General features: G+C 34.8%; 1 protein-coding gene and 1 pseudogene across 1 annotated transcript; both read right to left on the reverse strand.

Annotated features, from left to right (window-relative positions):
* Positions 1 to 40559: 40559 nt before the first annotated feature.
* On the reverse strand, positions 40560 to 94145 carry LOC149558317 (sesquiterpene synthase Cad-like; annotated as a pseudogene).
* A 14230-nt stretch (positions 94146 to 108375) lies between these two features.
* Positions 108376 to 111662, reverse strand: LOC149558318 (sesquiterpene synthase Cad-like). Its single transcript, XM_089786124.1, has 10 exons — positions 111537 to 111662; positions 111179 to 111381; positions 110838 to 110950; positions 110500 to 110724; positions 110289 to 110409; positions 109966 to 110064; positions 109634 to 109849; positions 109377 to 109515; positions 109010 to 109249; positions 108376 to 108898 (listed from the first exon to the last, which is right to left on the reverse strand). The coding sequence occupies exons 1-10, from the start codon at positions 111660 to 111662 to the stop codon at positions 108575 to 108577; spliced, it is 1806 nt and encodes a 601-aa protein (XP_089642250.1). The 3' UTR covers positions 108376 to 108574.
* Positions 111663 to 144179: the final 32517 nt, after the last annotated feature.

Raw genomic sequence — 144179 nt, forward strand, 5'->3', positions numbered from 1 at the left:
AGTACCCTCACCAAATTTAACCTTTAATTTCTTAACCAATTTGTACTTTTTCTTTAGTGTGGAAGCTATCTTCAACTCCATGTCCACCTTTGACCTAACCACATCATAGGTACCAAAATGTGGTGCACTCTTGTTCACTTCTTCTGCTAACAATGTTGTAATGGCTGTAGATGCCTCATCTATGTTTATCTCATATCCAAGAGGTCTTATCCATCTAACCCTTGGTATGGCTACTTGTATGTAAGTATAATCAATATCTAAAAGAAAACATACATCATTTACATGTTATTCTACCAATGAAACTAGTATCCTTAGCCTCTACTTCATGGTCTTCTTGAAATCTTCAAAATAACTTGTCATAAGAGTTTCAAAATTTGCTCCCATTTGTTCAATATATTCATTCACTTGAGCTACTATAGACCTATTGGTTTTCTATCTTACTTTTCCAAAGGATGGAAATTCATTTTCTACATAGAAAAATATGCAAATCAAAATTGCACCAAACTTTCACTGTGCTCCCTTTGTTCTCCTTATTGTTGCTAAGTTCTCATTGATTTGTTGCAATTGCAATTCTACAAGATCATAAGTATGATCCCTTTTCACTAGTTTGTAGCCAACATCCATTGCAATGCAGGGTAGATTGTTAAATCTACTGGATTGATAAAATTTGTGTGAAATAACCCTAACAACAAAGTCAACAAGAGGGTCTTGGATAGTATTTATAGTCATTCTTCTCTTGTTCTATTTGACACCTATGTTTTTCTCAATTACTTCCTTAGGGTCACTTCTAAGGGTCTTTGACTAATCTAGGGTTGGATACCCTATTACTCTGTGTAAAATCCTTTTTGTCATTTTCACTAGGCCATCTTCTAGCCACACACTTCCATCATGAATCCTGCTAAGCACAATTCTAATCCATTCCATTTTGAACATAGTGGGGAATTCTAGGTCACAAGTCAAACCCTTCTTCTCAAGAATTTAGTATTCTTCTTTCAAGACTCTATTTTCACACAACTTGTCATAGGATTCCCTCATCTCCATGTCTCCAATGGCTCCTATCTTATAGTTGTAACATCTCCTAACATCTTGGACCATAACTACCTTAGGAGGAATAACAAATAGGGCTTCAGTTGGGTCATTTTTGTATGCCACTTTAGGGATTGGCTAAAAATTAGGTTGTTTTACTTCATTTGACACAAGTTGGACCTCAAATGGCTCTTTCTCTTGTGGTTTCCTAGAACTAGAGGCCATTTGTGCGATCTAGGTTTTGAACATGAAGAAAATGTGAAACTACATAGCTTGACACTAGTATAAATAGCTTTGAATAGATAAAATTGTGTTGAATCACTATTGAAATCTACTCAAATGCTAGATTCTCTACTTTGAAGTCATTTTGCACTCTTCTTCATCTTTGCTTTATGTTCATGATGAAGAAAAATGGTTCAAAATGTGATCACATACCCTTATTTTGCAACATTTAATGCTTAGTGCATTTACAACTATCTACTCAACTTCTCAAGCTTTTTTGCATTGCTCGGCTTCCATTGATTTTAAAACACTTGAAATCCATTGAAGTATCCTTCACTCAGCTTCAACTAAAATTTCTCTTCAATCAACTTCTACTACCACTCAACTTCAACTAATCATTTAGTTTCTACTTATTTTAGCAATCAACTTGGAATGTACTAGGAATTCTACTCGACATTTGAGGGCAACTTGACAACACTTATGAAATCTTAAAATTTTAACTTTGCATCCTTATTCATGCTGATCTCTTATTTTCATTACTTACTTATCTAGGAACTAATGTATGATAAAGCTTTTCATATTAGTTCCACATGCCTTCTTGTGCTTAGTTGTATGAAGTGTGACCACTTGAAATTTTAGGTGAAGTGATCCCTTCATTTGATGTGTTGCTTCCATCTTTCTTTTTCCATGTCTTATTCATTTCTCCTTTGATCTGTTCAACATCTACCTTCTTTTTTCTTTTGTTGATCTCTGAGTTGGGTGCCTTTGACCTTGTTGGCAAATTCTTGTTGATATGACCAATCTTCAAACAACTAAAACATGTAGTTTGGCTGAGCCATCTATTGCAGTTTCCATTGAAATATGTTCTTATGCAATTTTAAGGGATGTGCCCATATTCCTAACATTAATGACAACTATACCTAGTGTTGTAGTCCCAATTGTAGTGATGTCCATGATTATTTCCCCTTGTTGGCTGATTAGGTGTCCACATAGGCTTTGATCTACACTCAAAAGCTCTATGTCCATACTTCTTGCAATTATAGCAGTGATCTTCAAATCTTGGTGTTCTGATAGTCCTAGTCCTATAGTCATGTGCTTGATGCCCTTACTTGTTGCAGTTGTGACAGTGACCCACATTCTTAGGTTTGTCATGCTGATGGGGATTCTTTCTCCTACACAAATTAGAGGTATGTCCCTTTTTACCAAAAAAATGACAAGTAGGTTTAATGTTCTTACCTTTGTCACTTCTTTCTTTTGCTATCTTGGATGACTCTCCTTGTTCAATGCTGGTGTATCCTATTCCTAAAGTACCATTGCTGGCTCTTGGTGATTTCAAAAATTGTTCAAAGTACTTGATGACCTCATTAGGTTTGTTGAAACTCTTTGCAATTTCTTTTTCCCTTTTAAGGTCATTTTGTAGTTGTTCATTTTGCATCTTCAGTGTGGAGATCTCAATGTCCTTGACATTTAGTTCATGATGTGCATTCATCATCTGACTTAGGGTGTTTAGTTACATGTTTGAAATTCTAGCAAGCTCAATTGATTTTTCCTCCAATCTACTAGCAAGGTTTCTCTTGTCTTCTTCTAGCATAGCCTTATCTTCAATGACTCTTTTCTTTTATTCAATCACTTCACAAAGCATCATGGCTTGTGATTCTTTTTAAAGCTTGAGTGTTCTAATTTCTTCTGCTTGGGCTCTATTCTTCTCCATTAGGTCTACTATTTCTACATCAAACTCTTTGGAATCTGCATTTGCAAACAATTTTGAGGTTCCAATCTCCTTGTATTGTGTATCTTTCTCAGCTATGGCAATCTCTCTTCTTCTCTTTAGAATTTTTCCCAATTCTTCCCTAGCTTCTTCCAAAGTGTGTAAAGAAAGTTGTATATCAATCACTTGGTTTTCTATGACCTTCCCAAGTTTGTAGACTTCCATTTCTAGACCTTTTCTCCAAGTTGTAAGGCTCTTCCTTGTGAGAACTTGGCTCCGATACCAATTGTTGGAATTTAAGAATGGGAAGGTTTACTTCTGGAGGGTGGGTGGGGGGGGGGGTGAATCAGAAGTAACTAAGTTTAACCTTTTGAAACATTTTAGCTGAGATCATTCACATGCATCTAACATATCTACTCATCATGAAAATAAAGACGTTAATGAAAATAGATAACACAATATTTTAGTCACCCAAAAACCCTCCAAAATGAGAAGGTAAAACTAGGGTGGGGATGACACCTACAAAGCATCACTGTAGCAATATCTAACTATTTCAGGTTAAAAAATTTGACCACTTCCAATGGTCTACCCTATGAAAGGCATGTTCTGTTAAAGATTTTACACTCTGTTAAAAGTGACTTGGTTAGAGGATTTACAAACACTCACTTGGAATGTTACCCTATTAAAGGATTTAACACCTTGTTGAAAGGCTTACAACATGGCTACTAGACCAACCTATCATTATAGGTTATTTATTCCTAATACAATGGCTAGAGAGTATTAGAAAGTCTTGACCTAATGACTTGCAATCTTCAATTGCTAATTCTAGATCCTCATTTTGCTCATCTATTATAATCCTTGTTTGATCTAATATGTCTCTTCTTGAAGTTCTAATGCTCTATTCTAATCAACTTAATTTTTCAATGATGTTCTTCCTTTTCTAAGTTGTTACACCCCTCTATTCTTTTCTAGCATTCTCCCATAAACTCTCTCTCTCTCTCTCTCTCTCTCTCTCTCTCTCTCTCTCTCTCTCTCACACACACACACACACATACACACATGCATAAGAGAGTTTCATCCTCCTTTTAAAGGTTTCAAAGACTTAGGGTTAGGTAAGAATCTATGATCAATATGAATTCTTCTTTTCTTGCTCAATTCTTTCACTTTTCTTATTGGTTTCATGCTGATTACATAGGGAATGCAAAAGATTTGATCTTATCTTCAAGATCCTTCGAGATTCATCCTGAGTCAGCTAAAAAATGGTTTACATCTAAGTTTGTTAAGGCACAAACTCATATGCTGATTCTATGTTACTCAACACTTACTAGTTGCTAATGCTCAACACATATAGCAATTCTATCTCACTCGGCATCTATAGTAATTTTGTTTCACTCGACATCTATATTCTACTAGACACCTATAGTGACTTGGCACCTATAGTGGCTCAACATTTGAATTTTGCTTGACACCTAAACTTTGCTCAACACATACTATAGCTTGGCATCTAAATTATACTTGGCATCATCTTAAAAATTGGTTTTGTGTGTTGACACTCAATTGTCAAAACCATTTTGAGACCAACATCCTTAAGGCCAATATGCTGATGATGTAACTTACCAACAACTTTCAATGCAAAACTCTAGCAATTCATATGGTGATAAGAAATAACCTTAACTTCTCCCTCAAAAATGCATATTAGAAGGTTATTTTGTTATAATACATATTAAAATAGAGCCATTCCATGAGAATAAAGTCTTCAGATCCATGGAATGCCCATTTCCATAAAACTTGTCAAAATTGCCTATTAAATTCAAACAAATTATGATAGTCAGCACTAAGGAATGAAAAAAATGCTACAAAACCTTCAACCAAAGGATAGAATGGTAGATTTAATCATACATAAATTTCCTTATTTCATCCAAGATCAATTTTTTTTTAGAGACACTCCCAATCAATGAATAAACTCATAAAAAACTTGCCAAAATAGAGGTTTTTCTCATTAAATATATGCACAATCCATACCATTCACTTCTTTGTCATATACTAGGATTCTATACCTTATATATAACTTCCCTAAAACCTTCCTAACCAACCTCGGTTGATAAAAGAGTCATTAAAAGGTTAAAACACAAATAAACTTCTTTTCCCTCCTAAAATCAACTAATTGTTGCAATTCAAAATTTGAATTTGCAAGTTTACAAATTTGACATTTTAAGGACATTTTGAACGTTCCAACCTTGCCAAATGGTTCAAATAGTCTTATTAATAATTCCTAAAGAAAAAACTAACTTAATTTAATCCATATTGCACCTATATGCTCAATTTTCCCTTTTTGGATTTCCAAGACCTAGGAATTAGATATTTTGCATATTTGATGCCATGAAAGGCTTTAAAACTTCCTAGTTGATTCCACCATGATATGAGTGATTTTTCTTCATGCTTGGAGTTCTCTAGTTGACCTTGTGTTCCTAGTAGGTGCCTCTACACCATACTCCCTACTATTAAAAATATTCTTGTCCCAAGAATGAGACTTACAAAAGTGGTGCTGCCTTCCATGGTACTATTGTTTTGATGGCTACATGAAATTTTCCAAAGTCATAGGCCTTTTTGTCCGACCTACATACAAATTATTAGGATAATAATCAATATAGCTATTTTTTATTCACCTCTGGACCAATGGAGTGTGTAACTACTGCAATTTCTATTTGTGTCCTTTCCTGATCTTTGTGCCATTTCTTCTGCCCTCCAAATATCTGTAACTTCTTCCCCTGACCAATATCTCTATGCCCAATGATTGGACAATAGATAGTACCTACTTTTATGTACTTCTAGCCTTCAAAGCTTGTCTTTAGCATTCCCAAGGTGTTCTTATTTCTAGGATAGTCTACCCCAAGATTTTTATTTCTTGTCACACCAATGTCCTTGTCTCTATGCTAACCTTGAAATGGTATCTTATCACAAAAACATATAATGATGGGTTCTTGGCTTTTGCAAGTGGATGGTTTTAATTTATACTTCTCTTTTCCTTTATGCACAATGTATGTGTTAGAATATCCATCATGTAAGGTTCTCTTGGAAATTTTCCAAGGCCTACCCAATATCATATGCCCACAATTCATTGACATGATATTACACCAAACCTGATCTTGATATGGACCAATTGAAAAATTGACAAGAGCCCTCTGACTAACCTTTACATTCAATTCTTGGTTTACCCAAGTGTCACTATAAGGATTAGGATGTTCTACTAATGCCAATGCCAACTTAGAAATGATATCAACTAAAACCAGATTACTATGAGCCCTTGAATCAATGATGAAAGTACATACTTTGCCTTTTACCAAGCATCTTGATCTGAACATATGTTATTATTCTGGTGGTAATGTTGATCCTTCATTCCTCATAAGAAGACATTCTCCTTCCTCAAGTAGTATCATGGTAGGTTCTCTTTCTTCTTCCTCCTCTATTAGGTTTACTCTCCTCTCTTTGCCCTTATCTAAATCAATCCATTTAGGACACCTAAATGATTGATGGCCCACTTCATTACAATGGAAACATCTCCTTGTGAAGCCTCCATTTCCTCTTCCACCTCCAAATCTTCCTCCTCTATAACCTCCTTTTGCCTCAAATGTAGATGCTTTGTCTTTATCTTGATTACTTGAATTATCAGCTCAATTTCTTCCACCCCTTCCTTGCATGGAAGATCCTCCTCTATTGTTTTGCCTCTCATTCTTTCTTTTCAACTTCTCCTCTACCCTAATGGCTAATATTCCCCAAGGGTCCTAGGAATGTTTAAACCAATCTCATCTTGAATGTTTAACTTTAGTCCACTCATATACTTTGAAACTTTTTCATCTTCTTTTTCAACTCCTCCCCTTATGCTTAGGGTATGAAACTTCTTAGTGTAGGACATGGCATCCATGTCTTTCTCCTTCAAATTATTCCTTCTCATCTTCATTTTTATAGCCAAATTTGATGGTAAAAACTGACTTCTTACCATTATCTTCATCCTATCCCCATTTGAAATCTTATTTAGGCCTCTAGCCACTCTCTCATTTTGTAAACTTGTCCACCAAGTGAGGGCTATTCCCCTTAACTTTTCCTTTGCCACTTTTACCTTCTTGTCCTCTTGTATGTCCTCTAGATCAAAATAGTTTTCAAGTGCCTCTATCCATCCAAGCACTTCTTCACTCTCCATATTTCCATGATAGATGGGTAAATCCACTCCTATCTTCAATCCAGTACCTTGTACTACCTTTATCAACTTCAAAAATCTTCTTTCATTAGGATCATCTACTAATTCATAATCCTCTTGCTCTTGTCTTGCATTATGGTTCTCTTCTTCATCATTGTTCTCTCCAAGTTCTTCTTCGTGGATTACTTCCCTTCTAGATTCATGTTGTTGGTGTAGATAAGTATTTACTTATTACGCTTACTTAAGTTTACTTAGGTTAATGCATTATTTAATTATTTTGCATTATTTTATTATTTGTTTAGGTGAGACACTTAGGAGCTTGTGCACTCTCATTGATTTTGCAACTCTAATTATGCACATGGTGTCTACAACACAGGAGTTTGCATCATTCACTGAGTTGTCATGTTGACAACATAGTTATCTGCACTCCTCATTTAGCACATGTTGTCTACACTATTGACTTGCGTGCTACACCATTGTAGGCTTATCTTCACATCATCACAATTAATTGTGTGCTTAATGGAGGACACCCACATTTGGTGGATATGTGCCTGGTTGCATGACTTATCATGTTGCTAACTTCTATGCATTCTAGAAGCTCTCTTGAGGCCTTTATATACAAGCACTCTTAGTGTACTCTCAAGCCAGTATATTGAATGAATATCATCATTCTAATCATACTCTATGTTATTGGTCTATTGTGTGCTTGTGTTGAGTTCTTTAATTCATGGGTTAATTCTAGCCTAAGCCAAATTCTTACATGGTATTAGAGTTGAGGAAGATTCTCTACACATAGCCGTTTGAGACCATTCATGCTTTAGCATCTTGACTTGAATTGAAAGGATCCACAAAAATTGGTAGCATCTAGAGCCAGATCTGACCTCACCATTGCATCTGGAATGTCAATTCAGTGAAGATCGATTATAAATTTTCCTATGTAGGTTGAAAGTTGATCGTGAGGCAAAAAAATTTTGCAAATCGAAACCTGGAAGCCCCAATTTGTAGTTTGGGTATGATCTAATTCAATCTGATTATTTACATTTTCAAATCTATTAATTCTCTATATTTTTTTAATTTGGTATTTTTGGATTTATTACACAAGCAGAGATTTTTTTTTTTGCCGAACTAGGCAATGACACCCCAGCTTGGCTCTGCATTTTTGGTAGAATATTTTTAATTCATTGTAGGGAATTATATTTGGTAGAATTTATCTAAACTTCATAGATACCTACTAAATCTTCTCACTTCTACTAAATCCAGCAATTTATCTAAATTTGGTGGAGCAACACCCTTCCATAAGGCAGTGGTCACATCTCCATGACCCATCGTTGTTTACTTTACATGCTGTGGTGTATTGGTTTTATACACCTCCGAGCCTCAACTCCCCACAAATGTGGGACAAATAATTGTGCAAAAAATAGTGTTCCAAAGTCTAAATACTGAGTAGCAATTATATCTCAGTGACAGAATAAACCCTCCCACCTGTAGTTCAAATTTGCAACAATAGGCACCCACTATTTTTGAGTTTCCAACTACCATATTTCTGAGCCATCGATCGCCAGTGGCATAGCAAGATTTTGATGAATATAACATAAATTTTTGGCAATAGAAAAATATCCTAGCATTGCAGGGACATGTGGACCACCCTTTGTCTACCATGTAGCACCCAAAAACCCTGCCATGGGGTGAATTTTTCTTCACTTGCCCTGAACAGTTACTGCCTATGTAGCAATCCAGTCAGATAATGACTCAGACCTATGTTAGTAGTACATTGCACATAGTCAACACCACATCAAATCCTAGTCGCCCTACCTCACTATCATTTTTTGTACAATTTTGTACATTTTGTATAGTATGATAAGACATGTCACTTGACATGTCAACCAACTGGCTCTTTTTTGCTGATGTCATCCAGTTCACAAGCCTAAATTTGATGGCTATTTGACCATTATTCTAGGCCAAATAATAACTACTGTGATGGCCATATGACCATCAAATTTAACCCTGTTATTCGCTGATGCAAACCCTCTTTAGATTGATTTTGGTTTTTGAAATCTGCATTCGAGAGGCCATAACTTGGACATCCGAATTCCAAATTAGGTACAATTTTTTTGAAATTTGGTAGAATTTTCTAATTTTTTTAGTGGTATAGTTATTTTTTGGTTTTGGTGCATGGATTGTTCAGAATTTGTATTTTTTGGTGACTATACTTGCATAATCCTGCATTTTACAACTTCAAACACTCTGTACAGGCACATCTAGAGTCGAAGACAAGTTCCAATTTTTTTGAAAGTGTGTTATATTTCATCTACTTTCTACATCCTTAGCTAGATTGTAGGGTTGTGTGGACAAAAGTGTCACTTTCAGCAATAGGTCCTTTCTTTTCTTTGTAATGCTTCAACATTGTAGCACATTGTAAAGTTCCAGATTTGTAATCATCTAAGAAGTTGTAACAAGAAAAATTAGAAGTCCAAAAAGGTCAAAATTGGCAAGTGGCCCATTGTAATTGCACTACTGATAAAGTACATAAAGCATCTATTTTTTGGGGGTTTCTTGATTTAGTGAAAAGGGGGGGTGTTCTTGGTGTTGTGTTCTCTCTTTTTTGCACTTTTCTTTCATTTTTTGCATAATGAGCAATTTTAAGTTTCCCTAAATCAACTCTTCATAACTATGCTTCATGGTCCATAAAAATGTGGTATCACTTAATGCATTATGGTGTTTCACAATATATAGATGAGACTCTTCCTAAACTAGCAGGTGATAAAGTTTCAACAAGTGATATTTCAGCTTGGGTAGCAATAGATAGGAAAACCCTAGGTGACATATATTTGGGGGTAGATGATAAGATCATGTATCAAATCAATAAGTGTTCCACATCAAAGGAAGCTTGGGATACCCTCGAAAACCTTTATGGGAAAGTGTCTGGACAGGATGTGTTCAAAATTGAAGATGAGCTTGTCTCCTTAGATCCTAAGTCATATGATTCAATACAGGATTTCATCATCAAGGTGAATGAACTAAGGACAAAGCTTATTGATTGTGGGAGTTCTATAAAAGATGACAGATTGATCTATCTCATACATAACAAGCTACCATTAGAGTGATGAATATGCTAAACTGTTGGATGATGAAGAAAAGAAGTTGAAATCAATGGGGATTTTCAAATCACCTTAGTCTAGAGCATTGGTGGCCAATAATGAGGGTTCTCAACATTCAGATGGACAATCTTCAAATAAAGGAAAGGGTAAGAAGAAGTAGAAGAACAAATCAGAGGATACAGGAAAGAAAACAACATCATTCAATCAACAAGGCAAGTCCTTGAATTCCAACAAGAAGGGAGACAATAATAAGGAGAAGAAGAAGTCCACTTATTGCAAGAAATTGGGTCATGAAGAGCATGAGTGTTATCTTAAGAAGATTAATGAATTGACCAACATCATGAGGAAACATAATGTTCCATTGCAGGATAAAGGGTCTTCTTTATATTCAAAGGGAAAAGGGAAAGCATTTATGGCAAATTCACCCTCTTCAAAGGAATGGATATTTTACTTAGGTGCCTCATATCACATGGGTCCTTCAAAGGAGGATTTTTCTTTAATGAAGCAATCAAAGGTACCACACATCCTCATGGGAGATGATAGAAAAATGAAAGTTGAAGGAAAAGTAAACATGGAGATGGAAAATGGAGAGTTTCAAGATGTTCTCTATGTTCCAAACCTAAGTTCAAATATCCTTTCAATCTACCAAATCACTCACATCAGAGATGGACATAGAGTTGAGTTCCTTCCAAAATTAGTAAAAGTGCATAGTCTTAAAGATGACTCCTTGGTTCTAGTGGGGAAAGTGAATCATAACAAAAGGTTGTACTCTCTCTCCCATTTTGTGCCCAAGTCTCCTCCAAAGGCCTTGTTATCTCAATGAAATTCAAACATGCAATTATGGCATGAGTGATATGGTCATCTTGACTTCCGCTACCTTTAGTAACTTTGCACAAATAGAATGGTCAAAGGTCTACCTCAAATCAACTTTTCTAAGGGTGAATGTTCAATAGAATTAGTGGATATGCATCTAGAGGGGAAGTTACAAAGAGGGAAGTCTTCTAGAGCACCAATTGTTCTATAGATGGTTCACATGGTATTAGCAGGTCCTTTTGCATTCAACTAGGGTCACTACATACTTACCTTCATTGATGACTTTTCAAGGTTCACTTGGGTCTATTTTCTTCATAAGAAGAATGAAGTGTTGGACAAGTTTCTAGCCTTCAAGAATCATGTAGAGAAAAAATCTAGAAAGGCCATCAAAGTACTCCAAATAGACAATGGAAGCATGTATGTGAACAAAAGACTTATGGACTTTTGCATACTTGAGGGAATTGATCTTTAGACTCCACTAGCATTCAGTCTACATAAGACAGATGTTGTAGCTTTGAGGATCCAAACTCTTAAGTCTATGGAAAGTTGCATGATACAAGCCAAGTCTCTCGATCCATCATTAGAAGTCAAAGAAGTCTCTAGTACCACTCACATTCTTAATCATTCTCCTCATCCAACCTTAGATGGCGAAACTCCTTTTGAGGCATGGTGCAGTAAAAATCCTATTGTGACACACTTTAGAGTCTTCGAGTGTCCTACATGGGCAAACACATCTTCTAAGGGATGCAAGGCACCGTCATCTTGGCCTTTTACCTTCATTGGTTATGAAGATAGTGCGAAGGCATACAGACTTCTAGATCCTGAGACACATCAAATTTTTGTGGAGAAGGATGTACACTTGGAGGAAAGTTCACCAAGCTTGTCCTCTACTCCTCTTCACACATCATATTGTTTGAAAATTGATAGTGACACAAGTGATAGTGCTTCAACTGATTTAGACATGTGGGGTTCTATTGAAAATAGCAGTGAGAGGTCACTACATTAGTTTAGTCCACATGCATACATTTCCATAGTGATAGGTCCAGAATAGCAAGGTACATCCAATCTACAAGGTCTAGGTTTAGTGATAGATTTGGGGGATTGTATTGATGATCTACCTCTTCTTCTTGATGTAGAATCACCTTCTTCATTTCTCACAAGGGTTCCATTTGAATCTCTTGTTCATTCTCTACATGATCAATCATTATAGGTTGAAGTGATTGTGGATACTTATGATCAACAGTTGCAATAGGGTTCTTCATCACTTGCAGAGACAAATAGTTCTTTGAGATAGGTTCTTCAGTCGGTTGAGTAGGTTTTAGAGACATCACTTATCCATGGGATTGTTTCCACACACAGTGGAAGCATCTCATTTGTACCTTTGGCATTATTTCTTCCTAAGGGGAGGAACACCATTCTGTAGTCTTGGATCAACTTCTTCATCGGAGTAGTCATTGTTCAACATTCTTCTTTGGGGGGGGGAGAGCCTATCCTGTCTCTCTTCCTCTTCTCATTATTCTCTTATGTATACACTAGATGTATGTCATAATGGTGGGGGGGGGGGGGGGTCTTGATTACTCCATCCATCCATGCATCCCTATTTATCTCTCTTTTTGGGGGAGGATTTTTTACACACAAGGTTTTCCCTCTTTCTCCACTTTGTAAGAGATTGCATATCATTATGTACATGGGTACCTGACATGGCCTAGTAGCCGGGACCCATTATGCATATCATCCTAGATTAAGGAGGGGTGTTGGTGTAGATAAGTATTTACTTATTACACTTACTTAAGTTTACTTAGGTTAATGCACTATTTAATTATTTTGCATTATTTTATTATTTGTTTAGGTGAGACACTTAGGAGTTTGTGTACTCTCATTGCTGTATGAAACTCTAATTATGCACATGGTGTCTACAACATAGGAGTTTGCATAATTCATTAAGTTTTCATGTTGAAAACACAGCTATCTGCACTCTTCATTTAGCACATGTTGTCTACACTACTAATTTGCATGCTACACCATTGTAGGCTTATCCTCACATCATTGCACTTAATTTTGTACTTAATGGAGGATAACCCATATCTGGTGGACATGTGCCTAGTTGTATGACTTATCGTGTTGTTGAATTCTATGCATTCTAGAAGCTCTCTTGAGGCCTTTATATACAGGCACTCCTAGTGTACTCTAAGGTTGACATATTGAATGAATATCGTCATTCTGATCATACTCTATCTTATTGGTCTACTATGTTCTTGTGTTGAGTGCTTTAGCTCTTGGGTGAATTTTGGCCTAAGCCAAATCCTTACACATGTCTATCCTTTTCCAAGGTTTCAATCCTTGCAATTAGTTGCAATCTTTCTCTTCTTAACTATCTCTCTTCCCTTTCCTTGGATGCTTCTAGTTCCCTCTTCTCTCTTCTTTCCCTTTCCAATTCTTGTCTCAACTCTTCCATCACCCTAGCCATTTCTTCCTTAGGAGGCATGTTTGCAAACTAGTTCTTCTACCTACTCAAGGACCTACCAATTGATGCTATGATACCACCTAATGCAATGGATGGTGGTGGGATGAAGATTCAAACAACAAGAGTAAGGAAAATGCAAAGTTTCACAAGTTTCAATGAAATGTAAAGACCCACAGTGCGTCAAAAACCTAAAAGATTAACCAAGACCTATACCCTATTCCAAGATGATTTGGATAGTCTTAAAATATCAAAAATAAGATGTTTCAAGAGGTTCTTTCCTTCCAAAAACACTCTATGGTCATAAACTAAAAAATCTACAAGTTAGGCCTAAAACCCCAACTAGGCTTCCACTGTTGTTATTACACATTTTTCTCACAACTTTCCCAAAACATCAAAGAAATAAATTACATATTTAGATACCAATTTTTCTTCTCTATAACATATTAAATTATTAGGTATGGTTGTTTTGGATAGACTCCTTGCTGTTACACTGTAGGCCCTATTTTAAGCCCCAAAACACCCACTTTTACAAAGGAAGTACTCATAATAGCTATCCCCAAACTCTAGAACTTTATAAAGTGTCATAAAATGTGTTTAATCAAAGGAATATTCAATCAATTTGAGTCTTTAGGTGCTGCAAGGGAAAAAGCCCCAAATTAAGCTTCAAAACCCTCAAAACCTAGGGCTTCTCCAATCTATGCTCTCCCAATGCTTTCTCTCACAAATAATGGATGGAAAAACTTTTCCTCAACATGTATAAGCATAATAAATCATAAAAGTTCCTTCTCCTTAAGGCCAATATGCTGCTGCTACAACTTATCATCAACTTTCAATGCAAAACTCCAGCAATTCGTATGGTGATCACCAATAACCTTAACTTCTCCCTCATAAATGCATATTAGAAGGTTAGTATGTTATAATAAATATTAAAATAGATAAATTCATTAAGAATAAAGTTTTCACATCCATGGAATGCCCATTTCCATAAAACATGTCAAAATTGCTTGTTAAATCTGGACAAATTATGATAGTCAACAATAAGAAATGAAAATAGTGCTGAAAACCTTCAAGGAAAGCATAGAATGGTAGATATAATCATACATCAGTGTCCTTATTTCATCCAATATCAATTTTATTTCAAAGACACTCCCAATCAATGAATAAACTCATAAAAAACTTATCAAACTAGAAGTTTTTCTCATTAAATCTGTGCACAATCCGTACCATTCACTTATCTATCTTACAATAGGATTCTATACCTTATATATAACTTTAGGTACAACCTTCCCAACCAAAATTGGTAGGTAAAAGAGACATTAAAAGGTTAAAACACAAATAAACTCCTTTTTTGTCCTAAAACCAACTAGCTATTGCAATTCAAAAATTGAATTTACAACTTTACAAATTTGACATTTTAAGGACATTTTGAATGTTCCAACCTTGTCAAATGGCTCAAATAGTCTTATTAATCATTCATAAAGACAAATATAACTTAATTTAATCCCTATTACATCTATATGCTCAATTTTCCCTTTTTGGACTTCCAGGACCTAAGAATTACATATTTTGCATATTTTGATGCCATTCTAGGCTTTAAAACTTCCCAGCTGATTCCACCATGATATGAGTGATTTGTCTTAATGCTTGGAGTCCTTTGGTTGACCTTGTGTTCCTGGAGTGGCTTAGGTTCCTCTACATAAATATGTCTTGTTCATAGTCTTCTACTAGTTGCTTAGGAATTTTGAATTTGCTTTGCATCCTTTCCTTGAAAGTTTCAAATTATGCATCCATGATGACTTCAAAGTTGTCTCCCATTTCAGTTATGTAATCATTAATTTGATACAAAATGGGTCTTTCCTTCTTCCATACTACATTACTCTTGGGAAATATTTTTGAACATAAAAGAATAAGCAAACTAAAAATGAACCAAACTTACATGGGTTTTTCTTTGATGCTTGAATGCTTTCCATTTTTTTCTCAACTAGTTTAGCTACAACTTAAAGAGGTAAAAAACAAGATTGTTCTTGACTACCTTGTAAGCCAAGTCCACAGCTTCACCCAAAACACTATTTAGTTAGTTGGAACTATATATCTTATGTGTAATCACATGAATACCAAACTTAATTTCAATGTTAGTGACACCATTTAGCTTCATTCTTGTGCCATCCCAATTAGAAAGAAAATTCTTTTCCAACTCAACCTGACCTAGGGTTTTTGTTTTCTTGGCTTTATCAAGCATGGGAAACTTGATAACCCTGTGAATCATTTTCTTCATGATCTTGATGGTTTGGTTAAGCCAACATTGCATATCATGAACACTACTAAAGATAAACCTAATCCATTTGATTTAAAAATTCTTTGGCATATGTAGAATATGAGTTAAGCCCTTCACTTCTAGGTGTCTATGCTCAAGTTTGAGGTTTCCATCCACACACAATGCCTCATAAGCTTGATTAAACTCTAGTGTTCCGAAGTCCTAAATTGAACAATGATAAAAAGATCCAATGTCATGAATTAAAAATACTTTCAATGGAATTTGTGAGTGTGCACCGACTGGTTCCAATTCTTCTAAAATTGTAGGACACAACTTGAACTTCGGGTCTTCACACATAGTGTCCCTTACTAACATCTTGAATCCCTTCTTAACCTTTTTTCTAGATGAGGATGCTATAATTATTGGTGATGTAAGGATAATGTTTGATAGATTCACTATGAATTGCTTAGGGGCTCAAGATTGCTCTATTATATTTTCTCTTTAATTCACGGCGAAGAATGAAAACATTTGATTCTTCCTTTTATTCAAATTTTTTCTTTAAGTTTCCATAAATGCATCATATGATAGATAGCTCAGTGACATCTTGTTTAACTCAATAGATATGAAATTCTTAGCTAATACTTTTGATCTTCAAGTTGGGTCTTCAACTCACATCTTCAACTTTATCTTTAGCTCAGGTCTTTAACTTGGTAACTACCATCTACATCCAAGCTCAGTTAGATCTCTGAACTTAGTAAAGCTTAGTAAGGTCTAAGATATTGATTTAGACTAACATTCAACTTGGTGATCCCAAAACATCTAAAATGCTACTTTGGATCTTCTTGCTTGCTGACTAGAACTAATATAAGATGTTTCTTTAAATTATAGTTTGAGTGATCTGCATGGATAATTAGCTTGAAATGGTTACATTACCCAATTGATTAACTTGGGTGTGAATAATTTCATGACTTTGACTTGCATTCTCTAGAGATTTCTTTACCCATTGATTCCTCATTTGATTTCTAACATTGTCAACCTTTTCTTTCTTTTTTCTCATTCAACTATAGCTCAGTTCATATAGCTCTTGGCTAGATGACCAAGTTCTTTGCACACAAAACATCTCTTTGGAGGCTTTCTCTTCCTCATGTGAGTTTGTATGCAATTTTCTCCAATGTGTCCATGCTCACCACACAAGTAATGCTTATAATATGTGTTATAATCCCAACCAAAGATAGCTTTCACAATTTTTTCTATTGGATTCCATTTCTTGGTTTTACATTATGAAGATTTGTGGCCTTGTTTGTTGCATTTGAAACATTTTCCTTCAAACTTGGCTTTCTTTGTGTATTCACTTTCTCTATGACCTTACTTGTTACAACTATAACATTTTCCACTAAATTTTGATTTACTATTTCTCCAACACTTATTTGATGTATGCCCAATCTTTCCACAATGATTACATGTAGGATTTTTGTTCTTCTGAGCTCCTTTCTGTGATTATTCACCTTTATTTGTATAGCCTAATCCAACTTTTCCTTTTTTTCTAAATTGAGTTTTCTTTTTCAATTGATTCATTCTTTCTTGAGATTTTCATTTCATCATCCTTTCATTGGTTTTCCTTTCTATCCTAAGATTAAATCTTACATTATTTGTCCTCAAGTTGATAAGCTCTTGATTTGCACAATTGAGTTGATTTATCAAATCTGCTTGCTGAAGAGATAGATGATGAATTTCATTGATACTTTTCTTCTATCTTTTCAATTAGAAATCTTTTCTCTTATTTTTCAATGTCCTTCTATTCTATGTTATCACACATTTTGGCTAACTAAATTTCTTGTTCTCTTTTCAATTTTCTAACTTCTTCATATAGAGTGAGATTATTTTCAAGTAGATCTTTAAAATTTGTATTAGCTTCATCTAAACTTCTATCTTGGAAAATGTATTCAATTATTTATTCAATGTAAATATTGTCTTTCATTTGTGCTACTAGTTCTTTCCTTCTTTGCACAGATTTAGAGATTTTCTCCTTCAATTTCTTGAATTGTTCCATGGCCATATGTAGATCCAATTTTTCATTTTGAATAGCTTTTTTTTAGTCTATACACTTCCATTGCCTGTGATATTTTCTTAAGAAACTAAAATTTTGATATGAGAACCCTTCTCTGATACAAATTTTTGGAAATGTAGAGTAGGCTAGGTGACTAAGAAGGGGGGGGAATCAAGAACCAACAGTTCTTTTACTTCAATTCACCATTTAATTCCTCATAAACCAATTTTATCTAATTGCATGCATGAAAGACTGAAAGCAATAAAACATTCATAATACTTGACACAATATTTGGTAACCTGGAAATCTTCCAAAAAAGGAAGTAAAACTAGAGTGGGGATGATACCCACAAGATTTAGTACTATATTATAAAGTTGGCCTATTAAGGATTACAATTGATCACTTCTAGTGATCTTCCCTATGAGGAGCAATAAGGACTATTAGGTAGACTTTGTAAAAGGATTTATACAATACAATGAAGTATGTACCCAGTTAGGAGATTCTGCATAAGACTGTTAAGTCCACCTTGTTAGAGGATTTGACTGATGCACCTATTGGGATGAACTAGTTGTTGATCTCTGCTATGCAACCTAGTTTTCTGAATGAGATTCCTTTAATATAGAATGATCACCTGAATGTGATAGATGAGACTCTACTTTTCTTCTTATACTACTTGTAGCCTTTAGTAAATCTTCATCTTCTAATTCACATTCATACTTGTGCTCTATACTCATTTGGATATGATGAGATATCTAACATTAACCTAATCCAAATAATTACCTTATGAAGTCAACTACAAAATAATCTTCACCTAGTCAGCTTAGTGTTGACACTTGAGTTCAGAAGACCACTTAGGTGATATACCAATACTCGACAAGCACAATGAACTCAAAAATATCTAGCACTTAGTTGGCATTGTTTCTTGGTCCAAATTAATCACTTTGGAGTAGGAATGAAATTGGTTAACACTGATAACTTAAAAACTATTGAAGAGCTCAGTTGACACTGCAACAATTTAGTTACTATTGCAACTTGGTCAACACTACTTTCTGCTTTGCTCAGATAACATTCCAAGACTAACCTATTTTACATTATCTGCAAGGTTTACTCTACAGTGCTCAGAAAAAATGTAACCAACCAAATGACTAAGTGTTTTGGAACTAATTGATAGCTAATATGGTCATAAGATCAACACTCTAACTAGGCCACTCCTAATAAGGTGATTAAATTCTTTAACAGGGTCACACCTAAAATAATGTTTTGTAACCTTTAACAGGGCTGGCTCTTAATCGCGCTCACTTCAGAAGAGTGAAAAGTGGTAGCATGTTACTTGGTGGTTTCCCCCAAATTGGTTTTCCATGTTAAATCCTAGTGTCAAACATGTGTGAATATTATATGTGTGATGCATGTGATTTGCTATTGTTTATTTACTTTTAGTTGACATATATTGAACAAAGAGATAAGTGATGAATGAGTATGTTAAGTTGTTGATGAGTTTCTATATGGACCGAGTGGTTCTATGAATTTTTTTAAGTAGTTGGAAGTTGGTGAAAGTTGAATTGGTACATCTAGGCTAGAGGATAACAGATTCACACCCTGCTCAATTATTCTAAATATTCTAACAACCTTAGCTTAGTAATTTTGACATTAATGACAAAACTTTGTCTAGCTCAAATAATCTCCAACAAAGTATGTCCCTCAACTTAAAAAAGTTTATTTTTTACGCTTTTTATTTTAATGATTTAAAGTTAGGTTGGAATCTAGTAAATGTAAAGTAGAAAAGGCTCATTAGTAATTACAAATGGTAACAAATCAAGTACTTTATATCTCATAGAGAGTCTCAATAATGTGGGAGCTATTTACACCCGTAGCCTAAAGCTTTTCCATACAATTCTAGAGCATCCACATTGATGCAGAGAATAGTGGAAATCTATCAAAGATCCCCAAATCAACCATAGAATACAATGATGAACACAATTTCTTCAACATGAGAGAGGCCTTAACACATGTGAAATAAACTCTATTCTAGTCATGGAAATAGAGTCATAAACAATCATTCATAACTCTTTAAATATTGATAATCATGATAATCACATCATTCATATTGTAGAATGAGTAATTTAAGACCATTTACCTAATTTATAGAAAGATCCAATGGTTGAACAAAACATTGTGATTATTTTCCCAAAAATGGTCACTGTGAATAAGAGCTTTGGATAGTTACAAACGATTTTCATCAAAACTTTGATAACTTCCTCAATACTACATTAAATCATCTCAAACCAAAAAAACTGGAAAGCATATTAAATTTAATAAAATAACATAATATAAATTCACTTGTTTCTAGGCTATACATGTCCATACAAGGCTTGAAAACAAGAGAAAAAACTTTCAAAACAACAAAACAATAGATTGAAACAATGAAAATATGATACCAAAATGCTTCCAATGCTTTCCAATCCTCCAACTTTACATCATGCCTATGAATGACCATTAAAAAGGTTTTTATAACCTTTACACCTTCATGTGGAAGTTACAACTATTCAACCTCCTCTTATGACCATACAACTTCCCATTTTGTCTTTTTACAACTTGTGGAAAGTTGTATTTTACAAGTTTTACAATGTTTGACTCAAATGACTTCACAACTTCACAAGAATATTCCAAACATATTAAAATGGAATGATAATTTATTTTATCATCATTATATCCTTTCATAGGTATTTTATACAAATTTCACCAAATAACTAATTCAAGACCATATTATGACAACTCATTATAATAGGCTCTTTTAGCCTTACATAGTGATTCATATTCACTCAAAATGACACAAAAAATGCAAATGAAATTATATTTACTTATGAATTGAGTTTTATTCAAATATAGAATCTTTTATGCCTTTTTTTAGGTGCTCCTACACCATACTCTCAACCTTAAAAAGTTTCTTAGTCCATTTGAAACATGGATGAAAATAATTTGCAAGAAAGTTTTTGAGTGGGATCTTTAGCTTTGTATTCATTCATTTTTGTCACTTCATGCCTCTTTTTTCTTCTTTCATTATCTATATTCTTCTAAAATATTACTTCAATTAATCTTCTTGTATCTCCAATCAGTGGAGTATATATGGATGCCATCCATGTTGCTTTATTAACCCCATGTCACCTCTTCATGCTTCATCAACTCACCAACAACCTCTTTGCCTCTCCTAGGAGTTCTCCTCTTTGTCTCTCTCCCTAGTATCTTGGTAAGTAATAGACCATATTCTATAGCCTTGGACCATATTTCTAGCCCTTGACATACCTTCCATGTATTCCTTGTTGTAGTTAGGTGGACAAGCACCTGCAACCATAATCATTAGCAAAAACCAAATAGCAAATCCTTCTTGGGCTAGGTCCTAGTATGAATTGCCTCCTTTGACACCCTACCCACACACTCAAGATATTCTAGATCTAATACTAATAATTATGTAGAGAATAGTATAAACCTATTAAAGAAACCCAAATAAACCACAGAGTTCAAAAATCAATACAATTTCTTCAACATGATAGAGGCATTAACACATGTGAAATAAACTCTATTTTGGTCATGAAAATATAGTCATAAACAATCATTGATAACTCTTTAAGTATTGATAATAACACCAATCCTACCATTCATATTGTAGAATTGGTAATTTCAAATCATTTCTCTAATTTATAGAAATATCCAATGGTGCAATAAAACAATATGATTATTTTCCCAAAACTGGTCATCGTGAATTAGAATTTTGGGTAGTTACAAATGATTTTCACCAAAACTTTGATAACTTGCTTAATACTATATGAAATCATCTCAAACTAAAAGTATTAGAAATATTGTTCAATGCAATAGAATAATATAATATAAATACACTTGTTTCCAGGCTGTAAATTTCCATAAAAGGCCTAAAAACAAGAGGAAAAACTTTCAAAACAACAAAACAATAGATTGAAACAATGGAAATATGATACCAAAATGCTTCCAATTCTTTCCAATCCTTCTCCACCTTTACATCATGCCTATGAATGACCATTACAAATGTTTTTATAGCCTTTACACCTTCATGCCGAAATTACAACTACTTAAATTCCTCTTATGATTATACAATTTCCCATTCTATCTTTTTACAACTTTTAAAAAAGTTGTATTTTACAACATTCAAAAATATTAGAATGGAATAATAATTTATTTTATCATTATTTTATCATTTCATAGGTATTTTATACAAATTTCTCGTGCACCACACATCACCAACAAGTTAAAAAGGAGCAACTAAAATGAAAGGTGAGTAATAAGAAAATAAACATTAGAAATGATTATTTTAATAAATTAGAGGAATTATTGTTTGATAAATAAGAGAGTTGTTTCCATAATGGAAATAAATGAAACTCTTTCAGAATATTTTGTCACTAAAAATGATAAAATGGAAATCGGTAAAACTAATTATTTAGATTGGGAAAATTTTATAGAGAGAAGTTTTAAAACTAATTCTAGAGACACTTGCTCTAATTCATTTTGAAAGGACCTCTATAATCATAGTGATGGATGAGACCTAAATTCTCTTGGGTCATTTGGTGCATATCCGAGTCTACATGCTATAGACACATATACAATAATTTTTTAGAAAATGCGAGGAGATAAACTAGATGGTTTAGATAAGGAAGAGTATAGAGAAACATCCACTAAAAGGATTTTAGAAATGTAAAGTGGTAAAACCGTCCAAGAAGGAGGAACATGTGTTAGCGTTGGTTAATTCTAATCACCATTTTTGACCATCAATTATAATGAGTGATTATTTGAATAAATTTTTACACCTTTAGTTCGAGTCCATGATTTACAATTTTTACCACTCACCACTAGAGAACAAATGTTGAATTTATGTTTATACGATGATTTTATATCATATAAAGATATATAGATTGTAAACATAATGATATATAAAACTTCATTTCCACTAGCTCTCTACTATTCTCTGTTTCTGATCTGCAATTTGTATTTTTATCTTTCAACAAGATTCTCCATTTATTTTCCATATTTAGTTGTAAAATTTGGCATGGTATCAAAGCCTACTATTTTTTATTTGCAATTTGTGTTTTTGTCTTTCAACATGATTCTCCATTTATTTTGTAGATTTAGTTATAAAATTCTACATGATTTTAGAGCCTAATAGAGCTGGAAGAAGAATGATTAATTTTATTTGGACATCTTGTAGACCAGAGCTATTTTAGAATAATTTATTTTCTTTAGAAAGATGATTGTTAAGGTGTTTCATTTTGTAATCACAATCTGAGATAAATTTTCATTTTTGGGGAGATTAATGATTTCTAGTATTTATTTTCATTTTTTTTTCATCAAACCAACCTCAAAATATTATTTCTCTTTGAAAAAAGGAATAGAGGATCAAGATCTATTACCCTATTTCCTTGGACACATTTTTGAGCCAAGTGATTATGAATAGAAAATTGCATGGTTGAATAGTAATGACATTATCTATGGATTAATATGCATTATTATTTTAGAGGATATTTTACATTTTATAGAGCACATAGAGTGCCCTCTCATTGCTTGGATCATCATCCGACAATTATATAGAGATATTGATTCTTTTTCTAAAAGTGATGACTCCTTGGATAAGCGGGCTTCTATGGGTGATACTAATATTTTTGTTGACTCGTCTTGTGTGGAAACATCCTTCTTAGATGATTAGTTTATTGATAATCCTAGTTCTCTTGTTGTTTCTTTAGAGATTAGAGTTGCTTCATTGAAATCTTCCAGCGATTCTTTGCAACATGATCATTTCTGTCTTCAAGATTTAGTTCATTGAGATCATTTTCTATTAGGAACATAAATTTCTATAATTTTTCCAGTGGGATGAAGAATCTAACCAAGAAAGAGCCTATTGGAGATTTATTAACATGAAGATTTTTGGCTATGTTTGTGAATTACAAGAGTAGAGAGATGTGAACCGTGTTGGACTCAACTTTGGTTTTGAAAGAGAATTATGATCACAATCATGGAAATGCTAGTTGAAAGTATCCTTTTGTTGATTTAGAAGAGAGGATGACCTAGTCTTTCATGTTGATGATGTCTTTGAACACTAGTACAAAAAAAATAATATATCACTAAATAAACCACTAAAAGCTCTAGATATATGACCAATTTTGATCATGTGACCATTGGTAGTTTATTGCCAATCATTAATATAACAACCAAATTTATGACTAAACTATTTTGATCATTAATTTGGTCATTTCTTTGATCATTTATTTGGTTGATTATTATTGTTTCTTGGTAGTTTATTTGGTATATTTAGTAGTTTATTCAGTAGTTTATTGGATAGTTTACTGGGTAGTATATTTGGTATTATATTTAGTAGTTTATTTGGTGGTTTATTTAATGATATATTTGGTGGTGTATTTGGTAGTGTATTTGGTACTTGATTTGGCATTTGATTTGGTAGTTATTTGGTAGTATATTGGGTAGTTTATTTGGTAGCATATTTGGTAGCTTATTTAATCACTAGTTTAATCATATTAGGACACGATGGAATCGAACCACCATCCTCCTACATGTAAAGTAGGTGCTCTTCCATTGAGCTAGTGTCCTTTAAATAATAAAGCAAAAGATTGTCAAAGTTGCAGTAACTATCCTTTTGCTAATAAATATTATACATGTATAAACAAGAGACATTCCTAGAACCAAAGTCTTGAATATGGTTCTTATAGGAAAACTCAACTAGCTCAAAATTCCAAATGCATTTGCCCAAAATTTTGTTGCTTATATATTAGTTCTAATGATAAGTTAAGCTTATTACTCAACTATTAACAAATATCATTTTTATGAGATCTAAACCTACAAGTCCACAACTTGAGAAATTGTTGCTATACTAAATGCTTTTACTTCCATAACCACATTTGGATTTTCATCCCATCTAAGGGTAGGTCCAATTATCAATTCATCCTCTTGAGTCTTAAATACTTTGATTCATTAGAGCGTAGCAATATCAAAATATGACTTATTATGGAAAATATCTCCTACTTATTGATTTGTAATCTAGTTTCTGGTTTCTTAAAATAGTTTATGCACCCTTAAGAAAATCATACTGATAATTCATACTTCTTTACATTCTCTATGGGATGAAATAAATACTTTGGTAAGTTATAATATTGAGCCATGGAGGTCCCATATGGAATATGGAGTTTTAGTCAGAATAAGATTATAAAATCCACACCAAGATATGACTTATGAAATAGTTTTAGAATAAGATAGTTAATCTTATTAGAATGCATCATCATTGACTGGTGAAAATTGAAGGGGTTTTTGAGGAAAGAATGAATTAGCTTTGTCTTCTTTTAGCTGAAGTGCTATTTTTGTTGTCTACATCTATTGATGAAACTATCTTAAACATACAACATACAATGCGAGTATTGACTTTTTATGTAGTTATAAAATATTTTTTAATAGATTGATACAACTACTTCACTGATGGGTTCTATCATTTTTTGCTACTGCTATTGCTCATTGATAAATTTCTTAGACTCTTAATAACTAAAGTTAATAACTAAAGTACAATTATAGGCTTGCAAATTGTATTTACTTTTGTTGGCTATGCATTTGGGTCAAGAATTGGAAGATGGTAGAATTTCTCATCCTCACAATCAAAAGTATTGTTTATAATTCTCAGGGAATGAAGATTAGAAGAACCAATAAGAAGAGAATTATCTAAAGCTTACATGAGATCATCATGAAGCTCATTGATGTGTTTTACAAGATCCTTCATATTTTCAATAAGATCTCCCAAAATTGATGTCTTGTTCATCTACAATATAAGTAAATAAGTTTTTTCCAATTAATTGAAAAACTCTCAAACATAAGATAAAACTATATATTCTTGTCCAAATTATCAAACTCAAATTATGTTGCACAATATCCATCAGCTAAACTGAATTTTTTTTTTCTGATACCTTGATTATTGATGAACTAAAACCATACTATACTTATTATCCAAAAGAGTATAGAATCCTAATATACCAAAAAATTTAAAATACTCATCTAATTATTAGACCATAAATTCATAAGAAAAAAATTAGCCATCACCGTTTTGATTTTTGAAAACCCAAACCCAAACTGTATTACCTATAGAAATATGAAAGTTTGTTGTTTTCCTCAGTATGAATTCACAACAACTAAATTTATCTAAAATTTTATCTCTATAGTTTTACATATTAAAGATCATTTAACATATCTATAAAAAAATTCCTAAAAAGGACATTTGGCTACATATGCTGAATTTAGTATGAATTCAATGTAAAAATTACCTAAAAGAGAATCTACATAGACTTAAATCTTGGAGAGAAGCTTAGTTAAAAAGTGAATGATTTTTTCTTAAATATACGAACAAGCCAACCTCCAAGACTCTTAGAATTATCTGTACAAAGATGTCATTTAGAACACAAAACTAGAAACCTGATAAGCTGCCTAGAAGTTGATGTAGAAAATACAATTTTGGAAAAATGAAGAAAACCAAATTTTAGTGACTTCAATAATAGCTGGTTTTGTTTACAAATTGTTACCAATTGATATTCATTACATACTCAACATTAACAAAATCCCCAACTAATTGATAATAGAACTCAAACACTAATATGCGATCATAATTAGGAAGAAGGGAGAAAATTGAGGCAAGAATACATACCTTGGATATGTTTGGGACAACTAAATGGAGCATGGAGAAGTGAAAATACACTGAACAGTTTTTGGAACAGATATATAAGTCATATTGATGTTAATTTCATTTTCAAAAGTTGTAGACTTCTTAACAAATACAATCTCCCCATAGTGAACTTTATCCATGAAATCTTTTGAAATTAAAATTAGATATCCCAATAAATCTATAACACATTTTAAAATATTTTGAATATACATTAAGTATCTAACTTATGAGGGTACATATTTTGGGGTTTTGTAAAACTTAAGTCCATCCGTTTTTACATAAAAATAAAACTATTAAGATAATAAAAAGAGGATAAAATTAATCATAATAATAATAATATCAATTTTTAATTAGTAAAGAACCTTTATATGTTTTTTCTTTGTGACTTCTAATGGACTCTTCCACATACAACAAACAAAAAATAGAGAACTAAGGACTTACCCAGACTTGTATAGGAGAATAAGAGAAACATGAGGGTTTTGGGTGATATCGAGTTATAGTTGAACATTAATAAACTAGAGATATTGTCATCTTTGTCTACATAAATCAAATCTATCATAGAGAAATATTGTACTATATAAAGAAGCTAATTACATTAGGTTTCTTAAAAATTAGGTTTTAGACTATGAAATAGATTTGTAGCTGGCAAGGATTAGGGTTCAAAGGCCATTTAAAAGTATAATGGAAAAATGTCATGAATTCCTCTAAATAGTATCTAAAACACTTATATAAGATAGAATTTCTATACCTATACAAGATAAAACTTCTAGTTGACAAATATTACAAAATTGGATAATAAAAATAAGTGCTTCAGAAGTAAAATGATAAAAGTCTATCCTACACTTAGCAAGATGTCATAGTTCGAAGTTATACATAAATAAAATTCTCCACATAAAATCACACTAGCTCATACAACACCTTAAGATTGTGGTGAGATGTTGTTTATATGGATGGATAGTCAAATGCAACTCACTAACAATTAAATACAAATTAATTAATTAATCTAGTTAAGTTTACAATATTTTTCTAAAAATAAAAAAGGAAACCAATATAATTTCTTAGAATCTTACCTGAAGATAAATAGATAAATACAAATAAAATAAAATCTAGAGGTTTCCTTGTTGTATTCCTTTCTGTCTTAATAAATTTTTACCCCTATTTTTGCAAAAATCTAGAGGTAACAAAGTTTTGTGAAAAAAATACACAAATAAGGCTTAAAATTCTACAATTCTTATGGATTGCCTGCTTTGACAAAAATAAATTGATAAATTATGCATTAGAAGTTGATCAAGAATAATAATAGAAAACCTAAAAATGGGTAGATATGATTAGTTAGAGTTATGAATACCAACAACTATTATGGACTAAATGATTAGAGTCTGTCTATATATGCCTATTGTGACACCTCATAACAAGGTTTCCCAACTAAACTTCAATGGTGTATGTGACATATCAACTAGGTCTTGACAAAATTAGTTAAATTGCTGAAATGTGATTATGAGATATTGGAAACAAATAAGTCTAGTTATAGTAAAAATTTATAGCTTCTTTACCAATCATAATAAATGATGATAAGAAAAAAGATAAGAATTTTTCTTCATTAATTATACAAAGGTGATAGCATAAGTCAAAGCTAAAAAACCCTACTAACATTATAAAAAAAATCAAATAAAAAAACTAAGCAAAGGATCTGCTCCTCTTCTACCAAGCCTAATAAGATAAAGAATCATACACAACTTATAGAGATAATGACCTAATGGTTTCATCTCTATGTAATCAGCAAGAGGGTTTGCCTCTTTACATTTCCTAGCCCTCTACACCAATATTAGCAAGAGATAAACAAAAAATAAAGCAAACATACTAGATCAAATAACAAAACTCATAGTTTTATGATGTAAACATAGATTACAAATGTGAAATAAATGTTTGTTTATGTAACAAATAGTTTTAGAAACATAGGTATGGCTTTGATCAAGGTTCAAAAATTGATCTCACCTAATAATGATGTTGATATACAAGATACATTTCACTCATTGATACATCAAAACTAGTGAAGCCAAGATCAATGTCAAATATACTATTGTTTGGCAATCAAAAGCTCATCTCAAATTGAGCCCTCCAGTGCCCTTATCTCCAAGGTGAAACACCCAAAATCTAGTGTCTATGTTGTATAGCTGTATTTAAAAATATATACAATATACAAATTAAATAATAATAAATAAAATTATGTGTGCTCTTATGTCACTAATATGAGCTATTTATTATTACAATGGGAAAATAACATACAAACTAGGGTATTTCCCACAGTGACGATTTTGTGTGCATTACTCAAAAATGGTTTAATACACCATGCCAATTAAACTGGTACTAAAATGAAAAAAACCAAATAACTAAAAAACTATACTTTAAATGACAATAAAGGTGTTGGAACATGTCAAATATTTTAGTTATGATATCTGACATGGGTCAATAATCTTCTGTGAGATCTTTTCTTTCAATGGTAGCACTTTTCTTTTGGAAAAATATGGGTCAACAAAGTTATCAATTTAAATCACTGAGTAGGAGATGAAGCACCCGCTTAAGATTTTTGACATGGTTTTATAACCTATTGTGAACTCCTTAACTAATATGATAGTAATTTCTTAAACAGATTGTCTTCTTGAAAAAAAATAACGAGCTCAGCACAAGCACTCCCCTCAAAAAATCAGCTAGACTAAAATCATAAAGAAAAAAGGAAAGCCACATAATCTTTTTAATTGATAACTGGTTGCAATTTACAGAATAGACACCCTTACCCATTCTGTCCATCTCTTTATATTCCTCATTCAACACATTTGCATCTCACCAAAAAAGGAAAAAGGCAATATAGTATTACAACTAAAACCTACTTTAAGCATAATGGGGAGATAGCTAAAGCATCAGATACATTTAATTTTTTTAAGACAAGGGCTCTTAGAATTTCCATTCATTGATAACAATTACCTTAGAAAAAATCAAGTCTATCTAATTCCTTCCAAATAACAGTGAAATTTTTCTATTTAAGAGTAATAATACTTGAACTCATAACTATTCTCAATTTTCGGAAGAACCCCAAACTCATGCTTGATTCCTTAATCAAAACCTCCTTACACTGATTGGCAACCTGAAACCACAAAAGCATCGATGTGTATTTCAATTGAAACACCCGAATCAGAAACTGAAAAGTGGATTTAAAAGAAACTATTCAAATCATTGCTTATTCAATCAACACGATCTCTTTGTTGGAAGTTAATGGCAAAGGATCAGTGTTGAGATGTTGAGAAGACTGCACTAGAATGAAGTCTTCAAGATGATGAGCTTCTCCAATAAACTCTGAAGCCTTGTATTTGCCAAGTCGAATCTAAAGAGTTGTCAGTGCCCTCGACCAAACAATTGGGTCTAGCATGTTTGAATGTCAGAATGGTGGAGGTAGGTTTTGAGACTGGAGACTTCCAATGATATCAACATTTCAAATCCAAGATCATCAAGTCCATTCACCCTCCACGTCCCACTCACATCTATGGACACTAATTTACTAGATCAAGTTCGATAAAAGTAGGGCTTCATCTATTTTATTGCAAATGTATTATTAGAGGATGGATACCCTACATTTTCTAAATACAATTTCAAATTTTGGCATGCCTTTTCTCATACTTCCATGTCCACACATACAATTGCATTCGCATAGGGTTTGAAAAGACTTTCCACAGTTTACTTTGGGTATCTACAAATTAGAAGGAATTGAAAATGAAAATGGAAAAGTTAAATGTAATTAGGGTATCACACTTTATAACATCAACAGATGCAAAAATGACATTTTTGGGTCATAATTTAAGATAAAAAATAAATTGTAAAAAATATGCATAGAAATATATTTAAATTTAAATATTAAATTTATTAATTATTATAAATTTAAAATAGATATCTATTAGAAAGCTTCTAAATTAATATTAAATAATTTTATAAAGAAAATATATATCGATTAGAAAGTTTCTAAATTTAAAAAGATTTTCTTTGTATTCTTAGACTTGTTTCTAAATTGTTTAATTAAAAAAATATAAATATTATCAAATAATTTTATAAAGAAAAAATATATATCTATTAGAAAGTTTCTAAATTAAAACTGATTTTCTTTATATTCTTATACTTGTTTCTAAATAAAATTTGATTTGTTTATAAAATCAATTAATTATATATCTTTATTTTTTAATTATATAAATTTTTAATTTAGAAACCTATTTAAAAGAATATATATCAAATCAAAATCAATTTGGAAACTTTCTAATCTTGACATATTTTGTTTTCTTTATTTTTAAAATTGTTTACTATATAGCTTTATTTTGTTATTAAAATTTGTTTCCAATTTTATTTAGTTATGAATATAAATTATTGTTTTAATATTTTATTATTGTTATTGATGAAATTTAAATTTTATTTAGGAAACATAGTGAGATTTCTTTCTATCTTTTTATAATTCATTGTTCATTTAAAATAAAAAAATTTTGTTATAAAAAAGTTATATTAATTGAATTTAAAATGATATTTCTATAAATTATCTTATACATTTACAAAATAGAATATCATATCTATTTTAAAATATGTAGTAGTATTTAGTGTTCAATTTGAACATTTTTAGGTACACATAACACATCTTTGATTAATTTTGAATTTTTTAAGAAAATAAATATACTTTATATATTTAAAAAAAAATAGTATCATAAATAGTTTAATTTGTGTAAATTGTATTATCAATTGTAATGGTTATCCAATATATTATTATGATTAATATTTATTATATGACATTTCTATATTAAATTATTAATAAATAGTAAACTATTGAGAAATGCAATAATCATCCATGAATGTGTAAAGGAAAGTATATGATTGCAAAATGCTTAGATGAATTTTGTAACCTTCTAACAAGAATAGTTACATTTAGAGATATTAACAAATAGTGGTTGGATTATTCACACAATAAGTATTGGCTAACAAGCATTATTGATGAAACATAACTTCTAAGTACATATAATTCTATGATATTATTAAATGTTTGTATAAATGAGTAATAATTATTTATTAGTTATTTTTATTCATCTACTTAATTATTTAATTGTTATTTTATCAGATGATCAAATTAGTTATTTATACTTCTTATGTAGAAAAAAATGGTAGAATTTGATTAACTTTAGTCATATAGCTAAATGTTTTAGTCATGTAGTCATTTATTTTTCAAATGTTGAATCCTAATAGCAATAACCCATTTTTATGCACCTCCATAATGTTAATTATAATTACAAAGGGCTTAGATAAATTTCACAACCTTCTAACAAGAATAGTTACCATTTAGAGACATTGTCAAATAGTGATTGGATTGTTCATGTAGTAAGCTTCTTAGTGAACAAACATTATTGGTGAAATGCAACTTCTAAGTATATAAGTCTAAGATATTAAATTAAATATTAGTATAAATGAGTAATAATAACTCATTTAGCCCATTTTACTAAGGTGACTAATAAGTTTATAAGTATAATTCATTAGAATGTATTAATACGAGAAAAAATCCATTGATCATTTGTTTTGTCGTTTGGGAGACTAATGATTAATGACCGATTGTTTAGTCATTTATTTAGTCACTTAACTTTGTCTAACCTTATGATTTTACTCGACAATCAAATTGGTCATTTATTTAGTCACTTATAAAGTACAAAATATTACTAGAATCTGATCACTTTTATTCACGTAACTAATTTTTTCAGTCTTGTGACTAATAGTTTTAGTCACGTAGTCATTTATTTTTGCAAATTCTACTAGTGGAAGGAGAGATTGATCTATTACAGATGGATGATTCCAAGAAATGTTTTAGGAGACAAAATCAATAAGAGATATCTTCATTTTAAAAAAGAAGAAATTTGTAGGGTAATTATAGCCAAGGATGTAGAGGGGATTGTAGGCACTTCACAAAATGTAGCTTTTGTTAAAAATGTAAGAGAGTTACTGAGAGGGGAGGGGTGAATCAGTTGCCACAAAAACAAATCCTTTTCCCTTAGATGTCAATATAAAATGTCACTAGTCATGCAATACTAAATAGCTTGGTTCACACTATAATATTACTGATGCTCAGTTAACAAAGCAATATTAAGATTATTAATTTGTTTTAACCTTTAGTAACTTAGTTGTAGAAACATTAACCATAAGAAAATAACATGAACACAAATGACACACATATTTAATGTGGAAACCCAATTTGGGAAAAACCACCTTGCAACTAGTCACAATAATTTTCACTCTTCCAAATTGAGCCCTATTAGGAGCCAACCCTGTTAAAGGTTACAAAATGTACTATTAAGTATGACCCAATTAGAAGATTTAGACCACCCTATTAGGATTAGCCTTGTTAGAGGTCTTTAAATATTTCAATCATGAAATGTCACCTTATTAGAGGATTTACAAATGGTTGTTGAATCGACTATGTTAAGAGATTTCTTTACTGTTACAATGGCTAGAAAGCAACAACAATTTGACTTGATTTGTGAAGCATTCCTTTTCAAATTTAGATCTTTGTTCTAGCTTGACCTCTAGATCATTCCTGATCAAATGTTTCTTTGCAAATTATCTTTCACACTATCCTACTCTGCCTTTTGCCTTCACTCACATTTCCATCTTTTTCATATTCCACTTGTACATCTTATCTTCACAACTTGACCTTTCTTAAATGTCATAAGATTAGAAAAGTTAGATGAATACCCTTTCAAAACAATCAAGAAATACACAAATAGTTGACCTCAAATAATAAAATATTAGTCAATTACATTCTGTTGTCACTCGGTCGATACTAGGATTGAATGCCTAGTTGACACTGTGACTTCTCATTACTCGACCATTCGGTCAATACTGATCTCCTTTGATGCCTGACCACTTGGTTAATATTGCAAGAAGGAATCCTTTCATTAACCAACTTCTTGACTAATACAAGAAAGTATTCATTATTCAATTTCTTGATTAATATTGATATATACAAAGTTAACACTACAAACTCTATATTGCTTAGTTAATACTAAAATTTGTGTAAACATCAATGACAATATACAATTGATGAATTATTTCCAATATTTTTAGTTATAGTTTCTGGCTTGAAGTTTGAGTATACCAATCTGATAACTCAAAAAATTAATTAGCTATCAATATGCTTTATTTGTATATGTGTCACTCCTCCACTATCTCCACTCATGTGTAAATATTATCATATGTATTACCCTTTGAATGAAGGAATGTATTTCCAATTTGTAGAAAATGGTATTCTTGATCATGGATTTATGAGTGAGTTTTTATCTATAGAAGTTATAGAGAATATGTTTGAATGTTGAATTGTATTCAATCATACAAAAATGGAGAATCAAAGTAGTCTTAAACAAAGCTTGATGAAGTTGAAGTCTTCTTAGAGTCTAGTTACAACATATCATTAAAAGAGGAAATATAGGGACTGTTTTGTTTGCAAGAGACACTATTATAGATGATTTTTATGTTACCAATGATGTAAACTACATTCTATTCTCTTGGAAAATTGACAATTTTTGGAGTTACGTAACGTTTGTATGATAAATTGGTTAAGTATGGATGAACAAGATACTAAGTCAATTTCTAGATCAGTTCAGGAAGATCCTAAAGCATTTTGTATTGCACACTCAAGGAATAATTATAGAGGTAATATTGTATATGCCCTATGATCTTAGGTTATAATGTTGTATTATATGAAGCTTATGTAAATTTGTGTATTGGGTTGATAAAGAACTACTTTGAGAAATGATAAAGACTTCACATATACTTTTTATTGAGGTTAGCATCAAGATTTGGATAGTGAATTGTATATCATTTTACATATTACCTAATTTATTGTTGAAGCCAACTTGAAAAAGTTTTATTCTTGAGATAGGGTATATGCAATCATTCTTTTGAGTAGTTTCATAAGCGATGGATAGAGAGAACTTTATGATGTATTGCTGACTTTTTGAATGTTCAAAGAGGCATAATATTAAGGTCAAGTTGATAATATTGCACTTACATGGAACTTTTCAAGCATATATGATGTTATCTTTCAGTTTCAATTTTGGATTATAGTCCATTTTTGGGTTGTAGACCACTTCTTTTGTATTTAAGTACCATGTTCTAGGCTATAAGCCTAAATACTTATGCATTCACTTTTTTAGTATCTAAATATTTAACATGGTGATTACTACCATGGAGTAATTATTGTGGGTACCATCCCCACCATGGTTTTTTACCTTAACCATATTTCCATGCAAAAATCATGATATCATGAGTTTATGGATTTTTACTTTGTTGTGTTGAAATTTACTCTTCATTATGGTTTTACAATCATTTAAACTTAATTGACAAGTTCAGAACACTGATTCACCCCCCCTCTAAGTGTTCCTCAATTCTAACATGTTAATGGTTGTACCAGTTGGACTTCAAGTGGGAGATTGTTGGGTATATGAAGCTCAATGGTCACATGATCATTCACCTTCTCCCTTTTCAACATTTGATGTTTGTATATGTTTCTATAAATGGTTGTGTATATGTCATGGATAGTATTGAACTGGTTAGAACTTCAATAACAGATTTCCCTCCTTTAAGAGTAGATGTGGCCAAGATTGGTGAACCAAAATAATTTGATGTGTAATGTGTTCCTTATAATTTTATTGCAGTCTTAAATATGTTTATTAAGTTTATCTACTTGATTAAAACTTAAACTTATAATTGCATCATTGTAACATATAGTTTTACAATTTTATTCTTGACATTTTTAATAAAAAATGAAAAAATGATATTTATTTATACAACAACATATAAGAATATGTATTTTCATACCAAATACTTTCCATACCATTAGATTATCATTAAAGATTAAGAAATGCACAAGCATTTTCAAGTTGTGCCATTTCATTTTTTAACCATATAATCTAGACAATAATTATCATTTGATATTTATCTATGAAACAATATATTATAGTAATAATGTATAATGTCAAATATAAACACTCTATCTCTTTACATGGATTTTAAAAAATATTTTCAAAAAATGACTTCCAATTTTGAAAAGTATTATAAAAAAACAATTACTAATATTGAAACTACTTGAAACAACTCCAAATATGTTAAGATCATATGCTCATTTAATAACAATTCTTGTAGTTCAAGACTTGACAAAATAAGGTCAACATAAGAATGTTTAACCATATCACTTCATAAATTTGTAGTTGTAAGAGGGCACTATTTATCATCTCTTCTATATATGTATATGTAAAAAAATAAATTTATTTTATTTGAAAAGTTGCATGTTTATACAATAATATATAAAACTATCATTTATATGGAAGTTTTTACATTTTTTATTTTTATAAATCTCAATACATATTAAGTTAAATATAATAATTTTTGATAATGTTATCAAGTTTAATAGCCCACCTCAAGAGTGGGTAGATAGTTCACCCATAGTATGGGGAGAAGAATAAGAGGTTGTAATACACTTTTTCCTATAGTGTTAGATGACTGTCTATCCAATGCTATCAATAGGATCCCTACCACTAGAGGGAAAAATCATGAAACTCTATTTGAAAATGATCAAAACAAGGGGAAGATTGTTGAGAAAGTTTTACATCATCAACTAAAGATTAGAGTGAAGCATAAGAAATATATAGAGATAGGTCCATGCAAACATACGTGGCTACACCAGTATGTGTATAACTGATGATCCTCACATCACCCAAATTTGTATCCAAAGATTCATCTAGGAGGGAGTCATCATTTGTTGGAATTGAAGAGAGTAAATGAGAGGAGGGGTGAATCAGTTACTAGAAAAATAATTCCCTATCCCTAGATGTCAAATCAAACTTTTCACTGATAAAGAAATACTTTATCTAGCTTGGTTAAAACTAAGTTCTTGTTGTGACTTGGTTAACAAAGTAGTCTTGTGATAATTAATCTATTTTAACCTTTAGTAACTTAGTTGCAAAAACATAAAGCATATAGAAAATACACTAGTTGATAGACAATACAAAAGAATCAATTACGATAATTGCCACCATCTTTCATATACTAGAAAAAATAAAAAAATTTAAAAAGTCAATTTTGACTAGTTATTGTAATATGCCAACAAATAGTTTTTAAAACCTTGGGCCTTCTTCCCACTCAAATGTTACCTTATAGATCTTTACTTACCAATACCCAGGAAAGAATGAATTGTCTCACAATGCACATTTCAAACTCTAATCTAGCTTGTGTACCTCAACAATATTAGTAATGCCTACTTCTCTACAATGAATTGTCTTACAATGCACATTTCAAACTCTAATCTAACTTGTGTACCTCAACAATATTAGTAATGCCTAGTTCTTTACATGGCTACAATAAATTAATATGGGCCAAACTCAACCTTGGCCAACCAGAAAAAGAAAAATCTAGCGTGGTGCTCCTAGACTTCATAATTGCTAACATCAAAAATATAACTTGCACTTCTATAAGCTCATTTGTCTATCATAGCAACTTCACACATCCTCCAGTTTGATGATCTCAAATGCAAATGCACATGTGTAGGGGATTTCAACACACACCAAAATCCTTCCATACTTAACCATATTTCCTTACATAATAAGCATGCCAATCTCCTCCATACAGTTGTTATCTTAGGTGGCAAACTATATCACTTTTCACTTGCCATATGCTACTTTCATACCATATGATACAAAATGGTAAAAGCAACTCGATGTTATTGAGCTATGACATACATGTCTTGAAGTAAGAAAAGTAAGAAATATTAAAAGAAACATATGCTTAGATATTCTATTAATCTTTTATTTTGATGATAGAGCATTGAATATGATGTAAAATGTTGATGCTTAAAAACTTACTCACAATTTATCTAAAAGAATTACATGAATCCATTTAATTATTGGAATTAAAGTAGAATTGACATTCATATATACTAAAATTGACAAATTCAAAAAACTCAAAATAAATTTAAAATTTGCAAATTCTAATTTTACCTCAAAACTAGAATAAATTCTCCATCAATAACTATGTCCCCACCAACAATAGCCTCCCCTGAAAACCTGGAATAGAAAAATGAATTTCAAATTGTACTAAAACTCTATTTTATAAAATTTTCAAAGTTCACAATTGCAACCAATATACCTATTAGCTGAAAAGAAAGGCCCTGGCTAATCTTCAGACAAAATGCACCAAAGATAAACACTTGGATCTAATTTTTTTCAGATTCACAATTTTCTCAAAAAAATTGTTATTTTGGATCAAAAAATATACATGAAGATCAAATACTAAAAATTTCAAAAAATTCATTGTGTTTTAGTTTCTTAAAATTTAATCAATGATGCAATTTGTAGAGAGGATAGACGGGTCCAAAAAGGCGAAAAAGTGCTTGCTTCTCTCGAACATGGGATTTTAGCAGGAGAATTCACATTTGGTCAGGGATTCTATAAATAGAGATTTCACATTTTGTCAAGGATTTTGCAGTAGATTTCTTACATTTTCTCCAACCAGGCTTTCGCTGTTTCCTATGACTACTATTTCTATCCGCTTGCATTTACTTGAAAATCTCACTACCTGCATTTGCATGCATATTCCATGATTATGTGTGCATTTGTGTTACTGTAGGATTTCAAAAAAAATTTAGAAGATTTTTTCCGCATTTTTCTTACAGGCGAACTGCAAGAATGTATCCCAAATGCATATCTCTGGAATTAAAAAAATAGATAGCAATAAAGCCCTAATTTCTAGCATTTACGTTTTAAGTTATTATGACCGCAGTTGGGATGCAGTTCTTCTCTCCGCAGTGAGGATTTTGTTGGTCTCCCATCGCTCCTCCTACTGTTTCTATTATTTTTGGTTGACTTTTGATGAGGAGATAACAAAAACAAAGCCTATAATAGGCTCAATATTGGATGGAAAGAAGAATCTGAAAAAGACTTCAGGGAAAACACCAAATATGAACAACACCTTACAGATTACATGTGTTCATTCATGGCAAGCACATAAGGATGCTGCCTTACCAAACACATGTTTCTTCAAACTGTAGCCCATTCCTATAAATGGCCATGAATGAACACATGTAACCTGTGAGGTGCTATTCATATTTGGTGTTTTCCCTGAAGTCTTTTTCAATTTCTTCTTTCCATCCAATATTGAGCCTATTATAGGCTTTGTCTTTGTTATCTCATCATCAGCCTTCTTCTAGTGGAGATCAAAAGTGATACTTGAATTTGGCCATCTCCTCTTTGAGGGTGGAGGGAGAAGAAGAAAAAGAGAAGAATAAAAAGAAAAAGAGAAGAAGAAGAAGAAAAAAAAAAGAGAAGAAGAAGAAGAAAATGATGTTGTTGATGCCACCTTTGAACCCTATTGGTGTATGGGGTTCTAATAACCATCATGATCCATCTCCCTCTACTGACACTACTTTAGACAGTTTATATTTTTTTAGATGAGTAATTATTAGCTTTCCAACTTATATAAACTCTAGAAGAAAAAAAAAATTCAATAAAAAACAAAATTCATTTCTATATTCTCTCATTTTTATACCAAACATTAACTTTCTATATTCTCTCATTTTTATACTAAACATTCTCTATCACAATTTTTATTTACTTATAGTGGCTCATATTGTGAATATTAAAGGCAGTGGCTACAATGCTAAGAATTGAGGAATCATGTCGTCATTTGGAAAGCACATGAAAGGGATTTATACAATTTCTGAAATATAGAAACTAATTTAGTAGTTTAGTAATTTAATAGGTAGGTTTTGAATATACTGATGTGTAGTTTGTGTTAGATAATGGCATAAAAACAAATCAAGAGTACCAAAAACGTACGCAAACACTTGTGTCCTCAATCCATCAATCCAAAATTCATCTGCAACCGTGAGACAAACACATGGTTCATATGCTTTTTTATTCAATCACAAAGCTTACGCTTCCCCAAAGCTCTTTATAAAATGAAGAACCACCAATCATGGATGAGATGCCTACAGAAAAGGACTGAAATGAACATGTTGATATGTGGTGCATGTTGGATATATCTAAATGCAATTTTATCACACAAGAAAATGCTAGAGGGAGTAAATAAATAAACAAAACCATCCATTTCAATGGCTCACATAGCTTGGCTAAGCATAACAACTAATATACACTAAATAAACTATAAGGACAATTGTGTCTATAATCCCTTGTTAGCCCATTTGGCACTCAATAATAATAAAAATTGTGTTTTCACAAACACACAAGTATCCTAACATTGTAAAATTAGTTGCATGAAATAATGAAATGATTAACTTAATCTATTAGTCAAAAATTAATTCAATATATATTTTTCTAAATCTTACATACTAATTTTTTTGTTCTATACTTCGTGTGTATACATGTGTGTGCATATATGGGTGTGTCATAATGCTAATATGTGCGAATGAAAAAGAAGACATTCACAATATTTGAAACATACCAATTAATACTGATTTAATTTGTCCAATGTTGCAAGTAGATCAATTGCAAAACTTAAAAAATTGGAGGTCAATAATTCAAGAGGAGGAACTATTTTTTTGGAGTAAATGAAAGGACAAAATAATCACCAAACAAATGTCCTCCCTGAAAAAATAATAGATCTCTTTGATAATTATCAAATCATTCTTGATATAACTTAAGATCCATTACAAAATATTCCATTAATTTATAAAATATCAATTCCAGTATTTGAAATACAATGTGAACTACACCTTATCATATCTAAAAGCTTATCTTTGTGCATCTACATGTACAAATATAAGCATATACATATTTGTTCCATAAAAATTCTACTATTACTAGTTCCTCATATATGTGAGGAACCTCCAAGGATGCTATAAGCTCTAAGAACATGTCTATTTCTCTAACTACTTAGGATCTCAAAACCAACAATTCATAATGTCACGTGTCATTAATATTTTCACATACTTATTTCATTCAAAAGAAAATTTATAGGATTGATCAGGATTTTCATTATGTGATCTTTTGTATCTTTGATTGAATTTGAAAATCCATCAATGTCTTTCCATAGTAAGCCAACCCATATGTAGATGCCATCAAAATACACCCTTTTGCAACAATTTGGTATGTCTTCCTCATAAAACAAAAAGTCTTTGTTTAATTCTTCATTGTGACTTAGTGAGAATGTGTCCATGCTCTAAAGCTTGCTTCATTGTGGTTCCAAGGTTATCTTTGATATGAAAATCTAGCCAAGAAACATTCTCTCCATGATCTTGTTCTTCCTTCAAAAGAAAATGTGCTCATTAGAACAAGGATACCTAAGCCTTATTTACTAAAATTATATATTTAGTAGATAATAAAATAGGTTAAGCTATGTTTGGTCAATAAATAATTAAAAATCTTTGCAATCATCAATTATCGACAACATATTGCTATGTCGTGGTCAAATTTACTAATCCTTTCCAAAATATCATAGGAAGATATGTGTTAATTAAAAGCATTAGATACAATGTGATAACAGGTATAAATGAAGTGATTATGCCATTCTTCAAATATTCATCCAAAGGAGGGTGATAGTCATTTGCAATCCATTTTGCATCTTTCCATTGTGCCAAAATAAGAGTTGTCCACTGTGATAGTTCATATATATTAAATATATTTTAAGATTTAAAATTATTTTGTATAAAAAACATAAGATATTTATTTATATATTTGAAAATCAAATGTTTGATAGATAAATTTTACATGTGGCTTACATATTCTTGCATCCACTCGGGTCCGCGTAGACCATGTATTTTTTCTACTTCACCAACTAACTCCATGTATGTTTTATGACAAAATTGTAAACTAATCTGCATGTAGTGAGGAAAATGGTCCATCATAGACATGTCCAACTAGGTGGCATGAAATAAAAGTAAACTAATTCATTTTTTAAAAATAAAAGTGATAATCAAATAATATTTATTATCAATCTTTAACAGAAAATACTATACTTACTTTATCAAAGCTGTTTTAAAATGTACAAGCTCATCAATGGTTCCATAAGTATCAAAAATATCATCCACAACAATAATGGCCACACCCAATTTAGCATATCCAACTCTAGTTAGAAAAAAATCAAGTTCAAACAATCCACATGCATGCATATGCAAAATAATATTCCACACGTCGATGTAGAAAAAAGTTAAGTTGCTTTACACTTGCTTGGCTCCACCATCTACACATCATACACCATACTTAGTCATTCTAATATAGTTAATATTAAAAAGAATAAAAATGATATAGTAAACTATTTTATTTGGTTAACACAATTTGAATTTATAGATATATTACTTGGATATAATTTTCAGTTCCATCTGATGTTGAGCTTGTATAATGTTGAAATCCAATGTTGTTGCTTCCAAAATATTTTGAGAAATCTCATTTGACATCCTGAAAGAAAGAATCATGGTTAGTAAGACAAAGTTAGTTTGGTGTTTGCTAAGTTCACACTTAAAATGATAGCTTTCTAGATAATAAAATGTGTTAGCTAAAGTTAGAATATATTATATTTGATCTCTCAATAATCCATGAAGAGTTCAACACTCGTGGTCACTCTTCAATGCTAGTGGTTCCATGTTCAACACAGTGGCTTTGAAATGTGGTGTAAAGGATTTGATAGATTGAAACTTTTCAAAAACTCTCGTGGAAATTCTGAAGTCAACTCATGTAAAAGTTAAAAGAAAGCATAACTAATAATATATGGTGTTGTCAACAATCAATGTGAAATTGTGGATGGTGTAGGATTTATGAGGTGTCATTGTAATTGAATGAGAATGATTAAGAGATAAGTCATGAGTCAATTTTTTTTTCCAATAGGTCACTATCTTTTGAAAACTTCTAAGGAATGTGTTTTATTCTTTAATTATCTTTATAAAAGATGTGTTTTAGTTTATTATATAGTTGTAGGTCATTATATATGTATATATTTAATAATCTTAAACAATTTATTTGGCCTTAAAGGTGTAAACATATGATAATTAAATTTTTTTATTGGAAATACCAAGTCTTGAACATTAAACAGATTAATAGGTGTATAAACTAGTTTTTTTTAATCTTAAGAAAGAGACACATGTGAATGCCAAACAACTTCATCCTTCTTATTTTTATTAGAAACTTATTATTAATATCTAAACCATAATTTGCATCATCATTTTGCATGATTTAATTGTGAGAGACAACTCCTTGCTACCAAGACTTCTTCCTTATCCCTTTATCTTTAAAGAAAGAGTTGTGTTCTACACTCCTCCTAATATACTACAAAGCAACATGTAATTGAAAATTTTAATGCCTATATTTTAATTGAATGCATATAATATAACACGTGTCTTCATGATATCCTAGCCATCTTCCTAAAAAAATTGCTTCTAACAATCGCTTAAACAACTTCATCTACACACAAATTTTTTTATGCATTGCATAAATAAAATCTATTGTTGTTATTTCTAAAGATATTTACCTCTAGAATACACCTTCTAGGTAGGCTTTCTTGTGGATGGTATCTATTGTTTGCTAAGGCACATTTTATTGCTTGGGGTTATTGTTAACTCCTTTGGCATGAATTGGCATCAATGTCAAACACAACATGGTTTGATAAAATTTGTTTACATTATTACTTTATTTCAAAAAAGAAACTATGATACATGGGTATATATCTTGTTTGTCATGATTGCATTGAAGGTATACTCATCTTATCATACCTTGGTTGTATTCCTCTTGACTTTTAAAATCAAGGTTTTGGTTCAGTTTGATAGTATTAAAACCATGACCATTCTTCTACGACAATGAGATTCAAATTGTTATGATATGATTAGCAAAATTTAGATTGGTTCATAAATTTGTAAGAATATTGATATTTCTTTGACACTTGTGGAAATATTAACATTGATCACTCATTTACTATAGTGTCAAATTGACATTTTTCTCATGGTGCATTAGCACTATTATGTTTAATCTTTGAAAATAAATCCTATACAAAGACAAAGATGAACATGGTTATTTTACCCCATGGTATTACATCTTTGCAAATTCTTTAAATTAGAAAGGGAAATTGATTCCAATTGGCATGCTCTAAGGTGAATAAAGTGATGAAAGATAATAAAGGCTTCTTGAGTCTAATTCATAGTTCATTTTTAACTTTAGAGGATTTGAAGCCCTTTCTTAGGCTAGGGGACTAATGGGGAAATTCCTTATAAAGCCACTTCTAGGCTTCTCACTAAGACCTTATCTAGGTCTTTCCTAAGGCCACCTTCTAGGCCCTCTAGGATTCCCTGTAGAGCCCTTCTACCTTAGGAGAATTAATTCTATTCCACTAACCCAAAGAATCTCACCACCAAGTTCACACTTGACAAGTCTCAAGTTGGTTTTATACACACAAAACCATTCAAAGTCTCTCCAACACCAAGACCAAAAATACCATGGATGGATGGGCTTTGATACATTTTATTTTCCACAATCTAGACTTGATTTTTTCCATTCAACCCTTTCATTCTACTCAATCTCTTTAGTTCTTATAAAATAGGGCTAGTAGGCTAGTAGCCCTAATTAGGCCTCCAAATCTAGTTTTTTGCCTAATAATTTGGAAACTGCCTTAAGAAACCAAGAACCTAACCATTGATGTAGATACCCTTTTGGGAGAATTCCAAGTTTTTACCAGTTTTATGTGCCCTAAGTGTCCATACAGTACTATGGCCAAATAACCCTAAAACCTTAAGGGTTTAAGGGATTTCAACATTCCAAACCTATTCTTGGCTAAGATGGGTTCTTCAACACTAGTTTCTTCTTCCACAGTGCCTTACATGCCCAACCAACATTATCCTTCCACTTCTACACTTCTATCAATCTATCCAACCATGTTTCATTCAATTTTTGTCTTACTTTCTCCAAGTTGGGTGCTTGCTTACTCGCCTAGGGCAAGATGCTAAAAATAGGAAACTCCATTCTTAGGCCTCCAAAATTTGTATTTACTATGTAAATAGGGTTCCATTTAATGTCTCAACAAGTTGTGATGGTCCCGTAGTGGGATTTTATGGAAGAGGAATTTAATTTCTCTAGCTTTGAGTAGACTAGTGAACGGGTCATAGAGGAACTTGATTTTACAAACCAACAAAAATTGAATCCAATGGATCTAACTAAATAGACAGAGAAAGTAAATTAATTAAACTAACTACCCATCCATAACAAAGATGCATTTCAATCCATTTAGGATGAAATACTTGAGTTGCAATCAAAACTATGATAAAATATAACAAGAATTCTCTTAGGTTTCTATTCAAAATCATCAAATGATCAACCAAAACTTTGATTAGTATCTAGATTACCCTATGTACTCTAACATATTGAGTTCTAACCACTGGAACTGATACATAACTACTTGTGGGCAATTTGCAACTTCTTATCAAAATGATGTCAATAACAACTTTACACTTTTGTGAATTTTTGCCTATTTCTAGACTTGGGCCACAAAACTAATACATCTTGGATAAATTAGTACATCTAAAAATTCTCCACATTTTTCCCCTCATCAATTTTGAGTCGTAAGTGTATATGAACAATGTTAGTATGCTAATAGAAACCAAATTTAAATAAAGATTCTACAAACTAAACAAAATTCATAAACTTCAAGATAGACTAAGATGAACTCTCAATTGAGAATATGAGCCATTAATGGACTCTCTCAATGAGAAGCTCTTTTGTTGAGTGGCTTTGTCTAAATAGATAGGATGTATGCTCAAGCTTATGCTTCAAAAAGGGCTTCAAATGGAGTTGGAATTTGGGTGTGAGTGTATGGTTTTGATGTAAAATGGATTCTTAAAATGGCATTATGACTTTACTTCATGGATTGTGTTATTTTTCAAAGGGGAAGGATCCAATTTATAGGCAAGAGGATTGAGGGATTGAGGGCTAAGATGCAAGGATGGGAAAAAGCTCATGGAGGGCTTAGATTGCATGAGAGGAGAGCACATGGATTATGCTTCCTTACAGCCAATCAGGGAGTGACACATGTCACAGGGTGAGAGGATGGAGCAAAGGGGAAGGATGAGTCAACAAAGGAGGCTCAAGGGATAAAATCTTCATAAAGACCCTCATAATGGCTTGTAAGAGCAATAAAAGGGCTTTGGAAGAGTCATTTATGGCCTAGTGGGCTTCATAAAGTTTTATGGTTGGGATATTTTGAGGGAGATGAGAGGAATTTCGACTTGGGCTTGATTAGGAAGGTTTTAAGCTTGCTTAGGCTTGTGCAAATGATTAGAGGATGGATTAGGATGGTTTAGGATTAGCTTAGGGATAGGCAAGTGGATGGCATTTAATGAGGGTGGGTGAAGGAGGAGATATTTGTTAACTTTGGCTTGGGTTAGTAAGTCTTAACCCATGTTTAGAGAGTGTGTCAAGGTTAGGAGGGGATTAGGATTAGGTTTAAAGACATCTTCTAGAAGAGTCTAGACTTTGGATGAGGATAAAGACTTTCTATAATTGTCTAGAATTTCCTAAGATGAGGATGAAGACTTTCTAGAAGAGTCTAGAACTTCTTATGATGAGGATAAATTAGATTTTTAGGAAATAAATAAAGTTTTATTTATTTCAAGGGTTTGGGTTGAGGAGATATTTATTAAAACTTTTTTAATAAACATGAGGATTAATATTTAATCTTAATTAAATATTTTGAGTTGGGATTAGGGGTAGGAAATGATGGGATTAGCCTTGAATCAAAATTAAAGAAGGATTAGAAGATTTTGGAAGAGGTTAGTGGTCTTAAGAAAATTGGCCAAGCTTTGGGCAAAAAATAATTTTTTTATTTATTTTGGGTTTTTTGGTCAATTTATTAATTAAATAATTAATAAATAAGGAAATAATGTTTAAATAAGATTTAAACATTTTTGGGAGGGATTCCTTAATTGAATATTTTTAATTAAGATAAAGGGATTTAATGGCATAAAAATAAATAAATAAATAAATTAATTAATTAATTAATAAATGATGATGTCATCAGAAATTTTTCAAAAGATAAAAATACTTTATTTTCTAAAGGTTTTTAGGTGTCTACATTTTGCCCCTCTTTGATGTGATGCCGCAAGTGGCATGGCATTAAGGATAAGAAAATAAGATGCCCAAGGCTAGAGCAGAAGAGGAGAGAATGGACTGTGAGATGCCCCCTCAAGAAGGCGGTAGGGAGAGAAAGCGAGGCTCAATGGCTTCTTGAAAAGTACAAGAATCTCAGATGAGCAAAGAAACTCAGATTGGCAAAGAGAAGGGGCTGAATTAGCTCAAACTCTCACTATGGGAGAATGATAAAGGAGAATCAGATGTACAAGAGGAAGCAAGCTTAAGACTTTAGGGAAGGTGGAGGATGAAGGAGTGGAGCGCTATAAAAAGGAATCTAGGATAGGGAGATGGATGAGGGGATTATAAAGCTGATGCAATAGGATTTCAAAGAGTCAAATGGGTGGAAGATGTGTTTTAGAGATCCCTAGGACTAGGATTGTGGATTTTGAAAGATGAGGCTTGGTGGATTGATTTAGATTGGTGGATCCCTAAGACTAGGATTGTGGATCCCTAAAGCTAAAAGTGAGGAGTGATTCAAAGAGATACTGATGCATAAGCTAGGGCAAGAGAGACGGATGTTGGATATGGATGGGGGATAATGGAGATGAAAGAAAACCATTGAAGCTTTTTGAGCAGGGGGATACTTCAAAGAGAAGTACCACCATGTAGTTGAGCACTAGATTTTCTATAGGACTGTTGGTTAATTGCCAAGGTTACCAAGAACATCAAGGCCTTTTCACCAACTGTCCAGAGCACTGACGAACTGACTCAAAACAAACATGCAAGGATTGCCCCAGTATCACACATGAATCCCAGAGGAAGCAGTGTGGAAATGACACTGGGTAACCCAGAAGCAGAAAAGAAAATAAGCAAAAGACCTGAACAAGACCTTACGCTCTGATTGCCCAATTCGTAGTATACCATGCTATGGAAGATCATGGCAACCTTGAGGAGGGAACAAGGAGATTGCTTGAAAAAGATATTTCAAGACCCAACAGGGAAGAGTCCAAATCAAAAAAAGCAAAAATCCAAAAGAGAACCGTTTGCCAATGAGATGGGTAGGAGGAGGTACTAACGGACCAAGATCAAACACGAGGAAAGCTATATCCTGCAAGGACCTATCGGAGAGCACCTAAGCTGGTGGATTTGGATGAGTGATGCATCTAGCAAGCTGAACTACGAAAGATAACACTTTGGTGATAGGAAATCTAGCTAAAGGATGCATTGGAATAGCTAACCAAGATGTGCGATGAGTGCAAGATGTTGATCAAGGACGAACTGACATGAACGCTAGATAGATACAATGGTACTAAGCTAAAGAGCATGTACAAGCTGATGGACCAAGATATGTTACAAAGGTACAAGTTTGTTCATGTTTTGGTTTTTGTGAGATGGAAATGTTTGTGAAGGATGGGATGTCTATAATAGGTGATAGGTGGATAGGTAGATGGTTTGCGAAAAGCTTAAGTGAAAATGGGATTTTGTGTGTGCACATGATAGTATACAAGCTAGGATACAAGATTATTTACAGGCTGGAATATGGTACAAACTTTAGACAAGATTTGGATATAAAAGGTATGGTACAAGATTTAAAAGGTATAATAAAAGCTTTGGTACAAGATTTTACAAGCTGAGGTACAAGATTTTACAAGCTGTACAAGAGGTATTTACAAGCTCCATTAGATTTTGGATATTTGGTTGGAACACCAAGGGAACAAGCAGGTGTTTTATGGGATGGTGGGTGAATGGATGAGGGATGGGATAGTGATAGATAATGGATTAGTCTTAGTACACAAGGTGCCTGAATTACCAAGTTTTCACCAAGGTACCTATCCAAGGCGCTTGAATTGCCAAGTTTTCACCATTGGACGCTTATTTCTCTTTACTATTTTTTTTTGTATTTTTCAAAAGCTGGGTATAGCAAGGATCTTCAAGCATAGAACTTCTTGAGATGAATGATGTTAGTAGGATCATTCAAGAGTTCTCCTTCCAGTGTAGATAGTTGATAGGCTCTAGAGCCAAAGGAAGCAGTGACAACATAAGGACCAAGCCATGTAGGTTCAAACTTGCCTTTCTTTTCTCGATCTGCTTGGACTTTCATGTTTTCCTTGAGGACCATGTCACCTGGCTGAAAGTGTCATGGAAGAACCTTTTTTTTGAAATTCCTTTTGAGATGAGTTTGATAGACTGTGAGATGATCATAGGCTTGTTGTCGCTTCTCGTCTAAGAGATCTAGCTGGGTGAGCCGAGCTACTCTGTATTCTTCATCTGATATTTACCCTTGCAAAGATATGCGCAAGGAGGGAAGTTCAACCTCTATAGGTAGTACCGCTTCAGCACCATAGACTAGGGAGTATGGAGTTGTGCCTATGGATGTACGAAAGGAATTTTGATAGGCCCATAGGGCTGGATTTATTTGTAGGTGCCAATCACGGCCGGAATCATTGACAACTTTCTTTAGGATTTTGAGGAGGGTTTTGTTAGTTGCCTCTGCTTGGCTATTAGCTTGTGGGAAATATGGGCTAGAAAAGTGGTGATGGATGTGGAGGGAAGTGCATAATTCTTCCATGTTGAGATTTTCAAAGTTACCTCCGTGGTCGGTGAAGATGGTGGATGGGATGCCGAAGCGACAAACAATGTGGTACAAGATGAACTTGGAGACCTGAACTCCTGTAGCTGAGACTAGGGAGACTGCTTCCACCCATTTAGTGAAATAGTCTTTAGCTGTTATTATCCATTTATGTCCATCAGATGAGAGGGGTGTGATAGTTCAGACTAGATCAAGGCCCCAACAAGCGAAAGGCCAAGGTGGTGCAATAGGTTGTAGATCCTGTGCTGGAGCATGCACAAGATTTGCATGCTGCTGACATGGGAGACACTTTCTAACAAAGTCACAGGAGTCTTCTTCAATGGTAGGCCAATAGTAGCCTGCTCTAAGGATTTGTCGCGTGAGGACAATACCACTTGTGTGGGCACCGCAAAGTCTAGAGTGTACTTCCTTTAACACCATCGCGGCCTCATTTTGGTCTAAACATCGAGAGAGGGTATCGTGATAACCTCGATGATATAGGGTATTGGCTATGATAACATAGTGGGATGATTTTTGGATGAGGTTTTGGCGTTGGGTACGTGTGAGGTGAGGGGATATGATTCCATCTTTAAGGTAAGCATGAATCTCATTGTACCAAGGGGATTGGGGACCAACCAAGATACAAACACGGTTTGAATCCTCATTCACATAGGCGGGTGTGAGGAGCTACTCGACTAAAAACTCATACTATGTAGCTACTTGGGGAATTTCCAAGAGTGAGCCTATAGTAGCCATAGCATATGTTGCTTTGTTCTGTATTCGAGGCACTTGTGTAAACTGAAGCCTTGTAAAATGCTGGGTTAGCTTATCAACTAGCTCTTTGTAGGGTAATAGCTTTTCATCTTTGGTTTGATATTCATTTAGGGCTTGCTTGATGGTGAGCTAAGAATTGCCAAAGATTTGTAACTCAGCAATGTTCCATTTTGCAGCTATCTTTAATCCTACTATGAGGGCCTCATATTCAGCTATATTGTTGGTGCTAGGGAATTGTAGCTTGAAGGCTTTTGGAATGTAATCTCCTTGAGATGTGACCAACAATATTCCTACCCCTGATCCATGAGATGTGTATGAGCCATCAAAATAAAGTTTCCATGGGGGTTGTTCTTCAATTAGACAGATATGCTCATCTGGAAATTCTATGATCAACAGATAAGCATCTATTAGAGGTGCATCAGCTAGGTGATCTACTATAGCTTGCCCTTTGATTTCCTTTCTGTCCACATAATGGATGTCAAATTTGCTAAGGAGCATAACCCATTTGGCCAAACGACCTGTAAGTGTTGTTCTAGAGAGCATATACTTGAGAGGGTCAATCTTGGAGACTAGTTGGATGGTATGACTTAGCATGTAGTGGCGAAGCTTTTGAGTTGAGAAAAAAACTACCAAACAAGCTTTTTCCATAGGAGTGTAATTGAGTTCATAACCAACTAGGGTTCTACTGATGTAGTAGATGGCTCTTTCTCTGCTGTAGTCATCGAGCTGTGCTAGAAGTGCCCCTAGAGTAGTAGGTGTTGCTGATATGTACAGAATTAGGGGATGACCAGGAACTGGTGGAACCAAGATAGGGGGATTGATGAGATACTGCTTGAGATGGTCGAAGCTGCACTGACATAAAGGATCCCACTGGAAGTTCTCATCCTTCTTCAGTAAATGTGAAAATGGTGTACACTTATCTGTAAGCTAGGAGATGAAGCAACGAATAGATTGAAGCTTTCCCTGAAGAGAACGAAGCTGTCGCAGTGTCTGGGGAGGAGGCATGTCTAAGATAGCTTTGACCTTCTTGGGGTCGATCTCTATACCTTTTTTAGAAACTATAAAGCCTAGAAGCTTGCCAGATGTGACCCCAAAGACACATTTCTTGGGATTTAGCATGAGATGATATTTGGCTAACCTATCAAAGACTTTCTCCAGGTCAGCAAGATGATCCATGAAGGTATGAGACTTGACCAAGATATCATCCACATAATCCTCCAAAATGCTATGGATGAGATCATGAAAAATGGCTGTCATAGCTCTTTGATAGGTAGCCCCAGCATTCTTTAGGCCAAAAGGCATCATGTTGTAGCAAAAGGTTACCCAAGGGGTAGTGAATGTTGTCTTATGCTGATCCTCTTCTGCAATCTTGATTTGATTATACCCAGAAAATCCATCCATGAGGGACAAAATTTCATGTCCAGCTGTAAGATCTACAATCATATCTATGTTGGGCAAGGGAAAATCATCTTTTGGACAAGATTTGTTAAGATCTCTGAAATCAGTGCAGATTCTGATGTCACCGGAGGGTTTAGTGATGGGGACCATGTTGGAGATGCACTTTGAGTAGTCGATAGGTCAAATAACCTTAGCAGCTAACATTCTTTCTAATTTAGCTTTGACCAGTAATGCCACCTTGGGGTGCATTTTTCTAAGCTTTTTTCTGACAGACTTGATCTTTGGATCGACTGCAAGATGATGAACTACAAGCTTTGGATCAAGCCCTGGCATGTCCTAATATGACCATGCAAATTGGCCAATGTTCCCTCTTAAGACCTCAAAGAGGAGATCAGCTTGGTCTTATGATAGGGATGCAACAATGTGAACAAGCATAGGGATCTCTGATGAACCAATGTTGACTTCCCTAGTATTCTCAATTAGAATAGAAGATATCTCTGGTCGATTATCTTGAGGAGGTAATGCTAAATCCTCATGTTCTGCTTGTGGCTTTGGATGTTCTTGCTGAGGGGTTCTCTTTGCTACCGTAGCTAGTCTCAGATTCACCTTAGTTCCAGTTTTGGGTATATCGAAACTAGGTTGGGGATTTTCTCCAAAATACCCCTTGGGATCTAGCTTGTAGATATAGGCAGAATCTGGCTTTTTTTTCTTGTGAGGTGTCTCAGATCCCATGAATCTCAGAAGTTCTTCCTCTGATGTGAACTCATCAATGTGTATGATGCTTGGTTGGTCCCAATCTATGAGTTATGGATGGGCGAGTGGTAGTTCAATGAGGTGGATGGATAGTTCTTGGAGAACAGAGTCTCCGAGGGAGATTTTGTCTAGGATATCATCGTAGGCTCTCTTTTCAACTTCCTCAGGAATGTCTTTGATTTCATCAAGGTCGCGGTGAATGTTCAAAAAAGCGTGACCGTCCGTATTGGTGCCCTCAGTTGTGGGTATGCCAAAGCCAAGACCTGACTTCGATTCCCACTTGTGTGCATCGATGGGGCACTGCATGCCTCTTTCTTTTGGTCCTAGACCACCACCTTGATAGTTCCATTTGTTAGTGATGAACTTATGTTCTTGGGGATACTTTTGGCTGAAGTGATCAAGGCGTGCCTGATTCTTTTGAGGTGCATCCTTATGTAACCAATTGTTGATATCTGGAGTGAGCTCCTCATGAAGAGGGATTTTCGAGGATACAAAGGTTGTTGGGCCAAACTTTTTGTATTGAGGAGGTGGAATCTCCTTATCTTTTTGATATGTCAATCATCCACGGGCATGTGGATCAAGTGGGAGCGCCCCGACAGCAAATGCATCTGACAGACTATACTCTCCATAGCCCTTGTTATTGATCTTCATGGTAGACAGGGTAGAGGCGAGGATGGTTTTTGGGTCATTACAAGTGTGGGATGAGCTGGCGATGGATGTGCCGATATCAATTCTAGGGCAATGGTTTGTATATGAAGCTTCAATAGCATTGCAGTAAGCAAAGGGTTCTGGATCGACATGGATGGTTAACTCAGTGCCTTGATGCAAAAATTTGATGCACTGATGGTAAGTGGATGGAATAGCTTTCATGGCATGAATCCATGGGCGACCGAGGAGGATGTTGAATGGTAGGTTTAGATCAATAACATGGTAGATTGTTTCTTGGATGACTGGCCCAACCTTGATTGGTAGCAAAATAGTTCCTTCTGTGGTTCTTTCCAAGTTGTCATAAGATTTGATGGTGATAACCTCATTGATGATATCTGCCTCAGTATACCCAGCTTGTTTTATGAATTTTAGGGTGAAAATATTCAAGGCTGATCCATTATCTATCATTAGTCTTTTCATGGAAAAATTGGATACCATGATGGTTATACAAAGCGGAAGGGTGTGATCTGGCTCGACCATGGGTATGTCGGTGGGTTTGAAAGATAGGGCACATGAGGATAGGTCTCCAACAAGATTACAAAAATTGGTAGCATTGATATTTGAAGGGACACGAGATTCTATAAGGGCACTATCAAGGATATTCTTGTACACAGGACTAGTGCGAAGAAGGTCTAAAATGGAGATTTGGGCTGGCATGTTCCCAAGGTGTTCCAAGATATTGTACTGGCTTTTTGATGGAGCTGATGGTGCTAGTGAAACAGGTGGGCTTATGATGTTAAATCATGCTCTTCAAGTTGTGACTGCACACTCATTGTTTGGTCCTTGGATATTGATAACATTGACAGAAGGCTCTTTCTTGGATATACAACCTATAAGGCTACAATAGTCTATATAGGATGAAGTGTGGTCATTATTCTTCCCATGCTATTGGTTTGGCTGATAGTTGTTGGTGTTGTTGTTGTTGGTTTGGATAGGTGATTTTCCAGGATTTTGATTGTTGTGAGGAGGAAAAGCATTTTGATAGATCTGTAAGCCTGCATTGGGAGAGGTTTGGGCACCAGCAGTGATTTCCTTCCGATCAATGAGGTCTTGCACATAGTCTTTCAGTTTCATGCATTTGAGGGTAGTGTGACCTTTTACCCTATAAAATTTGTAGTACTCATTGTCTTTGTACCATGCAGCTTTGGATTGGCTTGGGTCAATTTGCTGGGTAGGAGGAAATTTGATGAGGTTTTCCTTGACTAATTTTTCAAAAATGACATCCAATGGCTCACCAAGGGGTGTATAGTTTCTAGGTGTAGGTTGGAATCTGGGCTTTTGTCCTATAGCTACATTGATAGCATTAGCTTGATTGCTAGACCCTTGAAAGTTTGGTCTTGGATTGTGGTTTTGATAGCTGTGGTTATTCTGTTGTTGGTAGTTGATAGCTTGTTGCTTGTTTGGTTGATAGGGTGGGTTGGACTGGTTGTGAGAAGGACCAACAATATTCACATGTCTGGTGTCAGTAACGCCATCTGTTGCAACATGCTTGTTTTTGTTCCAATACCTAGACTTGTCATTGGAATGTGATTGATTTTGGTTGGCTTCCTTGTAAATCTTGACCACACCATCTTTAATGAGTCCTTGCTCAAGGATCATTCCTTTCTCTTTGATATCTTTGTAGGTCTGCAAATAGTTCATGCTCATGTGGTGAGCCAAGCTAGGATGGGCATTATCAATAAACATTTTCACCAAATGGCGCTCTGGCAAGGTGCAAGATATGTGGGTGGTAAGGGTTTTCCATCTTTGCAGATATTCGGGAAGGCTTTCTCCACTTTTTTGCTTGGTGTGGACAAGATCAACTACTGATAGCTCTGTTTCAACAAGATGGGCATATTGGGCTACAAATGCCTCAGATAATTCAGCAAAATTTTTAATTGTGCCATAGGGGATTCTATAAAACCATTCAAGAGCTGGTCTGGCCAAGCTTTTGGGAAAGAGACGCAAGAGGAAGATGTCATCGTATGCCACTTCTTGGCAGTGCATGTAAAATTCTTTGATATGTGTGACAGGGTCTCCTTTTCCTCTAAATTTGTCAAATTTGGGTGTCTCAAAATGCTTGGGGAATGGTGTCATGGTAATGGCTCTGTCAAATGGGTAAGGGAACACATTCTTAAAATTGAAAGTTTTTGGATCATTTCCCTCTTGGATGTTCTTCAAAGCTATTTTCATGGCTTCCCATTCTGAATTAATGGGTGATGGTTGGGGTACCCCCAATGTAGGAGTGCCTTGAGGTAGGTATGCACTAGATTGGGCCACTGAATATGGATGGATGTAAGGGATTTTCTGATAGGGATTGTACATTTTTTGGGTAGCTACATGGTGGATGACGATTTGCTGAGGGGGAGGTGGTGCATAGTGTTGCATGTGCTGCGAGGCTTTCTGTTGATATGGGATTTGAGGTTGGGATTGAGGAACATAAGCTGGCTATGGGATAAATGAATTTCTTTGTGGAGGTAAAGTATAAGATGGTTGTGAAGCTTGGGGAAAGGATCAGGGGGCTTGTGGGGTTTGACCAAGGTATGTGGGCTGTGCCCCCATTTGGGATGGTACCTGCAAATAATTGGTGGTTGGCTAGATTGGTGGGTTACCTCCTAGAAGTGGCATTGAAAAGTAGTTGGTAATAGGAGGTAATGAATTAGTTGGTGGTGGAGGTGGTGGGAATTGAAAGCTAGGAAATGGAATTGATGGGGTTTGATAGCTTGGTGGCTAGATTTGGAAGCTTGGTAGAGTGGTGGTGGGAGCTTGGGTCACATGAGAGTTGGGCAGAACATTGGTAGTAGCTTGTGGGGTTTGATAGCTTTGTGGAGTGAGGGTAGTAGCTTGTGGATTTGTCGCTGATGGCACTGAGCTCCCAAGACCTAATAGAAATGATGGGATTGTGCTTTGGGCTATGATGAACAAGCTGGGGGTGGTGAAAGGTTGATTACTTGGCCCCATGGGCGACATCCTTGTTGTATATTGTTGAGGTTGGCCAAAGATGCTAGCACTAATTTGGGAGATGGGTGGATTTGGAAGGCTGGGTTGGGGAGCAGTAGTAGCAATAGTGAAGGGCATAAACGGTGAGGTGTTTTGGGTAAAGGGGGTTTGGAGCGGAGAGGTATGAGCCAAGGATGGAGTGGTGGTGGTTGGGTTGGCTTGCGGCATGGAGATTTCAACTTGGGTGGATGATGGTATGTTTGGGTCTGTTGGATCATATGGATTGGCTGGAGGCTCTTCTTTTGGCATATATTGAGGATAATTTGGATCATAAGAGCCTATGGGTGGTGGTAGCTACCCAAACAATGGGTGAGATGGATCTAATAATGGATAGGGTCTTCCAAAGTCAAAGGTTCCTACATTGTCCCTTCAAAAATTAGCCATGATTGTCTCTTTGTTCTTGTCTATAATGGCGTTTACCAATACTGCATTTCCTGGTTGGTTCATGAAAGCTTCAATGTTAGTAGATGATGGCATAGCTTTCTCTGGGCTAAAGGATGGCTGAGTGTTCAAGGGGGGTGAGGCTGTTTGATCCAAATGATAGAGCTCCATTGTTTCTTTCTTCTTGGCTAAGCGAGTGACGGGTGGCATGAAAAATACTCCTAGGGATGAGATGCAACAAATGCTGGTGGATGCAAAAGGGAGGAAGGCTTTTCTATGCAAATGATTTCCTAGGTTGAGGCAAAGCTATATGAAAAAACCTAAGGAGGATTGGGTTGGGGATTCTAACTTTAAAGATATGTTGCCAAAGCACAAAAGGTCTGCTTTCCTATGTGCAAGCTTGGTGGTGATTGTGTCAACTTAAGGATAGACTGATGATCCTTTAGGAAGAACACGAGATTGACCACTTATGGATCCCAACCTTTATCTCAAGGTGATGAGGGATAACAAGTGACAAAGCTAGATTACACTAGACAAAGCTTTGTCAAAGGGATAACCTTGGTGAGATTGGTGGTTTTGAAAGATTTTAGAAATGGCAAACTTTTGGCAAGGTGACAACAATTTTGAAGGCTTGGATGTGAAGATTTTTGGATTGCTGGCTAGATGGTTTGGTCCTAAATGAGATGGATGAGCTAATAATGCTTAAGGGGATAACATAAGATGGTTGAATTTTCTACAAAGATGACTCTAAGGTGAAGCTTATCCAAGAAGGTGTGGAGAAACAAGGGTGTCTAATCATAGAAATCATGCCTAGTTGGTAAGGCATAAGAAGGATTAACTCCTAGATGTTGGCTAAATTTGATGGTGCACTCTAACCAGGCCTCTTGAAATGCTTCATTGGTAGCTTTATCCTCTGCTTTGTGGAGTTTGGCAATTCGAGGACTTGGTGTTAGTTCCTTTCTCTTGGTTGAAAGTTCTTGGTATGCCTAAGATGGTTTGAGTTTAACTTTGTGGAACTTCTGTTTGGGTTTGTGTTGGTCTGACATCAATTCTTGAATCTGCTTGGCTTTGAGAGACCTCGGTTATTTTGCTTCAACTTGTTCAACTTCTAGAATAGGCAGTGACTACACTAAGTGTACCCTAAGCTAGGATTGACCAAGTTTGGAAAATATTCATTCAACAAATAAAAAAGAAAGCAATAGATAGGAACAACTAGATAGAAGTTTTGATTCCCAGAATGTGATACTTGCACCAAGGATTGTGTATGTTTTACAAATGTTTTGATCAGTCACTTCAAACACATTAACATCTTAGATGGTTGTCTACAAGGCTGACAGTTGGTTTAGCTAGGGAGTCCTCAATATACCCAAGGTACATGAGGCCCAAATCCGTAGATGAAACCAAAAAGATGTCACACAGCTGAGAGGAGTGGTAACCCACTTCTCCTCTCTCACTTCTCAAGGGTATAAAGTTCCTTGAGGCTTAGCTTGAGTGACAAAATCTTGATCCCAAGTGAGGTGTCTTTCGATTCACCTCTCAATTCTTATACTCCGCTAGAACACTGGAGTTGAGGTTGTCCAAGGGGTGATGAAATCCCCAAGCAGGCCTCCTAAAAAGAAACAAGGTTTTGGATCCTAATCTTATGCACCCAAGATGGCCTTGAAAGATGACAAGGGGAGAGAAGTCTTGGATGACCTTGGGCTAAATTAAAACACACTTGTTCTTTTACCAACTGAATCTTATGTGTGGTAATCTAGACTTTGCAAGCACTCATGTTTAAGAGACAATGTTCAATTCCAACTTGAAGCACCAACAAAAGTAAATCGATCGAAGAATGCAAACAAGAAGAAGAGTTAGGGTCAACAAAAGTAAACTCGCGCACCCGGAGGCCCTCCACGTCAAGTATCGATTAATTTCCTTTAAAGCATTCAAGAGTTGGTGTGATTTTGTTTTAAGCCCAAAGCAAAGATGTGTGAGACTCAATTTGTCAAGCATGCGCCCGGAGGTCCTCCATGTCAATAGTTGTTCAATTTTAGTGCCCAAACTTGAAGTGTGATTGATTTAATCTAGAGTTTTGGTCATTTAAATTTTTTGATAAAGTTAAAGCAAACGTTCAAAGACCAAGTGAGTGAGTTAGATTGTTGAAAATTTAACACCTTTTTCAAGTAGACCCATCCCCATAAATGGCACTGAGATTGCAACCAATGGTCGAATTGATGGGTGATTAGAAAAGAGGTGAGTGCAAGAAACTACTAAAATTTATTTTTGCAAATTTATATTTAACTTAACAAAGTTCTTTAAATGTCCAAAAATCAAACTTTACCTAAATTGCATGTGGAAAAGAGATTTGTTTTGTTCAATTTTAGAAGCTCCAAATGAAGTGTTTGATATTGCAATGGTTAATTGATCCTTGGCATTCAAGATTGGATTTGTTGTTTTAATCATGCATTCAAGGAAAATTTGATTTTAATCCATGGCATTCAAGAGTGTGTTTAGCAACATGCATTCAAAGACAAGTGATTAAACATTCAAGTTTTTTCCTTTGAGCATTCAAGATTGAGATTTTGTGTGTTGTTTTAAGAACTTTGAAGTGCTTTGTTTTAACCTTAGATCATTCAAGATTGTTTTGGACTCAAAAGTGAAAATGACTCTTTGGACTTTGGTTTTCATTCAAGATTTTGTGTTCTAGTTTGCACATTTAAAGCCCAAAAATGATATTCCTAGATTGTTTTGATGCATGAAAAACCTAAGAAACATTCAAGATTTTGCAACAAGACATTTGTTTGGAACAAATAACAAAGCTTTTAGGACAATTTTTGGCAACCATTTAGGACTCTTAGTTTTCATGAGATTTTTAAAAGAACTTTAAAATATTTGCAAATGAGGTTCATTTTATCCTTGATTGATGCTTTGAGTTTGATTTAGATTTTAGTGTGCACTTAGTGTTGATTTTGAACCTTTTGAAATGGAAACTTGAAGTTCTTTTTAAATTTTCAAAAATAAAGTGTTGCTAACTTTGCATGAATGCATCTAAAACCTTGATGTTGCAAGGATGCAAATGATTGAATTGGTTTAGTTTCACTTGTTAAAAGGCTTTTTTTTTTTTGCAAATTTTTAGTTTTTAATGGATTTAAGTATGATTTAGGGGTTCATTTTAAGCACTAAAAAGAAGTGTGTATAATTTTGCTTCCTTCAAAAAAAAAGGCCAAGATCTCCCACAAGAAGAAGTAGATGGAATAAGAAGAATATAGACAAGAAGAGGAAGAAGAATTCCAAGTGCTTTGTCCACCTATAAGCTTGAAAAATCTGCAAACACTATGAGATAGATTATGAGTTCCTTTGTCTTTTTCATGCTCATGTGGACCTACAAAACCAATTTATACAATCCTACCAATCACAAAAACAAACAAAATTAGCCAAAATTAGCAAATGACATACAAAACTTGACACAAAAAGCTAATGAAGATGACCCATGCGGGGTCCCACCGGGCGTGCCAAAATGTATATGAACAATGTTAGTATGCTAATAGAAACCAAATTTAAATAAAGCTTCTACAAACTAAAAAAAATTCATAAACTTCAAGATAGACTAAGATGAACTCTCAATTGAGAATATGAGCCATTAATGGACTCTCTCAATGAGAAGGTCTCTTGTTGAGTGGCTTTGTCTAAATAGATAGGATGTATGCTCAAGCTTATGATTCAAAAAGGGCTTCAAATGGAGTTGTAATTTGGGTGTGAATGTATGGTTTTGATGTAAAATGGCTTTTTAAAATGGCATTATGACTTTACTTCATGGATTGTGTTATTTTGCAAAGGGGAAAGATCCAATTTATAGGCAAGAGGCTTGAGGGATTGAGGGCTAAGATGCAAGGATGGGAAAAAGCTCATGGAGGGCTCAGATTTCATGAGAGGAGAGCACATGGATTGTGCTTCCTTATAGCCAATCAGGGAGTGACACATGTCACAGGGTGAGAGGATGGAGGAAAGGGGAAGGATGAGTCAACAAAGGAGGCTCAAGGGATAAAATCTTCATAAAGACCCTCATAATGGCTTGTAAGAGCAATAAAAGGGCTTTGGAAGAGTCATTTATGGCCTAGTGGGCTTCATAAAGTTTTATGGTTGGGATATTTTGAAGGAGATGAGAGGAATTTCAACTTGGGCTTGATTAGGAAGGTTTTAAGCTTACTTAAGCTTGTGCAAATGATTAGAGGATGGATTAGGATGGTTTAGGATTAGCTTAGGGATAGGCAAGTGGATGGCATTTAATGAGGGTGGGTGAAGGAGGAGATATTTGTTAACTTTGGCTTGGGTTAGTAAGTCTTAACCCATGTTTAGAGAATGTGACATTGTTAGGAGGGGATTAGGATTAGGTTTAAAGACATCTTCCAGAAGAGTCTAGACTTTGGATGAGGATAAAGACTTTCTAGAATAGTCTAGAATTTCCTAAGATGAGGATGAAGACTTTCTAGAAGAGTATAGAACTTCTTAGGGTGAGGATAAATTAGATTTTTAGGAAATAAATAAAGTTTTATTTATTTCAAGGGTTTGGGTTGAGGAGATATTTATTAAAACTTTTTTAATAAACATAAGGATTAATATTTAATCTTAATTAAATATTTTGAGTTGGGATTAGGGGTAGGAAATGATGGGATTAGCCTTTAATCAAAATTAAAGAAGGATTAGAAGATTTTTGAAGAGGTTAGTGGTCTTAAGGAAATTGGCCAAGTTTTGGGCAAAAAATAAATTTTTTATTTATTTTGGGTTTTTTGGTCAATTTATTAAATAAATAATTAATAAATAAGGAAATAATGTTCCTTAATTAAATATTTTAAATTAAGATAAAGGGATTTAATGGCATAAAAATAAAAAAATTAATTAATAAATGATGATGTCATTAGGAATTTTTCAGAAAATAAAAATACTTTATTTTCTAAAGGTTTTTGGGTGTCTACAGTAAGATCTATTTTCCCATGTTGTGCAACCTAGCAACTTTTTGACAATTTTGGCAATTTTGTTTCAACACTTGGCAACTTGTGCCTACACCTCCTAGTTCACACTTTAAACCCCTAAACACACATATAAGTGTCCAAATATCCTCTTATTACCTAGTGACTTAGATAGAGTCACTAACAAACCAAAATGACTTAGGAGACTTAGGGTTTTCTAGCTCAACCCTAGGTGCTCATGCATCATTCTCCCCTACAAAAAAGAAGTCAAGAGGTCCTTACTTATGCCAGTATTTTTTAACTCACTCTTAGCTATCCAAGTGACATGCTCCATGTAGACACCATGTCTAGTTTTCTTCATCACTCTAGAATCGAGGACTTTCTCTACTTTTGACTACTTCTTTGGTGGTATGAACACCTCACCGGTGTCCTTGTCTACCTCTCCACCCTAATATTTATATATCCTATATGATCCTTTATATTTGATTAGTTCTTGCACATTTAAAAAAATGTGAAATGGCTAACTCTTTGGGAAGTTCCACTTTATAGGCATCCTAGCCATAGTTGGCTAGAATCTTGCATGGTCCTACTCTTCTCATCTACAACTTGCTTGGGATTCCTTTCTTTAATCTAGTCTTGTTGAGATGGATCATCACTAATGCAAGAGCATCTTGGGTGTAAGGGCAATCTTGTATCATCCAAAAATATTTTATTTTCAGTCTTTTCTATTTTAATAAGGGCTAGTAGACATGGTGGTTACTATTTATGAGAACTTTCTAATTTTAGTAAGTTTGTCATATGAGCTTAAGAATGTTCTCATTTTCTATAGGAAGGTTCATTTTAGAGATATAAGCCTACCATAAAAATCGCATTGCTCCAACTTAAGTATCAAAGAAGTTATTACGGATTTTCAATGGAAAATTTTGCAGAAAAATCTTCAAGCTCACCGTTGGAGGCCTTAGAGTGCCTAGATGAGGTTTGAAAACTCGATAGAAGGGCGCTAGCATACTTTTGAGCTTGTAGATCAAGAGCTTGTGTTTATAAAAAGTTGTTATAATAGCCAATTGGAGAAATGGTTTGAGAGTTATGGCCTTTTAAAGTTGGGCTACTCAAAATTTCTAAAATAATTGTCAAAGATGTATTTGACAAACTCTATATGTTTTGTTAGGGTGTGTCGGCCTTAGGTATTAATTTTGAGCATCTACAACCTTCCTAGGTGGCATAACACTGCCTATTTAAGAAAGGCTCAAACATTGTCTAAAGTAGCTCTTGGTGATACTTCAGAAACCTGTCTTGCAAATTATTGTACCGAAGGCACCCATGTGGGTTAGCATATTGTACTTATGAATTCTGTAATTCCACAATTGCAACACAATTAAGAAGTCCATATTTTGTTCTCAAATTTGATGTTGTTTCTTTTTTTTTGTTAAGAGTTTATGGTACTAAGGGGAGAACCCTGCATCAACTAGTATCAAAGAGGGAGTTCTTGAGGGAGTGGAAGAATTGTCGATTGTGAGACAGTTCACACTAGGACCATGGTTTGGGCTGAGTGTGTTATAGATTGCCAATTGTGAGGTGATTTGTACTAGGGTTTTAGAGGAAGCATGAAAATGCCACCATGAAGAGAATGTGGTGGAAGATTTGTAGGTGTTACACTTGAGGGATTTTTGATATAGAGTGGTCAACAGAGGTGATGGATAGGTAAGAATACTTCTTCAAATTGAAATGTTTGTCCTAGAACACCACTAGCCCTTAGGGCACTCAACTTGCCCAAGTACACCCCAATGACTCCAAAGACCCCCAAATGCCTATGGTAGATTGAAATGATGTTAACAAGGTGTATTAAGTAGGATCTAACTAGTTTTGGCCTTATATGCAACTCCCAACCTTCAAAACCCTGAAAACTGTCTTCTAGGCCTAAGTGCCCCTAATTAGCCCTACTATGACTATTTTCTCAAGTTTTCTCCTAACTTTTCCAAAGGACTAGGAAAAAATTTGCATTCTTAGACACCCTTTTTGGAGTTGTTTAACATATAGAAATTTCAACTATGACTTCTTTGACAAGTTTTAGACTTCCTTCACAAACCCCTTGTTGACAAGCATATGAAATAGATGCATTTACAAAGAAACTCATAAAAGTACTTAACATACAGACTTCAAATTTTTCATAGGTCCACAAAATGTCCCCAAATTGAGGACTCCTCAACCTATTTCACTCTAGGAGCCTTCTAACCCCAAAAGCCCCAAATTTGCCCTCTTGAAACCCTTGTTCCTAGGGCTTTCTAGATCTCCCACGTGCCAGAACTTCCAGACCCAATTGGAAGTGAAAAAATTAATTTTTTAACATACCAAACATGTTTTAAAACTTAGATCATGCCTTTGTTTAGGCTAATACCCTACTCCAAGGTCATACCACTCAAATGACCACTCTTTTCCACACTCTTGTTATAGGTGATCGCCCTTGGTTTATTTGGTCATGTCAGTGTTAGATCACAATGTACATGTCAAATATGTCTCATTCCATGAAGAAACAATTAGACATTCCATGGAATGAGCATTGTTAGTATGAAAACCCACCAAAATGCCTTGAAAAATTGTATTTCCAGCCAATATTGAATGAAATGAATAGACAAATCACCAAAATTGGACTCATAACTTGGTGGAAATCATCCATACATGTTTTATCAAGTACAAAAATTCATTCCATAGCCAAAGCAATGCAAAAATCCAAGATTTCCTTCAAATTTCACATGAAAACCAAGCTTTTATTCTCCAATTATGAGAGAGTCCGTACAATGGATGTACTTGTCTATACAATGGAGGTTCCTGACCTTATATAGATGCTATAAGGACCCCTTAACCATTCACAAGTGGTTGGGATTGATTATCCTTAACCAATTTTAAATTATTGCATTTCCCTCCAAAACAACAACTAACCGTTAAGTTTGAAAATTTCAATTTGCACAACTCTAAAACAAGCATTAAATGATCTTTTTGAACCCTATAACCTATCAAATGGCCTGATGCGACTATGAAAAACTACATGACGCTATAAAATGCCCTTCCTAACCTATGTACTCCCTATTTCTCTTGTAATGCAAGATTTTCACAATATTGTCCTTTTAACACTTATTACAGATATATGTTTTTTAAGCAATTTGACTTTATTTCACGAAAGACTTCATCATGTCTTCATCTTCCTGGTGCTTATTTCTTCAAAAGGGTCCCAAGGAGATGCTCCTACATCAATTTTGATCCCTCCAAAGGCAAATGCGAGCATTGGAAAAACAAATGTGAAGAGGAATAAATCTTCCTATAAGAGATGAAAGTGAGGATGAGGACAAAGTAGAAGAAAATGTTAGAGAAGAGGTAGTTCTAAACCTAGAGCAAGAGTTCTTTTTAGGGCTATCTCCAAGATTGGAAAATGACCTAAGTTTGAAGTTCCCACATTTTTGGGAAAACTTTAACCCAGAGGAGCTGATCGATTGGATCCATGAACTAGAGGAGTACTTTGAGTGTGATGATATTGATGATCCCAATAGGGTCAAGTTTGTGAAGGCAAAACTGAAGGGACATGTGAAGATTTGGTGGCAAGAAGTTTAGTTGGAGAAAAATAAAAAAGGGAAAGTAAAAAATCACCAAATGGGATCGAATGAAAGATAAACTAAAATGATAATTCATTTTCATGGATTATGAGCTTGATCTGTTGAAGAAAATGCAAGGGTTGAAGCAAGTGGTAAAATCTGTTCAAGAGTATATTGAAGAGTTCTACCAAGTTCTGATTAGAACAAGCCATGCAGAAGCTGATAAGGAGAAAGTCGCTCATTGTCTGAATGGGTTAAGGGCAAGCATTCAAGATGAGCTAAGTCTAGTTCAAGTGAACAAGATTGAGGAGGCATACCAGTTTGCCCTAGGAGTTGAGGAGAACCTAAGCAAGAATTTTGAGATTAAGAATAGTGGAAGGGGTTGTGGTGGAAGATCTAGTGGATGATCTTATTGTGGTTGTAATGATGGTCAAAAGAACAAGGATGAGGCTAAAAGTAGCAGTTAGAACTAGTGGGGAAACAATTTCAATCATTTCCATGACCAGAACAATAGATATCAAAGAGGAAGAGGCAGAGGACAAGGATCTAGAAGAGGAGACTTCCATGGGAAATGTTTTCACTATGGATAAGAAGGCCATAAAGCATTTGAATGTACCTAGTGCCAAGGAAGGATAGATTGAAGCACAGAAGGCTAGGCCAGAGTTGCATATGTTGATAAAGATGCTAGATCTTCATATTCTAAAGATGCTAAAAGAGGAGAAGTCCTAGTTAACTAGAGAGTCTTGCTGAGTGGTGAGAAAGAACTTGAATAAAGAAGGAGCATGTTTTGCACAAGGTGTAGATGTGAGGATAAGTGTTGTGATGTGATCATTGATGGTGGAAGTACTAAGAATTTGGTGTTAGAAATGATGGTCAACAAGTTGAAGCTGAAGAGGTAGAAACACTCGCATCCATACTATATTGCTTGGGTGCAAGATGACCACAAGGCCATGGTCAATGAGCAGTGCTTAGTGAAGTTCAAGATTGGAAGCTACCAAGATGAGGTACTATGTGATATCATACCTATAGACATATGTCATACGTTGTTGGGTAGGCCATGGCAGTTTGACAAGCATGTTGTACATGATGGGCAAGCAAATACCTACACTCTAACTAAGGAATGAGTGAAACATAAGTTGAAGTCATTGAAGGATAAAAAAGAAAAAGTATGTAGTGCTGCAAAAATATGTTTTGTTGATGGAAAAGAGTTTCTTAAAGGTATGAAGCATGAGCATATGTGTTTTGCTATAATTCCTAAAGATATTAAGAAAGAAGTAGAGGAGATACCTACAAAAGATTCAGTTATGTTGGGAGATTTTTTTGATATTGTATCAGATAATGTACCTAATGGATTGCCCCCCATGAGGAAGATCAGTCACTAGATGGATTTGGTTGTAGGAGCTAGTTTTCCAAACAAGGTAGCGCACAGAATGACACTAGTGAAAAGTGAAGAGTTGAACAAGAAAGTTCATGTGTTGTTACAAAAGGGGTTGATTTGAGAGTCTAAGTCCATGTATTGTACCAATAGTATTAGCACCAAAGAAGAATGGAGAATGGAGGACATGCACAGATTCTCATGCCATCAACAAAATTACAATAAATTATAGATTTCCATTGCCAAGGATGGATGAAATTATGGATTGTTTGAGTGGAGCTAAGTATTTCACAAAGATAGATCTAAAGAGTGGGTACCATCAGATTCATATCAGAGAAGGTGATGAGTGGAAGATTGCTTTTAAGATAAGGGAAGGACTGTATGAGTGGTTAGTCATGCCTTTTGGGCTAACCAATGCATCGAGCACTTTCATGAGCCTCATGAATGAGGTACTAAAAGAGTTTCTGGGTAAGTTTTCCATTGTTTACTTAGATGATATCTTGATCATTAGTAAGACATTGGAGGTGCATTTGATTCATATTTGCAAGGTGTTTGATAAGTTGAGGGAAGAAAAGTTGTTGATTTGTAGTCTCAAGAGAAGGTCTAAAAATGGACCCAGAGAAAGTGAAGGCTATCCTTGAATGGCCTACTCCAAGGAGTGAGACAGAGGTAAGATCCTTTCATGGACTGGCTACATTTTATAGAAAGTTCATAAGAAGGTTTAGCAGTATTTTTAGACCCTTGACTGAAACAATGAGAGGAGATAAGAAAGAGTTTAAGTGGTCTATAGGAGTAGATAAGAGTTTCAAGTTGAAACAAAAAGTTACTGAGAAACCTATTTTAGCACTTCCTAATTTTAACAATGTGTTTCAAGTAGACTATGATGCTAGTAGTACTGCAATAGGAGTTATTTTGAGCCAAGAAGGTAGACTTGTTGCTTATTTTAGTGAGAAGTTGAATGATGCAAAAAAGAAAATATTTTATTTATGATCAATAATTTTATGCTATAGTTCAAGCATTGAAGAAGTGGAGACACTATCTTCTTCCTAAGGATTTTATTTTGTATACTAATCATCAAGCTTTACAATATTTGAATAGTTAAGGAAAATTGAACCAAACGCATTTAAAGTGGGTTGAATTTTTGTAGAGTTATAGATTTGTTTTGAAACATGGGAGTGGAAAGTCTAACAAAGTCCCAAATGCTCTTAGTAGAAGACATTTTTTTCTGATAGAAATGTAGATAGAGGTGGTTGGGTTCAAGGAACTCAATACATTGTATCCAAATAATCCTAATTTTGCTGAAGTATGGAAGGCATGTACACAATCTGTTACACTTGACAAGACAAAGTGGTTGGATTTCATAATCCAAGATAATATGTTGTTCAAAGGAAGCTAGTTGTGCATTCCCAGAAGTTCAATGAGAGAGAATCTCATCAAGGAGAAGCATAGTGGAGGATTTGCTAGACATTTTGGTAGAGATAAAACTATAGCCTTGATTGTTTAAAATTATTATTGGCTACAGCTATAGCAAGATGTGACAAAGTTTTTACAAATTTTTTGAGTATGTTAGATGACAAAAGGAGTAAAGTAGAATACATGGTTATATCAGCCATTACCTATACCAAAGAAGCCATGGGAGGATGTCAGCATGGATTTTGTTCTTGGATTACTAAGGACACAATGCAGACATGATTCTATTTTTGTGATGGTTGACAGGTTTTCAAAGATGGCACATTTTATTCCTTGCAAGAAGATAGTGTTGTTGTTCATGTAGTAGAGTTGTTTTTCAGGGAAGTGGTGAGACTACATGGTCTTCCAAAGTGTATAGTTTTAGATCAAGATACAAAATTTGTTGGGTATTTCTAATATACATTTTGGAAGAAGTTGAAGACAAATTTGAAGTTCAATTCATGACATCATCCACAGACTGATGGATAGACAGAAGTTGTGAATCATAGTTTGGGAAACTTACTGAGATGGTTGGTTGGAGATAAACCAAAAGGATGGGATATGATTTTACCATAGACAGAATTCACATATAATAATTATGTCAATAGGAGTATTGTTAAATCACCATTCCATATTGTATATGGGAGTAGTCCCAGAAATGCTTATGAAATGAGGCAGCTGGATAAAGGAGAGATAAGTAGTGCTGAAGCTAGAAAATCTTGTTGAACATTTGAAGAGTATCCATGAGGAGGTGAGGAAGCACATCATAAAGATGAATATAAAATATAAGGCTAAGGTAGATGTGAAAAGGTGATATAAGGAATTTTAGATTGGAGATGAAGTTATGGTTCATTTTAGAAAGGAGCATTTTCCAGTAGGTACATATAATAAGCTAGAGATGAAGAAGTTTGGATCGTGCAAAATAGTCAAGAGGTATGATTCTGGAAATGTATATGAAGTGGAGTTTCTTGCTAAATTACATATTTCACCAGTATTTAATATTTCAAAGTTGACAGAGTATTATGAAGGAGCTGATGCAGATGAAATTGTAGAAGCACAATGGAGCATTCTAGCAGCTAGTTTGGCTATAAAGGAGATTAAGGAGATACTGAAAGTCATGTTGGCAAAAGTACCAAAAACTAAACTTATGAGGAATATCTAGTCAAATGGAAAGAGAAACTAGTAGAGGTTTTATCATGGCTAGCAAGGGAGGAGCTTAACTATCTTGGTTTTCCTCTAAACACCTAAGACATGACAGGGTCACTTCTCAAATTACTCTAGGTGTCTAATGCAAGAGCATCATGGGTGTAAAGCCAATCTTGCATCACCCAAAAATATTTTATTTTTTAGTCTTTTCTATTTTAATAAGGGCTAGTAGCCAAGATGGTTACTATTTATGAGAACTTGCTATTTTTAATAAGTTTGTCATATGAGCTCAGAATGTTCTCATTTTATATAGGAAGGTTCATTTTAGAGATATAAGCCTGCCATAAAAATATCATTGCTCCAACTTAAGTATTGGAGAAGGTTTTGTGGATTTTTGGTAGAAAAATTTGCAGAAAATTTTTCAAGTTCACCATTGGAGGCCTTAGAGTGCCCAGATGAGGTCTGAAAACTCGATGGACGAGCACTAGCGCAATTTTGAGCCTATAGATTAGGAGTTGGTGTTTCCAAAAAGTGGTTATAATAGCCAATTGAAGCAACGGTTCAAGAGTTATGGCCTTCCGAAGTTGGTATACCCAAAATTTCTAAAATAATTGTCAAAGATGTATTTGGCCAACTCTACATGTTTTGTTAGGGTTTGTCAACCCTAGGTATTAAGTTTGAGCATCTAGAACCTTCTCAAGTGGCATAAAACTGCCTATTTAAGAAAGGCCTGAACATTGTCTGAGCATCTCTGGGTGATACTTCATAACCTATCTTGCAAATTATTGTACTGAAGGTGCCCATGTGGATTAACATATTGTACTTATGAATTTTTTAATTCCACAATTGCAGCACAAATAAGAATTCCATATTTTGTTCTCATGTTTGTTGTTGTTTCTTTGTTTTTGTTATGAGTTTATGGTACTAAGGGGAGCACCCTGTATCAATCACTAAATCTCCCACATGAAACTATAAGTCCTTCTTCTCATCCAACTTGGTTTTAAGCTTCAAATTGGCCTCCATCAAGGTCTTCTTAACTTGTTCTTGTACCTCCTTCATGGAACGATAAAAGTCCTCAGCGTGTGTAGTTATTCCTTCTATGTTTCCAAGTTTTCTAAGCTCACAAATTCCCCTTGGGTTTACTCCATGAACTATCTCAAAAGGAATCTTCTCTATAGTCATGTTGACATTATCATTGCATGCAAATTAAGCTTGGGTTAACACTTGATCCCACATCTATCTATATTCCTTTGTCAGACATATTAAGTGATTTCCAAGAACTATGTTAATGTCCTCTATTTGACCATGTATTTTTTGGATGGTAGGATGAACCACATGAAAAATTTGTGCCCAATTTATTTCACAAGGTCTTCCATATGTGTCCCATAAATTTTACATCCCTATCAAAAGAAATACTCAATGGAAACTCATGCATCCTTACTACCACTTTGAAGAAGAGATAGGAAATATATCTAGCATCATGTGTTGTTTTGCATTGTATGAAATGGATCATTTTTCTAAACATGTCTATAACCTAAGCAACACAATCAAATCCAGAGTTAGTCCTAGGCAATTCAATAATGAAATCTAGACTCATGCATTCCCAAGGTCTGTTCGAAACATTAAGTGATTGATATAACACTACATTGGTAGTTGTACCTTTTGATTTTTTACAAAAAACACATTCTTTCACACACATTCTTACATCTTTTTTCATTTTAAACCAATAATAGAACCTTTGGACCAACTCTAAGGTATTTTTTAGGCCAAAATTCCCACTAAGACTCCCATTATGCTTCTTTTTGCATCAAATTCTCCCTCATTGACACTGTAGGCAGAAATAACTGCCCACCTTTAAATAGTAATCCATTATGTAATATATATAATATGTATATTTCCTGTGAAATTGATTATTAAACTCCATACATACCTTGTAGGCCTCTGAGAAATCTTCATCATCCTTGTATAGGTCCTTGATGCTATCCACACCAATGCATTTCAACTGAACCTCACTGATAGTAACAAACCTACTAATAAGTGCACAAACCACCTAGTTTTTTTGTCCCTTCTTATAAGTGATAGTGAAGATGTAAGTTTGGAGAAACTCCACCCATTAGATGTCTCTATGACTTAACTTATCTTGTGTGTTGATGAAACTTAGGGCCTAATTATCTATAAATAATACAAATTTCTTTGGGTAAAACATAATGCCTACACTTTTTGAGATCTTGCACCAATGCATGAAACTCTAAGTCATATGAAGAATACTACATATTTTCCTTGTTCAACTTCTCACTGAAAATTTCATAGGCCTCCTTTCCTAGCTAAACATTGTCCCTACTACCACATTACTTGCATCACATTCCACATTGAATAATTTATAAAAACTTGGAAAAAATAAGATGGGTTGAATTTCAACCTTCTATTTTAACACTTTAATCCATTTATTATCCTCATTAGTCCATTTGAAGTAAGTTTTTACCCCTCCTTTAATGATGTCTAAGACAGGTGCACAAATCTCACTAAAGCCTTTTATAAAATTCCTATAAAATTGAGCCAACCCATAAAAAATCCTTACCTATGTTCCTAAACTTAGAGTAGGCCAACTCAAAATGGCTTCTACTTTTCTTGAATCCATGTTTAGACTTCCTTGTAAAATCACAAACCCTAGATACACCAACTCTTGTTTTATGAACTCACACTTCTCTAAGTTTATGGCCAACTTCTACTCATGTATCCTCCTTAGTAAAATCTTTAAGTGTGTAAGATGTTCCTCTTTTTTCTTGCTAAAGATGACTATATCATATAAGTACACTACTACATAATTTCTTATGTAGTCCTTCAGCACCTCCATCAATCTCATGAAGGTTCTAGGAACATTACTAAGACCAAAAATGGATATGATCAATTAATCAGAGTATGTCTGAATACATTTCTCTATTCAGAATGTAATGTTGAAACACACTAGGAGTGCCTGTATATAAAGGCCTCTTAGGAAGCACCTAGAATGTCTCTAGAAACAACTAGAAGATAAGACAACTAAGCACCTTATCCAACATTCTAGATGAATGGATAAGAATGAAAAAGTGTCATATGTGTGTAGAAGATTCCTGTGTTGTAGACAACATGTGCTTAAAAGAGGTGCAAACCCCTGTGATTTCATCAAGACAACTCACAAGAGTGCACAAACTCCTAAGTGTCTCACAAATAAAATAATGCAAAATAATTAAACTAATGCATTAACCGAAGTAAACTTAAGTAAGTGTAATAAGTAAATACTTATTTACACCAACATCCCCCCTTAAGTGCAACTTAGGGGAATTCCCTTAAGCTTAAAAACTAGGATGAAGATCCATAATGGGTCCCAGCTACTAGGCCATGTTAGGTACCCATGTACATAATGAAGATGAAAATCTCTCATAAAGTGGGGAAAGAGGGAAAACCTCATGGGAAAAACCCTCCCCCAAAAAGAGAGATAAGTAAGGATGCATCGATGGATGGAGTAATCAAGACCCCCCCATTACAACATACATCCAGTATATACAAAAGAAAGAATGGAGAAGGACAAAACCTCATATGAGGAAAAAGTCCCCCCCAAAAAAGAGAAGAAGGAGATGACATAGTCCCCCCCCTCACAAGTAGTGTGTCGATCAGTGAGAAATGCTCCAACGTAGAAGTTGATCCATGACATCTATATGATGTTCCTCCCCTTTGGAAGAAATAAGAGAAAGGGTACCTATGAGATGCGTACCCTGGATGGAGAAGGAATCTCTATGATGACTGGTATCTCTGAAACTTGTTCAAAAGTCCCTGTGTTGATACTGATGATGGCTTCCTCCAAAATTGTTGAAGAGAAGAGTAGATCGAACAAGGAAGGATGTAGAACCTGCTTAAGGAAACCAACAGTCTTCTCAAATGTGAAAGAGACCTATCATGTGTATCTCTTTCAAACTAAAAATTGAAACTAGGTGAGCCAAAACATGACTTAAACTATTACTTGCATTTATTTTTTTCATACTTGAACACTTAGGTTTCAAACCTGAAATTATACTGAAACCTAAACGTGGGAAAACCTAAAAATTGAAACTTATTCTATTTTAAAAACATGTGTCTTTTATCTATGCTTTAAGGTAGTATGCCTTTGATTGTCTTTACAAGCATTATGTTGATTCTTTGTTTAGAATGTATTAAGGAATCTATTTTAGCACTTGTTAAAAGAATGAATGTTTGATCAATGTGGTTTTCGGTTTACTATTAAACCAGAATCATATTACTCTAAGTGTGTTGTAGTGAACTCAGTGGAATCATATCCTCCTATAGGGGGAAAAGGTTCAATGGGACTCACATAGTGAGTTCTTTAGTATTATCATTCATGCAGGCTTCCAGGAGTAAGCATAATTCTAGGGGGGGTGGATGTAGTGCCTGCCCTAGTTTGTATTTTGCTATTGTTGCCAAACTCTTTCTTGGTGTATTTTCTATTAATTAAGTCTAATTAAAAGATTTAATTAATGATGTAATTAAATGGAAAATTAATATGATATTTTAATATTTACTTTTATTTAATTAATTAGGAAATTAATTAAATAAAAGAATTAATTTGGAGATGAAGGTTATAAATATAAATTTAGAATGTGATGATATTTATTTAGAGTTGATTTTTAAAATAAATGCTAAATAATATTATTATTTAAGTTAATAAATATTTTGTTAACTAAATTTTGAAAATAAATTTAAAAGTGGAAAAGATATTAAAATTATTAAAAGATTCTAGATTGCATGATGCATGCATGTGATTAAAATATATTAAGATAAAACAAGTGGATCTATTAAAGTGAGTGCATGAGATTTAAAATTAATAAATTAATTTAAAAAGGATTCAAGTGAATATTAAATAAATTAATATGCATTATTTATTCACATAGGAGTATGCAAACTCTTGTGAGTTGTCATGTTGACAACACAGGGGTTCACACTCTAATTATGCACATGTTGTCTACACTTAGGAGTTAGCACATTATTTGAGCACATGGTGTCTACAACATTTTAGACACCTCATCATCTTTATCTTCTTATCATGGAAGTTATGTGCTTAGTTGTCATGCTTATCTCTTAGTTCTTTCTAGATACATTCGAGATGCATCTTAGGAACTAAGAACTCAAACACAAGCACACAGTAGACCAAAAATGGATATGATCAATTAATCAGAGTATGTTTGAATACATTGCTCTATTCAGAATGTGATGTTGAAACACACTAGGAGTGCCTGTATATAAAGGCCTCTCAGGAAGCACCTAGAATGTCTCTAGAAACAACTAAAAGATAAGACAACTAAGCACCTTATCCAACATTCTAGATGAATGGATAAGAATGACAAAGTGTCATATGTGTGTAGAAGATTCTTGTGTTGTAGACAACATGTGCTTAAAAAAGGTGTGGACCCCTATGATGTCATCAAGACAACTCACAAGAGTGCACAAACTCCTAAGTGTCTCACAAATAAAATAATGCAAAATAATTAAATAATGCATTAACCTAAGTAAACTTAAGTAAGTGTAATAAGTAAATACTTATTTACACCAACACCCCCCTTAAGTGCAACTTAGGGGAATTCCCTTAAGCTTAAAAACTAGGATGAAGATGCATAATAGGTCCTAGCTACTAGGCCATGTTAGGTACCCATGTACATAATGAAGATGCAAATCTCTCATAAAGCGGGGAAAGAGGGAAAACCTCATGGGAAAAACCCTCTCCCAAAAAGAGAGATAAAAGGGATGCATGGATGGATGGAGTAATCAAGACCCCCCCATTATGACATACATCCATGTATATACAAGAAAGAATGGAGAAGGACAAAATCTCGTATCAGGAAAAAGTACCCCCCAAAAAAGAGAAGAAGGAGACGAGGTAGTCCCCCCCCCCTAAAAGTAGTGTGTCGATTAGTGAAAAATGCTCTGATGTAGAAGTTGATCCACAACCTTTGGATGATGTTCCTCCCCTTTGGAAGAAACAAGAGCAAGGGTACCTATGAGATGCGTCCCTTGGATGGAGAAGGAATCTCTATGATGACTAGTATCTCTAAAACCTATTAAAAAATCCCTGTGTTGATACTAATGATGGCTTCCTCCAAAAATATTAAAGAGAAGTGTAGGTCGAACAAGGAAGGAGCTAGAACTTGTCTCAGGAAACCAACAGTCTTCTCAACTGATGAAGAGACTTCTTATAGATGTTGTAAAGAAGAATTCATAATCACACCAATTTGGAAGGATTGATCATGTAGAGCATGGAGTTGAGGGTCATAGTGGGCCCTCGCAACAACTATAGAAGACTCCTCAACAAAGAGAAGTGAGAAATCATCATAAAAATCTCCCATATCTACTGTGTGCAACTCCAAGAACAGAACTGAAATGTTTGGCAAGAAATCATCACTTGGAAGGCCATGAGTACCCTACAGTGCTGAAGTACATGAATCTTTCACTGCGGCAAAGGATGAAGTATCTACCTCAAAAAGAAGATGAATGTCATCAAGAATATCTCCCACATCTTCAATGTGAGACTCCATGAACAACTGTGCAATGTCTAAAAGGAAGTCTTCAGATGAAGGTAGAGTAGGAAGACATAAAGTATGATGCTACACTGATTCCAAAGCATCTGTGGCTAAAATAGGATCAGTAGGAGCAACAAGAGCTGGAGGTGTGATCTCATCTAAAGATGAGTCAACTACAACTGGTGGAAGAAGATCTTTTGGGAATGGAGGAATAGCTGGATCTCCATAATGCTCCCAAAGATACATCCAAAAAACATATGGATCAGATGACTTAATTTTGATAAGATTTTTCAAAACTTTATATTCCATATGTAAATAGAGAGTATGCCAAATGATGTCACGCTGATCAAAAGTAAACTCAAGATTTGGTGCATAGGGCAGTACATTGTGCTGACAGAGATGTCTGATAGCAAGTTGACTCCATTCATGATAGTTGTGTGGGGTCAATTCAATCAAATCTTCCTCTTCCATGATGGACCAATCAAAGAAACCTCCAAAAAAAAGGAAACCCCCCAAGCATTTTAAGTGGCAAAATTTGAGATTTTGGAGTTGCAAAAAAATTCAGAAACAGAGATCTCAAACCACCTACACCAATGTGTAGATCACGAAATCCTACCCCAAAACAAAACAAAAATTGCTCGCAAAAAGGAGTCTGTATGAGGAAGATATCGTTGTTTGAAAATCGCTATTGCTATTTTTTTTTTGAATCACCGCCACACCTCCAAAAAAAAAATGGCTCTAGATTTTGCCTCAGATGTCCGATTTGGATGAAACAAAATCTGATCAAGGGGTTTTTGGACCTTTTGAATGTGATGCAAATATTAGATTTGCACCAACAAGCTTCAATCTTCACCTACAAAAAATCTCTCCTATGGCCCTATGGCCAAAAAATTTCCAGAAAATAATGTAGATATGAAAAATAGTAGAGATGCAGATGAAAAAAAGCAGATCTAAGAATTAAATGTACAGATCTGAAATGATCATACCAATTTTGCAAATTGGTTCTTTGGGTGCTGGTTTGCAAAAAATTTTGCCTCACAATTGACTTTGGCCTAGGGTAGGTAGCTTTGCAGTCAATTTTCACCAAATCAGCATTCTGGATGCCATGGTGAGGTCAAATCTAATGCTGGACACTACCAATTTCTGTAACACTCCAGATTCAGGCTAAGGTGATGAAGCAAGCATGGTCTTGAAATGGCTATGTGATGAGAAAATCTCCAAGTTTCTCTAATACCATGTAAGAATTTGCCTAAGGGAAAAATTCACCCAGGAACTAAGAACTCAAACACAAGCACACAGTAGACCAAAAATGGATATGATCAATTAATCAGAGTATGTCTGAATACATTGCTCTATCCAGAATGTAATGTTGAAACACACTAGGAGTGTCTGTATATAAAGGCCTCTCAGGAAGCACCTAGAATGTCTCTAGAAACAACTAGAAGATAAGACAACTAAGCACCTTATCCAACATTTTAGATGAATGGATAAGAATGAAAAAGTGTCATATGTGTGTAGAAGATTCCTGTGTTGTAGACAACATGTGCTTAAAAGAGGTGCAGACCCTTGTGATTTCATCAAGACAACTCACAAGAGTGCACAAACTCCTAAGTGTCTCACAAATAAAATAATGCATTAACCTAAGTAAACTTAAGTAAGTGTAATAAGTAAATACTTATTTACACCAAAAATTTCCATTTCAATCAACATCTATGTAAGCTCTTAACTCAAAATTTTCATTTTTCTTGCAGTATAGACCATAGTCTTTTGTTCCTTTCAAATATCTCATAATTCTTTTAGCAGCCATCAAATAATTCTCCACAAGGTTTGTAGAAAATCTTAAACCATCCCAAAAACTAATGCAATGTCATGTATATTATGTACTACATATTGCAACTTTCCAATCATAGACCTATACAATGTTTGATTCACATAAGCAAAATCATTATTCTTTGATAGTTTATGGCCTCTCACCATAGGAGTACTAATTGGTTTTGAATCCTCTAATCCAAAAATTTTCAATATCTCTTTCACTACTTATATTGAGTGATGTATATACCATATTTCATCTAATATACTTTCAAACCAACAAAGAACTTGATCTTTCCAAACATAGACATCTCAAATTCTTTCTTCATTTCAGTTGCAAATGACTTGCATAATGCATCTTTTCCTCCAAATATGATGTCATCAACCAAAAGTTTAGCTAGTAAAATACCTTAATCTCCTTCTATCCTCAAGTACAGATTGATTTTATAATTAGTCTTCTCAAAGCCAATATTCACAAGATAATTGTGAAGCCTTCCATACCAGGCTCTCGTGGTTTTCTTTAAACCATAGAAAGCTTTGTGTAGTCTATATACCATGTTCTTGATGTTTGGATCAAAAAATTCTTCAAGTTGTTATATATAAACCTCTTCTTCTAATATGACATTCAGAAATGCCAACTTCACATTTATTTTATAAACTTTGAAACCTTTGTATGCAAAGTAAGCAAGCAGAGTTCTTACTCCTTCCAATCTTGCAACTGGGGCAAATCTTGATCCATAGTCTATTCCTTCTTCTTGTGCATACCCCTTGCAAGCTAATCTTGTCTTATTCCTTGTGACTTCAACATTTTCATTTAACTTGTTTCTATATACACCTCCTTGGTTCCAATCACATTCTTGTCCTTTGGTCTGGGAACTATAGTCTATATCTTGTTCTTCTCAATCTAATCAATCTCTTCTTTCATGGATTTACTCCACTCCTCATTCTCTAAGACATCTTTCACTATCATAGGCTCATGTATTCTCAACAAACATGAGGGTGATGTCTTTTGAGATACTTTAAAGATCTTGGTTAATCTCTTCTTACTTTAATAGGTCTTTCAACTTCATAATCACTATGTACTTCTCTATGAGGTAGATTGGCATTCCTTTCATGTACACTTATCTCAGAATCAAAATGTGCCTTAGCTTCTGTCTACAACTTGGCTCCTAACTATAACTCAATTCTTAAATGTAACTTAGCATTCATTGTATGTGACTCAAAACTCATAGAAACTTGTTGATTTCCAACTTGGTTTATAACATCATCATCAACAGGCACGCCTTCATAAAAGTATACAAAGGATTTTTACTCTTAAGGTTCCTTCATAGGTTCAGCTTCATGTACCTCTATATATTCATCAAACTTCACATTTCCACTTTCCACAACTTTTTTATTGCTAGTATTTAAACACATATAAGTTTTACTTCTTGTGGAATAGCCAAGGAATATACCTTCAAACAAGTCCTCTTAAGCACTATGGCTCTGATACCAATTGTTAAAATTCTTTAGAATAACTTAAAGGGGGGGTGAATTAGTTATCGAAGGTCCATATGTACAAATAAAACTTTTCAATGCTTAGTAGAACCATATCCATAAAACTTCAATATGAATGCATCCATTAGATTATACAATACTTAAACTTTGTAGGTTACTATCCTAGGTCAAAACAACTTTGCAGAAATGTAATTATGAAGCAACATAAGAACATTCGCACAATTTGACACAAGGATTTTACTTAGAACCCAATTTGGGAAAAATTATCGTGCTACTAGTTCTCACTCTTCTAAAGTGATGTCCTATGAAAGGCCTAGAATAGCCAAGGAATATACCTTCAAAAAGGTCTTCTCAAGCACTATGGCTCTGATACCAATTGTTAAAATTCTTTAGAATAACTCAGAGGGGGGGTGAATCAATTATCCAAGGTCCATATGTACAAATAAAACTTTTCAATGCTTAGTAGACCCATATCCATAAAACTTCAATATGAATGCATCCATTAGATCATAAAATACTTAAACTTTGTAGGTTACTATCCTAGGTCAAAACAACTTTGTAGAAATGTAATCATGAAACAAAATAAGAACATTCCCACAATTTGACACAAGGATTTAAGTGGAACCCAATTTGTGAAAAACTTATCATGCTACTAATTCTCACTCTTTTGAAGTGATGTCCTATGAAAGGCCAACCCTGTTAAAGGTTACACTACACAATGTTAAATGTGACCCAATTAAAGGATTACAATCACCATGATAGGAGTGAGTCTTGTTAGAGGACTTTAGACCATTCCATTAGAATGTGACACAGTTAAAGGATTTACAAATGATTGTTAGATCAACCTTAATTCAAAGGATTTATCCTAGACTGATACAATGATTAGAAAGTAATAGTAAGGCTTGATCTAATAACAAATTACAACTCACTTGTAGATTAAAGATCTATGTTTTAGTCCTCCATTTTGATTAGCTTTCACACACTTAAGCTTTGATAGCTTGTTCACCCTTCAAGAATTCATACTCTTAAGCCTTCTTTCTTTGTATGCCAACTATAGTCTCTTATATTTGGCTACTAAATGAAGCAATACCCTAGACTCCTTGTCTTCCTTAGGTTCTTGCACATGACAACCTTTTCTTTTGACAAACTATCTCTATAAATAGAGAATTCAGATCATTTTTCGCTTAACCAAAATCATCCATTTTATAGTTAGGTAGGATTAGGTAGGATTCAATTAATCTACCCACTTTTCCATTTGGTTCCTCTAGAAACTTCTTAGATAATATTCCTTGAATTCAGCTCAAAATGGTTTACCTTGAATCCTGTGGCACCATCTCATCATAGTTATCTTCCACACGCTTCACATGATTCAAGAAAACAAAATAGTCATCTTTGATTTAACACTGTTTGCTATCACTTGGTGTTTATATTGTCCTATCACTCAGCCAACACTAGTTCACTTGGAAAATACTAAAGTTTACTGATGCTTGGCACCAACTAAACTTTACTCAGCGTATACTAACAATCACTGAACTTGTTCTATTTTTCATCTTTTCTTGGCACCTCTTGTTTTTTACTTGGCTTCTACTAATTTATGCTCGACTTGCATTGACTACTTGACAAGGCTTGGTAGACACATTTCATAGTTGATCTTCTTCTAGTCTCAATTTAAGTAATCTTTCATTACATACTTTAAATAGATAAACAATACACTATAGTATCAATGTCTTACTTGATCTTAGTGCTTCTTTTACATACCAAATAACTCAACCTTTCTCTAAGTTCTATTGTTATCTCATCTTTTCAAATCCACTTCATTAATCAACTAAATGATAGCTTTTAGACCAATATGAAATTGTCTCACCAGCAGGTAGCAAGTTTGACATCATTGACAAAATAATTATTGTTCCATTATAGGTTCTTCACTTCAAAACAATCTTATGTCAACAATCTTGTTGGTTTTATACACCCAAAACCATTCAAAGACTCTCCAACACCATGAAAAACACTATCATGGATGAATGGGTTCTAATAAATTTTATTTTCCACAACCAAGACTCCATTTTTTTCAATGAAACCCTTTGTTTCTACTCCATCTCTTCAATTCCTAGAAAATAGGACTAGTAGGCTAGTAGCTCCAATTAGGCCTCTAAATGCAATTTTTTCCCTAATAACTTGGAAACTTCCTTAGGGACCCAAGAACCTAACCCTTGATATTAATACCCTATTGGGAGAACTCCAATATTTTCCTAGTTTTAGGTTCCTTAAGTGTTTGTGCAATACTATGGACAAATAACTCTAAAACATTAAGAGTTTAAGCAATTTCAACTTTCTAGAGTTATTCTCGAAGATGGGTTCTTCAAAACTAGTTTCATCTTCCACATTTCCTTACATGCCCAAACAACATTTCCCTTCCACTTCTACACATCTACCAATCCATCCACTTGTGTTTCATTCAACTATTGTTTTTCTTGCTCCTAGTTGGTTGCTTGCTGACTCTCATAGACAAAGATGCTAGGAATAGAAAACTCTATTCTAAGGCCTCAAAAATTGGAATGTACACTATAAATTTAGTGCCCTTCCATTTCCTAATAGGCTGTGATGGTCCCACAGTGGGATTGTATGGAAGAACCATTTTGCCTGTCTCACTCTGAATAGACTAGTGAACTAGTCACAAAGGAAAGATTTTACAAACCAACATAAATTAAATCCAAATAATCTAACTAAGAACACAAAGAAAGGAAATGAATTAAACTAACTACCTATCCATAATAGATATGCAATTAAATCCATTTAGGATAAAATGTCAGAGTTTCAATCAAAACTATGATAAAATGCAATAGGAATTGAACACTTAGTTTTCTATTCAAAATAATCAAATGATAAACCAACCCTTTGATGAGAATTTTTATGATCATATATACTCCAACATATCAAGTTCTAACCACTAGAACTTATCCATAACTACTTGGGTCGATTTGCAACTTCTTGTCCAAAATGTTGTCTTCAACTTTGCAATGTTCTCAATGACAATTGTGTGCATTCTTTCCTATTTCCAATACTTGGGCCTCCAAATTGATGCATCTTGGATAAATTAGTCCATCTAATACTTCCCTACATTTTTTGCACTTTTCCTCATCAATTTTGAGTCATAAGACCTATTTTCCTCATAATATAACATTTCATCAAATAGAAATCGGTTGAGAGGGTAGGACTATAATACCCCCTCTAGTATTGAGATTTGACATTCAAACACAAATATTTGACATCCCTATAAGAAATAATTAAATAATAAATTAAAAAATAAAATGATTATTTTTTAGATCCAAGCATTTCATAATATATTGACTATTAAAACTGAACAATTAACTAAATATTGATCATTAAAATAGACAACTATAAATAAATGAAATAAACAAGAGCTCTTGTGGAGCTAGAGTCCCTGCCTTATGAGAGGTTGGTGATAACCAAAATAAATAGAGATGTTATAAAGGGTGATAAAATGGCTAGAGTGCAATATATTGTGTGCGCGAGAGAGAAAAAAACATTTTTGTAAAGGTGGAAATGTAGAATTGAAGGCAGAACATCGCTAAGATGTTTAAGCATTCTATTTAGTGCTAAGTATGTTGTATAATAATAAAATTAGTGTGATATAAGCCATGAATTTTAAATGTTTGGACATTATATTTAACACTATAGTATATTGTACAAGCATCAAATTTATGTCATAGAAGGTTAAGAAAAATCAGAAGTTATTTACATATTGGCTTTTATTAGCAAATAAATAAATTTGATTGACAACTATAGTTATAGTTTGCTTTAGATTAACAAAATTTATATGATATAAGTCATCAACATTCTGAGTTCCAAATATACAGGATGTGCAATTGTAAAAGTTGAGTATTTTTTCAAAATCTCACATATATAATTAATTCAGTGAACTAAGTGAAGTCATACAAGTACAACAATCACAATTTGTAAAAAAATGTGAAATACAAGGTATACTAATAATATCTACAAAGTTTTAAGAGTAGTATGAAATGTACTTTACCTCAAAGAAGATTATTTTCTCTATCTTCTGTCAGTCCTAATGCTGATCAACTAAAGTTTGTACTTGTAATTTGTATACATAAACTTGTTCTCATGAAAATAGTTGAGTGTTTTCTGAATAGATCACATATATACTGAATTTAGTGGAGTATGCATACTATAATATACATAGATTTTATTGGAAACCTCAATATGAAAGGTAAAGATAAAATTCTTACCAATGTATTTTTAATTTTAATAAGATGTACAAAATTGTTACTCAAAACTTTGGTAGCATCATCTAATCATATTATAATGTGGAAAAAAAATAGATCACTTGTAGAAATTTCACCATAGATTTCAAATATTATTTTAAGAATCATTTTTTAAAGTTTTGACTCAAGGATCCAAAAAAAAATACAATTAGCAATTGTATAGCCAAATGTTTTGCCTATGTAGTTTCTGACTGAATTTTTTTGACAAAACACCTCAAAGAGATGTTAAATTAGGGGTTCTCAATTTAAAATATCCACACTGAAAACATGGGGTTGTTTTAAGTGAGGACACTATCCTATGTTTAATTACAGATAAAGACGATGAGAAAACATACAGGGAATTACTTGTTGAATACTATTTTGGGAAGAACATAAGAAAAAAATGGTGCCCTGCTCTTGAGTATGAGTATGCTATGGAATTGTACAGTGGAACAACTAGTAAGAATAATAATGATGATGACTGTTGTGTCATTGACACTACCATCTGCTTCTTCAATTTTGTATAACATGAATTTCATAAGAAAGAGCATAATGAATTCCCCAGGGTGCATTTTTGACAAGAACCATGGATTTCAAACAAGATGACATATAAGGGAGTATTGGAAATTAGCAACAATGACACTAAGGCAGCCAATGCCAAGTCTTGAAAAAACCAGGAGAAATTTTAGTAGCCACAAATCTCTTAGCATGCTCTTTGGGAAAAAAGAAAAGTTTACTCTAAAAAATCAGGTCAAGTATTTAAGGAAAATAATGAAATGGGGTCTTTTAACTAACTCTAGCACACTAGACATTGTGGCTTTGGTTTACAAGTTGAAAAATAATCTAAAAATGAAATCAATGGGGTCACTGTGTTACGAAATAGACACAGAGATATACCTTGCATCTAGGAGAGCTCCATAAACTAAACAAGACTATTTGGCTAAAAAAAAGTAGCTATTACATATAATAATAGTTCGTTCAATCATAGCCATGATACATTTCTAAACATATTCTACCATCAATGACAAGGGCATTTCTCTAACACCTAGAGTTGGAATATTCTAATCAATTTATGGTGCTGAATAAAAATTAGGTGTTTTCTCTTAATATGCACAGATAACAGATGGTATCATTCATCCAACAAATCATTCAAGTTTTCTATTGAAAGCAACTTATAAATTAGGGGTTTGTGTTCAATAGTTTTGACTTTTCAGAGATCATTTTGGGAGAAATTTGATATGGGTACCTTCATATATTAGGGAGCCCATACACTATTAGACCTTTACGTAAATGCTAGCATTTTGTTCGATGATTTAAATTTCTTACAACAGTGTAGCTATTAGTTTGGAAAGGTTCTAGTTCCAATTGAACCACTCAGTATGTGGTTTTTAGAGGGCTCTGAAACATAAAGTCAATGTAGGGTTGTGCCAAAAGTCACAGTGCATCGTGAATCAAATGTCACATTTATATGGTGGTATAAATGCTAGTAAAAAGTATAAACAGATTTAAAAATGCAAAAAATTTCAGATGTCGTGGCTTGGGAATTAAGAAGGAAAATGCATCCATTTGGGCTTATATTACTAGACACCATCTCTACTCCCAAGTGATTTGGGAAAAAAAGGACACCCTTACCTGTTAATACAATGATTGTCCAATAAATTTGTTTGAGCAAGAGAACAAATGCAACTCATAGATGTCATGAAATAAATCCTAAAACTAGGTGTCATACAAAAAATATCATATCAGTATGGCCTAAGTATAGGAATCATACTATGCACAAGAAATCAATAACTACCAAATGCCCTTAAAAAAAAAAAAGACAAACTGCAACTTATGTTTCTCTATATCGGAGATTGAAAGGTCTTATTTCTAGAGTCCTCATTATTGCTAGAAATAACTCCAAATGCTTGGTGAGAAAGGAATGTAAATCCCTTTGATTTGCCTCAAAATAAAATTTTCCTTCATCAATCCAACATAATCAATAACCAAAGAAAACAGATTTCCACAATCCATGAATATTGTATTAATTTCTGGGGAAGATTGTGTGAGAGTTTTTTCATCAACGTTTCGGATCATACTGTATGATCCATCATCAGGATGCCACTGAGTCACTGAGAGCAAAAAATGGAATGCAGATCTAAGAGAGGGGATAAAAAGAGGATGGAGAGGAGGGAAGGGGCACGGAGACTGAGGAGGCATGGAGGACGGAGAGGGTGAGAAGTCAAAAGAAGAAAATGTAAGGAAGAAAGGATAAGAAATGAAAATGAAAGGAAAACAAAAATAAAATATAAAAGTATAAATACAGGAATAAATAAATATATATGTATATATATATATATATATTTATTCCCGTATTTATACTTTTATATTTTATTTCATTTTCATTTCTTATCCTTTCTTCCTTACATTTTCTTCTTTTGACTTCTCACCCTCTCCGTCCTCCGTGCCTCCTCAGTCTCTGTGCCCCTTCCCTCCTCTCCATCCTCTTTTTATCCCCTCTCTTAGATCTGCATTCCATTTTTTGCTCTCAGTGACTCAGTGGCATCCTGATGATGGATCATACAGTATGATCCGAAACGTTGATGAAAAAACTATCACACAATCTTCCCCAGAAATTAATACAATAATCAATAACCCTGGCCTATAGTCTCAAGAAGCATCTACACAATAATTTCAATAGTCTCTGACATCGTTGGCTATCAAAATTAAAACAAGATTATTATCTTGAGATTTTTTTACCATTTTTCAGTAATTAAAAAATAAATTTACCCCTAGCGAAAATCATTTCAACCAATAGAAAATTAGAATTTAAATCAAATAAAATATTTTTTAAATATGACATGTTTAAACTTTAGGTTTAGACAACTTGTTTATTTAATTTGAAGTAATTATGTGCCACTACTAAAAACATTAGTACCCTACTATACATAAAGCAGGGACTAATAAATCAACAAATAAACTATTAATCAATATATTAATCAAATGAACATCATAATATATCAATAGTGAATAAACTAAAATGTGATATAAAATATATAACATGTCAGGTCAGCATAAGTTGTGACCCTTTTTGAGCATCCACATGGGTGTATAAAATGGAGTTGGCGAGTGCCCAACAAAGCATCGAACACATACAAAATAGATCAATGTAGTTGAGATCACTTCAACCATGCATGGGCCCAAAAACTAAGGAAAAGAAGCTCGAATGTACATCCAACATCAGCATGAGATGGTGTGTGAATTACTCTGGAATATACATCAAAGTACTACTCACAAGTAAAAATGTAAATAAAGAAGGCCATGGGTATAACATGGACCTTCCTACTAAGGAAAGCTATTTTAATGCTATATTATAAATATAAATAGTTAATTACTATAAATTGATACTTATTGTGGTTATTAATAGAGTGAATATGAAGTATATAAAAGTATTATATTATTTTATAAGTTTCTATTATAAATGAACAAATATTAGAAATATATATATTCTTTACATAAGAATGAGATAAATGACTATTAAAAATTATTATTTATTCTATTTACCTTGCATAAATAGAAACAAAAGAAGACCAAGGAAAATAAATATAGTTAAGTGAGTGAACAAAATATTAAAGAGAATTATGGTTCGGTCTATTAAGGAGAATTCAATGGATCAATTTAAAGGTAGGGAAGGTGCATTGTGGTTGATTTAATTAAAATTATGAAGTTACTTTTATATGGACAATTTAGTCCTATACATGTATATATGTATATGTAGATATGGTTATAAGGCCAAAATATTTTGTTGAAGTTAACATATACATATGGGATAAGGGCCCTAGATAGAGAATGTTTATTCTAGGATGAACCTTGAAAGGAGCACTTCATAGAGGACAAAGAAGCGAGGACCTAGGGATCCTTAAGAGTGTTATCAATCCTGATATAGGGACGTCTTTAAGGTTAAGGTTAAGATAGAGGGTAGAATAGTGAAATATAATTTATTGTTGTGTAAATTATTACATTAGTCTTGCAGGGATTCTTTTCCTAGCTAGTGTGTACATTACACAACTGATAGGTATGTGTGTTTCAAATGCTTAGGGAGAAGATATATTTTATTTAAAATTACAAAAAATAATTGAAATTATAAAATAGATACCTTCAAATACATGACATCCATTAGGGAAAATAATTCTAAACTCCATAGTAGTAGTATTGAGACCTATAATGGAATTTCTACTCCTAATGAAATATCATCATCATTTGAATGTTTTTTTGGAGAAATATATCTATAATTAAGAAAATAGAAGAGTGGATCGGAGGAATGATGCCAGTGTGTTGGGGCTATGGGGAGAGCTAGTGGTTTGGCTATTTTTTGGGATCTACAAAACATTTCTTCTCTAGGTTAGGTTGTGGATTATATGAACCTAAATTCCTTCTTACTAGAGTTGGATATGCTAAATTGGTTGCCATGCTTACTATCCTCGATGATATTTTTAACACTTCTTAAACTATTGACGAGCTTGTACATTTTAAGACTGCCTTGATAAAGTAAGTATAACATTTTCTATTAATTTGTAGAGCCAAGTATTAATAATCATAAATATTATTTGATTATCACTTTATTTTAACAATGAAATAATTTACTTTTATTTCACACCACCTAGTTGGGATATATCTATGATGGACCATTTTCCTGACTACATGCAAATTCCTTTGCAATTTTCTTATGAAATATACTTAGAGTTAGTTGATGAAGTTCAAAAATTACATGGTCCACGTGCATGCAAGTAGATGCAAGATTATGTAAGTTACATTTAAACTTTCTCTATCAAACATTTGAGTTTAAAATATATAAATAAGTATCTTATTTTTGTGTATAAAATACTATTAATTCTTATATGTACAATAATTCATATATATCTTATTGCAGTGGACAACTCTTATTTTGACACAATGGAAAGATGCAAAATAGATTGCAAATGACTATCATCCTACACTAGATGAATATTTGAAGAATGACATTATCTCTTCACTTGTACCACATGTCACATTGTATTCAATGCTTTTGATTAACTCATTTCTTCCTGATGGTATTTTGGAAAAGGATTATTAAATTTGAACATGATACATCAATATGTTGTCAATTAATTGATGATTACTAAGATTTCTAGGTATTTATTGACCAAACTTAGCTTAATCTATTTTATTTTATATGAAGCATGTAATTTTAGTAAATAACACTTTGGCATCCTTGTTCTAAATGAGCACATTCTCTTTTTAAGGAAGAACAAGATTGTGGAGAGAACACTTCTTGGCTAGATTGTTATATCAAAGATAAACCTAGAACCACAATGGAGCAATCTTTAGAGCATGCACACATTCTAATTGAGTTACATAGTGAAGAATTAAATAAAGATTTCTTGTTTTATGATAAAGATATACCAAAATTTTGCAAAAGGGTGTATTTTGATGGCATCTACATATGGGTTGGCTTACTATGGAGGGACATTGATGGATTTTCAAAATCAATGAAGGATACAAAAGACCACTAGGGTTTTCCCTAGTTAACATAAATGGTGTTACTATGCATGGTTATCTTTCTTTGGTTTTTGCATCAATTGTTTACATGTTTTAGAATTAATAAATATATTAAGATTTTTTTTAAGCACATAACTAATTGACCCCCTCCCTCTTAGTTATCTTGGTGAACTTTAGTTTCTAACACACCTCTCTCCTGGGTGGTTAGGAAGCCCCACTCCCAAAAACTTATATAGGCCTCCTACTCATGGTTTTCCTTACTAGTTATCTTTAAGGGATTCCATTGTACATTCTTTTTTATTTAAGGAGGAGTAAACTACATACTAAGAGGAGGGGTGAACCAGAATCTATAACAGTTTCTAGATTTTCACAAATTCATCCACATCCAATCATAACTTATGCATGTAATACAATAAATGTAAACTTTTTGTAACATCTAAATCAATTCAATCACATGCATGAAAGTAATAACACATAACACAATATTTGTTACCTAGAAACCCTCCAAGGTGAAGGTAAAACTAGGATGGGGATGACACCCACAAATATTCACTACTGCAGTAATAAAGTTAATCAGTTAAGGTTACAATGTTTGACCATAATATATGATCTACTCTGTGAGAACTATGTCCTGTTAAAGACTTAAAAAACTATTGGGTTTCACATCAGGGTAAACTTTAAGAAAGCCACCTCTAAAAAAGATATAAAATATTGGCAAATAATTATGATTACAAATTCCTATAGAACTGTCATCAAATTAGGTACAATAAAATGAACAATCAGTTGTTCCCAACTAGCAGGATCAAATACAATTTTCCAAGGTGATAAAATTGCATATGCAAATGTATGTATGTATGCATGTATGTGTATATATATGTATGTATGTATATACATATAGACATATGTACATGTATATATATATATATATATATATGTATATTTATATATATGTACACACACACACACACACACACACACACACACACATATGTGTGTGTGTGTGTGTGTGTGTGTGTGTGTGTGTGTGTGTGTGTGTGTGTGTGTGTGTGTATCCATGTATGTATGTATGTACATAAACAGAGAGATCTTGTGGATTGTGGAGATCAGTGAAGATCTAGGATTGTGTTGTCCTACCCTTGTGATCTCTATATGTGTATGTATAGACATATACATATACATATATGTATATGTATAGACATATACATATACATATATGTATATGTATATGTATATATGTGTGTATATCCATGTATGTATGTACGTACATAAACAAAGAGATCTTGGCACAACAAAAAAACAAAAAAACCCACTCAACTGGTAGCATGGCCAGAGATGCAATGGCAACATCCATTGGTAAGTAGATTCCTCTTTCTCTCTCTCATTTTTCATGTGTTTATTTCACTTGAACTATTATTTCTTGTGGGCATTGTCTAATATTGGATTCGTTTTATGTAGGAGGCAATGAGGACATTCATGGATGTACTTGTGTGATGAATTGATCATGAGAAATGAAGATGGACTTCCCCTAAGAGTAATAGAAAGTGATGAGGACATTCCAAGTACTTTAAAGATTGATCTCATGACATTCCAGGTAACTTACCATGCTTATACACATATGGATGTTCAGGTAATCAACCTTACATTTAATAAAAGGAATATTGTGCTTCAAAACCAGCTTTTAAACATAACTATATAAGGAGGGAGTTAGGACGTATATAGGTTAACCTTACATTAACTATAAACTACAACACAAAGGTTGCTCTAGGGTATTATAGTATTGTAATTATAAAAAATTGCCTGATTTGCTTGAGTGGGTGTATGATGGAGAAGAGTTGTATTAGGTGAGTACAACTCCCTAGTGGTTATAGGAATACAACTACATCAAAATAATTAGAAACCAGAACTACATATTCGTTAGAGTGAGTAGTTCAAGGGCCTTGATCCCGTGGATACGAGTATGTAGGCAACCTGGTAGGCAGAGTATGCCTCCAGTGTGCAGATGCCTTGGACATAGTTAGGTAGCACTTAACTATTTTAAGACATTATATGTTAACTCATGAGGCTCATTCCCTTGCAAAAGCCTCTGCCACAATGATATTACCTCTAAACCATGAAAAGGATGTTAAAGTGCTTCCCAATCTTGTAACACTCTTATAAGCAGTGGCAAAGAAAATGCAGATACAATACATATATTACTATTATTTATGTATATGTATGTATGTATCCAAATAATTAAACATTCTTAAGTAGACATTTGTGAGCACTAGGTGTGTGAAGGCTCCATGCAAAAACATGTAGAAGCAAAAAAGGTCATGAACATTTTCAATGACATGTTTGCCAAGAGCATACACAAGTTCCTCAAGGTGACTTCCATTATTAAATTTTCATATACATTTTTCTTGTTATCACTCATTTCTTTATTAATTTTATTATAAGAATCCATCACATTTTTTATTAGGTGATGAAACCTACAGGTATAGTTATATGTTTAGAAAATGGGAGTATGCTTACACTAAAAAACTTCCCACATTTGACTCAATTAGGGTTTTCTGTAAGTTGCATGTGGACTCAAAAGGATTATCATTTGGTGTTTTGGGTTATAAATTAAAATCTCTTTATTGTCTAACTAAGAAATTGATTTTGAATTGGTGGGTACATTGTATTTCATTTGTAGATTCAATAAAGCTTTTGTTTGTATGGGTCGTAAAGGGATTTCATGTTTATGATCTGCTAATGGAGATGAGTTTTTTAATTGGAACTTTAATTGGTACATATGTGTGTGGGTTATGAAAGGATTAGAAGTTCCTGATAATCTAACAATCGAGATGAGTTTCATACAAGTTGAAATAGTTCATATGTAAATTATAAATCTTTTGGTACAGTGAAGTAGATAGAGATTTCATTTTATGATTTGATGTGTATGTTGTAAATTATCTTGTAGTCTTTGTTTTTGTACTCTCATTATGGGTCTGACTTTCATATATGTTGGATTGCTATTGGAAATCATCTGTAGATGTAAATATGGATCTTTTGGTATTGTTTCTGCAGACTACCTTTAGTAATAACCTTAATTATTTCTCGTCATCACCCATAGTTGGCATCCTACAAGGGAATATTATTTGTGTTCTACCATGAGATTCTCGCTTCTTCAAATGACTAGCAAGTGGATAGAAATGCACTAAAACTGATGAGAGGCTTTTTTTCATGTGCTCTATGAACGAAGAGTATTCAATGAGAGGATTATATTTGTCCACCAATGGCAAATGATTAAACTTTTTTATTTCAAGCTTTTATTTCAGCATTTCAGCATTCAAGTTTTATCTTCATTATATGTTTGGTTTATCATTGATTTCCTCCAGTTTGATTACGGTGCATCTCAACTAGCTGCTCCAATGATGCAATCACCCATCTATCTCCAGATTGTGCAAGCATTTGTTGTTTTATAGAATCTGCTACCAGTTTGGAATTTTTTTTTGCCTCCAACATTAAAACCATATGATAAATGGGAATAACAAATGCCCAAGCCATAACCTAGTTAAATTGATGTACTTGCTGATAAGTTGGGTTGATTACAAATTCTTGTAGAAGTATCATTATATTAGGTACAATAAAATGAACAATCTACTCATTTCCTATTGCCCATGCTCATTAAACATCTTGATCACAAGAATGTGGTGCAACAATCTCAAATGCAGATTAATATCATTGAAATTTCTACAGATTAATATGAGAAAGAAGAACCTCCAAGCAAGAGACAAGTAGGGAAGACACACATCCCCCATTGAAAAACTAATAGGCAAAGTGGACATGACATCACAGACACACATCCCCCATTGAAACACTAATAGGTAGAGTGGACATGATGTCGCAAGGACCAAGAAAAGGAGCTCTAGCGACACCATCAACAACAACTAGAGGAACTCAAACCACGATAGAAGCAACTAGAACCATGACAATGGGTTCTCGAATTATGCAATCTTCTACATAATGTTGTGAGTTATTAAGCATGATTTTAAGATCATACTCACAGTATGTTAGTATACATTATTAAGAGGTAGGTGATTCTTGGCAAACACTACACAAAATCACATTCATTGCTCATTGATTTTAGGGGATACTTATATAATGCTATGTATTAAATATTTTCTATTGAAATCAGCTATTATAAAAAGAGTATTTAAAAAGTTCATGACTTAAAATTGGACTCAATATCTTCTCAATTGAAACATTTATGATGAATAATGTAGTACACCTTACATAAAAAGGAAAATATAATGATAGAAAAATATTTTTTATTAACATTATTTTAGGGATTTCTATCAATGCAATTGAATTAAATTTTTAGTACATTGATTTTTCAGTACCTCAGATATATTTAGTCTTATATTGAAAAAATGGTGTGACTGTCTTGTTCATAGACTAGAATTGATTCAAAACACGTTGGAGTTATATAGACATGGAAGGATTTGAACATCTATTGTAAAATTTTCGTGCAAGATCATATTTTAATGTGTCATAAAAGAGCTTCTTAGTAATTTAATGGTGTCTATGTTTCCATTAAATATGATCACACCATACATTTTTCTAGTTATAGCATTCACATTATTTTCTTGGTTCAATTAAGTGAAATAATTGACTTTGCACTACTCTACTTCTCTATTCATTGTTCAATTGTTATTATGCAATGGAATATATCTGCAACAAGGAAACTTTTTAAACATGTTGTTTTGGCTAATAGTTTATTGTCTATGAGCAAATCAGGAGAGTGTTATGATTAGAACAATTGGATTGACTTGTTCCTAAACATATGTATGAACAAAATTCTATAATGTTAGAATGAAATGTTTGTTCCTCAATACAATGGCATATGTTGAACTCTAGTACAACTAATTTAATAATAAGAAACATCTATCATAGAAGCAATCAATATATTTGCTTTCTTTTGACTAATATAATATAGCTTTTCTTATGTGACTTTTTCTATTTACTTGGTTGTTTGACATTGAAATATAGCAACAATGTTTCTGTGTAATCCATTGAATAAATACACCATATTAAAGAGAAAAATGGTTAATATAGTTCTCACAAATTACTATAATTTGAGAACAAAAATCTCATAATATGCTAGAAATCATGATCATGCCTTTCATGACCTTCCTTTGCAAAGATTGATTAGTGCTAGAAACATATAAATATATACCATTAAAACTCTTGCAACTGCAACAAATTTTATGATATTTCAAAACCCAAAGTATGTGCCACCAAATCATAACAAACATGCATGACTCTGTTAATTTGATGCATTAAGAAATCATCCAAGACCCTTTAAGAAAATCCTCACAATTTCTAGCCATAAAAATATAATCTTTAAATAGTTGGAATCCTTATAAAATTCAATAATAACACACCTCTTTATTCCATGCAAAGGTTAATTCATACTTCCTCAACCAACTTCTTGACCCACACAAGATCTAGTTGATCAACAGTAGCACAAAAATTGTACTCCTGCTTTAGTTGGTCTTTTCAAAATTTGTTGAAGATCTTAGCCTTGAGCTCCTTTGTCGTGTCTAACCCCATGAATCCACAATTAACCCCAATTTTCAATGACCTCTCTAAGCTGCATTGATCCCCACCAACATGGTTTTGCAGAGAGGACTTATCAACACTATAATTGAATTCTTCGCCATGACTCAAATCAACATTCCTCAAAGTAGCAATAACATCTCCAAGGTCACAAGAACAATCCATCTTAAGACCCTACATAGACCCCAATGAAATAGAGGTAGCACTTGGAGAGGGACAAGAAATCTAAGAGGTACCACTTGGAAAGGGACCCTGCAGTACAATACATGACTCTCCCTCCATGCCCATCCACTTTCCCAATCTCTTTTCTTTTTTTAATATTTCAGCACGTCATTGCAATTCGACGAAACATCCTTGCACCAACAACATTATTGTCGCATACCTATCTCCAATGCGATGGACAAATCTGACAGATTGTTGTCACACCCATGACACTATTGTTGCATGTCGTTGCACGTGAGATGGCCCTCTAAAATTGTAAGATGTCATACTTGCGACGGTTGCCTGTCACAATTACGACATCGTGACAATGAACTCTTGGCCTTGTGTTCTTCCAAATTGCGATGACTTTTGGCATCGTAATTAGGACAGACAATTTTTTTGTTGTAATGTCGACTCCAAAAGTTCGAAGCCTATCCGATGGGAGCCAATTCTTGATATTGTTGCTTGGGCGACGGGCAGTCATCTCAATTGCGATGACTTGCCATTGTAGTTTGGGTCCAAATGTAGTAGTGCTCGAACACCTTTAGTCACTCGGACACCTTCAATCACACAGATGCCTTCGTTGATGCAGACGCCTTCAGTCACATAGATGCCTTCGGTGATGGTCACTTTGACACTTTCGCTCATTCAGACACCTTCAATCATGCGGATGCCTTCAGTGACACAAACAGCTTTGGTCACTCGGACACCTTCAATCACACAGATGCCTTTAGTGACACAGACACCTTCGCTCACATGCCTTCAGTCATGCGAATGCCTTTGGTGACATGGATGCCTTCAGTCATGCAGATGCCTTTGGTGACACCTTTGGCATCAGGTCAATCCCTTCGGCATACCGAATTTGCTGCACACCTATGATGGAATTTACTGTATTGACATCATACGCAATTCACTACCAGACGTACCACAATGTCAAGTCATGACAAACTTTTGACTGTACGGTGGAATCACATGTATGGTGTTTCACTGTACAAGCATGCTATCTCACCGTACGATGAACAACCACCGTACAGACTTGTCATTCTCAACATAAACTAAATAAATGTCCCAACAATTTTGAATCAATGATGCTCCTCTACAATCATGGATTCACAAGCACTTAGCAAGAACTATGTTGCGGACATTATTAGTGAAAGGATGATTCCTCACACAATACTCTGAAAAGAAGTACCGTGAATATCAAATTTCAATAGATGACAAATTAGTTTAGTTATAACTACTTGTAGAGGAAGATGCAAATGTAATGGTCACCCTTAAACATCACACAATAAAGAAGAAATTAAGCTTGGGAAAATAAGTCAACTTTAATGTAATCACTCAAAGAACCTGCGAAGATTATGAAGCATGGACATGGAATGTCAATTGTTTGACATGATGCTGAATAAATATCTTCTCAAAGGTCACCGCCTATATGGATAATATTGTAAATGGAAGCATATGGCGGAATGATGGTTTTAATCAAGGTTTCAAGAAGCAAATTGATATCACCCATAAAATGAGATGGACCGTGGATGCTTTCAAGTCAGGCACAATGGTTTAATATATCCACACACATGCCGCATCCGACAATTTGTGTCATCTCTATATAGGTTGTGATGTCTCGATGAGGTTAAGGCATGAAGAGTGCTTGGAAGACACACGCAGAATGGATAGAAGTTTCAATTAGAACGTGAATACTGCCATTAAATGTGCATGTAAAGTATTGAAACCGAATCCCACATCATTTGTTAGCATCATCCATATCTACAATGAAAGACAAACTTTGTAGTACGACATCGATCTGTTTGACAAAATGCGTCACTACAATCAATGAGTATGCTGGTGAACAGAACAGATATGTGAATTGTTGGATAGAATGCTTCAACTATACCGCAACTTCTAAGGGAGGCGCACAGGTGGGAAATTTTGAGCATCCAAAGCGTTTAAATCGTATTTATTACCTTAACCAAGAAAAGTGGAAAACTTCATCCATGAATCCAACTCCGAAGAAATTGTATTTACTCATAATGCAACAGAGGTGATCAATTTGGTTACATGTTTGTTGGTTCCGATAAATATGAAGGAAGAAGATGAGATTTTGATGTCAATTGCTGAGTGTCACAGTGCAATAGTTCTGTGGAAATTTGTTACTGAGACGATAGGAGCCATTATAAAATTTATGAATTTAAATCAAGAGGAATTTTCTGATCGGAACAATAAGGAAACGTGTATCCAAGAGGACAAACCTCGTGGTCATAAATCAACTGCAATCATGAAAATCTGGAAATAAAACAGATGCACTTCAAATGTCTGATGAAAATCCTGAAAGAAATGTGGGAAGATGGAACTACAAAAACTGAGTGCAGACACATGATGCCATTTGAGAATATTCAATGTCACCTACTTCGCCAAGATCAATTATCTAATCTTTTCAAAATGCATAGGTTTCAATATTATCTTTTTGTAAACAATGACTTTGTCACTTTCAATCAAGGTTAGGAAATTGACTACTTTTGAAGTTCATAACCCTGTTCAATTTGGATGGTTAAAAAGGGATTCCATTAATATCTCTACCGGGGATGGCTCTTAATAAGTATTGTGGGGATCAAGCCTTCATGATATTGCAAAAAGAAATATGGTATTTGGTGCTAAATTGGTGTGGCAACTATACAGTAAACCAGATCTACCCTGGTGTAAAATGATGTGTGTTAAGTATTTGGATTCCATGGACCTCATTAGAGTGTTCAGAGTTCCCAATCCTCCAAAAGGGTCTGAGATGTGGGAGTTCATGATGTCTTCCTGTCACCTAATTACAAACTACATATCATGGGAAGTGCATAATGGTGAGGATGTGTTGTTCTGGCTGGATTCTTGGAAAGGATTTGTTCCATTAATTCACAATAATCGATTCCTTGAAATTTATGAATTAGTTTCTGAAATCCGGGGCAGTAAATTAGTTCATTATATTGATCATGTGGATATTATTTCAGGTAAGGTTTATTGGAAGGATTCTAATCTCCTTCCCATTGATCATGTCTCCATATCTTTACTCAAAAGCACCTTGAATAACAGAACTATTTTCCTTTTGGCACAATCAGATAGAGTTGTTTGGCTTCCTTCTAAATCTGGCCAATATTCAATCAAAGCTGGTTATCAAGCTCTCCAAGCTCATGATCACCAACTTGGTCTGTAAAGGGCTTTTAAGTTCTGCTGGAGTAACAAAATTCCACCAAGGGTCGGCACATTTACTTCGTTGGCACTGAAGCATTGCGTATTAACAGGTAAAAGGTTATGGAAACTAAAGATATCTTATCACATTAATTGTGTTTTTTGTGGTGACGCTCACGAGGATGTTGATCATTTATTCTTACTTGCCCCTTTGCATATGATTGTTGGTGCTATATTTTTGATAAATTACACTATTACTCTCCCATCCTCTCTAAGCTTTGGGATTTTTTGCAATCTTGGTCAACTCTATACACAGACTCCCTATTTGCTAATCTATGGGTCATTATACCAGCCATTGTCATTTGGTCTATTTGGTGGGAGATAAACAAAAAGATTTTTCGAAAGGTTGCCTCTACTATCCAGGTGTTTTAGAAAAGATTGGTTTCTTCAATTGTGGAATCATTAAATTCATTCTCTTCCAATATTTCCTCAAGTTCTTCTCAATTCTCATCTTGGGATAATGACATCCTTAAACTATGGCCTGGTCTAAGAATACCATCATTTCACCATACTGTTAATAAGGAAAAAGTGAATAGAAAGGAGGTTAGGTGGTGCACTCCTACATTTGCATTAGTTAAATTGAATTTTGATGGGGCCTCAAAGGGTAATCCAGGCGTTTTAGGGGCTGGAATATGTTTTACGAACTTTCAAGGAGAGTTAATTCAAGTTAATGCTATTCCGATTGGGTTAGGCACTAATAATCAAGCCGAAGCATTCACTTTTCTTAATGGTATTCAAATGACAATTCAATTGGGTTTTTCGGAGATCCATATTGAGGGGGATTCTCAGCTCGTAATTCAAGTTGTTCAACAAAGATCATGTCAGAACTAGAAATTACATTATATTCTTCAAAAGTGTTGGTCATTGTTGGACAAGTTTTGCTCTTCTGTGATTTCTCACACATATAGAGAAGGTAATAGATTAGCTGACTACATGGAAAATATTGCAATTGATAAAGGTCTGGTGAATATTGTTCCTAATTCTAAAAATCGAGTTTTATTCCCTGCTCCTTTTCATATTGTTGATCAGGAAGACACCTCTTTACTTCATCATTCATCCATCTCAGCATGACAGGGTTGTATCTATACTACTACTTTGGGGTTGACTTTTGGTGCATCTTTGTATTGATAGTTTGGAGACTCTATGTGATTGATCAACTGTACGCTCATCTCTACGATATGCGACTCATGGTCAATCATAGTGATTCGATTGGTGTGCCTAGTTAGTGTTCTAGACTAAAGTTGTAAAGGTTTGATAGCTATTATGAATTATGATGTAAACACTTCTTTAATATTAATAAATTTATAGGCTCTTTATGCCTTTCATTTTAAAAAAAAACCTTGTTCAATTTTTGCACAAAATTGAGTTAGTTACTAACCTGGAAATGATTAGTTATCAAAATAGTGCCTATAAATACAAATTAATTGGTAATGTAAAAGCAGAAAACCCATATGAAGGGGAAATGCCTGAGAAATATCTAAAGGATTTTGAATTTACATTATGCATAAAGTGTCTTTGAATTTGTATATCTTCAAGAAATGATCAAGAATGCCTTTTTGTCTTATGTCTCAAATGTGTTCATGAGTTATTATTTCTATTTTTTCCTATGTTAAATCAATGATTCTTCCTGTATTGATGGAATACAATAGTCTCTTTGATCTATGTAATTGATATGACAAAGTGAATTCATTTCATGGTGTATTGATCTGAACGTATTGGAATAGTATATCTTTTAAATTCTTCTTTGCTCATCATTTCATCTAAATTGATATCCCCTTGTAATCACTTATCCAATGTAGAGTCCCATTTGATATGCGTAGCTCTATTGACATGGTTTATCCTATTCACTTTGTCATACAAGGGAGCTGCACCTCTCAACGGACTCAATCTTCATTGCTCACAGGGCAAAAATGGCCAGTTTCATAAATACCCTCAAAGTAACAAATCTATTTACCAACAACACTAGATTTGAATGAATATCATATACACTCCATTTCATGATATAATGATGCAAAAGTTAGAAAATAGATTTGATCTAAATGTTATTGATTTTGAACAATAGTTTCAAATAGGCAATACAAAAAGATCAAAAATTTAATTTTGACTAACATTTTTAATCTATGAATCAAACCTTAAAATATACTTTTTAAGCCATCCTAAAACATCACAATAGAAATAACCTTTTACAAATAATACAATTTAAAAAAATCTAAAAACCTTATTAACTAGTTACTCAATATGCCAACAAAGACTTCACATAATTATTACTAGTAACCATAAGTGAGCAAATTAGATCCTTCACAATATATTTGACATATATTACTTCTTACCATAAAATCATCCAGTTTTTAAAACCTTGGACCTTCTTCCCACTTGGATGTTACCTTATAGATCTTTACTACCAATACCCAGGAAAGAATGAATTGTCTCACAATGGACATTTCAAACTGTAATCTATGATGTGTACCTCAACAATAATATTAGTAATGCCTACTTCTCCACATGGCTATAATAGCTTAAAATGGGCCACACTCAACCTTGGCCAACCAGTGAAAGAAATATCTAGTGTGGTGCTCCTAGACTTCATAATTGCTAACACCAAAAATTATAACTTGCACTTGTATAAAATCATTTGTCTATCATAAGAACTTCACACATTCTCCAGTTTGATGATCTCAAATGCAAATGCACATGTGTAGGGAATTTCAACACTCAGCAAAATCCTTCCATACTTAACCTTTTTCAAAGTTGAGGATAGAGCCATTTTTTTTAACGTCGAGAAGCACTTTCTTTTCATTTCTAAAGGAATGTGACCTTCTCAGATGGTTGTATACTAGACCATATTGCCTTGCACAATAACCATGCCAATCTCCTCCATATAGTTGTTCTATCTTAGGTGACAAACTATATCACTTGCCATACACTACTTTCATACCATACGATAGGAAATGGTAAAAACTATACATGTCTTTTAAGTAAGAAATATTAAAAAGACTAATAAATAAACATATGTTTAGATATTCTATTATTCTTTCATTTTGATGATGCTCAAAAACTCATTCACAATCTATCTAAACGAATAACATTTATAATCCATTTGATTACTAGAATTAGAGTAGAATTGACATTTATATATAGTAAAATTGACAAATTCAAAAAACTCAAAATAGATTTAAAATTTGCAAATTCCAATTTTACCTCAAAACTAGAGGTTTCATTGCGAGTACACCTAGGTCTCTACTCTCTTGGGCTCGATTGGTATTAGTTTGGATCGTCTTCCTCCTTTCAATTTTTTGTGGACGCTCTAGCCCATCTTCTTCCATCTCAGCAGGAGTTGAATGAGCATGTTAGACTTGACATCTACAAACAATATGTTATCATGACCTGGAGGAATCCCCTAGGTGGGCTCTGCCCGCGTATGGTTTCTATGTTGATTACTTCCTTGATATCTAGGATAGGATCATCTTACGTCCCTGGTACCTTACTCGTTGTTGGACTCACACTCTTAGCATCTCCTTGGGATCTTTTAGAGTGGTATCTCACTGGCTACATATTCAGACTGATTACTAGATCGGCAGGGAGGACAAGATCTATTAGTTTTGTCACCTCAAGGAGGTTGAGACCGAGTCTCACTTTATTTTTTGTTGTCTCATTTACTATGAGATCGTAGAGAGATTCTATTGTTTGTTCAGAGAGTGTTGGTCTCTTCCCTCATTCTTCAGATATATTGAGTTGACCAGCACTATCATGCAGTCTACCTTCAGGAGACCATGCAGCTTTGTGAGCACACTATACAATCCTAGCTTTGCTTGACATTGACCCCTACACAGCTCATCACATCTTTCTTTAGTTCTATGGTCCTTGCCCGAGGATTGAAGTGGTCTCCCTGCATTATCTTGGTTCACACTAGATTTTTGAGACCTCGCAGAGATCACATACAGTAGCGTCCCTCTAGTAGACCTTAGAGGCTACCTTCTAGAGTACCTAATTTCTCTAATGCTTACCTTTCCATTATGGACTACTTCTCGCCTGTGAGGAGTTCTTAATTGTTGCTATTCCCTTTCTTGGTTCTTTTTTTGTTTTTGCTTTCACGTTCTTTCTTTGAACACCGTTTGGTGCTCCACCTGCTGGTGTTTACCCTTTGTACTATTTCCAGTCCCATTCATTGGTCTCCTATTGGACATTAATAAATTTATCTTATCTTATCTCCACCAATAACTATGTCCCCACCAACATTAGCCTCCCCTAAAAATCTAGAATTGAATAATGAATTCCAAATTGTACTAAAACTCTATTTTATAAAATTTTCAAAGTTCACAATTGCAACCAAAAGAAAGGACGCAACACAAAAAAACAACAAAATTGGAAAAAAATCACTAAGTTTTCGTGAATCTAGAAAAAAAATAGCTTGACTTTGTTTTGTCTTTTGTATATTTTATGTCAAGATTAACATAAGATTTTAGCAGGAGAATTCACATTTAGTCAAGGATTCTATAAATAGAGATTTCACATTTCGTCAAGAATTTTGCAGTAGATTTCTTACATTTTCTCCAACTAGGTTTTCATTGTTTCCTATGACTACTATTTCTATCCACTTTGCATTTTCTTGAAAGTCTCACTACTTACATTTTCATGTGCATTCATGACTACATTTGCATTTGTATTACTGTAAGATTTTGACAACTTTTTAGAAGATTTTTTATGCCTTTTTCTTGCAGGAAAACTGCAAGAATGTACCCCAAATGCATATCTCTGCAATTAAAAAAATAGATTGCAATAAAGCCCTTAAGTTCTTCTCCTCTCCACAGTGTGGTTTTGGTTGGTCTCCCATTGCTCCTCCTACTATTCCTGTTATTTTTGGTTGGCCTTCCTCCAGTGGAAACCAAAAGTGGTCTTGAATCTGGCCATCTCCTCTCCGAGGGCAGAGGGAGAAGAAGAAAAAGAAAAAGAGAAGAAGAAGAAGAAAAAGATGTTGTTGATGACTGGTGGGCTCAAGCCACCTTTGAACCCCATTAATGTATAGGATTCTGATGACCGTCATGATCCACCTCCCTTTACTAACACTACATTAAGATAGTTTATATTTTTTTAGATGAATAATTATTAGCTTTCCAACTTGTATAAACTCTAGCAAGGAAAAAAAATTCAATACAATACAAAGTTCATTTCTATATTCTCTCATTTTTATACCAAACATTCTCTATCACAATTTTTATTTACTTATGGTGGCTCATATTGTGAATATTAAAGGCAGTGATTACAATGCTAAGAATTGGGGAATCATGTCAGCATTTGGAAAGCACACGAAAGGAATTTATACAATTTCTGAAATATAGAAACTAATTTAGTAGTTTAATAGGTTTTGAATACACTGAGGTTTGTGTAAGAGTGTAAAAAAAAAAATCAAGAGTACAAAAAATGTACACAAACACTTGGGTATTCAATCCATCAATCCAAAATTCATCTACAACCATGAGACAAACACATGGTCCATATGATTTTCTGTTCAATCATGGATGAGATGCCTAGAAAAAAGGACTAAAATGAACATGTTGATATTTGGTGCATGCTGGATATATCTAAATGCAATTTTATCACACAAGAAAATGCTAGAGGGAGTAAATAAATAAATAAAACCATCCATTTCAATGGCTCACATAGCTTGGCTAAGCATAACAACTAATATACAATAAATAAAGTAGAAGTGGACAATTGTGTCTACAATCCCTTGTTAGCCCATTTGGCATCCGATTAAAAAAAATAGTGTTTTCACAAACACACAAGTATCCTAACTCTGTAATATTATTTGCATGAAATAATGAAATGATGAACTTGAATGTATTAGTTAACAATTAATTCAATATATATTTTTCTAAATCTCATATACTGATTTTTTGTTTTATACTTCATGTGTATACATGTATACGTATATATACATGTGTGTGCACATATAGCTTGTATGAGTGTGTCATAATGCTAATATGTGCCAATAAAAGAAGGCATTCACAATATTTTTTTTTAAACTAAAAGAGGGATAAATTTTTTATTGAATATCAAAGAGAGCTAAACAACACAAGAAACAAAGAGAACTACATAGCTTTATCTTGGTCCACAAGTTGATCTAGCATCTAAGATAAATCAAGGGGAAGCATCCTAGGATCAAGAATGTTCCAAGCCGGCCCCTGCTCAGAGGCCCATTTAGCCAGACAATCAGCCACACCGTTCCACTCACGAGGGATATGCATAAAGGACACAGAATCCAGAGAATTGCATAACTGAATGATCTACTGAATAACCAGAGCCAAATGCCAATCCACATGCACAAGGTTCATATTATGCAATAAGTTCACAACCACCTACGAGTCAGTCTCACAGATGATTCTTTTCCAGCCATGTAGACAACACTGTTCCACTGCAACCAAGATAGCCAGGGCTTCCATGAGGTTATTAGTATGGTAACCCTTGTATATAGAAAAAAAAACCTAGATATTACTAGAACTATCACGCCCAACTCCCCCAATACTAGTTGAACCAGGATTTCCCCGAGAAGAACCATCAATGTTGATTTTAAGAGTGCCCGCCAAAGGAGGAGACCAACATCCCTGACGATTAACACGCTGAGGGTGTTTCTTAGCTCTAGTCCCAAAGTAGGTGTGGTGGATCAAAGGAGAGCAAACCTGAAGAAGAAAGGAGAGGCGAGAGTAAATACCAACATCAATAGGATCCAAACCCCCACCGATGTCACATTTAGCAAGGAGTGTTTCTTGAAGAGAATTAACAATTTTCCCCCACAGGTGCCTGATCTCAAACTGCAAATCATGAAAGATCCTTCTATTCCTCTCAAGCCAAACATGCCATAAAATAAGGGAAGGGCCGATAGTCCAAGCAACTTGAAGAAAAGAAGTCTTGGAAGGGGAATGGCCCAAATGGTCCCAAAATTTAGACAAAGAGGACACATGCCAGCATGTGCATCCCCACACACTCCACTAGAGGTACCAAATCTTTTTGGCAAAGGGGCACTGGAAAAAAAGGTGAGATACAATCTCTGCACTATTGTGGCAGAGAACACAGATGGAAGGCCCCTGGAAGCCTCGCTTTCCGAGATTATCCCAAGTGAGACAATGATTGTAAACCAAAATCCAGAGGAAAAAGTTACACTTAGGCCATGAAAAACTATTCCAAACTTTCTTCCACCAAGAGACCTCCACCTCACCAAAAAGTTTCTTTGTCAGCACAAGGTACCCAGAAGAAATAGAATACTTGCCAGAAGAAGCACCTCCCCAAGCAAAAACATCAAGTCCCTACAACAAGCTGCACTCCCTAGAAGCCAATATCTGAGATAGTTCCAACCGATCTCCCAGTGAGCCACCTAGAGGCCAATCAGAAGAATTCTTCCATCTATAACCCACAGCAAGGCCCAGGTTAAAAGCCTCCTTATAATGAGCCACCTTATTCCATCCAACAGAAAGGAAAGAATCACAAAGAGCCTGCAAGTGAGGATGAGAGGAAAGGAGAGGAGGATGCCCATTCTAAGAATCACTCCAAAATAGAGCCTCAATGCCTCTGTTGCAGATCGAAAACAAACTTATCTTCACCAGGTGAGCACCAATCTTGAGGGTATTCCACACCATAGAGCCTCTTCCCTCAAGAGAAAATCGAGAAACTTTTGAAGGTTCAACACCAAGTAAATACTTGTGTGATAGGATACGGGCCCAAAGCTGAGATTGACTAGTACACCAACGCCAATAGAGCTTGGCAGCAAGAGCTTGACTGCACAAGATAGAAGATCGAAGGCCAAGGCCTCCTTCCTTTTTTGGCCAAAAAACAGTATCCCAATTGATGAGGCTCCATTTGGTATGTTGCAAATTGCCACTCCAAAGAAATTGGCGAGAGAGGGCATCAAATTCTTTAAGAAAATACACCAGGGCAGCCTGAACCATGCTTCTGTATATGGGAAGAGCTTGAATTATAGATTGAAGGAGTGTCACCCTACCAGCAGTAGAGAGTCACATGTGAGTCCAATTATTGACCCTTTATTGAAGTTTGTTGAGCAAGCTTTGCCAAAAAAGCCTAGGCTATCTACCCACCACAATAGGGACCCCCAAGTAAGTCAGAGGGAGAGACACAATCTAAAATCTCAAGATATTAGCAATCCTCCGCTGGATCGGCTCAGGAGTGTTGAAGAAAAAAATAGAGGACTTGTGGTCATTAATTTTCTGCCTAGAGACAACCAAATAAGTATCCAAGGTGAGCCAAAAGGCTTTAGCTTCCCGAATCTGAGCTCTCCTAGCAAGGGTAGTATCATCAACAAACTGGAGGTGAGAAAGAGCAGGCAAACCATTTCCCCATTGCCATCCTTGAATCAAATTTTGGGAAACATGAAACTTGATGAGTCTACCAAGTCCCTCAGCCATAATGATAAACAAATAAGGTGAGATGGGATCTCCCTCTTTAAGACCTCTAGAAGCCCCAAAAAGCTCTGTCAGTTCACCATTAAGAAGGACCGAGAAGGAAGGAGTAGTAACACAGCTAAGAACCCATCGAACCCAATCTTGACTGAAGCCAAAAGAAAGAAGAACTTTTAACAAGAAATCCCAATTGACTCTATCATAAGCCTTAGCCATATCAAGCTTAATAAACATAGCACGTTCCCTGGAAGTACAAATAGAGTGAATAGCTTTAGAAGCAATAACCAACCTATCCAAAATTTGTTTTCCTGCCACAAAACCCCCTTGTTCCTTAGAGATAACCATAGGAAGGAAAACTTTAAGCCTCTCTGCTAGGAGCTTAGTGATGATTTTATAGACCACATTACAAAGAGCAATGGGTCTAAAAAAGTCTAGCTGATTAGCCTCTTCCTTCTTCAAAATAAGGACTAAGAAAGTAGCATTCAAGGCCTGAAGCATTTCTTTGTTGGAAAAGGACTCCTGAACCACATCCAAAAGGTCATGATTGATAATATCCCAAAATTCTTGAAAGAATTCAATAGGGAAACCATCCGGCCCTGGAGCTTTGCCCTTCCACAAGCTGAAGATCACCCCCTCCAATTTAGACATACTAATTGGCCTCATAAGAGAATCATTCATCTCCTTGGTCACAATAGAAGGAATACAAGACAAGATAGTATTCTCCTCAATTTACGTTGGAGGTAAATCATCTGAAAAAAGAGCAGAGTAAAATTGAATAGCTTCCCTGGAAATACCTTGAGAAGAAGTCGGATGCGTCCCATCAGAAGTAACAAGAGAAGAAATGTAACTCCTGTTATTGTGAGCCTGCATAGATTTATGGGAAAATGCAGCTTTCTTGTCCCCTTCCTGAAGCCAGTCAACTCGAGCCTTCTGTTTCCAATAGATTTCTTCTCTAAGATCCCACTCAGCTAAATTAGCAGAAGCTCAGGATTCTGCAATGCCAAGAGCTTTTGAAAAACCCAAATCCTGAATCTGCCTAGTAATAACATCAAGACAATCCTGAGCCCTCTTCTTCATAATATGGAGATTACCAAAACAATTCTTATTCCAATGCTTCAACTTCCTTTAACAAATTGAAGTTTTTTAGAGAAGGAGTACATAGCAGTGCCATAGGCAGGGCCTCCCTATCTCCACCAGTGAGCCATTAAGTAATGAAGAGAAGAGTCTCGAAGCCACATCAACTAGAACTTAAAGGGATGGTTCTTGGGGACAACAACATAACTAGCTGTGAGCTTAATAGGCCAGTGGTCAGAACCTCTCCAATCAAGAATTTTAGAAGAGAGTGAAAGAGAACCAGAATTCCAAAAGCAGTAAACAAGGAACCTATCCAAACATTCTAAGATAGCATCATTTCCAACTCTTTGATTGTTCCAAGTAAAGAGCCTATTGAGAGGTTTGACATCAGAGAGATGTGTTTGCCTCTGGTAAAGGAAATGGATCTTCTCTTGCTTTGGGCCTGATGCAAAGACCATTTAAGAAAGTCTCTTTTACTACTCCCTCAAGAGTTGGGCGAAAGCAGGATCAGGAAAAAATTAAACTTATAGGAGATTTATTGGTAGAGTCTGGGGTTGTCAAGACCTTGGATGAGCATTTTCCCCACTCTACTCAATGATTATTCTCTCATGGAATGTGAGGGGGTTGAATAGTATCCCCAGACAAAAATCTATTCACAATCTTATGGTTGAGCATTCTTCGGATATCCTTTGTATCCAGGAGACCAAGCTTTTAGTGGACTCCATGTTTAGATGTGCTCCTAACATTTGGTTTCTAGGCCAATGTTAGTGTATTGGTGCTTTGGGGAGCTCTGGTGGTCTTGCCATCAGTTGGGATCATAGGAAAGTTTCACCACTTTACTGGGTCTCTTGCCTCTCGGTTCTTTCAATGGTTGCTTCCTCTCTAGAGACTGGCGAGATGATTCTTGTTACTAATGTGTATGCTCCAATTGATCTCCCTGGCAAGTCTAAGCTCTAGGATCATATTAAGCATGTCAGAAGCTATCATCCTTTCTTGCCTTTGATATTTGGAACATACCAACTAATATTGATTTAATTTGTCCAATGTTGCAAGTAGACCAATTGCAAAACTTAAAAAACTGGAGGTTAATAATTCAAGAGGATAAGCTATTTTTTTTGGAGTAAATGAAAAGACAAAATAATCACCAAACAAATGTCTTCCTTGGAAAAACAATAAATCTCTTTGATAATTATCAAATCATTCTTGATATAACATAAGATTCATCACAAAATATATCATTACTTTAGAAAATATCAATTCTAGTATTTGAAATACACTGTGAACTACACCTTATCACATCTATAAGCTTATCTTTGTGCATCTACATGTACAAATATATATATATATATATATATATATATATATATATATATATATATATATATATATATATATATATATATATATATATATATATATATATATGTTGCATACAAATTACACTATTACTAGTTCTTCATATATTTGAGGAACCTCCAAGGATGTTTTTATAAGAAAAATAGGTTTTATAGGGACCCTGAAACCCAATAGTTAAAACAAAAAATAAAGGCTGATAATAAGCAGATAAAGCCCAGCCAAACATAGACCTCCAAGGATGTTATAAGCTCTAAGTACATGTCTATTTCTCTAACTACTCAGGATTTCAAAACAAATAATGCATAATGTCAAGTGCCATTAATACTTTCACATACTTATTTCATTTGGAAGAAAATCTATAGGATTGATCAGGATTTTCATTATGTGATCTTTTGTATCTTTGATTGAATTTGAAAATCCATCAATGTCTTTCCATAGTAAGCCAACCCATCTGTAGATGCCATCAAAATACACCCTTTTGCAACAGTTTGGTATATCTTTCTCATAAAACAAAAAGTCTTTGTTTAATTCTTCACTGTGTAATTCAGTGAGAATGTGTGTGTGCTCTAAAGCTTGCTCCATTGTGGTTCCAAGGTTATCTCTGATATGGCAATCTAGCCAAGAAACGTTCTCTCCATGGTCTTGTTCTTCCTTCAAAAGAAAATGTGCTCATTTAGAACAAGGATACCTAATTCTTATTTACTAAAATTATATGTTTGGTAGATAATAAAATAGGTTAAGCTATGTTTAGTCAATAAATACCTGAAAATCTTTGCAATCATCAATTAATCGACAACATATTGCTACATCGTGTTCAAATTTACTAATCCTTTCCAAAATATCATCAGGAAGATATGTGTTAATTAAAAGCATTGGATACAATGTGATAACTGGTATAAATGAAGCGATTATGCCATTCTTCAAATATTCATCCAAAGTAGGGTGATAGTCATTTGCAATCCATTCTGCATCTTTCCATTGTGCCAAAATAAGAGTTGTCCACTGCAATAGTTCATATATAGATCAAATACATTTTAAGATTTAAAAGTATTTTGTATATAAAAATAAGATATTTATTTATATATTTGAAAATCAAATGTTTGAGAGATAAATTTGACATGTGACTTACATATTCTTGCATCCACTTGGGTCCACATGGACCATGTATTTTTTCCACTTCATCAACTAACTCCATGTATGTTTTGTGACAAAATTGCAAACTAATTTGCATGTAGTGAGGAAAATGATCCATCATAGACATGTCCCAACTACATGGTGTGAAATAAAAGTCAATTAATTCATTTTTTTCAATAACATTGATAACCAATTAATATTTATGATTATTAATACGAGGGTCTACAAATTAATAGAAAATACTATACTTACTTTATCAAGGCTGTTTTAAAATGTACAAGCTCATCAATGGTTCCATAAGTGTCAAATATATCATCCACGACAGTAATGGCAACACCCAATTTAGCATATCCAACTCTAGTTAGAAAAAATTCAGGTTCAAACAATCCACATGCATATGCAAAATAATATTCCACATGTCGATGTCGAAAAAAGTTAACTTGCTTTACACTTGCTTCGCTCCACCATCTACACATTATACACCATACTTAGTCATTCTAATATAGTTAATATTAAAAAGAATAAAAATGATATAGTAAACTGTTTTATTTGGTTAACATAATTTGAATTTATAGATATATTACTTGGATATAATTTTTAGTTCCATCTGATGTTGAGCTTGTATAATGTTGAAATCTAATATTGCTGCTTCCAAAATATTTTGACAAATCTCATTTGACATCCTGAAAGAAAGAATCAGGGTTAATAAGACAAAGTTAGCTTGGTGTTTGTTAAGTTCACACTTAAAATGATAGCTTTCTAGATAATAAAATGTGTTAGCTAAAGTTAGAATATATTATATTTGATTTGTCAATAATCCATGAAGATTTAACATTTCCAAGACAACACAGATGGATCTTCAGATTCCTAACCACTGATAAAAATGTGTTTTCAGATTTGTACTTACTTGTAAACACCCTCCATTGACATCCAAGAATCAATATCTTGTCTGAATATTTGTATGGAATTCCAGGCCTCCCATCGTGGATTTCTTGATCTCCATGAATAGTTCATACAGTATTCAACCTGCAGTTTTTTTTGAAATTGTATACTTGTTAATATAAATATTATGGAAACTTCGATTAAAATCGAATGCTATATTTATGTAGTACTTTCCTCTGTCAAAAGCTGGCTTTTCTCTTTTATATTCTGGCTCTTTGTAAGTGTTTGTTGAAGGTATTGGAAGGCAAATGATTTGGCCTCTTTCATAATTGTTTCTCCTGGAAAAGAAATCTGCGCAGCTTGATATAAACTCAATATACTTCTTAATTGATTGTCACTTTCTTCAGCTGGAGGCGTCAAAATGAATTCTCCCTTCTCATCTTGAAAATTCATAAATACTTCTGCTTATATCGAAACAAAATAGTACACAAAAATTAAATCATTTCCAAATATTTCTATTTAAATATAACTTTCTTAATATTAAAATTCAAAAAACAAAACTTAAAATAGAGACCTTCGAATACATGATATCCATTAAGGCGAAGAATTCTAAACCCCAAAGCAGTAGTACAGAGATCTGCGATGGAATTTCCACTCCCCCATGAAATACAATCTCCATTCCAATGCCTGTATAGTTACAAGTGAAATTAAATTGTAAAAGTAGGATAAATTAAATATAATCAATGAAAAATTGTACTTAATAAAAAAAATATAATTCTAAAATGTTACATACTAAGGAGAAAATTAAACTTAGAAGGAGTAAGTCAATTTTAACTATTTAACACTTCTATCTAAGAAATAATCCTCAGTATGTGATGTTTAAGTGGTCTCAAAAAAATAGAGAACTGATAGTACTTGTAAGTATGATCAAGAAGCCCTTTAATTTCTTTCTGAAAGTAACGATGAATTCCTAATCGTTGCACAACATCAACTATGACGAATCTTTCAAGCAAGTCGTAAGGGGAGTGATGAATTTCTCCATCTCCCAACAGAGGATCAAATGCCTTTTCCTTTATCTGCTCAATCAAATTTGCCAGCCTCTCATGATAAGAAGCTTCCTATTCAACAATTTAAACAACCAGATTAAGTCAAGGCTAAGATAAAACATGAGATTCCAAACATGGTACAAAAGTAGTGCACGTTATAAAATTTAAAAGAAAAAACTGTATATTATTGACAAATGATAGAAATCTCTTCAGAGAAAAACACCCACCCCATATGGAGATGAAAGCGATTGGAGAAAATCGTCCTCCCAGATATTGGCATGATGATTTCCATTCCTTCGATGTACCGAATTCTCATTCTCTGAATTGGAAGAGACGAGGGAGAGTGCGGCCATTTTGAGATACAGGAGACAAGTGAGAGTGCGATGAAGGAGAGAATGGAAGGGAGATTAAATAGGTAGAGAGTTCAAACTCTCGTGGTCACCGTTCAATGCTCGTGGCTCCATGTTCAACACAGTGGTGTTGTCAACAATCAATGTGAATTAATTGTCGATGGTGTAGGATTTATGAGGTGTCACTCTAATGGAATGAGAGTGGTTAAGAGATAAGTCATGGAGTCAATATTTTTTTCTTAATAGGTCACTATCTTCAAAATTTCTAAGGAATGTGTTTTTAAAATATCTTTCATTTCTTAAAATATCTTTATAAAAGATGTGTTTTAGTTTATCATATAGTTGTAGGTCATTATATATGTGTATATTTAAATAATCTTAAACAATGTGTTTGTCTTTAAAGGTGTAGACATATGACAATTAAATATTTTTTACTGTAAATACCAAGTCTTCAGCATTAAATAGATTAATAGATGTATAAACTAGTTTTCTTTTTTATCTTAAGAAAGAGACACATGTAAACGTGAAACAACTTCATCCTTTTTATTTTTTATTAGAAACTTATTATTAGTATCTAAACCATAATTTGCCTCATAATTTGCACGATTCAATAGTGAGAAATAACTCCTTGCCACCAAGACTACTTCCTTATCCCTTTATCTTCAAAGAAAGAGTTTTGTTCTACACTTCTCCTAATATACTACAAGGCAACATGTAATTGAAAAAGTTAATGCCTATATTTGAATTGAATACATATAACATGTGTCTTCATGATATCCTTGCCATCTTCCTTAAAAAATTGCTTTTGGCAATAGCTTAAACAACTTCATCTACACACAAATTTTTGTATGCGTAAATAAATAAAATATATTATTGTTATTTCTAAATATATTTTACTCTAGAATACGCCTTCTAAGTAAGCTTTCTTATGGATGGTATCTATTATTTTCTAAGGTACACTTTATTGCATGGGGTTGCTGATAACTCTTTTGGCATGTATTGACATAAGTGTCAAACAGAACATGGTTTGATAAAAAAAATTACAATATTATTTTATTTCCAAAAAGAAACTATGATACATGGGTATATATCTTGTTTGTCATGCTTGCATTGAAGATATACTCATCTGTGATGAACCTCCTTATAGCAATATCGTGAGAATGCTCGAAATAACAGAATACAAAGTGATAGCAGAACTCAGAATGAATCTACTGATCGCAGGCCACTTCGAGGGGGTAACCTCCTTTGAGCAAGCTCAATACAATAAATTCGTCCGTGCCCATCAAGGGCCTCAACCTATTCTTATATACTGGGTACGATCTAGAAAAGTAATACTACCTATGCATGTGGGATAATAAAATATACTTGCGGGACGACTTACAAAGCATATGCGTCCAACAACACTACTCTAACAAAATAAACAGAAGGAACACACAGGTTCCTAACATCCCCTCTCCCTTAGAAAAAAGCTTTGTCCTCAAAGCTTAAGGTGTGGAAATTGTTGTTGAATCTGAAGAAGGGGTTCCCAGGTAGCATCCTCTGGTTGCATGCCATGCCACTGAATCAAGACCTCAGAGATGGAGCGAGAGCGAAGCTGTCGAGTGCGCTGGTCAATGATTGCCACCGGCTCCAGGATAATGGATCCTTCCGTATCCATTTCAGGGAGAGTAGTTTGTGCTCTGACAGTGGTACCCAGAACTTTCTTTAGACAAGAAACATGAAAGACTGGATGAATGCGGGAAGAAGGAGGAAGTTCCAGTTTATAAGCAACTGAACCAATCTTCTGCAGAACCTTATAAGGCCCATAAAATTTTGGGGCCAGCTTATGACGCCCTTTCAGCTTTAGGGAGGATTGTTTGTATGGTTGTAGACGAAGAAAAACCATATCCCCAACTTGAAATGAGCGCTCAGAACGGTGTTGATCTGCTTGCTGTTTCATCCGATTACGGGCCATGTGAAGATTATCCTGTAAGGTACGAAGAATCTGATCCCTGCTGCGGAGAAATATGTCAACTGCCTGGACTGGTGAGCTGTTGGGAGTGTAGGGAAGGAGCACTGGAGGTGCCTGACCATAGACTGCTTCATATGGAGTCATTTTAGAGGCAGTGTGGTAAGAGGTATTGTACCACCATTCAGCTAAAGGGAGCCACTTGGCCCACTGATGTTGCTGTTCGGAAGTGAAGCAACGAAGATAAGTTTCCAAGCATTTATTGACAATTTCAGTTTGACCATCAGTTTGTGGGTGATAGCCCGAACTCATCTTCAGTTTGGTGCCAGTTTTCTGAAACAGTTCAGTCCAAAAATGACTGGTAAAAGTTGCATCACGATCAGAGACAATGGAAGAAGGGAGTCCATGAAGACGAAATATCTGGTCCATGAAGATTTGTGCAACAGAGGAGGCAGTATAGGGGTGGCTGAGGGCACAAAAATGACTATATTTCGAGAGACGATCAACCACAACCAAGATCATTGTCTTGCCACCGGATTTAGGAAGCCCTTCAATGAAATCCATAGAAATATCAGTCCAAATCCGTGTAGGGATGGGCAATGGTTCAAGCAAGCCAGGAAGGAGGGTCGTTTCACCCTTGTGGCGTTGGCAAGTATCACATTCAGCGACCATCTGTTGAATCGTCTGTTTCATCCCTTTCCAAAAGAAGTTTCTCCTTGCTCGCTCATAAGTTTTGAGGAAGCCTGAGTGCCCTGCTGAAGGAGAAGCATGGAGTTCATAAAAAATAGCCTGATGTAGAGCTGGGTTCTGAGGAAGCACTAGCCGACCCTTGTATCGAAGAGAAGCACCATCCCAAGAGTAATGTGGTATAGCAGAAGGATTATTGGCTAGCTGGTGAATGATTTGAGATAAAGAAGAGTCACTGTCATAGCCCTGCTGAACAGACGCTAACCAATTGGGAATGGGCATAGAAATAGCGGAAAGGGAAGCTTGATTATCAAATGTGCGAGAAAGAGCATCTGCCACAATATTCTCCTTACCCTTCTTGTAGGTGATCTCATAATCATACCCCATGAGTTTGCTGACCCATTTCTGTTGTGTAGGAGAGGATACCCGTTGTTCCAGGAAGTATTTCAGACTTTGGTGATCGGTTCTGATGCAAAAATGACTCCCTAAGAGGTATGGCCGCCACTTCTGTACAGCATGCAAAATAGCCATCATTTCTTTTTCATAAGTAGAGAGGGCTAGATTCTTACCAGAGAGGGCTTTGCTAGTGAAGGCAATAGGATGGTCATCTTGCAGAAGAACAGCACCCAATCCATTGCCGCAAGCATCACTCTCAATAGTGAAGGGTTTGGAAAAATCTGGCATCGCGAGAACAGGTGTACTGCACATAGCCTGTTTCAGTTGTTCAAATGTCGTCTCAGCAACAGGGGTCCAGGAGAAGGCATCCTTTTTTAACAGAGCTGTCAATGGTGCTGCAATTTTCCCGTAATCTTTGACAAACTTGCGGTAGTAGCCAGTCAACCCCAAAAAACCCCGAAGGCTCTTGAGAGTTTTAGGATGCGGCCAAGTTTTCATGGCATCTATTTTTGTAGGATCCACCCGCACTCCATGGTGTGCAACAATATGCCCGAGATACTCCACTTCCTCCTGGCCAAACACACATTTAGATAGTTTTGCACAGAGTTGATGATCAGAGAGAAGTTGCAAGACAAGCTCCAGATGATGGAGATGCTCAGCCCAAGTTTTGCTATATATGAGGATATCATCAAAGAAGACCAGAATGAATTTCCGGAGGTATGGTCGAAATATGTTATTCATCACTGCCTGAAATGTTGAAGGAGCATTCGTGAGGCCAAAGGGCATGACTAAAAATTCATAGTGACCATCATGTGTGCGGAAGGCAGTTTTAGGTATATCCTCCTCATTAACCCGAATTTGATGATACCCAGAACGAAGATCTAACTTGGAGAAAAAATGAGCCCCATGAAGTTCATCAAGAAGTTCATCAACAACTGGAATGGGAAACTTGTCCTTTATAGTGAGATGATTAAGTGCTCGGAAATCAATGCAGAGTCGCCATGACCCATCTTTTTTGCGAACAAGCAGAACTGGAGAAGAAAAGGAACTGGTACTAGGGCGAATAATACCTTGCTTCAGTAAGTCACAGACAAGTATCTCGATTTCGGTCTTCTGATGAAATGGGTAGCGGTAGGGCCTGATGTTGGGCGGAACACTGCCAGGAAGGAGCTGAATACGGTGGTCCTCTGGACGAGAAGGAGGTAATCCCACAGGTTCAGCAAATATACCAGAATACTTGTCCAAAATGTGTTGGAGATCGGCAGGAGTGCTAGAGACTGCTGATGGCTACATCTGAATGGAATGGAGCTGAGCGATGACACCATGTGAATTCTTCTTAAGAAGTTTTTCCATACGGTGTGAACTGATGATGCTGAGAGACCCTGGTTGTAAGCCTTTCAAAGTGTGTTGGTGCCCCTCGGCTGAAAACTGCATCCAAAGTTCAGCAAAATCTCAGAGAATGGGGCCAAGAGTGCGTAACCATTGGGCACTCAAAACCACATCACAGCCACCTAAGGGTAAGGCAAACATGTCAGAGCGCATGTTATAATCTCCAATAGAGAGACGCACATTGCGACATTTCCCTTTACAAGGTAAAGTGCCCCCATTGGCAATCATGACTTCAAAGCTAGAGCAGGGATGGATAAAGCAATCAGCCTGTTTGGCTATTCGTGGATCAATGAAGTTATGAGTGCTACCAGAATCAATGAGTATAGTAAGAGGGATCTTCTTGAAGAAACCCTGGACCCGCATGGTTTGTGGAGTAGTGACTCCTGCCAAAGCATGGACAGATATCTCTGGTGGAGCTTCTGGTGAAGGAGGTTCAGGCTGGTGAGGCTCAACCTCATCATCCACTGTTTCCTGAGCATCTACATATTCTTCCAGTTCCGGTGGAGAATCCACATCCAAGAGATAGAGCTTTTGCTGAACACATCTATGGCCCCGAGACCATTTCTCATCACAATTATAACAAAGCCCTTTGTCTCGCCTGACTCGCATCTCTGTTTCAGACAAGTGCTTGATCGGAGTAGTTCTGGGAGCTGGTATGACTGGAGGGTTGTGAGAACCTATATTTCTGAATGGAACAAAATTAGATCTGGAGCGTTGTAGAGCACTAATCTTGTCTTCCGCTAACTTAGCCAACCCAAGGGCTTCCATCATTGTAGTAGGTCGAAACATTTTGACTTCTGAGCGAAGTGCATCCTTCAGACCACTGACAAAACAACTACGGAAGAATTCATCAGACAAGCCCTCTGTGTGATTAGCTAATTTTTCAAACTCTGTCTGGTATTCTCTTACAGTGCCTGTTTGACGCAGTTTAGTGAGTGCTCCTGTGAAATCATCAAAGGAACTAGGGCCAAAGCGCTCCAAAATGAGGGTGCACAATTCTCCCCACGTTGGGCCTACATTAGCCTTGATGTACCAACGGAACCATTGAAGAGCTTCATGTTCCAAATGAAAAGATGCAAGGGGGACTTTGTGGTTATCCAAAGTATTATGCAAGCTGAAATACTGCTCTGCCCTATAGATCCATCCAGTCGGATCAGAACCATCGAAGCGCGAAAAATCAAGCTTTGGTCCACGGAAATTGCCAGAAGAGGACCTAGTATCTCCTGAATGGTTTCGGCTCATGGCTGACTGCTGAAAGTTAAGACCCAGAATTTTGTCATCCAGATCTTGAAGTTTGGTTTTGAGGGATGCAATTTCCTCTTCCATGATTTTTGCTCCTGTACGCGTAACAACCATAAAACAAGGTTTTTTTTTTTTTTTTTTTGGGAATGGGTAGAAGATGAGAAACAAAAACTTTTTTAGTTACGGCAAACTTGGATTTGGGTAAAACTCATATAGGAAATGGGTGTTCGACGGGTGGTGGGAGACTATCTGGGGACAAGGGAAAAAGAAAAATGAGGGTTTCAAGGGTAGGGAGGCGAAATGAGGCGAACAGTCCAAGAGGGATAAGGGAGCAAAATGAGGAATTGAATCTTGTGGCTCAGTTTGGTGGCGATTGGATGAGAGGTGAAAAAGATAGGGCAAACCCTAAAATTAGATAAATGAGGGATTTAGGGCTTTGATATGTAAAATTTGGGGTTGGGTCGCCAAGGAAGGAAGTATGCGAAATGATATTGTAGACGTTCTGCGGAAGTATGAGCAGAAACAGAAAGCAAACAAGGAAGCTACGACTAAAAAACAATCGACTTAGAAAAATTCACTCACAGACAGAACAACTGAAAAGAGTTATTGCAATAACAAGAGATATTAGAAGTGAGAGGAACCTGAAGGCCACGACAGAAAAAAATTTGATGTAATTTCCACCCAGCGAGCCCAAGAGAGTGCTCTGATACCAGATGTGATGAACCTCCTTATAGCAATATCGTGAGAATGCTCGAAATAACAGAATACAAAGTGATAGCAGAACTCAGAATGAATCTACTGATCGCAGGCCACTTCGAGGGGGTAACCTCCTTTGAGCAAGCTCAATACAATAAATTCGTCCGTGCCCATCAAGGGCCTCAACCTATTCTATATACTGGGTACGATCTAGAAAAGTAATACTACCTATGCATGTGGGATAATAAAATATACTCGCGGGACGACTTACAAAGCATATGCGTCCAACAACACTACTCTAACAAAATAAACAGAAGGAACACACAGGTTCCTAACATCATCTTATCATACCTTGGTTGTATTCCTCTTGACTTCTAAAATCAAGGTTTTGGTTTAGTTTGCTAATATGAAAAAGGTTTTGGTTTAGTTTGCTAGTATTAAGACCATGACCATTCTTCTATGACATTGAGATTCAAATTGTTATGATATGATTAGCATAATTTATATTGGTTCATAAATTTGTAAGAATATTGATATTTCTTTGACACTTGTGGAAATATTGACATTGATCACTCATTTACTATAGTGTCCATTGACATTATTGTCATGGTGCATTAGCACTATTATGTTTAATCGTTGAAAAGAATCCTATACAAATACAAAGATGAACATGGTTATTTTACCCCATGGTATTACATCTTTGCAAAGTCTTTAAATTAGAAAATGAAATTGATTCAAATTGGCATGCTCTAAGGTGAATAAATTGATGAAAATAAACGCTTCTTGAATCTAATTCATAGTTCATTTGTAAAGTTTGGGGGATTTGAAGCCCTTTCTCAAGCTACGAGACCGATGGGAAAATTCCTTATAAAGCCATTTATGGGCTTCTCACTAAGATCTTATCTAGGTCTTTCCTAAGGCCACCTTCTAGGCCCTCTAGACTCCTTCTACCTTAGGAGAATTCACTTTATTCTACTAACCCAAAGAATCTCACCACCAAGTCTCAAGTTGGTTTTATACACACAAAACCATTCAAAGACTTTCCAACACCAAGACAATAAATACCATGGATGGATGGGCTCCAATATATTTTATTTTCCACAATATAGACTCCATTTTTTCCATTCAACCCTTTGTTTCTACTCGATCTCTTCAATTCCTAGAAAATAGGGCTAGTAGGCTAGTAGCCCCAATTAGGTCTCCAAATGTAGTTTTTTGCCTAATAATTTGGAAACTTCCTTAAGGAACCACAAACCTAACCCTTGATGCCGATACCCTTTTGGGATAATTCGAATATTTTACTAGTTTTAGGTGCCCTAAGTGTCTATACAATACTATGGTTAAATAACCCTAAAACTTAAGGGTTTAAGGAATTTCAACTTTCCAAACCCGTTCTTGGCTAAGATGAGTTCTTTAACACTAGTTTATTCTTCCATGGTGCTTTACATGCCCAACCAACATTACCCTTCCACTTATACACTTCTACCAATCCATCCACCCATGTTTCATTCAATTGTTGTGTTACTTGCTCCTTGCTAGGTGATTGCTTACTCTCCTAGGGCAAGATGCTAAAAATAGAAAACTTCATTCTTAGGCATCCAAATTTTATATGTACTCTATAAATTGAGTTCCCTTAAATGTCTCAACAAGTCATGATGGTCCCATAGTGGAATTTTATGGAAGAGGAATTTTTCTTCTCTAACTCTGAACAAACCAGTGAACTGGTCACAAAGGAAAGCTTTTACAAACCAACACAAATTAAATCCAATGAATCTAACTAAGAACACAAAAAAAAGGAATGAAATATTTATCCACAACAGAGATGCATTTCAATCGATTTAGGATGAAATACCTGAGTTGCAATCAAAACTATGATAAAATGTAATAGCTAGGAATTCATATAGTTTGCTATTCAAAATCATCAAATGATCAACGAACCCTTTGATCAATATTTTGTTAGAAATACTTTAGAATAACTAAGAGGTGGGGGGTGGGAGGTGAATCAATGATTCAAGGTCCAAATGTCCTATTCAAACTTTTCACTAAGTATAGTGAGCCCATTAAATCATTTATTCATCCAAGCTTTAACTTTTCTAATCAGCAAGTTATTGTAAATCAACATGCAAGCATAACACACAAGAAATCAACACATAACACAATGATTTATGTGGAAACCCAATTTGGGAAAAACCACCAGTAACATGCTACTCCATTCTCACTCTTCTAAACTGATGCCCTATGGAAGGCCTACCTTGTTAAAGGCTTACAAAACACTGTTAAATTTGACCTTGTTAGAGGATTTAGCCATCTTGTTACAAGTGGGCCTAGTTAGAGGACTTTAGAACATTCACTTGAAATGCCACCATGTTAAAGGATTTACAAATGGCTATTAAATCAACCTAAGTCCATAGGATTTTTAATCTAATACATTTTCTAGAGAGTATTAAAAAATCTTAACTTGACTACAACATACAACTTATCTTGCAGATCTCAGATCACTTCTCAACTCATAACATTGCCTGGCCTTCAATCACTGCAACTCTGATAGCTTGCCCTCCTTTCAAGCTTAGTCTCCTTGAGTCTCCATGCTCAATGTACTAGTAAAATCATCTCTTCATGACCACTTAGAGAAGTAGAGCCTCTGTGCTCTTCCTTCTCCTAGATGTCTCCTCCTTGATACCCTTCCAACTACTTCGCAGAGTTGGCTCTTTAGCAGCAACAGTATCAACAATTGTTTGCTTCTTGGTCTATGACTCCTTAAATAGAAGTCTTGGAGTTCCTTTTCTCACTCGATTCTTCCATTCTTTAATTTCAATTCATATGGATTAGGTGAGATTCATTGCATCTAACCCATATTTTGTTTCCTCTAGAAACTTCTTGAATAATCCTTTAGAATTGACCCAAAAATAGTTTTTATAGATTTCTGTGCCACCAGCTCATCATCCTTATCTTCCAACTTGTTCACAAAATTCAAGGTAACCACTTTATTGGCTTAGATTTGGTGAATTTTCATTATTTGAAATAATGCAATAGATCAACACTATTGAAATACTGATGCTTGACACATACTGTGTTACTCAGCATCAACTATGTTTTTCCTGATGCTCGACACCAACTAGGATTTTCTGATGCTCGGCACTTGATCTTCGCTTGGCACCTAAAGATCACTCGACACACACTAGAATTTACTATTACTTGGCTCCAACTGAGAGTTTTCTCAGCTTCAACTAACTTGCTTAGCACCCACTAATGATCTTAGTTTAAGCTTTGCAGTTACCTTTGTTACAACTTCTTCCTCCAATGTTTCTAAGTGTGACCAACCTCTATATCTTTCAGTATCCTATCAATACATCATTTGACCATTGTCTTAATTGATCCTTGCACTTCATTACAACATAATAACTTAACCTTTCCCTTAGGTTGTTTTGTTACATCTTTTTGATCAAATCCTCTTCATCAATCAACTAAGTGATAGTACTTGGATCTTATAAGAAAATGGCATTCCTACAAATAGCAAGTTTGAAATCAATGACAAAACAATGATTGAAAACATTCTTTTAACAACTGACTTCCTTCTTTACAAAAATCTCCCTCTTTGATCTTCAACAATGAGATTTTTAATCAGATTTCCAACAATCTCCCTCTTTGGCTTTGATGGCAAACCAAACTAATCAACCATCAGACTAAGCTATTCAACCACAAGCTTACTAGGTTAGAACAATAAGTCAAATGACAAAAAGTAAACTGTAACTTCACATCTCCTTCTACTATTCCGATTGCTTCATCTCTACTTCTCCCTCTTGGCTGGTGTATCCTTGTGCTTTGTTTTTCTCCCTCTGTATTGCTCATCTTCTACTATTTTGATCAAATTCTGACATTTGATCAGTATTACCCTCATACTTTTGATCACCAAATCATTAGCATGTGATCAGTTTCTCACATCTTCTCCCTCGTTGACAACAATGCCAAAGACATATTAGCATCTTGGTATGCAAGTGTAGGTTTTTTAGGTTCATTCTATTTCTCCCTTTGTCACCTTGCTTATGACTAATTTGGAACTTTAGCACTTCTACTACTTTAGGCATGAATCCTAAAGTAAGCATCCTCTGCATCAATGTGTAAAATCTTCAACATTCAGCTCATTTGATGCAGGTCATCTTGCTTTTTCTTTAAGTAGCCTTAGCTAGGGGTATTACCCCTAACTTACCTCTAAGATACTCAAAAGAATCTTTAGGTAGTGCTTTTGTGAAGATGTTAGCAATCTGTTCCTTTGAGCTAACATATTCCATCTTCACTTGTTTGTCTTCCACCAACTCTCTTACATAGTGATACTTGATTGCAATGTGCTTGGTTTTTGCACGCATTATAGGGTTCTTTGATATGTTGATAGCACTTGTATTATCACAATAAAGTATCACAGGATCAGTTACTTCTTCCTTCATACCTTGCAACAAATATTTGATCCATACAATATTGGTGCAATTTATAGCAGCTACAACATATTCAGCTTCAGTAGTAGACTGTGAGGTGCAACTTTTCTTTTTGCTAGTCCATGTAATCAACCTCTTTCCTAAGAAAAGTGCTTCTCAATTGGTGCTTTTTCTATCATCAATGTTACCTCCCCAATCTACATCAGTGTAGGCTCTTAGTTCAAAATTTTCACTCCTCTTGTAGTACAAGCCAAAGTCATCAGTTCCTTTCAGGTACCTCAGTATTCTCTTTACTACCATTAAGTGATTTTCTCTTGGATTTGCAAAAAATTTAGCCACTATTCCAATAGCTAATACAATGTCTAGTCTACTATGTACAACATATTGCAGGTTTTCAATCATTGATCTATACAATGTTTGATTTACTTCAGTTGACTCATCATTCTTGGATAGCTTATGTTCAGTTGCCATTGGTGTGCTAACTAGTTTTGACTCTTCTAACCCAAATGTTTTGAGTATTTCTTTAATGTATTTGGATTGGGTTACAAATATGCCATGCTTCAATTGATGTACTTGTAACTTAACAAAGAATTTGATTTCTCCAAACATTGACATCTCAAATTCATGTTTAATTTGATCAACAAAATCTTTGCAAAGAACATCTTTTCCTCCAAATATTATATCATCAACAAAGATTTTTGATATCAAAATATCTTTACCTTTTTCAGCTTTTTATGTACAAGTTGTTGTTGTCATCTATTCTCTCAAATCCTATCTTTACAAGATATTTGTGCAATCTCTCATACCATGCTCTAGGTGCTTGCTTCAATCCATAAAGTGCCTTGTGCAGTTTGTAGACCATGTCCTTGTTCTTCTCATCAACAAATCCCTCTGATTGTTCTATGTAGACTTCTTCTTCTAGTATAGCATTCAGAAAAGCAGACTTCACATCCATCTGGTAGACTTTGAAACCTTTGTATACAACATATGCAAGTAATGTTCTTACTCCTTCCATTCTTGCAACAATGACAAATGTTTCCCCATAATCCAGTCCTTCTTCTTGTGCATAGCCTTTGCAAACTAGTCTAGCTTTGTTTCTTGTTATCTCACCATTCTCGTGAAGTTTTTTCTAAACACCCATTTGGTACAGATCACATTCTTATTAATTGGTCTAGGAACTAGGGTCCATGTTTTGTTCTTTTCAATCTAAACTATCTCCTCTTCCATGGCTTTATACTAGTCATCATATTGTAGTGCATTTTTCACTGTTTAGATTCAATTTTGCTCACCAGACATGATTCATTCCTGAGTCTATTCCTTGTCATTGGTCTAGCATCCTTGTCACCAATGATTTGATCTAAAGGGTGATGTCTTCTCACATACTTGGCTAACCTTGGTTCTATCCTTCTTCCCATGTTGGATCCTTCAATTTCAAAGTCATTTTGTTCTTCCTCATTTGGAACTTCATCATTTATTTCATGTATACTATTTTTAGAATGAAAATGTGCATTTTCTACATTCTACAGCTCAGCTATTGAATGTAGCTTGGCATTCATAGGCTGAGACTCAATAGATACTGAAATTTGTTGTTGATTCCCAACTTGATTTGCAACATTGTCTTCAATAGTCATTCCTTCATAGAAGTATACAAAGGATCTATAATCCTCTGATTGCTTGGACTCATCAACTTGAACTTCTTCATGCTCATCAAAATTTACATTTGCACTCTCCACATTCTTGTTAGTATTAATGTTCAAACACTTATATGCTTTGCTTCTAGTGGAGTATCCAAGGAATATGCCTTCATCACTTTTTCCATCAAACTTTCCATTTCTAGTTTCTTTAAGAAAATAATATTTACAACCAAATACTTTGAAATGTTTAACATTAGGTGACTGACCATACCACAATTCAAAAGGTGTTGCATTTGTACCTTTCTTGATTTGAACTCTATTTAGTGTGTAAACTGTAGTACTTACAGCTTCTCTCCAGTACTTTAGTGCAAATTTTTTCTCCATCATCAAGGTTCTAGCAAAGTCAATCACTAACCTATTCCTTCTTTCAGCAATACCATTATATGGTGGAGTTCTTGGTGCTAATATTTTCCTTTTGATACCTTTGTCATTGCAAAATATTTCAAATTCTTTTGATGTGAACTCACTACCTCTATCTGACCTTAGGCATTTCAAGTTCTTTCCTATTTCCTTCCCAACTCTAGCCAAATACCACTTGAACATTTGAAATGCATCAGATTTTTGCTTTAAAAACATAGCAGTCATCATCTACAAATAGCATTATGTATCTATCTCCTAGGTAGCTTTGCACTTCTATTGGACCACATAAGTATGTATGCACTAGTTCTAGTACTTCTTTGGAAGTGTATGTTTTCTTTTTTAAGCTAGACTTAGTCATCTTTCCTATTTGACATTGTTTGCACATTGTGTTCTCAGGTTTCAAAGGTTGATGTATGCCAAAGGTTGATGTATGCAAGGTATACTATGAAAGTGATAGTGTTTAAGGGTTGATAATGACATTTGGGTTATGCAAAATGAGGGTAAATGATCAAGAAGACAATTTGGTTAATGGACAATTTGATAGGGTTTGATGATGCTAGGATGTTGAACAATGAAAGATAATTGGGATATGCCACTAGGGTAAGCCAAAATGATGTTTAGGGACACTAAGAATATGAAAATGCAATGACAAGGGTATGTGCAAGGTTTGAACTTAGGTGGAATCTTTACAAGGTATTAACCTAAGAGTTTAACGTTGTGATAATAGACTTTGGATCTTGACCAAAAAAAGACAAAAAGTGATAAGATCAAAATAACCAAGCCAAATCTACCTTGACATAGGTAGTGTTTGACCAAAGAAAATGATAAGAGAAAATGATAAAATGACCATGGTCAAGATCCATCATCCATTGACACAATGTAATACTCTTGAGTTCATACTTTTGTTTAGATTTTTGACTAAGTTCAAAGGTTTTGGGGTTCAAAATGATGTTTTGAGGACTTGAAATGGTGGTGATGCTAAATAGATATGAAATATGGATAATTCCTATGATGTAAAATGGGATTTTGGGTGCAAGATGTGGTTTTGGGTCAAGTGCAAAATGGGAAGGTATAGAGGCTCCTAGATGTAATTTTGGGGTCCTGAAGTGCAGTTTGAGGGCCCAAAATGGTCATGCAGGTGCCCAAGTGTGCCCTAACAATGCCAAGTGCACTCAAATAGTAAAATTTCAATATTGATACACTTGGAGCCAGTTTGGCAGCAGTTGGTAGTTTCTAGGTGCAGTTGCTAAGCTAAGAAGAATGTTTGCTGATCCTAAAAGGTATGGTTGCCAAACTGATATGCTAGAAAGCCAACATGTTGGGGTTATTTTTAGGATGGGTTGGGAGATGTAGAAAAGATGTTATGACCTATGGAATAATGTCCTCAGTGAAGGTAATGAAGACTAGGTGATGCAGAATGCAGATCTAGGCAAGCTAATGCAAGGGGAGCTAACTAGGTACCTAAAGACACAACTGAAGATCCAAAATGTTATCTGGAATCCAAAACTAGGTCTAAGGACCACCAAGTGCACCCAAATAGTGTATACTATGTTAATGATGTACTTGGTAGTTTCAAGATGCAATTGGTATTTTCAGGACGCAATTGGTAAATTGGGCTAAAACTAAGGTAATTTTGGGAGCTATGTTTTCCAGATTGATGCTATAGAGAGGTAAATAGTAGGGGACAATGTTAATACTAGTATGAATTCTCAAAATGATGCTTAGGATACCTAGAATGAGGGTTAAAGTGTGCAAGATGCAAGGTGGTGGATGCAAAGTGCAGATTTTGAGATGGGAATGCAAAGACTAAGGGAGGTAAACTAAACCTAAATGGATGCAATATGAAAGGTAATAGATACTAAATGAGGACTAAAAGGTTCAATATGAAGGCTATATGATGCAAGAATGAAGCCTAGACTAGGGTGAATGCAAGTGGATTTTATGCACGAATGAAATCTACGTTTTGCCAAGCACATTTAGGATCACAAGTTGCCATGTTTTCTAGGGTTTGAACATGTTGAACCAAAGTTTGCAAAGTTTGGACAAAGGTTGAAACATTTTGACAATGTGTAATGTTTTGAGAAGGTTCAAGGTGTAAATTTGAATGTTGGCTATTATCTTGATTAATGTTTCACGCACATGCAAGACACATTAAGACAAGAATAGTTGTTGTTAAAAGTGAACAAATGCACCACAACCTAGGCTTTTAGGACTGTATCCACCGAATTCCTACTTGAACCAAAGTTTAGCCATGCTTATCTAGAGTGGACAACCTAGGATCTTGGCACCATAGGCTCCTCGTTAAAACGCACTCACTTCTCGGGGCTACCAAGATCCACTTCCCAAGGGGCATGACTTCCCAAGGGACTGTTGCCTCTATTAAGGACTGTGAGAATGTACGATGTCTTCACAAGCATGGGTGACCCCTTTAACTAGTGGATAGAAAGGATTTTGGCCACTAAAACATGGTTTTTAGTAAGGGCATTCCATTCAAAAAGTGAATGATAAACTTCCACAGAAGGTCTCCTAGCCCTGAGAACTGGGGTTTGATGCACTACAAGGGTACTACAGGAGAGCTATCACACAGGAATACCACCGACACGACTTTCACCATAATTGAATTTTATATAGTGGCTAGAATGTTGATTTGGCTTTTGGCCTGTCACCGCTTTGAGGTCATCCCCTAGCATACCCAATATTGAGTATCTTGGTCCAAGGTAGGCCTCCTATAGAAGTTACACATATTTCTCTTACACCCAAGATCCACGAATGGCAAGAGGAGAGGATACATCCAATGTAACCCCTAGGGATTTAAACACTATAGACACACCAAGAAGAAAAAAAATTTCATTTTAAGCACCAAAAAAAGTGTTATCTAATCTAAGAAATCCACACACATGGTTTTGACAGACACACAAAGTCTTTGACAACATCTTGCAAAGCATGCATTAGTAGTTTCTTATGATCATGTCTTCATCCCACAATTTCCACATGCTACAAGTAGACCATTAGTAACCCAAAATCATCTAATCCATGTTCTAGAAGGAAATGGAGACCTTATGTGCAGATTCTGATTGATGTATATGCTTACTATGAACCAAGTGTTCTCTGATAGAGTAGGTGGCACCCCAGAAGGCCAAAATGGCTTAGAACACTCCCAAGTGTGCCCAAACAGTGTGGACTACATCAATGACATAGTTGGGGCCCAGTTGGGTGCAGTTGGTAGTTTTAGGATGCCATTGGGAGATTAGGTGCAAACTATGGGGAAATGGTGTCTGACTAAGACCTAGAAACTGCAAATGTTGAAACCTATACTCCCAAGTGTGCCCAAATAGTGCAAACTGCATCAATGATGTAGTTGGTATTTTTTGGACACATTTGGTAAGTCAAAAATAGCAAAAAGAGGTTTTGGTGGCTTCTAGACTCCTAAAACTGCTCCTAGGGGTCCCAAGTGTGCCTTGACAGATTAGAGTGCACCCTAGGACAACAAGCTAACATAATGCATGAAACAAGAGCATACAAGCATGTTACTAGACCCTCTAATTAATCTAGGTGTGAAAAGGAAGAGTAGGTAGTCATTATACCCTTCCAAGTGAGCTACTTCCTTGCACCTACAAGCACAAAACAAGAAAACCCAAGTTAGATATGCATGTTCACATCGAGTTCACCAAAAATGTAGCAACTAGAAAATGGGTTAAATGCATAACATACTATGATCAAATCACAAACTCAATCAACATACATTAGCACCCACTAGTCTACCATGAAAGCCAAATTAATCAAAAGAAGCAAACACAAGGTTAGAAATCCCCTCTTTCATTTTTAGCTCCCATGTCCTTCTTTCTTCTCCGAATGATGTAGCTCCAACTTTCCTATAGTGCACACAATATTGAAGGAAAGTCTATGATAGGGATAATGCCATGAGAATACTAGAAGTGTGATTTTAGTGTAAGAGCAAGAATGCAAAATGCAAAGAAGCTAGAAACTCAAAGATTCAAGAATTAGGACCTTCAAGGACTCAAGAATTTGGGACCTAAGGACTAGAAATGAGAGAAAGAGTGCTCATTTTATAATGGGCATGGAGGATGAGAGTATTGGATTTGTCACCCATAGATATGCGATGTGGAAAGAGATTCCTTTGAGAATCCATGACACATATTACAAAATATGCCAATTATAAGATTCTATGACCCATGAAAGTCAAACTTGGCTAAATCGTGGAAGAGAATCTATGACACATCATAAGACACCTCAAGCCCACTTAAAGCCAAGAATCTATGACAAATAAGCCAAATAGGGACATGCGTAAGAGAATAAGAATATATGATTATGACATATCTTAGCCAATTTTCAAAGGAGAATCCACGAGGTGTCATATCCAAGTGTCACTATGATGCAATATTTTATGGAATATTCAAATTAAAAATCCTTTTATTCCACAAAATAAGAATTAGTAGAAAATGGAATTAATGATGGAAAATGGAAATTAGAAAATTGCAAATTTCCATGGTTTGTAAATGATGAATCAATTAACTAATAAAATTAATTAATTGAGGATGATAATTAGGAAGAACAATTAGTAAGCATAATAGAATTAAATTATGGGTTATTTAATCTTATAGAGAAAATTAGTAAATGATTGGCCAAATTGATTGAATGAATGCAACTATATCCTTTGATGAAAATGTGATGATGATATAGATCGAATGAGATGATGACAAGTAGACCAAAGCCATGGTTAGATTGATTGATTGAAGTTGATAACATGCCAAGGACACATGATATGAATTGATTGATATGTAACATTTAACCAACATTCTAAATGCTACAAGATTGAAATTGATTGAAAAGGTTTGATCATAATAATATTGACAGACACTGTCAATATTATTATAATAGTTGATGATGCCATGATCTAACATTGAAAGCCTCAACAATGTCAAGGATTGGATGACATGATTGATAGGTTGATAGGTTTCCAAGGCACTAAAAGCCACAACAATACCTAGGATCAGATAAATGATGATTGATTTGGGATGTTTGATATGTTTCAAGTTGATTAGGACTAATTCTAAGTGATTTTGAGTTGATTTGGGGTGATTTTGAGTGATTTTGAGTTGATTTGGGGTGATTTCGAGTTGATATGAAATGGTTTTGAGTTGATACAAAATTGATGTGAAAGAGGATACAAATGACAAAGTATGATCAATTTTGGCCAAAAGATTGAAGTTAGTAGAATAAGAAAATGGGACAATTTTGTATGAAGAAGTGATGAAATTGTAGATGCAAACCATTTTTAAGTGTCTACATTTTGCCCCTCTTTGATACAATGTGATTTAGAGCGTTGTGTCAAAGAATAACTGGTGAGAAAGCCAAAACATGCCTCAATAGCGATGATATATATGGGTTCCCCCTCAAGAAATTGACTAAGATAAGAATATGATAAGTCAATTTTTATGACAATAAGAAGACAAAACCATAGCAACTAACAAAATGAAAATTAGAACTAAAATGTGAAAGTTAGGAGGCCTAGAGTGCAGAACAGGATCAACTAGGAGCTTGAGAGTGATTCAATGGATTAACACTCAAGAATAACACAAAATGATTAAAATTATAGTTCATTTTGTCTAAAACAAAGATACAAATCCAACACAACTGACAGATTGCAAATCTAAGTTAAAATGCAAAAGTTATGGGCTTCGAAGTGTAACCAAGTGCATCATGACAGTACTAAGTGCGCCCATGATGCACTTGGGAAGCCTAGGTGTGCTCTGAAAGTGTGAAATGTGCCTTAGAAGGCCTCGAGAGCCAAAATCAACCTAACAGGGGTCAATCAAGAGCCCAAGACTAGTTTCAAGGATTACCACTCCATATAGTGACCAAATAATGAAAATGATAGTTCATTTTGTTTACAAGAAATATATGAGTCCAATGCAATTGATAGTTCATAAATCAGAGTTGAAACGCAAAAGTTATGTCCTTTGGAGTGCAACATAGGGGGTTCTGGGAGCAATTCTGGGGATCTTAGGTCCCCAAGTGCATCCTAGACGCACTTGGTAAGCCCAAGTGCATCATGACAGTACCAAGTGCATCCTAGATGCACTTGGGAAGCCCAACTGTGCTCTAAAAGTGCAAACTGCGCCCTAAAAAGCTCCAGGGGCCCAAAATAGCTTGATTGGACTCAAAATGCCCTAAAACTTTGTGTAAAAGCCCAAAATGATGGAAATATGTTAGAGCATAAGTGAAATCATAAAAAATGGTCAGATTTGGTCAAATATGATGAGACAAATGTCATATTGAGGTTGAACTAGGTGGAAAGCCACAAAAAGTTGATTGATAGTGTAGGATGATGCAGGAATGCATGAATGCAAGATGAAGATGATTTGGTGAATCAGAAGGCATGATCATGGTGATGGAGAATGAGATGAAGAAGAAAGATGAGATGAGGAGATGTTAGTATGATGGAAAGACTTTTTCTTTTGTAAAGTGCACTATATGTCAAATGGAGCTTTATTTTGATATGGCAAGTGGAACGCAACGCATCATGGCATAAAGGGCTAGAGTGCAAATGCAAGCCTTTTGCGTAAACAAGCACAATGCAGACAAAGAATGACCTTGTCCTTCTTGATGCATTTGAATGTGCCCTAGACTTTCAAAGATACATTGTAATAGAAAAAATAGAAAAAGATAACCATGAACCATCCCGACCACTCTCATAGATCAATTTATATCATCGAGTGGCATCAGAACATGATCAAAAAGAAAACAAAGAAAAAAATAAATTACCCACTAAACAGCGTGAGCCAACAACTATTCTTGTCCATTATTACTAGCTTTTTTAGTGTTTTGAGGTGTTTAGATAGTATTTGACATGTTGACGATGTGATATTTTTGGTTGTGGATTGGATTGACTATCAGTTCACATTGCTCAAATAGTGTGATTGTCTTGAAAGTGTAGTGTTTTGAGTTTCAATTTGCAAAGTGCATGTGCATACGCAAAAGGGATGGTTATCCACAGTGAATATGTACAAGGTTTATTGCAAATTTTTAATGAATTTTGTGATTTTTAGAGTTTTTGGGGATATTTGATTTTTCTTGTGACCAATTTTTTAGGACATTTTATGATTTTTAGGGTTTTACTTCAGGACATTTTCTGATTTTTAGTGATTTTTTCAGGACATTTTATGGTTTTTAGTGATTTTTTTAGGACATTGTATGATTTTTAGTGATTTTTTCAAGACATCATGTGATTTTTAGTGATTTTTTTAGTATCATAAAAGCATATACAAGTGTTAGCTCCAATCCATTATGCGATAGGTCTGATGGATAAAAAGTTCTTAGGAATATGCCCCTAGTTCTAGTTCAAACTCATGCACCATGTAGGTAATATGCCCCCAGACAAGACGAAAACTATGTACAAAGACCGATGACAGCATGTGTGTAGACTGGTGATGCTTAGGCAAGATAACAAAGGACATTAACCAATTTTTGAGCCATGGTCAAGGAGCCAAGGATGTCTTGTAGGATGATAGATATGATCAAGGAATGACAAAAGAGGAATAAACTAGATTGAATCTTGATAGATGGAGGAGCAACAACTGATTGCACATGGTTCCTGTTTGCTAGGTTTTCACCATGGTACTTGCCCAAAGTGCCTATTTGCCAGGTTTTCACTTTTGGACGAGATTTTTCTCTTGACTTAAATTTTCATGCGAAGATGCTTGTTTGCCAGGTTTTCATCAAGGCATCCATTTTTTCATGACTCTTTTCACTTTTTTCTTTTCTTTTTTTCAAGACATTTTGCTATTTTTTTGATATTTTTTAAAGACTTTTAAATGGAATCAAGAATGTTGTTCAAAACTGCTGATAAGAAATCTATTGTTGCTACTGTTAGTTGATAATCTCAGGGTCCATGATTGACCATAACTACACAAGATTTGTTCCAAGTTTGTAGCTAAAATCAAACCACTAGAAAGGCTTCGAGATATACGATCATGTATCGTATGTAAGACAGTGTCTATCTCTTGCGAATCAAGGCATTTGAGGATAATTGGGTCAAAAGATATGTCATGTGGGATGTCACTGATGATGACATATGCAAAAGCTTGTTGGATAAGGATTTGATCTTAGGTGTTGGGAAAATTAGGTAGCTGGATGTGGGGATAAACAACTGGATATAAGTGAGGGTTGGGAGGGTTGAGACCAATGACCTTTCACGTGAATGCTGATTGAGAGAGCTCCAAAAGACTTTGTGGCATGTTGAAAACTAGAACACTAATATTCATGGCATCATATTTTTCATTTTGTATCCTTGGGAGCTACTTAGCTTTTGATTTTTCATAGTCTAATGGTGCCTTTTGGTTTTCACCAAGAGACCTATGCTTGCTATCTTTTTCTCTTTTTGCTTTGTAACTAGAAGGTGGAGTTGGCTCCCCAAAATATGCCAATGTGTTCTCTTTAGGAGAAATTGCTTCTTTATGATTGTCAAGCATAATGCCTTCATAGATTTCAAAGTCTATTGTGAGAGCATCATCATTGTTGAATTGATAAAAAATTGGTGGTCCACATTGGTCCCAATCCAACAGTTTAGGATAACTTGAGGGGATGTCATCATCAGTGTTGAATGGGCTTTTGTGAAAGGTATGGATATGGGCATTAGATTTTGTTGTATCATTGGGGTTATGTTCAGAAGTGAGAGGATTGTTTGTTTCAGCTAGGATATCCTCAAATGCCTTTTCATCATTCAAAACATCTGTAGTCTTACACGTAGGTACCATGGTACTAGGAGGACCTATTTGTAATGGTTTAAATCTAAGCCCCAAACTAGGAGGTCATCCTTTTTTAGTGATAGATTTAATGATTCCTTGTTTCTGATATCCAAGACTGTTATAGCCATCATAACCTTATTTCTACATGATAGTAAACCCAAGTCCATACTTGCTAGGAGATATCAGAGTGGGTTCTCATTCTACTTTTTCTTTCTCAATACATATGAATGTATTCTCATTGATAGAAGTGGTATTTTGTGTATTGATCTTAGAGTGTTGGTCTTGCAATAGTTGTGATGTACCATAAGAAATGGGAGAAAGTGGCGACTCCCTAATGTGAGAGACTTGAGGCATAAAGTACTCTCCACACTCATTGTCTTCAATCTTAATCTTTTCCTTGGCCTTACTGAGGAGTATATCAGCATCCACATACTTAGAGGAATTTATGGGTTATGCTTCATTGTTTGTTGGGATTTGGTATGCAGTAGCATCTCTTAGATTAGCACAAAACTAGAAAGGATCTAGATTGTCAGGGATGATAACCTCCACATTTTCATAGGAAAACTTTAGACATTGATGATATGTAGAAGGGACTGCTTTCATAGCATGAAGCCAAGGGTGTCCTAGTATCATGTTGCAATTCATTTCTATATCTAGGACATGGAACAATGTGTGTTTAGTAGCTGGGCCAACTCTAATAGGTAATGTAATGACACCCTTGGAGAAGCATTCACCATCATCATAAGCTTTTATTGTGATTCTTCGAGAGCGATCCAAATCATCTTCAGAATAACCCAAACCTTTGACAACCTTAAGAGTGTAGATGTTCAGTCTTGTTCCTCCATCCATTAGGACACATTTGACTTTGACATTATAAATGAAGACTTCTAGATGAAGGGGATCATTTTGGTTGGGTTTTTCTTTAGGAATATCCTGAGGGGAAAAGGTGATATGTTGTGAGGCAGATAAGTTCCCAACCATGGATTAGAACTGGGCAACATCTATGTTATCTATGACTATTGACTCTTTAAGGGCTTGTTCCAAGATCTTCTGATGTTGGGGAGATGCACATAGGAGGTCTAAGATGGATATTTGTGTAGGAGTCTTGCCGAGCTGTTCAACAAGGCTATAATTAGATGAAATAGTAGCAACAGGTCTACTAGGGGGTGTAGGTCTAGTAGAAGTAGTAGGTCTAGATGGGGCTCTAGGTAGGGTGATCTTGCTACGACATGTAGTGATAGTGCAATGAGGGTCTTCAGCCTTCAATGTGAATGTGGATATGCGAGAATCAGACTGATTAAAGCAATTGATGGTGTAGTCATATCCCATGCGTGTGTAATTCACATTAGCTTGTGAGTTTGGGTTTGAACTGGAGGGTTTCTCTTTGTCATGATTACCCAAAGGATATTTGAAATTAGTGTGATTAGAGTTGGATGCTAATAGTGATGGATCAACCGTGATCACACCATCATTAAGAAGGTCTTGTATCGCATGTTTCAATTGGAAGCACGATGAAGTCTTATGTCCTTTGGTGCGATGGTAATCACAATACTTTTTGTCATCCCACCAATCTACTTTAGTTAATGGTTCATCTTTGATTGGGGGTAGCTGCAAGAAGTTATTACTCAGTAACTATTGTAATGCAGTCTCAAGTGGTATTCCCAATGGTGTGAATTTCTTGTTCCTAGTTCTAGGATGTCTTCGAGGTTTGTCTTGCATGGAAGTCTCGGTTTTCTATTGTAGAGTTGATCTTTGATTAGAAGTCTATGAATTCATAGGATTTGTGCCTTTCAAAGTCAATTGAGGTTGTGTTGTGCTAATCATGTGGGCATCCAAAATGCCATCATTAGTCACATTCTTGTTTTTGGAGAAAAATTTTGGTTTGTCATTAGACGAGTTAGTGCTTGTGTTTTCTTTATTTATCTTGAGGATTCCCTTATGATTAAGAGCATCTTCAATACTAGCCCCCTTTTTCATCAATTTAGAAATAGAACTTGGGCTCTTAATTTTGATTTCATACATTAAGTTTGAGACTAAGTTTTCAATGCACAAGTTAACTTGCTATTCTTCAGGAATGTCTAGTGAGCATTAACTAACTAAACTTCTCCAACGAAGTAAGAATGTGATGAATGGCTCTCCTACCTTTTGTTTAGTTGAGCACAAATCAAAAAGTTTCACTTCATTCGTAATGTTAAAGGTAAAGTGGGAGATGAACTTGTCTGTGAGTTCCGACCAAGATTTGATATTACCAGGAAGTTTGGAGTACCATTCAAGTGTGGGCCGACATATAGAATGAGGGAACAATCTCATGAGGTAAGTAGGCTCATCACTGAGTTCAGTACACGAAGCACAAAATTCTCTAATATGATCAACAAGGATGCCTTTTCCTTAGTATTTTTTGAACCTTGGAGCTTCAAAGTGTTTTGGGAATGGAGGCATATACAAAATTTTATCAAATGGATTAGGACATAAATCCCTCTCTATATATAGAGCCTATTTTTTCTGGAGTCCCAATGCCTTGACTTGTTTGGAAAGTTGTTTGAATTATTGTAATAGTTCTTCATTAGGGTTTTGCATGGTAGTCTTTCCTTCAAGTCCTTTGTGTCTATGAGTAGATTTTTTGTTGTGGCGGGAGCTATGTCTACTTGGTTCTGACATTTTTGTGTCTGATGAGTCTGGTGATGTGTCACTTGGTGGTGGAGGTATGTTGGTACCTCAAAGATAAAAGGGTTGCTATTGTGATACATGTTGGGCCATTTGATGTGGCACTTGTTGCGGTATCGACTACGACTAATGTACTATGTGTTGTTGTTATGCCATTTGTTGTGGTTGTTGTTGGGATACCTCTGTTGGTTATATGTGAGGCCATGTATGTGATTGTTTTTGTAGAGTTATTTGTTGAGGTTGTTGTGGAACATGTTGTTGTTGTAACAAATGTTGTTGGTATGCAATTTGTTGGTCAAGACATCTTTCATAGTCCAACTATTGCTTGAGTTGCTCTTGTTGTTTAGAAAACATCACTTGTTGTTGTTGGAATTATTGTTGATACATTGCATGGATTTCAAGTGGGTTTATGTTGGACTGCATATTAGGACTGTTGGATGTTTGCACCACTTGAGGTTGTTGTTGTCATGGTTGATGTTTTTGTTGATACATTAGATTTGTGTTGGAAAGATTGGGTCCTTAGACTGTCATGGGTTGATGTTGTTGGGGTAGTTGGTTATGTCCTTGAGAAGTGATCATCATGTTGGTATTGTTGCTTTGGCTCCTTTGTATGTTAGAGGTTCCTCCTTATGACATCATATTGACTTGACTATGAGATGTGTTCTTGTTGGGAATGGATGTAATGTCAATAAGGCTTTTCCTTTGCATGTCAATAGGGATTTTTGTAGTTGATGTTGCACATAGTGTACTCATGGGAGGCTTCGTAACATTTGATGTCATACCACTTGGTAGGGTTAGGAGCAAAGGTGCACTTTGCTGATTTGCCTCCAAAGAAGTTATGTCTAGTATGCCTAGAGCACAAGTCCCTTTAGGTGCATCTTGTAGTTGCATCATGTGGCTAAAATCAAGTCTTAATTTTCTTTTGGGGTGTTTAGGAATTGGTGGTATTTCATCGAACAAGGGGTTAACATTGATGTGTTCAAATGTACTTTGGAGGATCTTGATGGTTGATTCTTGATGGGACCTTATAGGTACCATTATCATGTTTGAAAGCTCCAAAGGTTGTTTTCCCTTATCTAAGTCCAAATTGATCATGGGTTGTATGTTTTGTGTTGGTTTGATGTTTGGACTTAGGTCCTTCCACATTTGGGTTGAATTTTAAAATTTCTTGGGCTGCCAAAAGTTTGAAGTTTTTACGAAAGTTTTTGTCTTGACATGCCCTAGCCATTTCTTCTTTGGTGATGCCATAATTAGTGTTGGATTCATCACTAAGGTGTATAGCACCTTGTTGTATGTTTTATGTGTTAGGGTGGAAGGTACTTGTGTTAGGTTGGCTGAATTCGAAGGAATGTGATTGTTCATCTTTGGGTGTGGTTGGTACACTTCCTCCTCCTAGTGGTATTGGCACAAATATAGGTTCAAAGTTTGGTCTCTATTGAACCATCCCATATGTAGGGGAAGTGTTTGAAGGAAACCTCATAGTAGGTGCATTGTTTAAGGTTTTTTGTGCCATAGCTTGGTTATGATGATCTTGCAGATATATGTTTAAGGGGTCTACTAGTAATGGTTGTGATGCCTCGATTTGGTATTCATCAAAGGTTTGTTGGGTTTTCTTACTCTTTTTCTATCTTGGATGAGGTTTTGGTTGTGCTTTTGCCTCAGAAAGCAAAGGTTGATAAAGCTCCTTGGGTCTCTAAGCTAATTGTGTCCTAGTAAGTGCTGGCATGATACCTAAGAATGTAGATGCAATGGAGGGAAACTTGAATGGACTTTCTGCCTCCCAGGTGCACACCTAAACTACTAGCTACACTCAGATAATACCAAGTTTGCACATGACATAGTTGGGGGCCTAAAAGTGGGTAGTTGGTAAGTAAGAGGCATGCAAGGGGCAAACAGAGGTGCTAGGGTGCCTAAAATGCAAATTTTGAGTGTTTTGAGTGATTTAGAGTGTTTCCTAAGGTCTTGGGATGCAATGCAAGGTGTCAAAGTGTAGATTAGGGTTCTAGAACCTAGAATGAAACACCTAATTACCAAGTGCATCCTAAAACTACCAAGTGTATCCTAAAAACACCAACTACACACTTGAAGTGTGCAATTGGTAAAACAGGGTTGTGATTGGTAAAATAGGGTTGCAATTGGTAAAAGAGGTCAAAACTTGATAACTAAGATGTAGGTATGCAAGATATGAGTTTTTGTGGGATTTTTAAGTGTTTAGGGATGTTATAAAATGTGAGAAAATGCTAAATGACCTAGAGTTTTGACATACAAAGTGCAAAATGTGTTAAGGATATTATGTAAATGCAAATGCAAGGTGTCATTTTGAAGTTTGACTAGAGGGGATGAAAATGACTCTAAGGTGTGCAAAATAACAATTAAGGTTATTTTTTGGACTTGGTAAGGATGCCAAAGGTTTATGTATGCAAGGTATACTATGAAAGTGATAGTGTTCAAGGGTTGATAATGACGTTTGGGATATGCAAAATGAGGATAATGATCAAGAAAACAATTTGGTTGATGGAAAATTTGATAGGGTGTGATGATGCTAGGATGTTGAACAATGCAAGATGATAGGGATATTCCAATAGGGTGAGCCAAAATGATGTTTAGGGACACTAAGAATATAACAATGCAATGACAAGGGTATATGCAAGGTTTGAACTTAGGTGGAATCTTTACAAGGTGTTAACCTAAGAGTTTAACGTTATGACAATAGACTTTGGACCTTGAACAAAAAAAGACAAAAAGTGATAAGATCAAAATGAAAAAACCAAATATACCTTGATATAGGTAGTGTTTGACCAAAGAAAATGATAAGCAGAAATGATAAAATAACCATGTTCAAGATCCATCATCCATTGACACAATGTAATACTCTTGAGTTCATACTTTTGTTTAGATTTTTGACTAAGTTCAAAGGTTTTTGGGTTCAAAATGATGTTTCAAGGACTCAAAATGGTGATGATAATAAGAAGATATGCAATATGGATAATGCCTATGATGTAAAATGTGATTTTGGGTGAAAGATGTGGTTTTGGGTCAAGTGCAGAATGGGGAGGTATAAAGGCTCCTAGATGTAGTTTTGGGGTCCTGAAGTGCAGTTTGGGGGCCCAAAATGGTCATGTAGGTACCCAAGTGTGCCCTAATAGTTCCAAGTGTGCTCAAATAGTAAAAACTACATCATTGATGCACTTGGAGCTAGTTTTGACATAGGTAGTAGTTTTTGGGTGCAGTTGGTAAGCTAGGAAGAATGTTTGCTGATCCTGAAAGGTATGGTTACCAAATTGATATGCTAGAAAGCCAAGATGTTGGGGTTGATATTAGGATGGGTTGGGAGATGTAGAGTATAGGTTATGACCTATGGAATGATTTCCTAAGTGAAGGTAATGAAGACTAGGTGATGCAGAATGCAGATCTGGGCAAGCTAATGCAAGGGGAGCTAACTAGGCACCCAAAGACACAACCAAAGCCCCAAAATGTTATCTAGAATCCCAAAATAGGTCTAAGGACCACTAATTGCACCCAAATAGTGCAAACTATGTCAATGATGCGGTTGGTAGTTTCAAGATGTAGTTGGTAAACTAGGCTAAAACTAAGGCAATTTTGGGAGCTATGTTTTCCAGATTGATGCTATAGAGAGGTAAACAGTAGGGGACAATGTTAAAACTAGTATCAATGCTCAAAATGATGCTTAGGATACCAAAAATGAGGGTTAAAGTGTGCAAGATGCAAGGTGGTGGATACAAAGTGCAAATTTTTAGATGGTAATGCAAAGACTAAGGGAGGTAAACTAAACCCAAATGGATGCAATATGAAAGGTAATAGATACTAAATGAGGACTAAAAGGTGCAATATGAAGGCAATATGATGCAAGAATGAAGCCTAGACTAGGGTGAATGCAAGTGGAGTTTATGGAAGAATGAAATCTACATTTTGCCAAGCACATTTAGGATCACAAGTTGCCATGTTTTCTAGGGTTTGAACGTGTTGAACCAAAGTTTGCAAAGTTTGGACAAAGGTTGAAACATTTTGACAATGTGTAATGTTTTGAGAAGGTTCAAGGTGTAAATTTGAATGTTGGCTATTATCTTGATTAATGTTTCACAGACACCCAAGACACATTAAGACAAGAATAGCTATTGTTAAAAGTGAACAAACACACCAAAACCTAGGCTTTTAGGACTATATCCATTGAATTCCTACTTGAACTAAAGTTCAGCCATGCTTATCTAGAGTAGAAAACCTAGGATCTTGGCATTATAGGCTCCCCATTACAATGCACTCACTTCTTAGGGCTACCAAGATCCACTTCCCAAGGGGTATGACTTCCCAAGGGACGGTTGCCTCTACTAAGGACTGCGAGAATGTAGGATGTCTTCACAGGCATGGGTGACCCCTTTAACTAGTGGGTAGAAAGGATTTTGGCCACTAAAACATGGTTTTTAGTAAGGGCATTCCGTTTGGCAAGTGAATGATAAACTTTTACAGAAGGTCTCCCAACCCCAAGAATTGAGGTTTGATGCACCACAAGGGTACTAGAGGAGAGCTATCATGCAACAATACCGCTGACACAACTTTCATCGTAATCAAATTTTATATAACACCTAGAACATTGACATGGCTTTTGGCCTATCACATGCATGATCCAACATTGAAAGCCTCAACAATGTCAAAGATTGGATGACATGAATGATAGTTTGACCTAGCACTGAAAGCCACGATAGTACTAAGGTCAAATTGTTAAGATTGATAGGTTGATAGGTTTCCAAGGCATTGAAAGCCACAACAATACCTAGGATTGGATAAATGATGATTGATTTGGGATGTTTGATATGTTCTGGGTTGATCATAATTGATTCTGAGTGATTCTGAGTTGATTTGGGGTGATTCCAAGTGATTCTGAGTTGATATGAAATGGTTTTGGGTTGATACAAAATTGATGTAAAAGAGGATACAAATGACAAAGTATGATCAATTTTGGCCAAAAGATCAAAGTTAGTAGAATGATAAAATGGGACAAATTAGTATGAAGAAGTGATGAAGCCGTACATGCAAACCATTTTTGAGTGTCTACAGTAGGTAAAATATATTACTCCTATTTTTTTCACTTTTTCCTATCAAATTTCCATCAGTGTCATAGATCTTGGTAGTTTTTGTTTCCAAATTCAACTTTGCAACCTACATTGCCTAACTGTGATACACTCAAAAACTTTTAGTTCAATCCTTCAACATAGTATGCATCATCACATCAAATTTTCTCTGTGAGTTTAATAGATCCTTTTCATTTGTTTTTACATGGAGTATCATTACCAAATCTAACATTATTTCCATTATATTGCGTAAAGGTAATGAACTTACTTTTATCTCTTATCATGTGATGTGAGCATCCGGTATCTATGATCCACTTGTCATTTTTGTTCACATAGCTAACCAATGTTGTTGCATCATCTTCATCTTTATCTGATTCATCCTTCATGGCCACATAGACTACTTCATCATCATTCTCATCAGAATCTTCTTCAACAATGTAACATCTTTTACTTTCTCCTTATAGTCTTTGCTATCATCTTCTCTTTTGTTCTTGTACTTGTTTCTTTCTTTGTAGTTCTTTTTCTGTGTACATCTTGTACCAATATGACCTACTTCATTGCAATTAAAACATATGATAGGAAGCTTACCTTTGAATTTACTTTTGCCTCTATGAAATCTCCTAGCTAGTAGTGCTTCTAACTATTCCACATCTTCCTCATCTATGCTGCTATCACTAGATGCAAGTTTTCCTTTTCTTCTCTTCTTACTTGATGTCTCTTCCTCAGTGTCTTTTATTGTCATCTTGGCTTTGAAAGTAGATTCAAGGTTCTCAAGTCTATACTTATCAAAATTGGACAATTCAAATGCAGTAAGTCTTCCTACTATTCCTTCAAAGGTTAGCGTGTTTCCTTGTACATGCCTTAACTCTTGGATGGTTGAAACTCTAATAGCATAAATATGTAGTAGAGTTCTTAAATATTTTTTGATGATAGTTTTTTCTTCCAATTGACCACTTAGACTTCTTGTTGCACTTACCACTTTTTTCATTCTTGCAACATATTGAGCAGCATTTTCACCTTCCTCCATTTTCATGTCATCAAAATTTCCTCTTAGGCTTTCTCTCTTTACTCTCTGGACATATTGATCTCCTCCATAAATATCTGGTAAGACTTTCTACAGCTTGAATGTAGTGTCACAATCTTTGATGTCATCATATTCTGCATAATTAAGTGTAGAGGCAATTTCCAACATTTCTTTATTATGCTCCTTCATTTTATTCAAATCATCTATAGTAAGAGGTCATGTTGGATTTACATGTTTTATTCCAATTGAGGTTTGAGCATAGTCACCTATTGATCCAAGGTACAATTTCATTAGACTTTGCCATGCATCAAAGTTGTCTTTTTTGAGCTTGGGAACTTCTCTCTTGGGCATCTTGATCTTCCTTCTTCTAGTACCTTGAAACTAAATCAGCAGATGACTCTGATGCCAATTTTTAGAAATGCTTTAGAATAACTGGGGGGGGGGGGGTGGGTGGGGCGATGAATCAGTTATTCAAGGTCCAAATGTCCTATTCAAACTTTTCACTAATTATAGTGAGCCCATTAAATCATTTATTTATCCAAGCTTTAACTTTTATAATTAGAAAGTTATTGTAAATAAACATGCAAGCATAACACACAAGAAATCAACACATAACATAGTGATTTACATGGAAACCCAATTTGGAAAAAACCACCAGTAACATGCTACTCCATTCTCACTTTTTTTAAGTGATGCCCTTTGAAAGGCCTGCCCTATTGAAGGCTTACAACACACTATTAAATGTGATATTGTTAGAGGATTTAACCACCCTATTAGAAGTGGGCTTGGTTAGAGGACTTTAGAACATTCACTTGGAATGCCACCCTGTTAAAGGATTTACAAATGGCTATTAAACCAACATAAGTCCATAAGATTTTTAGATCTAATACAATTGTTAGAGAGTATTAGAAAATCTTGACCTAACTACAACATACAACTTATCTTGTAGATCTCAGATCACTTCTTAGCTCATAACATTGCCTGGCCTTCAATCACTACAACTTTGACAGCTTGCCCTCCTTTCAAGCTTAGTATCCTTGAGTCTCCATGCTCAATGTACCAATGCAATCATCTCTTCATGACCACTTATAGAAGTAGAGCCTATGTGCTCTTCCTTCTTTGAGATGTCTCCTCCTTGACACCCTTCCAACTACTTCACAAATTTGGCTCTTCAGTAGCAATAGTGTCAACAACTCTTTGCTTGTTAGTCTATGACTCCTTAAATAGAAGTCTTGGAGTTCCTTTTCCCAATTGATTCTTCCATTCTTTAATTTCAATTCATATGGATTAGGTAGGATTCATTGCATCTAACCCATATTTTGTTTCCTCTAGAAATTTTTTGAATAATCCTTTAGAATTCACCCAAAAATGGTTTTCATAGATTTCTATGCCACCAGCTCATCATCCTTATCTTCCAACTCATTCACAAAATTCAAGGTAACCACTTTGTCAGCTTAGATTTGGTAAAAAAAAATTATTTGAAATAATGTAGCAGCTCGACACTATTAAAATACTGATGCTCGGTGCATATTGTGTTACTCAACATCAACTGTGTTTTTCCTGATGCTCGACACCTAAAGATCACTCAGCACCAACTAGGATTTTTCGATGCTTGGAACCTAATCTTCACTCCAAACTTGAAGATCACTCAGCACATACTAGAATTTACTATTACTCAGCTTCAACTGAGAATTTTCTCGGCTTCAACTAACTTGCTCGACACCCACTAATGATCTTAGTTTAAGCTTTGCAATCATGTTTGTTACAAATTCTTACTCTAATGTTTCTAAGTGTGAGCAACCTCTGTATCTTTGAGTATGCTATCAATACATCATTTGACCATTATCTTAACTGATCCTTGCACTTCATGACAACATCATAGCTCAACCTTTCTCTTAGGTGCTCTTGTTACATCTTGTTGACCAAATCCTCTTCATCAATCAACTAAGTGATAGTACTTGGATCTTATAAGAAAATGTCATTCCTACAAATAGTAGGTTTGACATCAATGACAAAACAATGATTGAAAACATTATTTTAACAACAAACTTCCTTCTTTACAACAATCTCCCTCTTTGATCTTCAACAATAAGCTTTTCAATCAGATTTCCAACATATTTTTATGACCCTATATA

This window comes from Cupressus sempervirens, chromosome 5 (assembly GCF_028749045.1).
Source record: "Cupressus sempervirens isolate cs-2001-9-10 chromosome 5, ASM2874904v1, whole genome shotgun sequence".
Taxonomy (NCBI): Eukaryota; Viridiplantae; Streptophyta; class Pinopsida; order Cupressales; family Cupressaceae; genus Cupressus; species Cupressus sempervirens.

Bases quoted from the DNA above. Each gene is read 5' to 3' on its own strand.
- LOC149558318 (XM_089786124.1), bottom strand. From the start codon at position 111,662: ATGGCCGCACTCTCCCTCGTCTCTTCCAATTCAGAGAATGAGAATTCG. The intron at 110,410-110,499 runs AGGAAAGTACTA...AAAAAAAACTGC, and splicing joins GAAAAGCCAGCTTTTGACAG to AGGTTGAATACTGTATGAAC. The intron at 110,065-110,288 runs GTAAGTACAAAT...TCTTTCTTTCAG, and splicing joins TCAATGGAGGGTGTTTACAA to GATGTCAAATGAGATTTGTC.